Raw genomic sequence first — 144,179 nt, 5'->3', positions numbered from 1 at the left:
TGATGTCTACTCATGGTTGAAATTAAAGTATCAAAACTTCCCTTCCATGGGATTTCTCACCATGTCTTTTGGTAACACACTTTGTTAAATTTAACAGCACTTCTACTCTGAAGACCAACTTCCTTCTTTAGAGCTCTCCACTAACTGATCTTCCCACCTTAACTGATCTTCCCACCTTCTCTTCATTTCACTTGACACAGTACCATGGATACTGTTGCCAGGAGACCAAGAACATTACTGTTGCATCATTAATGCTCTAACTTTAAGAGTACTTTCATTGTATGTTTATGGCTCCTTTGTGGAAAATTATTTACCCATATACATGTGGGTTTATTTCTGGGCTCTCAATTCTGTTCCATTGGTCAGTATGTCTATTTTCTGCCAATATCAAGCTGTTTTTATTATCATCACTGTGTAGTGAAATTGGAAGTCAGGAAGTGTGATACCTCCCACTTTGGTTTTTTCCCTCAAGATTGCTTTGGCCATTTGGGGTTTGTGGTTCCATGCAGATATGATTATTCTTTGTGTTATTTATTTTTAAAATTTCATTATATATTGCTTTGGGTACTAGGAACATTTTAATTATATTGATTCGTCCAATCCATGAACATAAAATATTGTTCTATTTCATTGAGTCTTTTTCAATCTCTTTTAATAATGCTTTCTAATTTTCAGTATATAGGTACTACACATCCATTGTTAAGTTTAGTCCTTAGGTACTTGAATAGTTTTTATGAAATTGCAAAAGGAATTATTTCACTTCTTTTTATGAAATTTTATTGTTAGTACATAAGAATGCAGTGGGATTTTTTTTAAAAAAATTGTTAAAAGTATTACATATGTTCCTGTCTTTACCCCCATTGACCTCCCCTGTCCTCTGCACCCACCATCCCAGGCCTTCAGCCTCCTATTGTCTGTGTCCATTGGTTATGCTTATATGCATACACGTTCTCTGGTTGATCTCTTACCCCACCCTGCCCAAACTTCTGTGCCTTCCCTCTGAGGTTAGAAAGTCTGTTCGATGCTTCTATGTCTCTGTTGTTCACTAGAGGCCTGATGCATGAATTTTGTACACAGGGTGGGGTGGGGGGGGGCGATCCCTCAGCCCGGCCTTCACCCTGTCCAATCCGGGATCCCTCTTGCAATCCGGAACCACTGGCTTCTAACCGCTCACCTGCCTGCCTGCCTGATGCCCCTAACTGCTCTCCCCTCCTGGCCTGATCCCCCTAACTGTCTAACTGCTTCCCCTGCCAGCCTGATCCACCTAACTGCTCTCCCCTCCTGGCCTGATCCCCCTAACTGCCCTCCCCTGCAGGCCTGATCACCCTAACTGCCTATCTGCTCTCCCTTCCTCTCCGCGACCTTTGGACCCCTGGTGCAGGCATGCTGAGAGCTCTCCCCCATGGCCTTGCCCCCATCCTGACTGGTTGTTATGTGATGGCGTCCCAGCCAATTTGCATATCACACTATCATTAGTATAGATTATATTTCACAAATGAGTGAGATAATGTGATGCTTATCTTTCTCTGACTGGCTTATTTCGCTTAGGATAATGCTCTCTAGGCCCATCCATGCTGTTTCAAATGGTAAGAATTCATTCTTTTTGGGGAGAAACCAAGATGGCGGCATAGGTAAACACCTGAAATTGCTGCCTCGCACAACCACTTCAAAAATACAACTAAAAGACAAAACAGACATCATCCAGAACCACAGGAAGGCTGGCTGAGTGGAAATTCTACAACTAGAAGGAAAGAGAAAAGCACACTGAGACTCAGAGGAGGTGCGGAAGTGAAGTGCAGAGGTACGGAGGAGCAAGCGGAGAGGGCTGGCAACTGAGAACTTGGTTGTCTTGTTCAATTGGGAGGGAGTCACAAGCTCCCGACTGCTCTGAACTCCAGTTCTGGGCGAGTCCTTGGGGACCCAGACTCATACGGGGAGAAACTGGACTGTCTGGCATCATGTGGAACTCGAGGGTGGCTTTCTCTCAGAGGTGCTTGCAGCGATTACCACAGGATACTGAGACCCGGGGCCTGTTAGGGCAGGGCTGAGGATCAGCCATAGCTGTTTGCTCCACCCTGTAGATTCCCTGAGACCCTGCCCCACCCAAGCTGTGCACAGAGGCTTTTGCATATGAATGGCCTGGCTCTTTGCAATCTAAAATTACCTAACAAACTGCACCTGGGTCAGAGAGACCCAGAACTTCCAAAAGAAGGCCCAAAGCCCCATAGATGCTTGCATTGCTTCACAGCTGGGCCTCATCTGGGCACCTCCAAACCTCAAACAAAGAAGAGGAATCTGCAGATCTCTCCGTAGCTCCTGCTGGGTAGCCTCAGGCAGAGGCTAAATTAGCACCTCCTTAGAGATCCAAGAGCCTGTGTACCCAGTGGTCAGAGTGGGACCATCCAGATTACAACTCCTCAGATCCATAAGGGACACACTCAGGGGGCAGACTTAGTGAGCACCAAAGACCCACTAAAGCAAGTCTTGTCCCAGAAGGGTGTCTCCAGCACAGAAGTTCTCCTGCTGTAGACACAGCTGATTCTCACAGCCAATTGGCCTGGAGGTCAATTCCTCCCAGTGATACCTACAACAATCAAGGCTTAACTACAACAAGACTGTGCACAAAGCCCACAAAGAGGTGCACCAATAGTGTCCACCTCAGGTAACTGGGGAAGCTGAGCCACTGGGCCCTACGGGACACCTAGCACAGAAAGCCACTCTATCAACACAAGGAAGCAGCCAAAATGTGGAGACAAAGAAACAGGTCACAAATGACATAAATGGAAGAAAGTAAACTACTGGATATAGAGTTAAAAACCACGGTTATAAAGTTTTTCAAGAATTTTCTAGAAACTGCCGATAAATTAAGTGAGAACCTTGATAAATCTAGTGAGACCCTTGAGGATATGAAAAAGGATCGACTAGAAATTAAGCATACACTGACTGAAATAAAGAATATTATACAGAGTTCCAACAGCAGACTAGAGGATCACAAGAATCAAGTCAAAGATTTGAAATGAGAAGAAGCAAAAAACACCCAACCGGAAAAACAAAAAGAAAAAAGAATCCAAAAACATGAAGATAGTGTTAGGGCCTCTGGGACAGCTTCAAGCGTACCAACATCCGAATTATGGGGGTGCCAGAAGAAGAGAGAGAGCAAGATATTGAAAACCTATTTGAAGAAATAATGACAGAAAACTTCCCCTACCTGGTGAAAGAAATAGACTTACAAGTCCAGGAAGCACAGAGAACCCCAAACAAAAGGAATCCAAAGAGGACCACACCAAGACACATCATAATTGAAATGCCAAGAGCAAAAGACAAAGAGAGAATCTTAAAAGCAGCAAGAGAAAGACAGTCAGTTACCTACAAGGGAGTACCCATACGACTGTCAGCTGATTTCTCAACAGAAACCATGCAGGCCAGAAGAGAGTGACAAGAAATATTCAAAGTGATGAATAACAAGAACCTACAACCAAGATTAGTTTATCCAGCAAAGCTATCATTCAGAATTGAAGGTCAGATAAAGAGCTTCACAGATAAGAAAAAGCTAAAGGAGTTCATCACCACCAAACCAGTATTATATGAAATGCTGAAAGGTATCCTTTAAGAAGAGGAAGAAGAAGAAAAAGGTAAAGATACAAATTATGAACAACAAATACACATCTATCAACAAGTGAATCTAAAAATCAAGTGAATAAATAATCTGATGAACAGAATAAACTGGTGATTATAATAGAATCAGTGGCATAGAAAGAGAGTGGACTGACAATTCTCAGGGGGAAAGGGATGTGGGAAGAGACTGGACAAAAATCGTACACCTATGGATGAGGACAGTGGTGGGGGGTAAGGGCAGAGGGTTGGGTTGGAACCAGGTGGAGAGGAGCTATGGCGGAAAAAAAGAGAAACAACTGCAATAATCTGAACAACAAAGATTTAATTAAAAAAAGAGAAGCATAGAATACCATTGTGTAGATGTACCACAGTTTTTTAATCCACTCAACTGCTGATGAGCCCTTAGGGTGTTTCCAAATCTTAGCTATTGTAAATTGCACTGCTATGAACATAGGGGTGCATATATTCTTTCTGATCGGTGTTTCTGATTTCTTAGGATATATTCTTAGAAGTGGGATTACTGGGTCAAATGGGAGTACCATTCTTAATTTTTTTGAGGACACTCCATACTGTTTTCCACAGAGTTTGTACCAGTCTGCATTCCTCCCAGCAGTGTATGAGGATTCCTTTTTCTCTACATCCTTGCCAGCACTTGTCGTTTATTGATTTGAGGATGACAGGCAATCTTATAGGTATGAGGTGGTATCTCATTATTGTTTTGATTTGTATCTCTCAGATGATTAGTGACTTTGAACATGTTTTCATATGTCTCTTGGCCTTCCTTATGTCTTCTTTCAAAAAGTATCTATTGAGGTTCATTGCCCATTTTTTTATTGTGTTGTTTGTCTGCCTTTTGTTAAGTTATATGAGTTCCCTGTAAATATTGGAGATTAAACCCTTATCAGAGATAACATTGGCAAATATGTTCTCCCATGCAGTGGGTTTTCTTGTTGTTTTGTTGATGGTTTCTTTTGCTGTGCAGAAGCTTTTTATTTTGATGTAATCCATTTGTTTATTCTCCCTTTAGTTTCCATTGCTCTAGGAGTGGTATCTGTGACAAAATTGCTTCGGCATATGTCTGAGATTTTGCTGCCTTTAGATGCCCCGAATATTTTTATGGTTTCCTGTGTTACGTTTAAGTCCTTTATCCATTTTGAGTTTATTTTTGTGAATGGTGTAAGTTGGTGGTCTAGTTCCATTTTTTTGCATGTGTCTGACCAATTTTCCCAACACCACTTATTGAAGAGATGGTCTTGACTCCATTGTATGTTCATGCCTCCTTTGTCAAATATTAATTGAGTATAGTGGTTTGGGTCAATTTCTGGGTTCTCTGTTCTGTTCCTTTGGTCTATATGTCTGTTCTTGTGCCTGTACCAGGCAGTTATTACAACAGTGGCTTTGTAATACAGCTTGATATCTGGTATTGAGATCCCAACTACTTTGTTCTTTCTCAGGATTGTTGCAGCTATTTGGGGTCTTTTTAAAATTCCAGATGAATTTTTGAAGAGTTCGTTCTAGGTCTACGAAATATGCTGTTGGTATTTTAATGGGGAGTGAATTGAATGTATAGATTGCTTTGGGTAGTATGGACATTTTAATGATGTTGATTCTACCAATCCATGAACACGGTATGTTCTTCCATCTGTTTATGTCTTCCTCTATTTCTTTTTTCAGGGTCCTGTAGTTTCCGAGTACAAGTCTTTTAGCTCCTTAGTTAAGTTTATTCCTAGGTATCTTAATTTTTTGATGTGATGGTAAATGAAATTGTTTCTTTTAGTCTCTCTTTCTGTAAGTTCACTATTGGTGTACAGAAATGCCATAGATTTCCTAACGTTAATTTTGTATCCTGCTACATTGCCGAATTCATTTATTAAGTCTAATAATTTTTTGATGGAGTCTTTAGGGTTTTCTATGTGCAGTATCATATTATCTGCAAATTAGGACAGTTTTATTTCTTCTTTTCCAATTTGGATGCTTTTTGTTTCTTCTTCTTGTTTCATCACAATGGCTAGTATTTCCAGTACTATGTCGAACAGGAGTGGTGAGAGTGGGCATACCTGTCTTATTCCTGTTCTTAGGGGAAATGGTGTTAGTTTTGCCCATTGAGTGTGATATTGGCTGTGGGTTTTTCATATATGGCTTTTATTATATTGAGGTATGATCCTTCTATTTCCACCTTGCTGAGAGTTTCTATCAAAAATGGGTGTTGGATTTTGTCAAATGCTTTTTCTGTATCAATTGATATGATCATGTAATTTTTGTCTTTCAATTTGTTTATGTGATGTATTACGTTTATTAATTTGCAAATATTGTGCCAGCCAGGCATCCCTGGAAAAAATCCCACTTGGCCATGGTGTATGATCTTTTTAATATATTGCTGGATCAAATTTGCTAATATTTTGTTGAGGAATTTAGCATCTGTGTTTATCAGAGATATTGGCCTGTAATTTTTCTTTCTTTATAGTGTCTTTATCTGGTTTTGGAATTAGGATAATGCTGGCCTCATAGAAAGAGCTTGAAAGTGTTCCTTCCCCTTGGATTTTTGGAATAGTTTGAGGAGGATAAGTCATAGTTATTCTTTGTTGGTTTGGTAAAACTCCCCTGTGAAGCCAACTGGACTAGGACTCTTGTTTGCTGGGAGTTTTTTGATTACTGCTTCTATTTCATCAATTGTTATTGACCAATTTTATGATTATTCCCGACTGAGTTTTGAAAGATCGTATTTTTTTTATTAATTTGTCCATATCATCCTCATTGTCCAGCTTGCTAGTATACACATGTTTATAGTATTTTCTTACAACCCTTTGTATTTCTGTGGTGTCAGTTACTTCACCGCTTTTGTTTCTGATTTTATTTCTTTGGGTCCTCTCTCTTTGTTTCTTGATGAGTCTGGCTAATGGTTCATCAAACTTATTTATCTTTTAGATGCCACTTTTATAAACAGAAGAAATATAAGATAGTTAACCAGCTTGAATGGTTCCCCTCAAAACACATACTGGATTTTTTAAAAACAAGTCTTTAGAGTTATCTTAACATCTTTGGAGAAAGCATTTACATCCCCACAAAACAATTTTTATGCTTGTGTTTTTCAGTGTTTTGTTGTTGCTTTGTCTAGCCAGGTTCTACAAATGCTGCAACCTAAAATGAGGACCCTGAGATAATAAGATATAGCCCACAAAGTACTGAAAACACATTAACTTCAGGAACTACTTTTAGGAAGTATTAAGGAAGGAGATTTGCCTTGGATTTAATAAAATATTTCCTATTTTTAAAACAGCAATGAATTGAGCCTTGTGTGTAAAAGATTATATATTGGCAAATATGTAAAATGAAATTTGTTATCAATCAAATAGTTACAGCATGGTATTTCAATGATACACACCTAGCTATGATTCAACCATGATCTATGGGAGCATCCTGTACTTAGGTTACTTTGATGTAACATATCAAAATGACAATATTAATGGTAACATTGTGATATCAACAACTTCTTTTTTGACAGTAGGCAAACATTTATGCATTAAAAGAAACCTAGTATTGAGTAACTATTATTTGTAGGCACCATTCTAAGTATTTTACAAATATTGTTTCATTTATCACATAGCACCCCATGAGAAAGATATTATTACTATTTCTATTTATCTATTTATTTATTTAAGGTATTATATATGTGTCCTTATTCCCCCATTGGCTGCCCCATCCCGCTCGTGCCCTCACCCACCTAGTGCCTGTGCCCATTGGTTATGCATATATGCTTTCATACAAGTCCTTTGGTTGATCTCGCGCCTTTACCCCCACCCTCCCCTGCTTATCCTCTGAGATTTGATGGTCTGATCAATGCTTCCCTATCTCTGGATCTATTTTGTTCATCAGTTTATGTTATTTATTATATTCCACAAATGAGTGAGATCATGTGATATTTATCTTTCTCTGAACGGCTTATTTTGCTTAGTATAATGCTCACCAGCTCCATCCATGCTGTTTCAAACGGCAGGAGTTCCTTTCTTTTTACGACAGCGTAGTATTCCATTGTATAGATGTACCACAGTTTTTTAATCCACTCATCTGCTGATGGGCACTTAGGCTGTTTCTAAATCTTAGCTATGGTAAAGTGTGCTGCTATGAACATAGGGGTGCATTTATCCTTCCTGATTGGTGATTCTAGTTTCTTGGGATATATTCCTAGGAGTGGGATCACTGGGTCAAATGGGAGTTCCATTTTTAGTTTTTTGAGGAAACTCCATACTGTTCTCCACAGTGGCTGCACCAGTCTGCATTCCCACCAGTAGTGAAGAAGGGTTCCTTTTTCTCTGCATCCTCACCGGCACTTGTCATTTGTTGATTTGTTGATGGCATCCATTCTGACAGGTGTGAGATGGTACCTCATTGTCATTTTGATTTGTATTTCTCAGATGATTAGTGACTTTGAGCATGTTTTCTTTTTTTAAAATTTTGCTTTATTGCTTAAAGTATTACAAAGAGTATTACATATATATCCTTTTCCCCCCCTTGACCATCCCCTGCCTCCCCTACCCCCCAGTGTCTTGTGTCCATTGGTTATGCTTATATGCATGCATACAAGTCCTTTGGTTAATCTCTTACTCCCCACCACAACCCTCCCCGGCTTTCCCGCTGTAGTTTGACAGTCTGTTCGATGCTGCTCTGCCTCTGTATCTATTTTTGTTCATCAGTTTATAATGGTCTTTATTATCCATAAATGAGTGAGATCATGTGGTATTTTTCTCTCATTGATTGGCTTATTTCACTTAGCATAATGCTCTCCAGTTCCATCCATGCTGTTGTAAATGGTAAGAATTCCTTCTTTTATACAGCAGCATAGTATTTCATTGTGTAGATGTACCACAGTTTTCTAATCCATTCATCTACTGATGGGCACTTAGGCTGTTTCCAAATCTTAGCTGTGGTAAATTGTGCTGCTATAAACATAGGGATGCATATATCCTTTCTGATTGGTCTTTCTGGTTTCTTGGGATATATTCCTAGAAGTGGGATCACTGGGTCAAATGTGAGTTCCATTTTTAACTTTTTGAGGAAACTCCATACTGTCTTCCATAGTGGCTTCACCAGTCTGCATTCCCACCAACACTGCATGAGTGCTCCTTTTTCTCCACATCCTCTCCAGCACTTGTCGTTTGTTGATTTGTTGATGATAGCCATTCTGACAGGTGTGAGATGGTACCTCATTGTTGTTTTGATTTGCATCTCTCAGATGATTAGTGACTTTAAACATATTTTCTTATGTCTCTTGGCTTTCTGAATGTCCTCTTTTGAAATGTGTCTATTTAGGTCCTTTGCCCATTTTTTGATTGGGTTGTTTATCTTCCTTTTGTTAAGTTGTATGAGTTCCCTGTTGGAGATTAAACCCTTATCGGAGATAACATTGGCAAATATGTTCTCCCATTCAGTGGGCTTTCTTGTTTTTTTGTTGATAGTTTCTTTTGCTGTGCAGAAACTTTTTATTTTGGTGTAGTCCCATTTGTTACTTTTACAATGCAGAAACCTAGACTCAGAAAAGTAACTTGACCAAAATGACAGTTACTTAATGAGAGATCAGGAATTTAACCTGGGTACCTAGGAATGCAAATACCAATGCCCTTTATTATTATAATAATCTATTCTTTTCACCCTATTTATCTTTGTTAGCAGCTTTTACTGAGCAACTGCTACAGCAAGCACCTAAGTAGTTTAACATATACTGATGCCAGGGTGCCACAGAAAAGATTCAGATGAAAAGAACCTGATCACTGAGAATTCTAAAGGCTCCCAATTGATTCTAATATGCAGCTTGGAGTGAGAACCAGTACACTATATCTTCATCCCATTTTCTATGCTTGATAGTTTGTGAGAAAAATAGAACATTCCTTGTCCTCAAAGAAGATATGAAACATGAAATCCAACTAAAAGCACAGCTTATGTTTACAAAATCGATAGTTACTGGTTGATTATATTAGAACATGTTACCCCACTGTGTTTCTTTAGTGAGTTTCCCTATAAACTTAAACTATAATTTAACTAAATGTTATTTTCACATTTGTTGCAATTCATATGAATTGCAAATGAGAGAAAAACACACCTGACAATGATGTAAATCCAGTTTAAAAGCAACAAAAATGAACCAAGTAACAAAGTACTAAAATAGTACATAAATGTTCATGAAGCAGTGTTACAGCGGTTCTCAACCTGTGGGTAGCGACCCCTTTGGTGGTTGAACGACACTTTCACAGGGATCGCCCAAGACCATCCTGCATATCAGATATTTACATTATGATTCATAACAGTAGCAACATTACAGTTATGAAGTAGCAATGAAAATAATTTTATGGTTGGGTCACAACACGAGGAACTGTATTTAAAGGGCCAGAAGGTTGAGAACCACTGGTTTAGAATAAGGTGATGCTTATCAGGAAATACTTCCTAGCAAATGGGGATTCTACATCAGTGTTGTATGGAGTGAGAAACCCAAATAAAAGGAGAGAAAAGGGGATGACATTAGAAATAGAAGGTGAAAAAGCAAGACCTGTGGAGGAGATGAGAGAAGAGAGAATAAGGAAAGAAGTAGGGGAAAGGAAGAAGGGAGAGGAATATAGGGAGAAATACATGGCACATGTAAAGTTTAAAATGTGAAGTTGACTTTGAAGAGGTAGTATAACATAGTGGTTAAAGTGGGTGTGAGGCTGTGGAATCTAACTCGATTTGCTTCCAGGTTCTACCACTTAGTAGATGTCTGGCCTTAAGGTGGTTATTTTTCATCCCTCTGAATAACTTTCAATACCTGCAAAATAGTGGGAACAATATTGTACTTTATGGGTTATTTTGAGGATTATATAAGTTATAGATACAGTCCTTAGGATGGCACCTGGAACATTGTGTTAGCTACGTGTGTGTGTAAAAGGCATGTATATGTGTACAAAAATAGACAATCCTTTCCATTTACATCAGATAAAGTGGTTCTGAAAGTTAAATAATTTGTTTAAGGTCAAACAGCTGGGATGGATTATGAACTAAAGTTTTAAAAAGGTACTGGGACTAATTTTCAGAATTTACTTGACGTAAATATAAGTATCTGTGCTTGAAGAAACAGCTAAATAAAAACAAATATGCTATTTAGAGTCATGGCTGATAAAGTCAGGTTCTCTACTAAATCAGACAGTGGAACAAACAATTATTGACAAGAAAGGGTTAATTTATTCAGTATCTTTGGAGAGCCAAGATATCTTTTTAAAATCCTTGCTAGTATTGACCCTTAGAAAAACAGGAAATAAGCAGAGTGGGCCAGCAGCCCCTATGATGGTCTTTAGCCCTACTAATGATGCCTTCCCCTTGACTTAGTTGCTCATTATATTGGTAACATATCTTGATTTCCTATTATAATTGTATGTTATAATCTAGGAAGTTAACTGTTAACTATTGATTATGAGTACTAGATAGAGAGTGAAAAGTCTCAGATAATTTTTAAAAAAATGGATAATCCCTCTGAGATTGGGGGGGGGGTGGAGGGTGGGAAGAGATTAACCAAATAATTTATATACATATATGCATTGCCCTTCAACACAGACAATAGGGTGGTCAAGGCCTGGGGCAGGGTGGGAATTGGGTGGTGAGGGGCAAGGGGGAGGACAAAAATGGGGGACATCTTTAATACTCTCAACACTAAAAATAAATAAATAAGTAACAAAAAATGGATAATCCCGATAAATACTATGTTTGACTTTACAATGTATTACATATTTTTATAGCAAATTTACCTTTTTAAGTATGCTTCTGATTAGGGGAAATAATAAGATAAATTTATATTTCTTGAATATGCACACATTGGCTACCCAGCAAGGGAAATCTACATGATAACATGGTGACAGATGGGGAAAGCTAAAATCTAGAAATGAGTTTATCCATAAAAAAAAAACACATGAAAAATTGAGACCTGACCATAATGATAATGGCCGATTTCAAAATAGGTTTTTAGAGACAAATAAACCTAATACACATTTTATAGAGTCTGAAAAGAATGTTTGACTTAAAGATGGATGAGACAGGAGTAACTGGAAAAAGAGAATGAAAACTTACTAAAGTACAAAAAGAAGGGTGACTTGTTGAAAAAAAGATACATTTTAGCCATTAGTATTTAAATACAAGAAAAATTCTCTGCCTGTGTTAATTGATAGCAGAGATGTATTTTTGTTGCATAGACTATTTTCTAATTATGAGGCAGATAAAACTCCAACACTATAAAGATACAAGAAACTTTTCAGAAGTTTTTCAGAAAATAAGATTTATAATACAGTGAGTAGATTATTTACTTCTTGTTCTTTCAACAAAGGAAAATTAAAATCCAATGGGATAAGCAATTAGGTTATAAATTTTAATCAGTATAAGTAGCAAAAATATTAAATTCTCTTAGAGATCTATTATATACAGCTCCCCAAAATTAATATTGAAATTTCTTAACTAGCCCAATAGTGTAAACCATTTAGAAAACTGTTGCTATTCAAATTACCATCCAGAGACATAACAATCTATTTGTATCAAATAAGTAAATTACATATGGCACATAATATTTACTGCCTTTATTGCAATCAGGTATTTCCATTTTACCAAAAACATCAGTAAATAGGAAGCAAAATTTTTAAGAGAATCTATATATATACAAGGCTAATATGCTAAGTGTCCAACTGTTTGACAGGTAGCTATAATGCACATTGACCACCAGGGCCAGACTCACAATGCAGAGGCATGGAAACATGGAACAGACTGATGAATCTCAGAGAGAAGGGGGAGAAGGGAGGGCAGGAAGATATTAACCAAAGATCTTATATGCATATTAGAGGCTCATCTGTGCAACAGTGGGATCCCTCGGCCTGGCCTGCTGGGATTGGGCCAAAACTGGCAGTCCAACATCCCCCAAGGGGTCCCGATTGCAAGAGGGTGTAGGTCAGGCTGAAGGACCCCACCCACTGGGCCTCTAGTAAAAAATAATACCAGTACTCTACAAACGGCTATTTTTTCAGATCCCTATAAGCTAGAGATTTGAGTTTTAACATTGTCATTAAAGATTTCTACTTTTTCAGAAATACTATGCGTGAATTGAGAGAGAGAGAGAGAGAGAGAGAGAGAGAGAGAGAGAGAGAGAAACATTGATGTGAAGTGAAACAATTGGTTGCCTCCAGTACACACCTAGACCAGGGACTGACCCACAATCTGGGTATGTGCCCGGACCAGGAATTGAACCCCTGACCTTTTGGTGTATGGGACGACACTACAACCAACTGAGCCACACTGGCCAGGGCCACAGAGTGCTTTCTTGTCTTCCAGAAATGAGCACAGACAAGAGGTTGAAAATAAATAGAAAGGAGGTAGTAAGGTCGTAGAAAACAAATATAATGACAAAACAATTGGGTGAAAAGGTCACTGGAATTAAAGTTACTGAAAATATACATGTACAAATTGTAGAAAATATAATTATAAACCAGTGTACAATTAGGAATTTTTCAGAGGCAAAACTTATCAAGTTATCATTTCTGAAATATCACAAATTACCAGCTTTATTGAGCACCTATTACATTACTTTAGGGAACCTGAGAAAACATAAAGCACTCCCTCCTGACAAAAAATTTACAATTTAGCAAGGAAAATAAGATATATTCATCTAGAACAGTGGTTCTCAACCTTCTGGCCCTTTAAATACAGCTCCTCATGATGTGACCCAACCATAAAATTATTTTTGTTGCTACTTCATAACTGTAATGTTGCTACTGTTATGAATCATAATGTAAATATCTGATATGCAGGATGGTCTTAGGCGACCCCTGTGAAAGTGTCGTTCAACCGCCAAAGGGGTCACGACCCACAGGTTGAGAACCATTGATCTAAAAGGTCAACTAGCCATGCAAGCAGTATATATAATTAAGTACTCAATGAACTACACATAAAATGAGCATAAGGGTTGAGAGAATGAAGAGACTGGATGTGATGAGAACATGGCATCTAGGTATGGACCTTAAGTTTTATTTTGAAATATACATTGGATTCTGACAAATAAATAATGGGGATGGAGAGAATATCCCATGAAGGAAAAACTATAAGAATAAAAGTAGAAATAGAATGTGAAGGACAACAGTAACAAAGGAAACAAAATTAAATACACAAGGCATGCACATGGGAAGCAATGAGCAAAACAGATTGGTTTATACAATGTAGAAGAATTAAAGGAGATAAGTTTAAAATATAGCTCCTGGGCCACAGGGAAACATTAAACTAAGTATGAAAGTAAAATGTTAAAAATGATGATTTTTGTGAGAGAAGGCAGGTGTGTGTGTGTGTGTGTGTGTGTGTGTGTGTGTGTGTGTGTGGCGGGGGGGGGGCAGGGGGCGAGGGGAGAAGAGGGGTGCTCTCAGATGCCATCCCACAAAAAAATGATGATTTTTGTGAAGATTAATTCAGAAATAGCACATAAAGTGAATTAAATTGGGTGAGAGGCAGAAACCAGGAAGCATTATAACAGCAATGAGAAAACAGAAAGAAGAATGGGAGATGCCAAACATAACTTTAGAATGAATCATAGTTGATGGTGAATATATATAAGCAGACAGGAGAAAAGGACTAACTAAGAGGAGTAGATAGGTGGCTTTGTTCTGATTATTTAACCTTTGTGCCTCAGTATTCTTATCTATTATAATGAGAATATTCTCTAGAGTTCAGTCCAAATCCAAAATAATTCCATGATTTGATGGCTTCAAAATTTCAACCCTGGGTAACTAGGAGAATGATAGAAATTGTTTTATTTAAAACAGTTGTTTAACCTGCATCAGGATCACCTGGGAAGTTTCTAAAAATGTACACTGATATGACCCCACCCCCAGAATTTCTGATGGGAGAGGTTGGAGTGCAGACAGAGAATTTGTAACTTCCAAGGTGATGCAGATACTGCTGGAAAAATTAAATCACAGAATTATATACCTAGTTCCATATAGCATTATAGTTGATTCTTCTCTTCTGGTTTTCATAGCACTATATATATATATATATGACTTCATATTGTTAACACTTCATATTGTATTATCATATTATTTGCTTTCATGTCTGCCTCTTTCATTAGACCCTCAAATCTCAGAGGTTGAGGCACATCTTATATTTTATTCCCAACAACTAATAATTCTTAAAACATACCAAGTGAAGAAAAATAACAATGAGATAGCATTTTTGCTCAAAATGGCAATTTAAAAAATCAGATGGAAAAAAAAGATCTATGCAACAAAGATATTCAATAAAGGAAGGTAAGATACATTAGAGATAGTACACTATTAAGCAAACTTTTAAAATCATTTAAAAATAGCTAATAGTATTAGGAAATGTTCAAGGTGTTAAAATTAGATACAAAATTTTACATACTTTAATCCAAATAACAAAAATATGATATACAAGAGGCAAAAGATGGCGACTGGCAGGACGGAGGTGAGGGATAGGAAGTGAATGAGTGAGGGGATGAAAGGAGAGTGTGTGGATGTGTGTGTTGTGTGAGTGAGTGAAGGACAGTTAAATCCGGCAGGAGCAGCAGAGGCTGGCAGACCAGGCTCTCTGGGACAGGGAGAGACTACCACCTCTGCGGACACTCCCCTGACTGCCAGACTCGGGGCAGGGAGCCCACGCCATCTTAAAGGGGAGAGCGGCCTCTTCTAGGAACTCATCAGCACCACGACCCTGGGATAGTGCCCACGACCCGGCAGCCACTCCAGCCAAAATTCTGCTGCCACACCTGCAGACTCGCAGACCCTGGGATCTCCACCTCCGAAGGTACACTGCGTCCGCAGCAGTAAGTGCAACCTCCTCCCCCCCAGAGGCAGAACTCCGACATCCCATTCGCATCCCCTGTCTCCAGCCTGCAGGGCTCTGAGGCGCACCTCTCCATAGACTTATCTTAGGAGTCACTGAGAGCCCCAGCGGGGTGTAATTTTGTACAGAAACAGGCGCACTGCCCCCCAGTAGAAATTCTGAATTCCTTCTGCCTGAATAACTGCCCACACACACCCAGCTGCGCAATTTCAGACCCAGGGCCCTTCAGCGCCAGAGACCCTCAGAGTGCTTCAGAGCTCAGTGCCCATAAACAGCGCACTTTGGGAAGCCACAGTGAGCCTCTGCTGGGTCTGATCTTGGACTAATAGGGACGCACTCCCCTGGGCGGTAGAAATTCTGAATTCACCCATCCTGGATACCTGCCCAAAGACGCCTGGATTAAGCATGCCAGGGCCCTTCAGGTTGCTTCAGTACGCCTGCGCTAGCAAACTCACTGCAGGTGCTCCTGTGTCCCACCACTGGGAATACGCTTACATCCACCACAGGTGCATCAGCAAAAACTGAGTTTCCCCACCCCACAGGTGCAGAACTCTGGACACTACAGTTGCATGCTTTTCCAGCGTGCAGGTCTCCCAAAACCACCGCTCCACAGGCAGCCCTGGGGCCCCGCTGTGAGCCCCGCTGGACACGCACTTAAACAAACAGAGGTGCACTGCTGGGCTGTAGAAACGCTGAATTCCCTCTTCTGGGATACCTGCCCAGAGACACTGCAATTCAGTGGTTTCAGTGCCAGGGTCCTTCAGAGTGTGTCAGTACACCCTTCTGGCAAACACACTACAGGTGCCCCTGTGAACTGCCGCTAGGATCGCGTGTATCCAACCACGGAGGCAGCAGCAAAAGCTGAGTCTGCCCACCCCACAACTACAGAACTCTGGACACCACAGTCACGCCTTTCCAGAACGTAGGCCTCCTGAGCCCCACCACCCCAAAAGATGGTTCCTGGGTGCCATTGTGAGTCCCCATTGGGCACGCGTGATTTCAACCAAGGGCACAAGACTGCAAAAATTGGGACACCCCCTCCATGGCTGCTAACTTCTAATCACCTCAGTTGTGCCTTTCCAGCTCGTAGGCCTACATCAAGAGAACCCAAACAGCTCAAGTAGGGAGCTACACTAGACTACCAAGCCCAGGAGACCTGATAGGTCACACCAGTAGCACCATACCCAAAAGAAACTGGGTAGCAAAGCAATCAGAGCTACAATTAAAACATTACAGCAAAACATGGAAAGACAAAAAAGCAATCCACAAAGGAAACACAAAAAGAGGAATCACCAGAAAGGGAGTTAAATGAAATTGAGGCTACTAATTTATCAGAGAAAGAATTCAGAGTAATGGTTATAAGGATGCTCAAACGGCTGGATGACAAATACAAGCAACTCAATGAGAATTATAAGGAGCTGAATGAGAATGTCAACAACATGAAGAGGAACCAAGAGGAAATGAAGAACAACATAGCTGCAATAAAGAACACAATGGAAGGCTTAAACAGCAGACTAGAAGAGGTTGAGGACCGCATCAGCGAATTAGAAGACAAGGTAGAAAAAAACACACAAAAACAGGAACAACTAGAAAAAAAAAACTTAAAAAGCAAGAGGAGAGCCTAAGGGAGCTTTGGGACAACACAAAATGAAACAGCATTCACTTAATAGGGGTACCAGAAGCAGAGGAGGAGAAGCAAGGAATAGAAAACCTGTTTGAGGAAATAATGACAGAAAACTTCCCTGATACTGACAAGAAAAAAAACTACACAAGTCCAAGAAGCACATAGGGTGCCATACAAGATGAACCCCAAAAGACCAACATGAAGACACATCATAATTAAATTGGCAAACACCAGCGACAAAGAATCTTAAAGGCTGCCAGAGAGAGACAGAAAGTTACCTACAAGGGATCTCCTATTAGAATATCAGCTGATTTCTCAACAGAAGCACACCAGGCAAGAAGGGAATGGAATGAAATATACAAAGTGATGCAAAGCAAGGGAATGAATTCAAGAATACTATACCCAGCAAGGCTATCATTCAAAATTGAAGGTGGAATCAGGAGCTTCACTGACAAAAAAGGGCTAAGAGAGTTTATCACCACCAAGCCAGCAATGCAAGAAATGCTAAAGGGACTGCTGTAAAAAGAAGAAACAGAAAGACAAGAAGAAACACAAACATTAAGAATAAAAATGACCACAAACAAGTACTTTTCAATAATAACATTAAATGTAAATGGATTAAAATGCTTCAATCAAAAGACACAGGGTAGCTGAATGGATAAGAAAACATGACCCATATATTTGCTGTCTGCAAGAGACCCACCTCAGAACAAAGGATTCACACAGACTTAAAGTGAAGGGATGGAAAAATTTTTTCAGGCAAATGGAAATCAGTAAAAAGCTGGGGTTGCAATACTTATATCTGACAAAATAGACCTCAAAGTAAAGGCCATAACAAGAGATAAGGAAGGCCACTACATAATACTAAAGGGAGCAATTCAACAAGAAGATATAACTCTGGTAAACATATATGCACCCAATACAGGAGCACCCAAATACATAAGACAACTTTGGAAGATATCAAGGGAGAGATCGATAGCAATACAGTCATAGTAGGGGACTTTAATACCCCACTGACACCACTGGATCAATCCTCTAAACAAAAAATCAGCAAGGAAACAGCAATCCTAAATGACTCACTAGATCAGATGGACTTAATTGACATCTTCAGAATATTTCACCCCAAAGTTACAGAATATACATTCTTCTCCAGTGCACATGGGACATTTTCAAAGATAGACCACATATTAGTACACAGGCAAAGTCTCTTAAAATTCAAGAGAATAGAAATCATAACAAGCATCTTCCCAGATCACAATGCCATAAAACTAGAAATCAACTACAATAAAAATATTGAAAAAAATCAAACACTTGGAGGCTAAATAGCATGCTATCAAACAATGACTGTGTTACCAGAGAGATCAAAGAAGAAATAAAAAGCATCCTGGAGGAGAACCAAGATGGCGGCATAGGTTAACGCCGGAGTTTGCTGCTTTGAACAACTACTTCAAAAGTGAAACTAAAAGACGGAAGGGACATCACCCAGAACCACAGGAACGCTGGCTGAGTGGAAGTCCTACAACTAGGAGGAAAGAGAAACGCATACGGACACTCAGAGGAGGCGCAGTGCTGAAGTCAAATTCTGAGGTGTGGAGTGCGCGGAGCGGGCTGGCGGTGGAGGGCGCGGTTGTTGTTTTCAATCGGGAGGGAGTCGCAGACTCTGAGCTCCAGATACAGGCGAGTCTTTAGGGACCCAGACTCAAACGGGAGAAGTGGGACTGTCTGGCTTCGGTCAGAGCGAGTGCAGCTTTCCCTCCGAGCTTTGCAGCGGGTGCTGGGACTCAGAGAGGCAGAGCCCCTGGGGACAGGACTGAGAGCCGCCATAACTGCTCTATCCGGCCCACCCTGTTGATCCTGTGCGACCCGCCCTGCCCAAGCCCTGCACAGAGGCATTTGCCGGATAGCCTCAGGCAAAGGCTAGATTAGCACCTCCCTAGAGGACAGAAGTTCTCTCACTGCTGACACAGCTGCTTCTCATAGCCACTTGGCCTGGAGGTCAAACCCTCCCTGGTATTAGCTACAACAATCAAGGTTTAACTATAAGACTGCAAACAAAGACCACTAGGGGGTGCACCAAGGAAGCATAACAAAATGCGGAGACAAAGAAACAGGACAAAATTGTCAATGGAAGATATAGAGTTCAGAACCACACTTTTAAGGTCTCTCAAGAACTGTTTAGAAGCCGCCGATAAACTTAATGAGATCTACAAGAAAACTAATGAGACCCTCGATGTTATATTGGGGAACCAACTAGAAATTAAGCATACACGGACTGAAATAACGAATATTATACAGACTCCTGACAGCAGACCAGAGGAGCGCAAGAATCAAGTCAATGATTTGAAATGCGAGGAAGCAAAAAACACCCAACCGGAAAAGCAAAATGAAAAAAGAATCCGAAAATGCGAGGATAGTGTAAGGAGCCTCTGGGACAGCTTTAAGCGTACCAACATCAGAATTATAGGGGTGCCAGAAGATGAGAGAGAGCAAGATATTGAAAACCTATTTGAAGAAATAATGACAGAAAACTTCCCCCACCTGGTGAAAGAAATGGACTTACAGGCCCAAGAAGCGCGGAGAACCCCAAACAAAAGGAATCCAAAGAGGACCACACCAAGACACATCATAATTAAAATACCAAGACCAAAAGATAAAGAGAGAATCTTAAAAACAGCAAGAGAAAGAAACTCAGTTACCTACAAGGGAATACCCATATGACTGTCAGCTGATTTCTCAACAGAAACTTTGCAGGCCAGAAGGGAATGGCAAGAAATATCCAAAGTGATGAATACCAAGAACCTACAACCGAGATTACTTTATCCAGCAAAGCTATCATTCAGAATTGAAGGTCAGATAAAGAGCTTCACAGATAAGGAAAAGCTAAAGGAGTTCATCACCACCAAACCAGGATTATATGAAATGCTGAAAGGTATCCTTTAAGAAGAGGAAGAGGAAGAAAAAGGTAAATATACAAATTATGAACAACAAATATGCATCTATCAACAAGTGAATCTAAGAATCAAGTGAATTAATAATCTGATGAACAGAATGAACTGTTGATTATAATAGAATCAGGGACATAGAAAGGTAATGGACTGACTATTCTTGGGGGGGAAAGGGGTGTGGGAGATGTGGGAAAAGACTGGACAAAAATCGTGCACCTATGGATGAGGACAGTGGGTGGGGAGTGAGGGCGGAGGGTGGGGCGGGAACTGGGAGGAGGGGAGATATGGGGGGGGGAAAAAAAGAGGAACAAATGTAATAATCTGAACAATAAAGATTTAATTAAAAAAAAATAAAAAAAAATAAATAAATAAAAATGTTAAATACTATTGAAAAAAAAAAAAAAGAAACAGTAATCAAAAAGCTTCCAGCAAACAAAAGCCCTGGACCAGATGGCTTCACAGGGGAGTTTTACCAAACATTCAAAGAACTAGAGCCAATCCTTCTCAGACTATTCCAAAAAATTCAAGAGGAAGGCACACTTCCAAGCTATTTCTATGAAGCCAGCATTACCCTAATCCCAAAACCAGATAAACACACCACAAAGAAAAAGAATTATAGGCCAATATCCCTGATGAAATAGATGCTAAAATCCTCAACAAAATTCTAGCAAACCAGAACCAGCATTACATTAGAAAGATCATACACCATGACCAAGTGGGATTTATTCCAAGAATGCAAGGCTGGTATAATATCCACAAATCAATAAACGTGATACATCGCATAAACAAATTGAGAGACAAAAATCGCATAATCCTATCGATTGATGCAGAAAAGGCATTTGACAAAGTCCAACACCCTTTTCTGATAAAAATGCTCAGCAAAGTGGGGATAGAGGGATCATACCTCAACATAATAAAAGCCTTATATGACAAACCTACAGCCAACATCATACTGAATGGGCAAAAACTTAAATCATTTCCCTTAAGAACAGGAACAAGACAGGGATGCCCACTTTCACCACTCCTGTTCGACATAGTACTGGAAGTGCTAGCCAACGTGATCAGACAAGAAGAAGAAATAGCCTCAACTGGTTTGGCTCAGCGGATAGAGCGTCTGCTTGTGGACTGAAGGGTCCCAGGTTCGATTCCAGTCAAGGGCATGTACCCCGGTTGTGGGCACATCTCCAGTAGGGGTCGTGCAAGAGGCAGCTGAATTGATGTTTCTCTCTCATCAATGTTTCTAACTCTCTATCCCTCCCCCTTCCTCTCTGTAAAAAATCAATAAAATATATTTTTTAAAAAAGAAGAAATAAACGGCATCCAAATTGGAAAAGAAGTAAAATTGTCATTATTTGCAGATGACATGATACTGTACTTAGAAAACCCTAAAAACTCCATCAAAAAATTATTAGACCTAATTAATGAATTTGGCAATGTACCAGGATACAAAAGTAACACCAAGAAATTTATGGCATTTTTATATGCAAATAGTGAACTTACAGAAAGAGAAATTACAAAAACAATCTCCTTTACCATTGAACCAGAAAATTTAAGATACCTAGTAATAAACTTGACTAAGGAGCTAAAAGACCTCTACCCAGAAAACTACAGGACATTGAAAAAAGAGATAGAGGAAGACATAAACAGATGGAAGATCATACCATGTTCATGGATTGGTAGAATCAACATCATCAATATGTCCATACTACCCAAAACAATCTATAGATTCAATGCACTTCCCATTAAAATACCAACAGCATATTTCACAGATCTAGAAAGAACTCTCCAAAAATTCATCTGGAATTTAAAAAAAACCTCGAATAGCTGCTGCAATCCTGAGAAAGAACAACAAAGTAGGTGGGATCTCAATACCAGATATCAAGCTGTATTACAAAGCCACTGTTCTCAAAACTGCCTGGTACTGGATCAGACATATAGATCAATGGAATAGAATAGAGAACCCAGAAATCAACCCAAACCACTATGCTCAATTAATATTTGACAAAGGAGGCAAGAGCATACAATGGAGTCAAGACAGTCTCTTCAATAAATGGTGCTGGGAAATTTGGTCAGACACCTGCAAAAAAATGAAACTAGGCCACCAACTTACACCATACACAAAAATAAACTCAAAATGGATAAAGGACTTAAATGTAAGACAGCAAACCATAAAAATATTAAAGGAATCCACAGGTAGTAAAATCTCAGATATATGCCGAAGAAATTACTTAACCGACACAACAACTAGGGCAGTGATGGCGAACTTTTTGAGCTCAGCGTGTCAGCATTTTGCAAAACCCTAACTTAACTCTGGTGCCGTGTCACATATAGAAATTTTTTTAATATTTGCAACCATAGTAAAACAAAGATTTATATTTTTGATATTTATTTTATATATTTAAATGCCATTTAACAAAGAAAAATCAACCAAAAAAATGAGTTCGTGTGTCACCTCTGACACGCGTGTCATAGGTTCGCCATCACTGCCCTAGGACAATGGAAACTAAAGGGAAAATAAACAAATGGGACTATATAAAAATAAAAAGCTTCTGCACAGCAAAAGAAACCATCAACAAAATAACAAGAAAACCCACTGTATGGGAGAACATATTTGCCAATGATATCTCTGATAAAGGTTTAATCTCCAACATTTACAGGGAACTCATACAACTTAACAAAAGGAAGATAAACAACCCAATCAAAAAATGGGCAATGGACCTAAATAGACACTTTTTGAAAGAGGACATACATAAGGCTGAGAGACATATAAAAACATGCTCAAAGTCACTAATCATCCGAGAGATGCAAATCAAAATGACAATGAGGTACCACCTCATACCTGTCAGAATGGCTATCATCAACAAACCAACAAATGACACATGCTGGTGAGGACGCGGAAAAAAGGAACCCTTGTTCACTGCTGGTGGGAATGCAAACTGGTGCAGCCACTGTGGAGAACAGCATGGAGTTTCCTCAAAAAACTAAAAATGGAACTTCCATTTGACCCAGTGATCCCACTCCTAGGAATATATCCCAAGAAATCAGAAACACCAATCAGAAAGGATATATGCACCCCTATGTTCATAGCAGCACAATTTACAATAGCTAAGATTTGGAATCAGCCTAAGTGCCCATCAGCAGATGCATGGATTAAAAAACTTTGGCACATCTACCAAATGGAATACTATGCTGCTCTAAAAAGGAAGGAACTCCTACCATTTGCAACAGCATGGATGGAACTGGAGAGCATTATGCTAAGTGAAATAAGTCAGCCAGAGAAAGATAACTATCGCATGCTCTCACTCATTTGTGGATTATAATGAGCAACATAAACCGTTGAACAAAAACAGATGTAGAGACAGAGAAGCATTGATCAGATGCTCAAAACTCAGAGGGAAGATAGGCTAGGGTGGGGGTGAGGGTGAGAGATCAACCATATAAGCATAAGCGATGGATGTGGATAACAGGGGGTAAGGGTGAGGGCACGATTGGGGGGATGAGGCGACATTGGGGGGCTAAGGACACATTTGTAATATCTTAAGCAATAAAGGGAAAACATTTTAAAAAAATATGATATATATAATACACATATGGGTAGAAAAAAAAATGGCGACCAGCAGGAAGGTAGGGAGGGAGAGAGTGTGAGAGCGCAAGGAAGTGATAGAGGAGTGTGTGGATGTGTGTGGTGTGTGTGTATGAGCTAGGGACAGCTAGATTCTGCAGGTCTCTTAAGGGGCTGCTAAACCGGGCAGTAGTAGGCGGCGGAGTCCCGCTCCCTGCGCGGACACTCCTGGGCGGCCAGCACAGGCACAGGGACCACGCCATCTTGGGAAACAGAGCTGCTTGAGACTAGGATCCTGGCCTCAGCACCACCCAGTCTGATCTCAGACGCATACCAGGACCCTACAGCCACTGGGAACAGAGACCTGTGACCACAGCTACAGACCTGCGGACACCAAAATTTCAGAAATCCCCGCCGCAGATCTGTGAGTAACAGAGCCCATCCCCCCTTCCTGCAGGCTTGTGGGCAGCGCCAGAGTAACTAACTGATAGACCCACCCCTTGCCAGGGCCTCAGCGCTCCAGGAACTTTAGCCTGGAAGTGTGCAAGCACCTTGGAACTGATCCTGAGTAGGGCTGGGAGCAAACGCGAGAACACAGGGAACTGATCCTACATGCACTGCAGGCTTCGGAGCCCTGGGCTGGGAGCAATCGCACGAACACCAGGAATTTGTCCTGCATAGCACAGGCCCAGCGACCCCGATTCTCTGGGCAGGAGGCAGCACCAAGCACCAGTGACTTGACTGTGTTTCTTATCACCTGCGCCTGAGATCCTGATTCCCTGTGCATTCATACTAAGAGCCAGTGACTCCAATTCCTGGTGAAGGGCACACAGGGACCCTGATTCTCAAGGCAAGGTCACGCAAAGCAACAGAGACTCTGATACTGGATTCTTGGGGAACTCTGACTCCTGGCGCACGCTAGGGGGCTCTGCTTTTCAACACGCTCCAGGGGGTTCTCTGTTTCAGCATGGTGCAGGCAGGGTCCCTGATTCTAAGGGCGCATACGAGACCACATTGAGCGCTGACAACACTGACTCTGAGCGAGCCTGGTTCCCACCAACCCACAACAACCACACATCTTAGTGTCAGAGCTCTTCAGTGACACTAGGGTGGTGGGAGGCTCGCACTGCACATGGCCCAGGCCCACACAACTCGACGTTTGAACCATCGGGAGATAATCAGAATGAAGAGACGACACAACACCCAGAGGAAAGACAATGAGGAGTTGCCAAGAAAGGAAATTAATGAAGTTGAAGCATGCAACATGACAGAAAAAGAATTCAGAATAATGGTTGTACAATTCATTCACTGGATGGATGAGAAAATCAACAACCTATGCAAGAATCAGGAAGAAATGAAAAGTGATATAGCTACAATAAAAAACACCATGGAAAGTTTCAACAGCAGACTAGAAGAAGCAGAGGACCGAATTAGTGAGTTAGAAGATAAGGCAGAGAAACAAGCTCAATCTGAACAGCAACTGGAGAAAAAAATTAAAAAGCAGGAGGAGACCCTAAGGGAGCTTCGGGACAACATGAAACGAAGTAACATACGCATAATAGGGCTGCAAGAAGGACAAGAGGAGCAGCAAGGATTAGAAAATCTATTTGAAGAAATAATTTCAGAAAACTTCCCAGATATGGGGAAGAAAAAAGCTACACAAGTACAGAGAGTCCCAGGCAAGATGAACCCCAAAAGGCCCACACCAAGACACGTCATAATAACGATGGCGAATGTACAAGACAAAGAGAGAATCTTAAAGGCTGCAAGAGAGAAACAGAGAGTTACCTACAAAGGATCCCCCAGCAGATTATTAAATGATTTCTCAACAGAAACACATCGGGCCAGAAAAGAATGGACATAAATTTACAAAGTGATGCAAAGCAAAGGACTGAATCCAAGAATACTCTATCCAGCAAGGCTATCATTCAAAATTGAAGGGGAAATAAGAAGCTTCACAGACAAAAAAAGGCTAAGGGAGTTTATCACCACCAAGCCAGCAATGCAAGAAATGCTAAAGGGACTGGTGTAAAAAGAACTAAAAAGCCCAGGAAGAAAACAGCCACAAAAAAATAGAAATGGCTACAAACAAGTACCTTTCAATAATAACTTTAAACGTAAATGGACTAAATGGTCCAATCAAAAGACATCGAGTGGCTGAATGGATAAAAAAACATGACCCATATATTTGCTGTCTACAAGAGACCCACCTCAGAAGAAGGGACTCACACAGACTGAACGTGAAGGGATGGAAAAATATCTTTCAGGCAAATGGAAATGAAAAAAAAGCTGGGGTAGCAATACTTATATCGGACAAAATAGACCTCAAAGTGAAGGCCATAACAAGAGATAAGGAAGGCCACTTCATAATACTAAAGGGATCAATACAACAAGAAGATATAACCCTGATAAACATATATGCACCCAATGCAGGAGCACCCACATACATAAGAAAACTCCTGGAAGATATCAGGGGAGAGATCGATAACATTACAATCATAGTAGGGGACTTAAATACACCACTGACATCACTGGATAAATCCGCTAGACAAAAACTCAGCAAAGATACAGCAATCCAAAATGACTCACTAGATCAGATGGACTTAATAGACATCTTCAGAACACTTCACCCCAAAGCCACAAAATATACATTCTTCTCAAGTGCTCATGGGACATCTTCAAAAATAGACCACATATTGGGCCACAAACAAAATCTCCCCAAATTCAAGAAGATTGAAATCATACCAAGCATCTTCTCAGACCACGATGGCATAATATTAGAAATAAACCACAATAAAAACAACTCAAAATACTCAAAGACTTGGAAGCTGAATAGCATGTTATTAAATATTGATTGGGTTACCAATGAGATCAAAGAAGAAATTAAAAACATCCTGGAAACTAATTACAATGAAAACATAACAATCCAACACCTTTGGGACACAATGAAAGCAGTCCTGAGAGGGAAGTTTATAGCTCTACAGGCCTATCTCAACAAACAAGAAAAAATGGTAGTAAATCATCTAAATCTACAGCTCAAAGAATTAGAAAGAGAGCAACAAGAAAAGCCCAGAGTGAGCAGAAGGAAGGACATAATAAAGATTAGAGCAGAAATAAATGACATAGAGACCAAAAAAACAATACAGAAAATCAATGAAACCAAGAGCTGGTTCTTTGAAAGGATAAACAAGATTGACAAACATCTAGCCAGACTCACCAAGAAGCAAAGAGAGAGGACCCAAATAAACAAAATCAGAAATGATAGAGGTGAAATAACGACAGATCCCACTGAAATACAAATGATTGTTTAAAAATACTATGGACAACTCTACTCCAAAAAACTAGACAACCTGGAGGAAATGGACATATTCCTAGAAAAATACAACATTCCAAAACTCAATCAGGAAGAATCTAAAAATCTCAACCGGCCAATAACTATGGAAGAAATTGAAGCAGTCATCAAAAACCTTCCAGCAAACAAAAGCCCAGGGCCAGACGGCTTCACAGGGGAGTTTTACCAAACATTCAAGGAAGAACTAAAACCTATCCTCCTCAGACTACTACAAAAAATCCAAGAGGAAGGAACACTTCCAAGCGCATTCTATGAAGCCAGCATAACCCTAATACCAAAACCAGGTAAAGACAACACAATGAAAGAGAATTACAGGCCAATATCCCTCATGAACATAGATGCCAAAATCCTCAACAAAATCTTAGCAAATCGGATCCAGCAGTACATTAGAAAGATCATACACCATGACCAAGTAGGATTTATCCCAGGGATGCAAGGATGGTACAATATCCGCAAATCTATAAACGTGATACATCACATAAACAAATTGAAAGAAAAAAAACCACATAGTCATATCAATTGATGCAGAAAAAGCGTTTGACAAAATTCAACACCCATTTTTGATAAAAACTCTCAGCAAGGTGGGAATTGAAGGATCATACCTCAACATAATAACAGCCATATATGACAAACCCACAGCCAACATCATACTCAATGGACAAAAACTAACACCATTTGCCCTAAGAACAGGAACAAGACAGGGATGCCCACTCTCACCACTCCTGTTCGAGATAGTCCTGGAAGTATTAGCCATTGCAATTAGACAAGAAGAAGAAATAAAAGGCATCGAAATTGGAAAAGAAGAAGTAAAATTGTCCTTATTTGCAGATGACATGATATTATACTTAAAAAACCCTAAAGACTCCATCAATAAACTATTAGACTTAATAAAAGACTTCGGCAATGTAGCAGGATACAAAATTAACGCCAAGAAATCTATGGCATTTCTTTCATTTATTTATTCATTTATTTTTTTATTGCTTAAAGTATTACAAAGAGTATTACATATGTCTCCTTTTTTTTCTCCCCGCCCTTGACAATCCCCTGGACTCCCCTACCCCCCAGTGTCTTGTGTCCATTGGTTATGCTTATATGCATGCATACAAGTCCTTTGGTTGATCTCTTACCCACCCCCCTCCTGCCCTCCCACCCTCCCCGGCCTTCCTGCTGTAGTTTGACAGTCTGTTCTAGGTAGCTCTGCCTCTGTATCTATTTTTGTTCATAAGTTTATAATGGTCTTTTATTATCCAGAAATGAGTGAGATCATGTGGTATTTTTCCTTCATTGACTGGCTTATTTCACTTAGCATAATGCTCTCCAGTTCCATCCATGCTGTTGCAAATGGTAAGAGTTCCTTCTTTTTTATAGCAGCATAGTATTCCATCGTGTAGTCTATGGCATTTCTATACACCAATAGTGAATGTGCAGAAAGAGAGCCAAAAATGCAATCCCATTTACCATCGCACCAAAAAAATTAAGCTACCTAGGAATAAACTTAACTAAAGAGGTAAAAGACCTCTTCTCAGAAAACTACAGGACGTTGAAAAAAGAGATAGAGGAAGACATAAAGAGATCGAAGAACATGCCATGTTCTTGGATTGGTAGAATCAACATCATTAAAATGTCCATACTGCCCAAAGCAATCTATAAATTCAATGCACTTCCCATTAAAATACCAATGGCATATTTCACAGACCTAGAATGAACTCTCCAAAAATTCATCTGGAATAAAAAACGACCCCGAATAGCTGCAGTGATCCTGAGAAAGAATAAAGTAGGTGGGATCTCAATACCAGATATCAAGTTGTATTACAAAGCCACTGTTCTCAAAACTGCCTGGTACTGGCACAAGAACAGACATATAGATCAGTGGAATACAATAGAGAGCCCAGAAGTCAGCCCCAACCAATACGCTCAATTAATATTTGACAAAGGAGGCAAGAACATACAATGGAGTCAAGATAGTCTCTTCAATAAATGGTGTGGGAAAAATTGGACAGATACATGCAAGAAAATGAAACTAGACCACCAACTTACACCATACACAAAAATAAACTCAAAATGGAAAAAGGACTTAAATATTCGACGGGAAACCATAAAAATACTAGAAGAATCCAAAGGCAACAAAATCGCAGACATATGCCGAAGCAATTTCTTCACCGATACAGATCCTAGGGCATTGGAAACTAGAGCAATTAAACAAATGGGGCTACATAAAAATAAAAAGTTTCTGCACAGCAAAAGAAACCATCAACAAAACAACAAGAAAGCCCACTACATGGGAGAACATATTTGCCAATGCTATCACTGATAAGGGTTTAACCTCCAACATTTATAGGGAACTCATACAACTCAACAAAAGGAAGATAAACAATCCAATCAAAAAATGGGCAAAGGACCTAAATAGACACCTTTTAAAAGAGGACATTCAGAAAGCCAAAAGACATATGAAAACATGCTCAAAGGCACTAACCATCTGAGAGATGCAAATCAAAACAACAATGAGGTACCATCTCACACCTGTCAGACTGGCTATCATCAACAAATCAACAAACGACAAGTGCTGGAGAGGATGTGGAGAAAAAGGAACACTTGTGCACTGCTGGTGGGAATGCAGACTGGTGCAGCCACTATGGAAGACAGTATGGAGTTTCTTCAAAAAACTACAAATGGAACTCCCATTTGACCCTGTGATCCCACTTCTAGGAATATATCCCAAGAAACCAGAAACAGCAGTCAGAAAGGATATATGCACCCCTATGTTCATAGCAGCACAATTCACCATAGCTAAGATCTGGAAACAGCCTAAGTGCCCATCTGTAGATGAATGGATTAGAAAACTGTGGTACATCTACACGATGGAATACTATGCTGCTGTAAGAAAGAAGGAACTCTTACCATTTGCAACAGCATGGATGGAACTGGAGAGCATTATGCTAAGTGAAATAAGCCAGTCAATGAAGGAAAAATACCACACGATCTCACTCATTGCTCGATAATAAAGACCATTATAAACTTATGAACAATAATAGATACAGAGGCAGAGCTGCCTCGAACAGACTGTCAAACTACAGCAGGAAGGCCGGGGAGGGTGGGGGGGGGCACGGTGGGGGTAAGAGATCAACCAAAGGACTTGTATGCATGCATATAAGCATAACCAATGGACACAAGACACTGGGGGGTAAGGGAGGCCAGGGGATTGTCAAGGGCGGGGGAAAAAAAGAAGGAGACATATGTAATACTCTTTGTAATACTTTAAGCAATAAAAAAAAGGAAAATAAAGAAAAAAAATACACATATGGGTAGTAAAATAAAATATAAATTGGGTTATCTTTTGGTGATAATATTTCAGGGTTTTAAAAACATTTTTGGCATTTTAAAAATTTTATAACATTCACATATACTAGATATATTTATAATCAGAAAAGTATTTTAAATCAATAAAAAGTACATAATAATTTCATCATCTACTTGAGGTTTACTTGTAATATATCAGAGCTGAATACAAATACTTTTGCAGGGTTTTTATTTGCTTCTTAATAACTTTAATTTTATTTAACAACTCTTAAATTTTAAATAAATTTTTATGGAGAAAGTAGTAACCGTAATGCCAGGTACTAAAGATAACCATATAAACAAACAATTTTCTTTAGAATTTATTAATTGGCACATAAAGTTTCCTTCTAAATGCTAGATAACATTTTATCAAATGTTAGGGGTCTATCATATTTCTGTCTTTATATTTTGTTGATGTATTTTCAAAATTGCTTTCATTTCAGACATAGAATATTTTTTTCAGAAAAAAGTAAATTTAAGTACAATTTTTAAAAAAAAAATATATTTTATTGACTTTTTACAGAGAGGAAGGGAGAGGGATAGAGAGCTGGAAACATCGATGAAAGAGAAACATCGATCAGTTGCCTCCTGCACACTCCCTACTGGGGATGTGCCCGCAACCAAGGTACATGCCCTTGACCAGAATCGAACCTGGGACCCTTGAGTCCTCAGGCCGACACTCTATTCACTGAGCCAAACCAGTTAGGGCTAAGTACAATTCTTAATACTAAAACTTCTCCTTAAATTTAGATGTTTACTTTGAATATCTATCTGAGAATACTTGTATTAGCTATGAAACATCTTTCCTTTTTTTTAAAAAAAATATATTTTATTGATTTTTTACAGAGAGGAAGGGAGAGAGATAGAGAGTTAGAAACATCGATGAGAGAGAAACATCGATCAGCCGCCTCCTGCACACCTCCTACTGGGGATGTGCCTGCAACCCAGGTACATGCCCTTGACCGGAATCGAACCCGCGACCTTTCAGTCCACAGGCCGACGCTCTATCCACTGAGCCAAACCGGTTTCGGCGAAACATCTTTCCTTTTAGTCAGATAACAAATGAACAATATTCATGACCATGAACAACTTACTTTTAAGATTCTTGGTTACGATGTGTCTAACAAAGTGAAATAGCATTCAAGTAAAATAGATACTATTTGAACAATCCAAGTCCTCCAAATCACTAATACCTGATTTTATCAGATAACTGAAACAAAAACCATCACTAGGTGTTTTCACAAGAGCAAGTCCACATACCTTTTGTATCTCTGGGTTCCTTTAACAGCACCTAGTGGTTTGGCAAAAAAGAAGAGTTCAATTAACACTGATTGAAATAATATAGCTATAATATGTATTTATTATCACTCACTAGTGCCAATTACTAGTGTTTTAAGGAAAAAAAAGGTTAATTGAAAAAATTAGTTTCTACATTCCATGATTTATAGTGCAAGATAATGGTCCTTAAGCTTTTTGAATATGAAGTCCCCTTTGTAATACCAAAAAGATTCTCAGGGTCCACATGACAGTAATTGCCTTGTTTAGGGTCACTGACTAAATAACTATATGACAGTAACTTTGATAAAATCAATAACACTTAAATAATTGAGTTTCGAGGATTTTATTAAAATTACAGTCAATTCTAAAACGTGGATCACCTGCAGTAACCCAGAGCTCTTTGTCCTTCAGAGAATTACTGCTCATAGGTGTATAGCTTTTCCCAAGATACACATACAATTTAAATCAATTGATTATAATAAATATTTTTTAAAAATATATTTTATTGATTTTTACAGAGAAGAAGGGAGAGGGATAGAGAGTTAGAAACATCGATGAGACAGAAACATCGATCAGCTGCCTCCGGCACACCCCCCACTGGGGATGTGCCCGCAACCAAGGTACATGCCCTTGACCGGAATCGAACCTGGGACCCTTGAGTCCGCAGGCCGACGCTCTATCCACTGAGCCAAACCGGTTCGGCATATAATAAATATTTTTAAAGTACCTACTAGATGCCAGGCACTATGACAGGGCCAGATGATAAAAGATAGATTGAGTCCCTACCTTTAAAAAGTTCAATATAGTGAGAAACACTAACTGAAAATTATAAATGCAATCTGCCAGTACAAAAATGACATAATTATACAGGGAGGCAGTGAAGTGTCAAAAAAAGGTTCTTATCAGATCTGGTCCGAATCTTAAATGTAGAATGGGAATTACTGGAGTTTAAGAGAAGATGGAATTTCAGGTTTAATGTCATCCCAAAGCAAAGCCACAGAGGTGATAACTAGCATCAAATGGACTTGGAGACAAAGCTTTGGATTGTTACTGTACAATAATGTGTAAATCAAGCAATTGTAGAATATAAGCCTAAACGAGATAGAAAGAGGCCTAATCATGAAGGACCTTATGCTACTATGTTAAGGAGCTTAAATCTTATGCTACAAAGAATGGGGTAACCACTTAGGCTTTAAGCTGGGGTATGGTATAATCAGACTTCTGCTTTATATAGAACTTTATGGTAGCTGTAAAGTAGATGGATTTGAAAGAAATAAGAACAGAGGTAAGGAAAATATTTGTTGACTGAAATGACTAGCTGAATGCATGAAGCTGTAGTAGTCTAGGCAAAAGACAGTGAGAGTCAGAACTATGATTATATTACTAGGAATAGAAAGGAAAAGATTAATAAAAATATTTATATCAAATTAGCAGGGCCCCGTGACTGATAAAATGTGAAATATAAAAGATAAGAAGTAAAAGACAAATCCTGGTTTCAGGGGAAAATAATGGAGTCACCAAATGAAATTCAAAATCCTGAATGAAGAGCTCTTTTTGTAGGAATAATGACAAGATCTATTTTTCCTGTCCTGTGAGACAGAGATATCTAGCAAGAGTTAGATAATGGAGCTTGAAGCTCAAGTGAGAGAAATGTGAGGTAGAAATATACATTTGTTTGTCATCATCACAGAGGTAATAGAAGATAAAGTATAAATCTCACACAAAGAGAGAGTGTAGAATCATAAAAAAATAGTTGCATAACAGAATCCTTGGAACACTTACATTTAGACAGTGAGAGAATAAGAGTCCATGAAATTCACAAAGTACAGTTAAATACTGTGAAGTGGAAAGGTTCAAAGAGAAAAATGCAATAAGTATTATGAAGTTGTGTTATGTAATAAGATAACACATTTAAAAATGTTCATCAAACTTGGAAATTAGATAAATAACAGCAATGATAACTATCAGCTTCTGTGAAATGGAAGGGAAAACCAGATTGCAGTTGTCTATAAATTCTATTATCTGTTCAAGATATTTATTGAGTGTCTTCTACTTGCCAAGCATGATACTACATACTGGGCATAGAGTGGTGGACAAAATAAACATGGGTTACTTTCATTATGGAGCTTTTCCCATGTAGTTAGATGCCTACATCACCAATTTGCTGGACAATGGAGAAAAATAGATATTTTTTAATTTTTTATTTATTGTTCATACCTATTTCTAGCCCTCTCACTTTGGAAATGTGCTTTCCTGGGCCTATCTAGAAAATCAGCTATCAGGTTCAGCAGATTATATGCATCTATATCCCTATAACTTTTGGGATTTTCAACTATTCTTTCTAAAGTTAATTCAATATTTTCCAATCTTATTTCTGTTTTTCATCCTGGGTACTTATAATTTGGACTTTTTTTCATTTTAATTACTATCCTGTTCTTTATGTTTATTTGGGTAAATCCTCATAGCTAGTTCTGAAGATTTATTTGTTTTCCTATTGTTACCCTTATCTTTGTTGTTGTTGTTGTTACTTTAATAGTAAGCAAACTCTCTAATTTCAATTTGAAAAATTTAAATCTTTTGATCTCTCTAGACATTATGAAACTTTATCACTATTCTTTGTCACTTTAAAGATGTTGTTGAGTGCCTGTACTTGCCCAAAATGTGATGTGAATAAAATAATCCTCTTATTCCATTTCTTTTCCTTAAAGGGCTATATTATTTTAGCAAGTGTATTCTTTAAATCCTTGATATCCTCAATATTATATGCATTTTATTAATCTACATAGATACAATGAAAATTAAAGTGGAAAATACTATGTAATATGCCAAGCATGGGTACCTCAAACATTATAGAGCCTTCAATAAATATTGAAAGCAGCATAATGTAACAGAAAAAGAATATGATAGTCTCAGAATCCTACTATGCCAGGACTTGAATCAGAATATTTGTAATTTATAAATTATATTTCTATAAATAAATTATTTAATCTTTGTACCTTAGTTTTTTATCTCTAGAATCAGGGTTAATGATGATATACTTCAATGGCTGTTGGATGATAAAGAGAAAAAGCACAGTGAACATTCAATAAAACATCCATTTTCTTACCCTTGCCTAAAAATCAAATGGAATATATGTGACTCTTATCTTTTCTAAAAAATGCATATCTGGTATGCCACTTTAAAAACTTTCAGCTCTTGTGTCCTTTGTGAGACAAACGATAACTGAGCAAGTACTTATCAAAAATGTGAAATAATAAACTATAGCCAAAATACTATTTTTTAACCTTTTTTGGGAAAGTATTACTTCTTTAAGTGCATTGTAATAAAAGGGCAAAATTCTGAAGCTATTTTATACGGGCTAGGGAAAAGTAGATTTACAGTTGTTTGTATGGAAAATAATATAATAATTAATAACAATAAAAGAATAAACTGTGTTTTGCGCACTCACAACTATAAACCTACTTTTGCCCTACCCTGTACAGTAAATAACATTAAGATCAATATTAAAACCAAAGTGCTAGAAAAATGAGACATTCAATGATAACACTTATTTCATTATTAAGGTTTTATAATACATTTATGGAATTTATTTTCCATAAGGAATATACACACATACACTCACCGACCACTAGATCTATCTAGTGTTATAAATAAATAATGGCACTGACAATACTATTAACTTTTAAAAAACATTTTTAAAATGCATATAATAAACTATTAAACAGCACAAGTGAGACATGAATTAGTGAACTAAATGTCTACTAAAGTAATTTCACAGCTGCTATAACATATTTCTATTAGTAAAAAATGGTGACAAGAACAACAGTACTACTACTACAATTATTCTACTATTGATGTTGTTTCTCTTAACAATAATAACGCCTTTCTTTAATTGAACATTAGTTCTATTTCTTGTGGTCTGCCATATACAATCATATATCCTTAAATGACACAGATGCGTCTTGATAAATGTGTTGTTAGGCAATTTTGTCATTGTGTGAACACCATAAAACACATACAAACCTAGACAGTATAGCCTACTACACACCTAGCCTATATAGTATAGCCTATAGCTCCTAGGCTACAAACCTGTACAGGATGTTACTGTATTGAATGAATACTGTAGGCAACTGTAGCACAATGGTATTTGTGTATCTAAATTTTATATGACTGGCAGCCCTGTGAATTGGTTTACATCAGTATCACCACAAACATGTCAGTAATGCGTTTTGTTATGGCATGATGACTACGATGTCACTGGGCAATAGATATTTTTCAGCTCCATTATAATCTTATGGGACCACTGTTGTTGACTGAAACATTGTTATGTGGCACAAAACTGTTCTATTTAGTATATTATCTCATTTAATCCTTACAATAACTATGATGAAGGTATAACTACCCTCATTTTATAGATGAGGAAACTAACTTGCAAAAAGTCATAGGTGGCAGAGTCAGGATAAAACAAAACAAAACAAAACAAAACCTAATGCTCACATTTATAAAAACTACCTTTTACTGCCTCCTAATATCTCTAGAAGCTTTAGTTTTAGACTGCTATAAATTAAATATATACTTTCCCCCAAATCTTGTTTCTTTAACAAATTTTTAAAACAAAAGCCAAGCCATATAAATTTATACATTGGATAATTACAATATTTCTTACATAAAAATGAGCAGAATACTTACTCTGTATTAGGCAAGTTTCCTTAATATTAGCTACACTGCTAATTTAATTGAATCATTAAAACAACCAAAGTACTTTGAAAATCTAGAAATGTAATTCCTGGTAATCCAATATGGTACTCAAAATTTTAAGTTATAAAGTATACTCTACAATGTTTTGCTAAGACCAAATTTGAGTGCCAGCATATAAGTACCATATTCCCAAAATTTCATAAAAATAGCCAAAGAAATATTTAAAGAGGACCTAGCTGGTTTGGCTCAGTGGATAGAGCGAAAGCCTGTGGACCGCGAAGCGTCCCGGGTTCGATTCCGGTCAAGGGCATATGCCTGGGTTGTGGGCTAGATCCCCAGTGTGGGGTGTGCAGGAGGCAGCTGACCAGTGATTCTCTCTCATCGTGGATGTTCTATCGCTCTCTCCCTCTCCCTTCCTCTCTGAAATCAATAAAGATATATTAAAAAAAGAAAAGAAATATTTAAAGAGGAAAAAAAAACTGGCATCATCACAAATTTCTAGAGTGTATCTACATACCAGAAAACATTTTTGAGGAATTTCTGTTTGATATAGAATAAATGAGGCCAGACTGAAGGAAGGCACCAAAGACTTCCTGATAAAGAAAAGTGGCATCAAGAAGTGAGGACCTTACCAGTGAGTTCACACACAAGATTTTCTATCTGGAAGGAAGGAAGGAGGGAAGGGACGGAGGGAAGGAGGAACGGTGGGAGGAGAAGGAAGAAACCTCTTTTGGAGATAAAGTATACTGTATATATTTGCAAACGTAATCTCTGGAAGGATATTTAAAAGTACCAAATATAAATATGTTACTTATTGGTGGAGGAGAAAACAGATCAGGCAGTGAGGGACAGAAATGGGATGGAAACAGACACATATATATGGTGTATGTGTGTGTGTTTTCACTTTGAGCCTATTTTTTTCAAACTAAATAAAACAAAAATAAGCAAACAAAAGAGGTCCCTGATCTCTCATCCTCTTCTACAACCACCCTATTCATTCACTTTCAACTCTTCATTTGGCTTTTACCTCCCCTGCCCTAAGTACACTGAAACTCTTCTTATGTTCATGCAATGTTCATGCATAGAGTACTTATTGAGAAATCTAACAAACACTTTTTTAACATTATTTCATTTCATATATAGATAAATGAACAAATTAGGAAATGTTTTTGAGGTAGAGCCCAAAGGACTTGGTGACAGATCCAATCCTATATAATAAAAGCCTAATATGCAAATTGTCTCAACCAGGAGTTCTACTGGGAGTTTGACTGCTTGCTATGACACGCACTGACCATTGGGGGCAGCACGGGACATGGTGGGTGGCGGAGATATGGTGCTGACAGCGGGAGGCAGTGGAGGTGCTGTCAGCCCCGATGGGCCCCAATGAGAGCAGGACCACGGCAGGATGGTGGAGCAGGTGAGCGGGCGGCACCAGGCCAAGGCAGGTGTGAGTGGGGCCAATCGCCCTGCTGACTGCCCCACAGACAGTGACCAGAAGTGATGGCAGGGGGTAGGGCTGCCACCTGGCTCCCAGGAACTAAGGGAGCCAGGCAGGTGGCCCGACCCCAATAAATCGCCCCGCAGAGGGGATGGTGCAGCAGTTGAGGAGGTGGCGCTGACACTTCCACCATAGAGAAAGGGCAAATAGGAATATTAAAATATTTCTTCTAATTATTTTCCTTTCAATGTGCAGGAATCCATGCCACTCGTGTATAACATAAGAAAGAGGAAGGAGTAAAGAATTAATCCCTTCTTTCTGGCTTGAGCAATATGGGCAATTGGTGCCACTTACTGAACTGGAGTAAAGAGAGACAAAACAGGCTTAATGTGTTGGCGTATGTGTGTGCATTGCAGTGGGGGTAATCACTATTTCACATATAGACATGTTAAATAGGAGATGCCTAAGAGACATCAGCTTATAAAATAGGCAGTGGGTTTTTGAGGCTAGAGTTTGGAGGAGAGGTTTAACCTAAAGTTCTAAATTTGGGAGCAATTTGTGTATAGATGGTATTAATAGTTATAGAAATGGAAAAGCCAATGAAGGAAGAGAGCATACAGAAAGAAAAGGAAACAAGATGCTTCGTGAACTCTAATTTTATTTATTTATTAAATATAAGTTTTTATTGATTTCAGAGAGACAAAGGGAGAGGAAGAGAGAGATAGAAACATGATGAGAAACATAAAAATCAATCAGCTGTCTCCTGCACGCACCCTACTGGAGATCGAGCCCGCTACCTGGGCATGTGCCCTGACCAGGAATTGAACCAGTGACCTCCTGGTGCGTGGGAGGATGCTCAACCAACTGAGCCACACTGGTTGGGCTGAACTGTAATTTTAGAGGGCAGGTAGACAAAGAGGAACCAGCAAAGGAGATTGAGGAGTGAGAAAGAGGAAGGAGCAAGTTAAGGAGAATATGTTATCATGGAAACTAAGAATAGAAAGTGTTTCAAAAACAAGGGTGTGATAGGACAAGACATGGAGATAATCAAAGTGTCCCTCGATAGATGATTGGATAAAGATATAGTACAAAATATACAATGAAATACTACTCCACTATAAAAAAAAGATGAACTACTACCATTTGTGAGAACATGGATCCACTTTGAGAATACCATGCTAAGTCAGATGGAAAAAGTTAAGAACCATATGATTTCACTCATATGTAGGGTATGAAACTGAAAGTAACAAATGAACAAATGAAAACTCATAGACACAGATAACAGTATGGTAGTTACAGAGGGAAGGGGGGTGGGAGGTAGAAAGGCTAAAGGGGGCCAAATGTATGGTGAGGGAAGAAGATTAGATTTTAGGTGGTGGTTATACAATGCAATATACAGATCATGTATCATAGAATTATACACTTGAAATCTATATGGTCTTATTAACCAATGTCACCCCCAATAAATTTAATTAAAAATAAAATAAATTAAAAAATAAAAACCCAAAGGGTGTAGCTAAATTTTTGTTATATTTCAATGAATGAAGAGTGGAATATGTGGTTTATAAAAATCATTTAATTAAGGCCACTGAAACATTTTGTAAGAAAAAATATAAATGAAAACAATGTACTTTTGAAGTCACTTTTTAAAAGATATAGTTTTATTGATTTCAGAGAGGAAGGAAGAGGGAGAGAGATAGAGGCATCAATAATGAGAGAGAATCATTGATCGGTTGCCTCCTGCATGCCCCACAGTGGGGATTGAGCCTGCAATCAGGGCATATACCCTGACCAGGAATTGAACCATGACCTCCTGGTTCATAGGTCAATGCTCAAACACTGAGCCATGCCAGCTGGGCATTGAAATCACTTTTTAAAAAACAAAGGAATGACTAATGGCAGTAAAGATAAAATTTTAACATTTATCAAACTGCTCTAATCTGGATATATTTTTTAAAATGACTACCATGCATGATTTTGTGTTAAGGTTATTAATTCAACAGGAAAATTTGTTTTTATATTCAATGCCTTCTAAATTAATATAATTAAGTTAGGAAAATGCAGTAATTGGTAAATTATGAAGTCAATAATTATGTATTGCCCTAGCTGGTTTGGCTTAGTGGATAGAGCATCCTGGGCTCAATTCTGGTCAAGGGCACATGCCTGGGTTGTGGGCTCGATCCCCAGTAGGGGGCATGCAAGAGGCAGCCAATCAATGACTCTCTCATCATTGATGTTTCTCTCTGTTTCTCTCTCTCTCTCTCTCTCCTCTCTTTCTCTCTCTCTCCCGCTCCCTTCCTCTCTGAAATCAATGAAAATATATTTAAAAGTTATGTATTAACCTGCCATTGTATTTTAAGACATTTGCAACCAATCTATAATAATAAAAGGGTAATATGCTAATTAGACCGATGTCTTTCTGCACATCATTCTGGACATCTTTCTGGACAAAGCCAGGGCCAGAGGGAAGTCTGGGTCCCGGGTGCCTGCCAGCAGCCAGAGCGAAGCCAATCCGGGTCCTGGGTGTCAGAGGGAAGCCAGTGCCAGCAGCCAGGGGAAGGAAGGCCTACTCTTTCATGAATTTTGTGCATCAGGTCTCTAGTATAATATACAGATGATGAATCATTAGAATTGTACACTTGAAGCCTATATAATTTTATTAACCAATGTCACACAGTAAATTGAATAGAATATAAAAAATGGGTTAAGGACTTAAGTGTAAGGCCTGAAACCATAATAAAACTCTTAGAAGAAAACATAGGGAGCAAACTATATGATATCAGTCTGAGTATTATCTTTTTGGATACATTAACATGAGCAAGGGAAACAAAAGCAAAAATAAACAAATTGGACTTCATCAAACTAAAAAGCTTCTGCACAGTGAAGGAGACCATTGAAAAATTGAACAGGGAAAACCTACTAAACAGTAAAATATATAAGAAAGTCATACAACTCAGTAAAAAAAAAAAATGAACAATCCAATGGAAAAATGGGCACAGACACAAAAAGATATTTCTCCAAAGAAGACATACGTAAGGCCAACAGACATAGGAAAAGATGTCCAACATCACTAATAATAAGGGAGATGCAAATCAAAATCACGAGATACCCAACTTACACCAACCAGAATGGCTATTATCAAAAAGTCAACAGTTGAAACCGGTTTGGCTCAGTAGATAGAGCGTCCACCTGTGGACTGAAGGGTCCCGGGTTCGATTCCGGTCAAGGGCATGTACCTGGGTTGCGGGCACATCCCCAGTAGGGGGTGTGCAGGAGGCAGCTGATCGATGTTTCTCTCTCATCGATGTTTCTAACTCCCTATCTCTCTCCCTTCCTCTCTGTAAAAAATCAATAAAATATATTAAAAAAAGTCAACAAATAACATGTATTGGGGAGGATGTGGAGAAAAGGGAATCTGTGTGCACTGTTGGTGGTACTGCAGATTGATGCAGCCATTGTGGAAAACAGTATGGAGAGTCTTCAAAAAACTAAAAATAGATATACTATATGACACAGCAATTCCATTTCTGGGTATTTATCTGAAGAAAAAAATTTAAAAAGATATATATATATATATATATATATATATATATATATATATATCCTTCTATTCATTGCACCATTATTTGCAATAGCCAAAAATATGGAAGCAATCTAGGTGTCCATCCACAGATGAATAAATATAAAAGATATTATATATATATATATATGTATGTATATATATATATTAGAACTAGTGCACGTATATAATGAAATTCATGCACTTGGGGGTGGGGGGAGGTCTCTCAGCCTAGCCTTCACCCTCTCACAGTCCGGGAGCCCTCGGGGGATGGCCGCTGTGCTCCCCAGCCATGAGCCAGGCTTCTGGCTGAGTGGCACTCCCCCATGGGAGAGCACTGACCACCAGAAGACAGCTCCTGTATTGAGTGTCTTTCCTCTGGTAGTCAGTGCGCGTCATAGAGACTGGTAGTTCTGCCATTTGGTTGATTTGCATATTAGCCTTTTATTATATAGGATATTATACAACAATAAAAAAGAATGATATCTTGCCATTTGTGACAATATGAATGAATCTAGAGCAGCGGTTCTCAACCTGTGGGTTGCGATCCCTTTGGGGGTCAAACGACCCTTTCACAGGGGTCGCCTAAGACCATTGGAAAACACATACATAATTACATATTGGTTTTTGTGTGTGTGTGTGTGTTTTTTATTTTTTATTTTTTACAGAGAAGAAGGGAGAGGGATAGAGAGCCATAAACATCGATGAGAGAGACATCGATGAGAGAGAAACATCAATCAGCTGCCTCCTGCACGCCCCCCAGTGGGGATGTGCTTGCAACCAAGGTACATGCCCTTGACTGGAATCGAACCTGGGACCCCTGAGTCCGCAGGCTGACGCTCTATCCACTGAGCCAAACCGGTTTGGCTACATATTGTTTTTTTGATTAATCACTATGCTTTAATTACGTTCAACTTGTAACAATGAAATTGGGGGTCACCACAACACGAGGAACTGTATTAAAGGGTAACGCATTAGGAAGGTTGAGAACCACTGATCTAGAGAGTATCATGCTAACTGTAAGAAGTCAGACAGAGAAAGATAAATATCATATGATCTCACTTATATGTGGAATCTAAAAAAACCCCTAATGAACAAATAAAAAAAATAGGAACAGAGAAAAGGGATGGTTACCAGAAGGGAGGGGGTGGGGAGTAGCTGAAAAAGATGAAAGGGAATATAGTCAATAATATTGTGATAAGTTTGCACAGTGACAAATGATTACTTAGAATTAGTGGGGTGATCACATTGTAAGGTATAAAAATGTCAAATTTTATACCTGAAACAATTATAATTAATATAATATTGTATACCAACTATCCTATATAATAAAAGGCTAATATGCAAATCAACCAAATGGCAGAATGACTGGTTGCTATGACGCACACTGACCACCAGGGGGAAGACACTCTGTGCAGGAGCTGGTAGTTAGTGTGCTCCCACAGGGGGAGCGCTGCTCAGCCAGAAGCTGGGCTCACAGCTGGTGAGCGCAGCGGGGTGGCAGGAGCCTCTCCCACCTCCGCGGCAGTGCTAAGGGTGTCCGACTGATGGTCCAGACATCCCCTGAAGGCTCCTGGACCCCCCCAAGTGCACGAATTTCATGCACCGGGCTTCTAGTATTTAAATAAAAAAATAAACAAAAATATCTATTTCTACCCTATATCCCAGTAATTCCGCTTCCAGTATATACCTTAGAGAACTCTTGCAAATGTGTACAGTAAGACACAGTGAGTCACTATAGCATTGTTTATAATTGAAAAAAAATGAAAGCAACCTATAAATGTCTATCAAGCTAGAAATAAATAAAATGCACCATATTCACGTGATAGATGATTACATATGTATGCAAATGTAGGTACATTAACATAGGTAGATCTCAAAATCAATATTGAATAAAAAGTATTGAAACTAGACATATATTAAGTACAATATTTATGTAAATTTCAAAACACATATGCATATTACCTATTACCTGTGAATACATATTTATGCATGGAAAAGAATACCCAATACCTCATGAAAGTGGTTGTCTGCAGAAAGGAGAACAGAGAATAAGACTGGGTAATATGGTCAAGAGATTTCAACTTCATCTATATTGTTTTATTTATTTTAAGAAGGACTTGAAACAAACGTGACAAAATATTAACCATTGTAAATTCTTGGTGGAGGTGAAGACATGGGAGTTTAATATATTATTCTTTATATTTTTTATATTTAGAAAATTTATTATAAATTCAAATTTCTTACAAAACTACAAAAAACCATGTAATATTGAGAGAATGTGCTATTAAACTTATTAAAAATAATGAATATTTCCTTCTAACATTGAGGAGGCTGATAACTACATATTATAATCACCAAACATCACCATTTATTATTAAAATAACAATAAAGTCTTAGACATCATTATAGAAATGGTAAATATGTGGATGTATTTCTCCTAAGTATCTAAGACTATATTTCATTATTTTCCTATTCACTTGAATCTTCCATTCAGTTTCTGATCTTGTCTCCTTATGCTCATCTCTCATTTCCTAATTATAAATTGAATAACTTTTCTGGTCACCTATGGAAGACACTCAAACCCATTCTTGTCTTTAAACTTCTGTTCCTGCCTCATCTATTTGCCTCAGCTAATAGTTTTACATCTTCTGCAGCTCTAATCTCTTTTACCTGCCACTTGAAGAGTTCTAGGCTAGAACATTTCACAATCAAATAAAAAAACAGAACAATGAAATCAGAAAGTTGTCCTCTGCCTGCCTAGTGAAACAATTTTTCCTCCATGAACAGGAAAGACCTTTAGTTTTTACCACTTTAGGATTTCTAGGAAACGGAATTTTCTTATGGAAACTAGAAAGACTGCTGGTCAGCTGGAATTCTTCCTTTTACTTTTACAGTAAACTAGTGGCCCTGTGCACAAAATTCATGCGAGGGAGGGGGGGATGTCCCTCAGCCCGGCCTGCACCCTCTCCAATCTGGGACCCTTTGGGGCCTAAACTAGCAGTCGGACATCCCTCTTGCAATCCGGGACTACTGGCTACTAACCACTCAACTGCCTGCCTGCCTGATTACCCCTAACCACTCTGCCTGCTGGCCTGCTCGCCCCCACCTGCACCCCCGCTGGCTTGATTGCCCCCAACTGAACCCCACTGATGGCCTGCTTGCCCCCAACTGGCCCTCCCTGCTCACCTCCAACTGCCTCCCCTGTTGGCCTGATCACCCCCAACTACCCCCCTCCCCGCTGGCCTGATCACCCCCAATGCCCCCTCCCCACTGCCCTGATCACCCACAACTGCCGTCCCATCCTGGCCTGATCACCCACAGCTGCCTTTCCCTCTTGGCCCCTAACCGCCTCTACTTTGGCCCCGTCACCATGGCTTTGTCCAGAATAAGTCTGGAAGGTCTCCTGGAAGGTTTCCCAGTCTAATTAGCATATTACCCTTTTATTATTATAGAAGATAGAGGCCTGGTACATGGGAGGGGGCCAGCTGGTTTGCCCTGAAGGGTGTCCTGGATCAGGGTGGGGGTTCCCTTGGGGGACAGGGTGGCCTGGGTGAAGGGCCTGTGGTGGTTTGCAGGCCAGCCATGCCCCCATTGGGGTGGGGGTCCCCACTGAGGATGGTGCCAGCCTGGGTGAGGGGCTGAGGCAGTTTGCAGGCCAGCCACACCCCCATGGGGTGAGGGTCCCTGCTGGGGGGGCGTGGCAGCCTGGGTGAGGGGCTGATGGCTGTATGCAGGCTGGCCATGCCCCCAGCGGGGACCCTCACCAGGGGCGTGGCCAGTCTGGGTGAGGGGCTGAGGGCCATTTGCAGGCCCCTCCCTTGGCAGCCGGCCCGGGCGACCCATGCCTCCCGCTCAGGCTGGCTCTGTGGCCACTGCCCACAGGCACCCTCCTTCAGTGGCTGGCCAGGATGGGCTGGAAGTTTGGGCCAGCCCTGGCGACCCAAGCCTCCCGCCTGCTCCAGTGGCTCCGTGGCCACCGCCATCTTTGTCCTGCTAATTTGCATATTCCCTCCTGATTGGCTATGGGCATCATGGAGGTATGGTAAATTTACATATTTGCCTATTATTAGTGTAGATGGGCACCTGAGCTATAGAAAGCAAGAAGCAGAAGTGGCGTTATTTATGATTCCTCCTTACCAATCTGCTATACACATTTAAAAGTACTGGATTAGGAATCAAGGAGGTCTGAATTGAATATACACTCCATTTCCTCAAAACTTGCCTGAGCAAATTATTATTTACTTGTGCTTTGTTTTTCCTATTTTTTTTTTTTAAATTGGAAAAGGAGGATAAAGCCTACCCAGGCTGCCTCAGGTTACTTCAAGTATAAGAAGTATTTTGTAAACTATGAAATTTCATCCAAATTGAGCTACATTAGGCAATATAGGATTTATATTACTCTATATTAGAATGTTCGTTTCCATTACACAAACAGAGGCAATATATAGACATCTGGGCTCAATTTCAAACTTATGCTATCAGAATCTATAGAGGCGAGGCAAGCCCTGTCTATTTTTAACAATTGACAAATACTATATAATACTACACCATTTGCATTTCTGGTGTGCTCTTTCCTATGTCAGTGGAAGTTTAACTGTTATATACCATTTAAATTTCTAATCATCTTGAAATAATTTGCTAAAAATAACAAAAATCTTGTATTGTCATAAAACGCAAATTAAAAATTAATTTATATTTCAATTGCAATTGTTTTATAAATGTTTTTAACTTTAAAAAGCAACGTTCTTTATGTGTAACACAGTAGGTTGCAAATTATTTAGATAACTAAGAATCATTAATCATGCAAATAACTCAATTTCCTGGGGGAATTATTATAATTTACCACATTAACTTCATTCATGCCAAACATTAGCATATTCAGTAGTTGCTGAGTTAAGATACTGCATTGTTTCTTTACATTTCAATTATCCCAGTAAAACTTCACAAGTATTTTGAAGCACATCTTTGTAAGTATCCATAGGTGATCTGAGTTTATCAATATGTGACTGATGTTTCTTCAGTTAAACCTTCATGTTTAGATTTAGCTAAGTCCCCAAATAACAATTTGGGAGGTCCTATACCTATCGTCTTTATCATTATAGCCCTGTTATAAAGGTGAAAGGAGAAGAAACTACTGTAGTTGCCTGTTAGGTGAGACAGGGTAGTCATCATTACTAAATCTGGTAGAGTGGAAGAAACAAAGCTAAGGTCCAAGATAACCTAAAACAATAAGAAATTTGAATAAATTTCCAGATTTCATCCTAACCTGTTTAAGAGACTAAAGCTATTGGTCTTAAGTGTGTAATCAGAGCATATAATAATAACAATTATTAATATAGTCTTAGAGACTATATTAACCTGGATATTAGCCCAAATATCCATCAGGAGAATGGATGAATAAATTATGATATATTCATACAGTGGGATACTTTAGAGCAGTGAAAATGAATGAACTATGGTTATATGTAACAACACAGATAAAGAGCATCATAATGAGTTACAAAGGCAAGTCAAGAAGAAAAAGCAATATGATTTCATTTGCACATGTTCAAAAACATGCAACACTAAATAACATAATATTTAGGGATGCAAATACTATGGTAAACAATAAAGAAAAACAGGAATTTGAGACAGCATTGCCTCTAAACAGGGAAGGAAAAGAATGATTAGGAAAAGGGGTACACAAGGGAATTTAAAGGGAATGCTCATTTTCTTTTCTTAAATTGGATGACAGGTCACAGGTGATGGCTGTATTCAACACAGCTGTATTGCATTTGTTTATTCTGTACTCATAATTTGCAAATATTATTTTATAGGCCTTCAATATTTAACAAAACAAAATTTGCGGTCTTTCCTTTTACACTTTCTTATAATAAAACAACTTTATGATTTTTAACAAATTTCAATTCATTGTTTTCAACAGCAGCAGCTACAAAAGGGTTGGGGGGCAGGAGGGAGGGGGGTAAGAGATCAACCGAAGGACTTGTATGCATGCATATAAGCATAACCAATGGACATAAGACACTGGGGGGTAGGGGAGGCCAGGGGATTGTCAAGGGCGGGGGAAAAAAATAAAGGGCACATATGTAATACCCTTTGTAATACTTTAAGCAATCTACACTAATAAAAGAGAAAAATGGTAATTGGCGTACGGAGCTACCCTTTTCATTGGCTAATCAGGGCTATATGCAAATTAACTGCCAACTAAGATGGCAGTTAACTGCCAACAAGATGGCGGTTAATTTGCATATGTAGGCACAATGCAGGGAGGCCAAAGGGAAAGCAGGAAGAAGCGCCCTGCCACTGACAGTGATCGGAAACCCAGGGGGGAGCTAAGAGCTGGGGGGCAGGGCAAAGGCGGCCGCGTTTGCCCTGCCCCCCAGCCATGATCGGAGAATCAGGCGCCTTTGCTGCCCTGGCCAGTGATAGCAGGAAGTAGGGGTGGAGCCAGCGATGGGAGCTGGGCATGGTCGAAGCTGGCAGTCCCAGGAGCTAGGGGTTCCTTGCCTGGGCCTAAAGCGGAGCCCACGATCGCGGGTCCACTGCAGCTGCGGGTCCCCGCTGCCCGAGCCGGACGCCTCAGCCAGAGGCGTCCTGCAGGGGCAGGGGCGGAGCCCGCTGCCACTGCGGGTCCCCGCTGCCCGGCCGGACGCCTAGGCCAGAGGCATTAGGCTTGGGCAGGGGCGGAGCCTGCAACCGCGGGGAGCTGGGGGTCCCCTGCCCAGGCCTGACACCTCTGCCGGAGGCCTCAGGCCTGGTCAAGGGGTCGATCCGGTGATTGGTGATCGGAGGGTGATGAGGGTCAACTCCTCTGGCCGAGGCATCAGGCCTGGGTGGGGGGCGGAGCCGGGGATTGGGGGGATATGATGGTCCCCCCTTGCCCAGGCCTGAAGCCTGGGTCAGAGGTGTCCGGCTTGGGTGGGGGGTGGAGCAAGTGATCAGAGGGAGATGGGGGTCCCCTGCCCAGGCATGATTCCTGGGCCAGAGGCCTCAGGCCTGGGAGGGGGTCAGAGCCAGTGATCGGGGGGAGTTGGGGGTCCCCTGTCCAAGCCTGACACCTCTGGTGGAGGTGTCAGGCCTGGGCAAGGGGCCGATCAGGCGATCGGAGGGTGATGGGGGTCTATGCCTCTGGCCGAGGCATCAGGCCTGGGCAAGGGGCAGAGCCAGCAATCGGAGGGGTCTGGGGGTCCCCTCCCCAGGCCTGAATCCTGGGCCAGAGGCATCAGGCCTGGGTTGGGGGCAGAACCAGTGATGGGGGGAAATGAGGGTCCCTTGCCCAGGCCTGACACCTCTGTCAGAGGCGTCAGGCATGGGCAAGGGGCCGATCCTGCGATTGGAGGGTGATGAGGGTCAACGGCTGAGGACTTCCAGTATGTGAGAGGGGGCAGGCTGGGCTGAGGGACACTCCCCCCCACACACCCAGTGCATGAATTTCGTGCACCAGGCCCCTAGTAAAACAATAAAAAAAATAAAGTAAAAAGCAAAAAAAAAGAGAATATACATTAATAGTATTATTACTATGCCTAAGATAAAAATTTAAATCTAACTTTTAGAAATAAGATATCCAATAAAAATTAAAGCAATTTTTGGAGTCAAAATTAGTTCAGAACTCATAAAAGTAAAACTTCTTAATCTTTTAAGATAAAGGCTATGTATACATATTTTTCATTTACAATGGGCATAAGTAACAAATTTCCTAACTGAACAAATATCTTCAGATCTTGATTTTACTAAAAACCTAATCCTATCCCTAAGGAAACATCTCTTAAGAAATTCAACAATATGCAAAACACTTTAAAATATTTTAAAAGGCTTGTTCTTATTGGTTACCTAATTATAACAACAAAATCTTTACATAAAACCTGGAAATACTTAAGCTTTAGTGAATTGTTCTGGTCTATATGTGTATTTATTCAAAGAGCTGTGTTAATAAATATTAAGTTCCTAGGGCATAACTTCTAAGAAAAAAATTTTTTTTACCTTTATACCAAAAAAATAGTTCTCAAACGGTGAAATACATTGGTTAGCATGGAAAGTGATGAAGCAATGAAATCTACCAAGTTTTGTCTTACTTCTCAAATACCTGTTCACACAAAGAGATAAAAAATAAAAACAATATTTTTACAGTACTGTTTCTTCTATGGAAGTGGTTTCCAGATTAACCTTATATTAAAAAAGGTTTGTTTTTCCAGCATCAAGGGTTAGTAATTAGGTAATAGTCTGAATCCTACCAATATCATTACAGAAAAGTAGAGCAGTAGCTTTTGGAACTACTTTGATTCAATAGGAAACGTTCCTAAACATAAAAAGAAGCTCAGCACATTATTGTTCCCACATACTGAAATTTTAAAGATTAGGAAACTTTTAATGCCAAATTGATAAAATTCCTCAGTAAGAGAATAATTATCCTAGCTATTTTCCCCAAAGTAATATCTCTTAGCTCGTCCTTGGACTTTCCAAGAATTCGGAAACGTGTCAAAGATCCCCTTCCTTACTATAAATCTAGAGATGGCATCATATAAATTACATTTGGTTGTTTTAATAAGTCACATATAAACCACCAACCGCTATTTAGTATTTCGATTAACCTTCCCGCCAACTATAGTTTAGAGATATTTAGTAGCAATTTTCATATTTTACACCATCTATTGTAAAAAATAATTAATTTGTTACGAATATGTCTCACAGCAGCGTTACCTCTTGAAACTAAGTTTACTTTTTTGTCCTGCCCTAAAAGTTTAAGGATCACGATCCTTTCCAAAACTTCAACTGAACACCACATTTCAAAACTGCCAACCCCGTTATCCCTTAGGTTCTTATTTCATATGATTACAGCTTTTTTTTTTTAAAAAAAAAAAAAAAAGTACTTAAAAGCCCTAATACCTTTTTCCTTCATCCGTAAGATTTAAGCTCTGAGAACAGAGCTGAGGGGCCAAAGATAGTATGAAATCTGAGGGAAGAGGTGGGCGCAAGGTTTAGAAGAGCTCGGAACTAGGTTGGCTGAGTGACGGAAACCGTTAAGAGTCCGTTTGTCTAAGGTACTAGAGGGGGAGGGGCCTAACGCCGCCCGTGGAGTTCCCACGCCCCCCAGCGACAGCAGCCACCTCAGCCGCCCCAGCGGCGGCAGCCATTTTGGCGTAACCCCAGTTCCGCCCCCAGGTGCGCGGGCAGCTCCGCCTCCCAGTGGGCATTGCGCAGAAACAGGAAGTGGGATCTCAAATCTAAATGCCAGACCAGCGGCAGGTGGAGACCTGGACGAAATTCTAATCGCCTTCACATCAAACCCGTGCCGCCGCTGTCCGGGCTGTCATCACCTAAGAAAGGTCGTGGGACCATGTCGAACATGGAGAGTATCCTTTCCCGTCTGATAAACTGCTGCTAGGGCTTTAGGGAAAGAGGAGTGGTGGTGGCGGCGGAGGAGGGGGGCGGCGGGGAAGAGGGCGGGGGCTGGAGCCCAGGGAAGCGCTCCGTGGCGTGATCTTTGAGGAACGCAGAAGGGCGGGGTACGCGCCAGCAGCTTTTTTTGTTATTGTCTTCTGGTAGCCGTGGCCATCCTACAATCAGGGCACTTGGAACTGAGTCGCTGGACTGGTTTGAGAACACTCTTGAGCCTTCGTTGAGGGCTTCTGTCACCTGTTCTTTCAGTGGATCTACCCACTTTTTAGAAATAAATCCGAAAGGATGGTGTGGAAACAGGCTGCAAGAGTTTGCCAGAGGTTTGGGGCGAAGGTATAGGTTTTGTATGCAGTAGCTTCTATGGAATTTCTTCCTTTTTCTGGATGGAGGTGACTGATAAGGTAAAGTGCTTAATATCAGCCCTTCAAAGTCAGTTGAGTGCGTGTGTTAGTAATCTGATTTAGCATATGAGGAAAATAATTATTACCTAAAGCTATAAAAATTCATAAGTTGCACCTGCATTCCCACTGAAGCAAGGGGATTAGGAACCAAGCTGTGTGAAACCCTGAATCAAAGAAGGATGAAATTGCTTTTCACAACTGAAATACCATCACAGGTTTTCCATGTCGTTGTAATTCCTCACTTTTTCCAGGAGTTCACATTATAGAAAATAGAGTAAGTTGGTATCTTGCCATTGAATGAAACTTGGCAAAATGACAAAATGTTAATAATAGTATTTGTTTGATAGCTCATTTTAAAGCTCTTTGCCTTCATTAGTTTGTAAGTCTGAAATACGTATAGAAAGACTTTTGGTGAGAAGATTACATTATATAAGTCATACTGGGACTATTGATAACAGATACTGGGCTGAACTGTCCAAGATAAACCAAGAATAAAGGGTGAGGAGGTGTAGAATAGGTCATTTTATGAACAGAGCAGATGACTAAAAGACCCAGTTATCACTGCACTTTAAAGGATATAATTTATGAAAGTGTAGCCCTATTAAAGGATTTTTTAAAGCAGTATCATAAAGTAAAGATCACTGGACTAAGTCAGAAGATCAGTTTCTAATCCCAGTTTTGCCTCTTAAGAAACATATGAGTTAGAGGGAGTCATATAGCCTCTGCAGGCAAAGTTGACTCATCTGTAAACATACTAACCGACCTGTCAACCTTATAAGGCTGTTACGAAGATAAAATGAAATGGAAGGGCATACTAAATTGTAAAGTTTTGAACATGCTGTTAAATATTAATAGAGTACTAATTGCTATCTCTTTCCCCAGAACTTTTGGAAGGATTTGAGGTAATAGCTCTAAAATTGCTTTTTTTATTCTAATAATGCAAATTAATTTTTCTCTACCTAAGCCTACCCTATGGGATTTCCAATAGCAAGATAATTGGTTACTAATTCTTTTGCTGAAATGTATGTATGTCTGATCAAATTAAAAGTACTGTTATCAATAGTTTAAACCTTAAAAATGAACTATTAACTACCCTTCAGTCTGTCAGAAGAAGTGAGGAGGTGTAACTTGACTCATATAATCTGTTAATAGTTACTTCTCTTGGTTCCATTTTGTAGATTCCAGACCTTTTTCTTGTAGTATAGAAGAGGAAATTACATACTGACTCAGACCTGTCTTTCATAAATAAATAACTTGAACTGAAACTTGAGTAATATTTATTTGTTTCCTATATTTAATGCAGTATATAAGAAGATTTACAGTATATAAGAAGATTAAATGTGCTAACAATTGAATTAGTATGATAATTGTGACTTCTGTGTTTGGACAGTTAAAATACACTGAGTTTATCTTGGTGGATTAGATTAAATCACACTTTAAAAAACTCATAGAATGACCAAATTTATTTGTCATAACATGTTCATATAGGTGTTTTATAAGTATATTTACTAAGCCCCATATGTTTTGAAAGAGAAAATATTCCTGGTAGGAACATATAATTTGTGCAAGAAAGTAACTGGTTACATACAGCCCTTTTCCAAAAAGGAACATTTAAAAATTGTCTCGCCCTAACAGGTGTTGCTCAGTGGTTAGAGCGTCGGCCTGAGGACTGAAGGGTCCCAGGTTTGATTCCGGTCAAGGGCATGTACCTTGGTTGCGGGCACATCCCCAGTAGGGGGTGTGCAGGAGGCAACTGATCGATGTTTCTCTCTCATCGATGTTTCTAACTCTCTATCCCTATCCCTTCCTCTCTGTAAAAAATCAATAAAATATATTTTAAAAAATTGTCTTATTCCTCATTCTTAGGTACTTTTAAGGTGTGAACATTTTATTTATTTATTTATATATTTATTTATTTAAAATATATTTTTATTGGTTTCAGAGAGGAAGGGTGAGGGAAAGAGAGACAGAAACATCAGTGATAAGAGAGAATCAGTTATCGGCTGCCTCCAGTATGCCCCCGACTGGGGATCGAGACAGCAACCCAGGCATGTGCCCTTGACTGGAATTGAACCCAGGACCCTTCAGTTCTCAGGCGGACACTCTATCCACTGAACCGAACTGGCTAGGGCAAGGTGTGAACATTTTAAACAATAGCCATTCCATATAATGGGTAATTGAGAAAATTGCCATATACAGGAAAACAGGTTTTTGACTTGACTTGCCATTTGTTTTAATATTCAAATCAAAATTATACTTCTTTATATTTTAGAATGCCAATAAGGCACATATTCCATATATTGCATTATATTTTGGTTGCTTCGGGAATCATTATCACACATTTCTACACTGAAACGTGTGATAAATTAAAGACTAATACCTGTTGAGATCAAGATTTGTCATCAGATTTTTCTAGTTAGGTCATGTTTTGCTACCAGATATGTATAACTTTAAATTTTCAGAACTTTTTGAATTTTGGAATTGTGAATAAGTGATCATGGAGATAGATAAACAGGGAGGAAGGAAGGGAAGAAAGAGCAACAGCGTTTCAATATATACCTATGTTTTTATAAGACTATATATGTATATCATAAGAATCAAATAGAGATCCATGGTCTTATCATTTTGCTGATGATAGCAACAGAAACAATATTTCAATTATTCCTGTGGAAGAAGATAACTAAATCAGTATTTTCTAAACCTAGATGTTCGTGAGAATCATCTAGTGAGCTTTTAAAAACTACAGATTTCGGAGACCTATCCCAGATCTACCAAATTGAACATTCCAGAGGTTAGGTTCAGAACTCTATATTTTTAAAAGAGCTTTATTGGTTAACTAAGGAAATTAATTAGAAGAAATATTTTAATATTGCTATTCGCCCTTTCTCTGTAATAGAAGTGTCAACCAAATTCATGCTCGATAATGACAGATTGAAACACGTGTGCAATTGGCGCCAGCGAAAGCTTTATGTATATCATGCATGCACGAGTCAACTTAGCTTTTATATATATAGTATAACTTGCTTAATTAGACCTACTTTCTAATTAGGTAAACTTTTTCTAGCCCAGTGAAGAACCCCAACTTGTCTTTCAGGTAATTGTCAGCAACACAACAGTAAATAGCAACACAAAGCAGATTATTATTGTAGATCATGCAGGGAGAACAAAGGGTAAAGTATTTAACTGTATCAGTGTTTGACTATATTTTGTGCAGTGAGAAAACCTGAGGTCATTTTTGTGGTCCACCATTTCTTTTCAGTCAGGTCAGGTTGCTAAGCTTTCTAAATCTCTGTTTTCCGGCTAATGAAAATAAATTAGGATTCCACCGATTCTCCTATCTACCTACTTCAGGACATCTTTGAGGATCAAATGAGATGAGGCATGGGAAAACACTTCACAGACATTTGGTTACAGTGTAAAATGTTTCCATCTGGCTATAAAGCAAGTTGTGTCCCTGGGCTGAAGAAACTCCAAGGAAGCTAGTCTCTAGGGAGAGGAAGCCGGGCGTTGCTACATGACATCATTACTCGGTGCCCACAACCATGTTTCTGGGCTGGACTGGGCTGTGGGCCACATTTTGCACCATGTGGTCTTGGCAGCGTTGGCTGCAATTTGGTGGACTGCCGCTCTGGGGTGGTGGCAGGGCCTGTGTCCCACTTGGGGGAAGCCGAGTGTTGCTTTGTCAGTGCCAGGTCCGCAGTGCCGTTTCTCTGTAAATGGCCAGCTCCTGTGGTCAGAGCGCATCATAGCGACCGGTCAGATATTCAGACATTTAGCATATTAGCCTTTTATATATATAGATTGTTATATTGCTGGTCTGTGATGAGATTTCAAGATCAGGTCAAATAGGAAAACTAAAACAGGACAGTGTAAAAGGTATTTTCCAAAGCTAACTATAACTTTAAAATTCAATTTTAAAAGCTGTTGTTTATTCTGAGACTCTCTATATTTTTGGTGTTGATATGTTCTTTTAATTATACCAGTTCATGAAATTAAAAGTCTGGCATCTGCTATGACATTGGTTTTCTAACTCTCTTAGTGGCAGAGCACTTTTTTCCCCTGAATGAAATCTTATAGGGAATCCTAATAATATAAACAGCATTGCACTAATATTAACATAAACTTATTTAAGTGGAAATGGGTAATTGAGTCCTCTTGCCCAGCGGCAGTGGTGCTTTTTTCCCAGTATATCATGTTCCCCTGCAAAATACTTTTCTGCTACTCATTTACTTAAAGCTAGTGAGTACTTTTATTAGGCACTGCATTAGGCTTATGATATAAGGATGATTGGGACTCATTCTTTTTTGTTTAATTAAATCTTTATTGTTGAAAGTATCACATATTGTTGGTATATCCCCTTGAAAAAATGTACATTTTGGGGGGGTGAGGATTAAAGTTACATGATTTTTGTACAAAATTTATTTTAAATGTAAGGTTAGATTAATTAAGAGTATATAGATACCATGAGATGGTAACTTTGACCCCTTCTAGCCCGCCCTTGTGGGGACTCATTGTTATTCTCAGGGTGTCCATAATCTAGGTGAAGAATTAGACATGTATCAGCAGATGAGTGGATTAAAAAACTGTGGTACATCTACACAATGGAATACTACACTGCTATAAAAAAGAAGGAACTCCTACCATTTGCAACAGCATGGATGGAGCTGGAGAGCATTATGCTAAGCGAAATAAGTCAGAGAAGATAAATGTCACATGATCTCACTCATTTGTGGATTATAATGAATAACATAAACTGATGAACAAAAACAGATCCAGAGACAGAGAAACATCGATCAAATGCTCAAACCTCAGAGGGAAGGTAGGGGAGGGAGAGGGTAAGGGGGAGAGATCAACCAAAGGACTTGTATGCATGCATATAAACCTAACCAATGGACACAGACACCAGGGGGGTGAGGGCATGAATGGGAGTGGGGTGGGGGGAGCAAAGGGGGATAAGGACACATATATAATACCATAAGGTGCCTCGTTAGCGCAGTAGGTAGCGCGTCAGTCTCATATAATACCTTAATAAAGAAAAAGAAAGAATTAGAGATGTAGTTATAAAGAAGTACAGAAAAATACTTATGCTATATAAAGTAGCATGGGAATGCAGAGTAAGTGGCTACTGACACTAAACTTCAAATTGTGTTTCTAAAGAGTATAGGCATATCTCGTTTTATTATTCTTCACTTTATTGTGCTTCACAGATATTGCGTTTTTTAAAAATTGAAGGCAATGACCCTCTACCAGCAAAAAGATTATGACTTGCTTTATTCTGATACATGCTTTATTGTGGTGGTTTGGAACCGAACCCACAATATCTTTGAGGTGTGCCTGTAAGTTTAGGAACAGAATGTATGAAAACAGTGTTGGGGAATGAGCAATTATTTTATATTAAATTTATATTAAGTACAAACAGGTTCAACTTATCCAAGTTATAATATTGCTGCACATTTTTAAGTGTCCATATACTAATATTATTTAATACATGCTTTGGATTTTTTATTTTAATTTTCCAACATTTTTTTCTAGGATATATACCAAGGAATGGGATTTCTGGGTTGAAGAATATGTGTACATTGACTTTTTTATGTAGACGTTTGTGTCATGTGAAAATAATGATGCTTTGATGATTTCCAATGTAATTTGTATACCTTTTACTTTTTATCATGTTTGTTAGGACTCCAGAACAATGCTTAATTACAACAAAAAGTTACAGCAGGATGTTTTCTTTTACTGGCTTTAAAAGGAATTCTAACTATTTGCTATTAAGGATGATGTTTCCTATAGATTTTTCTTTTTAATTCTCACCCAAGGATATGTTTATTGATTTTTGGAGGGAGTGAAGGATGGAGAAGGGAGAGAGGAAGGAAGAGAGAGAGAGGGAGTGGGAGGGAGAGGGAAACATCAATGTATGAGAGAAGTATCCATCAGTTGCCTCTCATATGTGCCCTCACCAGTGATAGAACCCACAGCCTAGGTATGTGTCCTGATGGGGAATTGAACCCGCAACCTTTTGGTGCATGGGATGACACACCAACCAGCGCTAGATTTATATATATATATATTTTTTTTCTTTTTTTCAGGTTAAAGTTTTTTTTCCACCCAGTTTGCTAGAAGTTTAGTTATGAACCATTCATCTGAATGTTGGTTTTATGAATCCATTAAATGTTTGAATTTAGTAAATGTTTATTCTTTTTTTAAAAAAAAATCTTTATTGTTGAAAGTATTACATAGGTCCTCCTTTTTCCCCCCATTAACCTCTTCCATCTGCCTCTTGTCCCCTCCCCCAGGCCCTCACCACCCCATTGTCTGTGTCCACAGGTTATGCATATATGCATGCAAGTTCATTGGTTAATCCTTTCCAACCCATCCTCCCCTGCCTTCCCTCTGAAGTATCACATGATCTCACTCATATGTGTAATCTAATGAACCAAATAAACTATGATCAAAAACAGACCCAGAGTCCTAACTGGTTTTGCTCAGTGGATGCAGCATCAGCCTGCAGACTGAAGGGTCCCAGGTTCGATTCCTGCCAAGGGCACATGCCCAGGTTGGAGGCTCAATCCCCAGTGTGGGGCATGTGGGAGGCAGATGATTGATGATTTTCTCTCATCATTGATGTTTCTATCTCTCTCTCTCCCTCTCCCTTCCCCTCTGAAATCAATAAAAATATATATATATTTAAAAAAGACCCAGAGACATAGAAGCATCAGCATACTATTAAATGCTTATTCTTTATATATTGAGATTGTCATCTGTGTTTTCTTCTTTAATCTCTGAATGTGGTTTAAATATATGGATTTTTTTTTTTTAGGATAAATTACTCTTGTATTTCTGGGAAAAACCCATCAGGAATATGAAGTATCTTTAATACATTGCTTGATTTCTGATATTTGTGTTATTTTTGCATCCATGTTCATAAATGAGTTTGATCTATAATTGTCCAGTCACATACAGTATTCTTTTTTGATCTGGATTTTAAATTTGAGATGTGTTTCTTCTTTTTTTATTCTTTGGGAGAGTTTGTATGAGGTAGGAATTGCTTCTTTCTAAAATGATTGATGTAGCGCACCAATCATGAAAACCATGTAGGCTGTGTCTATTATTAATTAATTAATTTCTATGTTAAAATATTTTAACATTGAATCAGGAATTTAGAATTATTTATTTATGTATTTATTAGTTCCTTATTTTAATTCTAGGATTGTCCATTTTGTCTAAGACTTCCAATGTACTGCCATTATGTTCATAATTTACTATTTTCAAATGTCTTTATTGTGTCTGCAGTTATTTGTCCTTTGTCATTGCTGCACTGTTTTTTTTTTAATACCTTCTCTTCTTTGTCCATCAGATACTCTAATGTTATTAGTCTTTACAGAGAGCTCACCTTGGGATTTTTTATCTTTTCTATGAAATCTTTGTTTCTATTTTTTACTTTTTCTTTTTTCCTTCTTTATACTTACTTTGAGTTTATTCTATACTTTTCCTCATTTTGTGAGATGAATGCTTATTGTATTAATTTTTAGCTTATCTTCCCTTTAAAATGTGAAATTTTAAAGCTGGAAAATTCCATTTGTGTATGGCCTTAGCTGTACATCCCACAAGCCACATTCTACTCATTCCATTGTCAATTCTAATTTTTAATTGTTCATTTTAATTTCTTCTTTAATTTATATGTAGATATAGTTTTTTTTAAATTTCTGAATATATACCTTATAAACTTTTAATCTTAGAGCAGCTTTAAATTCTTACAGAAAAATTGTGAAGAGAATTCCCATATTAATTACTTCATCATGGAGTTGTGGTAATACAGCAAGTCCATCTGTTATTTGCTATTTCAGATTTGTTTTTTGACCTAATATGTGATCAGTTTTCATAATGTCTCATATGCTTGAAAATTATGTGTATTCTCAAATTATTGGGTACAGGATTGGCTTTAATTCTCTGTGTTTATTAAATTAAGCTTCTTAATAGGGTACTTTTTTGTTTGTTAATCTTCACCCGAGGCTATTTTTCCATTGATTTTTAGACTGGAATGGAGGGGGAGAGACTGAGAGAGAGAGAAATATTAATGTGAGAGATCAATTGCCTCCTGCAGGAGCTTCAACCAGAGCTGGAGATTGAGCCAGGAACTGAGGTATGTTCAAATCCTTGAGCGGAATTGAACCCAGGACTCTAGTCTGAGGACTGATGCTCTAGCCACTGAGACAAACCAGCTAGGGCTTAATAGGGTATTTTGTAACTTTTCTATTCTTAATTTTGTCAGTTACTGAGATAGTTTTGTTAAAATCTCCCAAGCTTGATAATTTTCGCTTTGTCAGTTTTTTTTTCTTTTTTATATGTTTTTATTGATTTTTAGAGAGGGAGGAAGAGGGATAGATAGAAACATTGATGAAAGAAAAACATCATTGATTGGCTGCCTCCTACACACCCCCTACTACTGGGAATTGAACCCATAACCTGGGCATGTGCCTCAATGGGAATTGACCAGTGACCTTTTGGTTCCTGGGTCAACGCTCAACCACTGACTCACACTGGGCAGGCTGTCAGTTTTACATATGTATACACAAAGATACTTTGAAGCTATGTAGCAGTACACAGACATTTAGAATTATGTAAACAACTTGTAAATATACTATTTATCATTTTTTAAAATTCTCAACCGAAGATATTTTTTCCATTGATTTTTAGAGAGTAGAAGGGAGAGAGGGGCAGAGAGAGAGAGAAAGAGAAAGAAACATCATTGTGAGAGACACATCAATTAGTTACCTCTTGCAAACACCCTAACTGGGGCTGTGTTTCGAACTGGCAACCCAAGTATGTGCCCTTGTTTGAGAATCAAACCCTTCGGAGCCCAGGCTGTTGCTCTAACCACTGAACAAACTGGCTAGGGCTGTATTAATTTCTTTTTTAAAAAAATTCTTTATCATTTAAAGTATTACATATGTCTCCTTTTTCCCCTATTGACCTTTCCCCGGCCATCCTCATCCCCCAGCACATGCTCTCACCCCTAGTGTGTGTGTCCTTTGACTTATATGCATGTATACAAGTCCTTTGGTTAATCCCTTACCCACCACCCCCTCCCCTGCCTTCCCTCTGAAGTTTGACTGTGTGTTACATGCTTCTCTGTCTCTGTATCTCTGTATCTATTTTTGTTAATCAGTTTATGTTCTTCATTATATTCCACAAATGAGTGAGATCATGTGATATTTATCTTTCTCTGAATGGCTTATTTTGCTTAGTATAATGCTCTCCATGTCCATCCATGCTGTTGCGAATGGTAACAGTTCTTTCTTTTTTCCAGCAGTGTGGTAGCCCGTTGTATAGATTTACCACAGTTTTTTTTTTCTTTTTTCTTTTTTTTTTTTTGGTGCCCTTGGCCAGATTTGAACCTGGGACCCTTCAGTCCACAGGCTGACGCTCTATCCACTGAGCCAAACCAGTCAGGGCAATTTACCACAGTTTTTTAATCCACTCATCTGCTGATGGGCACTTAGGCTGTTTCCAAATCTCAGCCATTGTAAATTGTGCTGCTATGAACATAGGGATGCATATGTCCTTTCTGATTGGTGTTTCTGGTTTCTTGGGATATATTCCTAGAGGTGGGATTACTGGGTCAAATGGGAGTTCCATTTTTAATTTTTTGAGGAAACTTCATACTGTTTTCTACAGTGGCTGCACTGGTCTGCATTCACACCAGCAGTGTACAAGGGTCCTTTTTCTCCACATCTGTGCCAGCACTTATCCTTTGTGGATTTGTTGATGGTAGCCATTCTGACAGGTGTGAGATGGTACCTTATTGTCATTTTGATTTGCATCTCTCAGATGATTAGTGACTTTGAGCATGTCTTCATTTGTCTCTTGGCCTTCTGTATGTCCACTTTCAAAAAGTGTCAATGTTTAAGTCCTTTGCCCATGTTTTGATTGGATTCTTTATCTTCCTTTTGTTATGAGTTTGTGGGAAGCCACCTGTTGTCTTCACTAGCAGAGAGGTGTGGACAAGTAGCCCGGAATGCTGGTGACCCTTGAGCCCTGGCAAAGGTCAGAGCTATGCACCAACTGTTTAGTTGAGACAGTGGTAGCTGAAGCAACTTCCCGACCAGATAGTCATGTAAATCCTTACTGATAAGATAGTCTGTTACTGGAAATTGCCTGCCTAAGGGCTATAGGTATATCCCAAACTGAATAAAAGGATGGCAAGGCCTGAGCACAAGCGGAGTCCTTCCTCTTGTGTTGGGCTCCCGCCTGGCCCCCCAGTTTCCAAATTATTATTTCTTGTCTCATCTCTGTCATTTGCACACGGCCCTTCTCCAGAGCCCGAACCCTGAAACATGCGGGATGTGGGTCTTCACATGAGTTCCCTATAAATTTAGGAGATCAGATGTAACAATGGCTAATGTATTCTCCCATGCAGTGGTCTTTCTTGTTGTTTTGTTGATGGTTTCTTTTGCTGTGCTGAAGCCTTTTGTTTTGATGTACAGTAGGTCCTCCATTTACGTGGATATCCATTCCTACAGCATGATGTAACGCGATTTTCGCCGTTAAGTCGGAACCCACCTACATAAGCACCTACGTCATTCACATGGAGCACATGCACAGCAGCAATGAAATGAAACAATAAATAATAAAAAACATAAAGCATATATGTACATATGTTGAAATGACGGAACTTTTTTTTTAATAAATAAATGAGAGATGGCAACGTAACCACGAAATGACACATGTCGAGTCTGACATAACCCGAAGACTGTCTGTAGTCCCATTTGATTATTTTCTCCTTAGTTTCCATTGCCCTAGGAGCTGTATTGGAAAAGATATTGCTACGGCATATGTCCAATATTTTGCTGCCTATGGATTTTTCTAAGATTTTTATGGTTTCTCGACTTACATTTAACTCCTTTATCCATTTTGAGTTTGTTTTTGTGTACGGTGTAAGTTGGTGTCTAGTTTCATTTTTCTTTTGTTGTTGTTGTTTTTTTTTTTGCATGTACTTGTCCAATTTTCCCAACACCATTAATTGAAGAGTCTGTCTTGACTCCATTTTAAGCCCTTGCCTCCTTTGTGAAATATTAATTGAGCATAATGGCTTGGGTCAATTTCTGGGTTCTCTGTTCTGTTCCATTGGTCTATATGTCTATTCTTGTGTCAGTACCAGGCAGTTTTGAGAACAATGGCTTTGTAATACAGCTTGATATCTGGTATTGTGATTTCATCTTGGTTCTTCTTAAGATTACTGCAGCTGTTCGGGTTTTTGTTTTTGTTTTTCATATGAATTTCTGGAGAGTTCTAGGTCTGTGAAATATGCCGCTGGTATTTTTTTTAAATATTTTATTGATTTTTTTTTACCGAGAGGAAGAAAGGGATAGAGAGTTAGAAACATCAGTGAGAGAGAAACATCGATCAGCTGCCTCTTACACACCCCCTACTGGGGATATGCCCGAAACCAAGGTACATGCCCTTGACTGGAATCGAACCTGGGACCCTTCAGTCCGCAGGCCGATGCTCAATCCACTGAGCCAAACCGGTTAGGGCCATTTTTAATTTTTTGAGGAAACTCCATACTGTTTTCCACAGTGGCTGTACCAGTCTACATTCCCACCAGCAGTACAAGAGGGTTCCTTTTTCTCCGCATCCTCGCCGGCACTTGTTTGTTGATTTATTGACAGCTATTTTAACGGGTGTGAGATGGTACCTCAGTGTTGTTTTGATTTGCATCTCTTGCATGATTAGTTACTTTGAGCATGTTTTCATATGTCTCTTGGCCTTCTTTAAGTCCTCTTTCAAAAAATGTCTATTGAGGTCCTTTGCTCATTTTTTGATTGGTTTGCTTATGTTCCTTTTGTTAAGTTCTATGAGTTCCCTGTAAATTTGGATATTAAACCCTTGTCAGAGATAACATTGGGAAATATGTCCTCCCATGCAGTGGTCTTTCTTGTTGTTTTGTTAATGGTTTCTTTTGCTGTGCAAAAGCTTTTTATTTTGATGGAGTCCCATTTGTTTATTTTTTCCTTAGTTTCAATTGCCCTAGGAGCTACATCAGTAAAGATATTGCTATGACATAAGTCTGATATTTTGCTGCCTATGGATTTTTCTAAGATTTTTATGATTTCCTGTCTTACATTCAGATCCTTTATCCATTTTGAGTTTATTTTTGTGTATGGTGTAAATTGGTGGTATAGTTTCTTTTCTTTCTTTTTGTCCCCCATGTATCTGTCCAATTTCCCCAACACTATTTGTTAAAGAGACTATCTTGACTCCATTGTATGCTCTTGCCTCTTTTGTTAAATACTAATTGAGCATAATGGCTTGGGCCAGTTTCTGGGTTCTCTGTTCTGTTCCATTGGTCTGTATGTTTGTTCTTGTGCCAGTACCAGGCAGTTTTGAGAACAGTGGCTTTGTAATACAGCTTGATATCTAGTATTGTGATCCCTCCAACTTTGTTTCTATTTCTCAGGATTGCTGCAGCTGTTCAGGGTCTTTACACTGAGTGGCCAGATTATTATGACCACCTGACGTTTGTAGGCAAATTAGCTATAATTTCTTGCTGAAGTTGCTAGAGCAGTGGTTCTTAACCTTGGCTGCACATTAGAATCACCTGGGAATCTTTTAAAAATCCTGATTTCTGGGCCTCATCCTCCGGAAATTCTGTTTCTTTGTTACTAATGTGGTGGCTTCACCCCATAACAAAGAAACAGAATTTCAGGAGGATGAGGCCCAAAAATCAGGATTTTAAAAAGATTCCCAGGTGATTCTCATGTGCAGCCAAGGTTGAGAACCACTGTGCTAGAGGGCCAGACCATTATAAATATGGAAGCAGGTTGTTTAACCATGACAGTAGAAGTGATTTTTTTCTGAAGATATGGGTAAACAACGTGATTTAACAGCCTTTGAACGTGGGATATATATATCCCACCTTTTGGGCCACCTTTTGCCTTCAGTACTGCAACGATTCTTCTTGGCATTGACTCCACGAGATGTTGAAAGGTAAGGTGATGTGAGGAATCTGACACCATGCCTGATGAATAGCACTGTCAAGTTCTGTGAGATTTGATGGTTGTGGAACCAGCTGCCTGATGGCTCTTTTAACTTCATCCCACAAATGCTCAATTGGAATGAGATCTGGTGATTGTGAGGGGCCACCTAAGCAAGGTAAAGTCTCCCTCATGTTCTTGAAACCACTCCTGCACAATATGAGCACCGTGGCATGGTGCATTGTCTTGTAGGAAGAAGCCATCTCTATTGGGATATGCCATCAACATGATAGGATGAACTTGATCAGCAACAATACTTAGGTTTGTTGTGCTATTCAGATGTTGTTTCACACGAATTAAAGGGCCCAAATCATGCCAGGAAAACATGCCCCAAACCATAACACTGCCCCCACCAGCTTGAAGGGTTGTACTCATGCATGTGGGGTGCATGCTTTCATGCTGTTTCCGCCAAATTCTCACTCTGCCATCTGCATGATGCAACTGGAAACGTGATTCATCGGACCACGTGACTGCGACTGTCCAATCCTTGTGTTCCTGTGCAAATTGGAGATGTTTTATCTTGGTAACTGCAGACAGCAAAGGTGTTCGAACAGGCCTTCAGCTTCCACATCCCATATGATGCAGTGTACTGCTAATTTGCCTACAAACGTCAGGTGGTCATAATAATCTGGCCAATCAGTGTGACCCCACGTTCAAAGGCTGTTAAATCGCGTTGTTTACCCATATCTTCAGAAAAATATCACTTCTACTGTTGTGGTAAACAATCTGCTTCCCTATTTATAATGGTCTGCCCTTCTAGCAACTTCAGCCTGAAATTATAGCTAATTTGCCTACAAATGTCAGGTGGTCATAATAATCTGGCAATTCAGTGTATGTATTCCATATGAATTTTTGGAGAGTTTGTTCTAGATCTGTGAAAATTCCATTGGTATTTTAATGGTGATTGCATTGAATCTGTAGATTGCTTTGGGTAGTATGGACATTTTAATGATGTTGACTCTACCAGTCCATGAACACGGTATATTCTTCCATTTGTTTTTGTCTTCCTCTATCTCTTTTTCCAATGTCCTGTATTTTTACGAGTACAGGTCTTTTACTTCCTTTGTTTATTCCTAGGTAGCTTAATTTTTTTGTTGCAAAGGTAAATGGGATTCTTTTTTTTAGTTTCTCTTTCTGTGAGTTCATTTTTGGTATATAAAAAAGCCACATATTTCTGGGTGTTAATTTTGTATCCTGCTACATTGCCGAATTCATTTATTAGGTCTAGTAGTTTTTTGATGGAGTCTTTGGGATTTTCTCTGTATAGTATCATGTCATCTGTGAATAATGACAGTTTTATCTCTTCTTTTCCAATTTGGATGCCTTTTATTTGTTCTTCTTGTCTGATCGCTATGGCTAGCACTTCTAGTACTATGTCAAACAAGTGGTGAAAGTGGGCATCCCTGTCTTGTTCCTGTTCTTAGGGGAAATGGTTTTAGTTTTTTCCCATTGAGTATGATGTTGGCTATAGGTTTGTTGTATATGTCCTTTATCATGTTGAGATATACTTCCTCTATTCCCACTTTGCTGAGAGTTTTCATAAAAAATGGGTGTTGGATTTTGTCAAATGCTTTTTCTGTGTCTATTGATATGATCATGTGATTTTTATCTCTCAATTTGTTTATGTCATGTATCACATTTATTGATTTGCGAATATTGTACCAGCCTTGCATCCCTGGAATAAATCCCACTTGATCATGGTGTATGATCTTTTTATTGTATTGTTGGATACAATTTGCTATTTTGTTGAGGATTTTGTGGGGAAGCATGGGACTTGGTTAGAATGTCTGTAAGGAGGATTCTCCGAAATGTCAGGGACCTCTGAGGGGACCTTGCTGAAGGCAGCAGCCCCTACCTTGACTTTTCCAAACAAGTGAAATCCCCTGGAGCGTTTTGCTAGTATCTGTATGTTTAGTCTTTTAGACCCAACCTTGTAGAATCATGTGCTTTCTCAAGGATGCTTACCTTGCTGATTGTATCTAGAGGTTAATTTTAGTTCATGTTGTTATGACAATAAAAGCCAAAGAAGGCAGGCGAACAGGGCTACTTGGCAGTGATAGCCAAGTAGAGTCTTAGCCCTCTCTTTCACAGAAACATGTGTCAGAACAATCTGTTCATCTGTCATTGAGGGTATGCCGGTCAGCCCTGGCAGAATTTTAGCAATTATGTTCATGAGGGATATTGGCCTATAATTCTCTTTCTTTGTAGTGTCTTTATCTGGTTTTGGAATTAGGATAATGCTGGCCTCATAAAAAGAGTTTGGAAGTGTTCCTGCTTCTTAGATTTTCTGAAATAGTTTGAGCAGTGTAGGTGTTAGTTCTTCTTTGAATGTTTGGTAGAACTCCCTTGTGAAGCCATCCGGACCTGGGCTTTAGTTTGGTGGGAGTTTTTTTTTTATTACTGCTTCTATTTCATCAGTTGTTATTGGCCTATTCAGGTGTTTTGAGTCATCAGATTCAGTTTTGGGAAATTGTATTTTCCTAGGAATTTGTCTATTTCATCCACATTTTCCAGCTTGTTGACATATAGTTGTTCATAGTATTTTTCTTAGAATCCTTTGTATTTCTGTGGTGTCTGTGGTTACTCCTCCACTTTTGTTTCTGATTTTATTTATTTGGGTCCTCTCTCTTTGTTTCTTTTTTTATATATATATTTTATTGATTTTTTACAGAGAGGAAGGGAGAGAGATAGAGAGAAACATCGATGAGAGAGAAACATCGATCAGCTGCCTCCTGCACATCTCCTACTGGGGATATGCCCGCAACCCAGGTACATGCCCTTGACTGGAATCGAACCTGGGACCTTTCAGTCTGCAGGCCGACGCTCTATCCACCGAGCCAAACCGGTTTCAGCTCTCTTTGTTTCTTGATGAGTTTGGCGAATGGTTTATCAATTTTGTTTATCCTTTTAAAGAACCAGCTCTTGGTTTCATTGATTTCTTGTATTTTATTTTTAGTCTCTGTTATTTATTTCTGCTCTAATCTTTATTATCTCTTTCCTTCTACTTACTCTAGAATTTCTTGTTATTTTTCTAGTTCTTTGAGATGTAGGGTTAAATAGTTTATTGCTGATTTTTATTGGGGTTTTTTTTGTGTGTGTGTTTTTGAGGTAGGTGTGTAGTGCTATCAATTTACCTCTCAGGACTGCTTTTGCTGTATCCCAGAGATTTGGGGTTGTTGTGTGTTCATTTTCATTTGTTGCCCGTAAGTTTTTTATTTCTTTCTTGATCTCGTTGGTAACCCATTCATTGTTTAATAATATGCTATTTAGCCTCCATGTGTTTGGATGTTTTGGGGTGTTTTTACTGTAGTTGATTTCTAATTTCATTCCACTGTGATTTGAGAAGATGCTTGATATGATTTAAATTTTCTTGAACTTGTAAAGACTTGCTTTGTGTCCTAACATGTGGTCTATCTTTGTGAATGATCCATGTGTACTTGAGAAGAATTTATATTCTGCTGCGTTGGGGTGAAATGTTCTATAAATGTCAAGTAAATCCATCTGATCCAGTATATCCTTTAATGTCTCTGTTTTCTTGTTAAGCTTTTGTCTGGAAGATCTATCCAGTGCAGTCAGAGGGGTGTTAAAGTTCACTACTGTGACTGTATTGTTGTATATCTCTCTGTAAAAGTCCTCTAGAACAGTGGTCACCAACTTTTCGGACCTCACATACCACCAGTGGTCCATGGACCACCGGTTGGTGACCACTGCTCCAAAGGTTTCCTCAAACCAGCATTCACCAACCTTTTGTACCACTCGGACCACCAGGGGTCCGCCGACCACCAGTTGGCGATCGCTGCTTTATAAGTTTTTATATATATATGTATATATATATATATATATATATATATGCGCATATATGTTTACCAGGGTTATATCCTCTTTTTGGATCAATCCCTTTTGTATTATACTAGTAGCCCTGTGCATGAATCCGTGCACCAGTAGCTTGCCAGTAGCTCGCTGCCACCCTCCAGTAGCTCTCTGCCCGCTGCCCTGCCCTCCTGTAGCTTACTCTGCCCCCCTGCGCCCTCATTATAGCTTTCTGCCCTGCCCCCTCCTGTAGCTCTCCACTGCCCATGTGTAGCTCGCTGCCCCACCCTCCTGCTGATCCATGATCTGGTCATTATGTGGTCTTTATTTTATAGGATAGTGATCTTTGTTGTCTGATGTGATGCCCTTCATTTTCAAATCTATTTTATTGGATATGAGTATTGCTACTCCAGCTTTTTTTAAATTTCCATTTGCTTGGAAATTTTTTTTCCACCCCTTCACTCTCATCCTGCGTGGGTCTTTTGTTTTGAGGTGCGTCTCTTGTAGACAGCATATACTTGGGTCATGTTTTTGTATCCATTCTGGTACCCTACACCTTTTGATTGGAACATTTAGTGCATTTACATTTAGGGTTATTACTGGTAGGTACTTATCTATTGCCATTATATTTCTGTATGGCTAGGTTTCTCTCTGTTTCTTCTTCTCATTACAGCAATCCCTTTAGCATTTCTTATAATACTGTCTTGGTGGTGATATACTCCTTTAGCCTTTTTTTTTTTTTGTCTGGGAAACTCTTTATTTGACCATCTACTTTGAATGATAGTCTTGCTGGATATAATAATCATAGTCTCAGATCCTTGCTTTCCATTACCTTGAGAACTTTATGCCAATCCCTTCTGGCCTGTAGCGTTTCTGTTGTGAAATCAGGAGTCAGCTTTATGGGAACTCCTTTGTAGGTAACAGTTTTATTTTTTCTTGCTGCTTTTAAGATTCTCTTTTGTCTTTAATTTGGGGCATTTTAATTATGATGTGTCTGGGCGTGGGCCTGTTTGGGTTCTTCTTGTTTGTGGCTCTCTGTGCCTCCTGAACTTGTGTGACTTTTTCCTTTACCAGGTTAGGAAAGTTTTCTGCCATTATATCTTCAAACACATTCTCTATCCCTTTCTCCCTTTCTGCCTCTTCTGGCACACCTGCTATTCTAATATTGGTATGATTCACATTGTCCCACTGCTCCCTTAAGCTGTCCTCCTGTTTTTTAATTGTGTGTTTTGTTTTGTTTTGGTTCTCTGATTGAGTGATATTTTCAACTCTGTTTTCTCATTCACTGATTTGATCCTTAGCTTCCCCTAATCTGCTGTGTATTCCTGCCAATGTGTTCTTTATTTGTGTTATGTCATTCTTTGTCTCAGACTGTTCTTTTTTCATAGGTACTATATCTCTTTTTATGCTGTTGATCATCTTTACCATCATTACTATGAACTCTGTTTCAGATAAATTTCTTATCTGTACTTCATTTATCTCTTCTTCTGTCAAATTCTCTAGTTCTTTCATTTGGGAGTTGTTTCTTTGTCTTCTCATTTTGGCTTTCTTTTGGGTTGGTGACTATGTATTAGGTAGATCCTCTACACCTCTCAATCTCTAGTGCAGGACAGCGTTAAAGGCTGTTTCTAACTAATTATATCAGGCAAAGACTCAAAGCCTCCAGAGACTGCCTATGCCTACAGACTGATAGGATTGACTTGAATTGCTCTGCAGGAAATTGTCCTCACTTGTGATGCGAGTTTTCTTCAACAGGGTGGGTCAGTTGCTTCTGACAAGAGCAGTGGTAATAAACCTTGGCTACACATAAGAATCACCTGGGAATCTTTTTAAAATCCTGATTTCTGGGCCTCATCCCCCTGAAATTCTGTTTCTTTGTTACTAATGCGGTGGCTTCACCCCATAACAAAGAAACAGAATTTCAGGAGGATGAGGCCCAGAAATCAGGATTTTAAAAAGATTCCCAGGTGATTCTAATGTGCAGCCAAGGTTGAGAATCACTGGACTAGAGGCTAATTGCTATTTTTAATCTCTTAAGTGGTCTCAGGGGAAGATATTATCCTATAGGGTGTTAAACTGTCTGCCCATAGGCAAAGCAAATGTCTATGTGGGAAACATGTCCTCCGCTGTGTGAGGGAATGACTCAGTCCAGAAAAACTTGGTGTGTATGCCTTCCGAGCTCTATCCCCTGAGTCTCCAGTCCTGGCTTCTGCCCTCCCAGCTGCAGTCTACTTCACCCTCCCTCTGCCGAAGCACAAGGTGGGTGGCTCCACTGGGAATTTTTTGCATTGGTCCTTTAAGAGGATACCTGAATTATCAGCTGTCACTCCCTGACACACAGGATCCCACTGCTTTTCACAGCCAGATGTTATATGGGTACCCTACTCAGTTTTGGTGCTCTCTGCTGGTAGGCCCAGCTTGGGGATTAGCCCCCAGATTTCTCAGTGGCAACCTTTACACCTGAGATATCGCTCCAGGACTTCAGTTGCTGTCTGTGGGTACCTGGCCAGCCGTTTCGCGCCACTGCCCCTCCTACCAGTCTCTGTGCAGTCTCCACTTTCAGTCCTCGGGTGTCAGGGTTCTTTCCTGTGCGTTTTCCATTGATTATTCAGGGAGTTATTCTGTATTTTAGTTGTAATACCATTTTGTTTCTGGAAGCAAGTCCGTGCAGCATCTGCTTACTCTGCCACCATTTTTTAAACCTAGTAGTTTTTTGTTTTTGTTTTTTTTTTTAAATATATTTTATTGATTTTTTTACAGAGAGGAAGGGAGAGGGATAGAGAGTTAGAAACATCGATGAGAGAGAAACATCGATCAGCTGCTTCCTGCACACCCCCTACTGGGGATGTGCCCTCAACCAAGGTACATGCCCCTGACCGGAATTGAACCTGGGACCCTTGAGTCCGCAGGCTGATGCTCTATCCACTGAGCCAAACTGATCAGGGCCCTAGTAATTTTTTAATGGAGACTTTAGTGTTTTCTATGTATAATATCATGTCACCTGTGATTAATAACAGTTTTATTTCTTCTTTTCCAGTTTGGATGCCTTTTATTTCTTCTTTTTGTCTGATCCCTATAGTAACACTGCCAATACTATATCCAACACTAGTGGTGAGAGTGGGCATCCTGACTTATTCCTATTCTTAGGGGAGATGAGTTTAGTTTTTGCCCATTGAGTATGATGTTGGCTGTAGGTTTGTCATGTATAGCCTTTATTATGTTGAGGTGTGATCCCTCTATTTGCACTTTGATAAGAGTTTTTATCAAGAAAATGTGTTGGATTTTGTCAAATGCTTTTTTCTGCATCAATTGATATGATTATGTGATTTTTGTCTCTCAATTTGTTTATGTGATGTAATGCATTTATCAATTTGTGGATATTGTACCATCCTTGCATCTCCAGAATAAATCCCACTTGGTCATGGTGTATGATCTTTCTAATGTAATGCTGATCCAATTTATTAAGATTTTGTTGAGGATTTTAGCTTGTATGTTTATCAGAGATATTGGCCTGTAATTCTCTTTCTTTGTAGTGTCTTTATCTGGTTTTGCGATTAGGTTAATGCTGACTACATAGAAGGAGCTTGAAATGTTCCTTCCTCTTAATATTTTGGAATAGTCGGAGGAGGATAGGTTTTAGTTGTTTGAATGCTTGGTAGATCTCCCCGATAAAGCCGTCCGGATCATGGCTTTTGTTTGCTGGAAGATTTTTGATTGCTTCTTCAGTTTCTTCAGTAGTTATCAGCCTATTCAGGTTTTTTGATTCTTCCTGATTGAGTTTTGGGAGCTTGTATTTTTCTAGAAATGTGTCTTTTTCTTATAGGTTGACCAGTTTGTTGGAATAGAGTTGTTCATAGTATTTTTCCCATAACCGTTTGTATTTCTGTGGGATCAGTTGTAACTTCACCTCTTTCATTTCTGATTTTGTTTATTTGGGTCCTTTCTCTTTGCTTCTTGGTGAGCCTGGCTAGAGGTTTATCAATCTTATTTATCATTTCAAAGAACCAGCTCTTGGTTTCATTGATCTGTTGTATTGTTTTTTTGGTTTCTGTGTTGTTTTATTTCCACTCTGATCTTTATTATTTCCTTCCTTCTGCTTATGCTGGGCTTTTCTTGCTCTCTTTCTAACTCTTTGAGCTGTAGGGTTAATTTATTACCATTTTTGCTTGTGTTTTTTGAGGTAGGCCTGTAAAGCTATGAACTTCCCTCTCAAGAGAGCTTTCATTGTGTCCCATAGATTTTGGTTTGTTGTGTTTTCATTGTCATTTGTTGCCATGATGCTTTTTAGTTCTTCTCTGATATCTTTGGTAACCCACTCATTGTTTAATAGCATGCTATTTACCCTCCAGGTGTTTGACTTTTTTATTGCTTTTATTGTAATTGATTTCTAATTTTATGCCATTGTGATCTAAGCAGATACTTGATATGACTTCTATCTTCTTGACTTTGAAGAGACTTTGCCTGTGGCCCAATATGTGGTCTATGTTTGAAAATGACCCGTGTGCACTTGAAAAGAATGTATATTCTGTGGCTTTGGGGTGAAATGTTCTGAAGATGTCAATTACATCTGATTTAGTGAGTCATTTAGGATTGCTGTTTCTTTGGTGATTTTTTGTTTAGAGCAGTGGTTCTCAACCTTCTGGCCCTTTAAATACAGTTCCTCATGTTGTGACCCAACCATAAAATTATTTTCGTTGCTACTTCATAACTGTAATGTTGCTACTGTTATGAATCGTAATGTAAATATCTGATATGCAGGATGGTCCTAGGCGACCACTGTGAAAGGGTCGTTCGACCGCCAAAGTGGTCTCGACCCACAGGTTAAGAACTGCTGATTTAGAGGATTTGTCCAGTGGTATTAGTGGGGGGTATTAAAGTCCCCTACTATGACTGTATTGTGTCAGTCTCTCCCTTGATATCCTCAAGAAGTTTTTTATGTATTTAGGTGCTCCTGAATTGGGTGCATATATGTTTACCAGAGTTATATATTCTTGTTGAATTATTCCCTTTAGTATTATGAAGTGGCCTTTCTTATTGCTTGTTATGGCCTTCACTTTGAGGTCTAATTTGTCAGAATAAATATTGCTACCCCAGCTTTTTTTTTCATTTCCATTCACCTGAAAAACCTTTTTCCATCCTTCACCATTAGTCTGTGTGAGTCCTTTGTTCTGAAGTGGATCTCCTGTAGACAGCATATATATGGGTCATGTTTTCTTATCCACTCAGCTACCCTGTATCTTTTGATTAGGACATTTAATTCATTTACATTTAAAGTTATTATTGATAGGTACTTGTTTGTCGCCATTTTTATTCTTTATGCCTGTGTTCCTTCTTCCCTTCCTATTTCTTCTTTTTCAGCAGACCTTTAGCATTTCTTGCATTGCTGGTTTGGTGGTAATAAGCTCCCTTAGTCCTTTTTTGTCTGTGAAGCTCCTGATTTCACCCTTAACTCTGATTGATAGCCTTGCGGGTACAGTATTCTTGGATTCAGCCCCTTCCTTTGCATGATTTTGTATATTTTATTCTATTCCCTTCTGGCCTAATGTGTTTCTGTTGAGAAATTAGTTGATAGCTTGGTGGGAGATCCCTCATAGGTAACTTTCTTTCTCTCTCTGGCAGCCTTTAAGATGCTTTGTCGTTGATGGTTGCCAATCTATACTAATAAAAGCCTAGGCAGTCCTTGCACCCTCACTCACGACATCGTCACAAGATGGCCGCCACAAGGTTGCCCCACGCACAGCAGAGGCGGGGCCCAGTGGCTGCTCCACATTGTGGGGACTGGGGGTCCTGTGACTCTGTGCAGCATAGAGGAGGCCGGTTCCAGCATTTCTGCCACCTTGCACAGTGGAGGCAGGTCCTGGCGGAGGAGGTGGGTCATGGCAGGGGAGGGCAGTTTGGGCGATCAGGCTGGCAGGGGAGGTCAGTTGTGGGCAATCAGGCTGGCAGGGGAGGGCAGTTGTGGGCGATTGCTCCGGCAGAGTAGGGCTGTTGGGGGCGATCGGGCAGGCAGGGTAGGGCAGTTTGGGGTAATTAGGCTGGAATGGGAGGGCAGTTGGGGGCGATCAGGCCAGCATGGGAACGGTTAGATGTCAATCAGGCTGGCAGGGGAGTTGTTAGGGGGCCATCAGGCTTGCAGGCCTAAGTGGTTATGTGCAATCAGGGAGGCAGGCAGGCGAGTGGTTAGAAGCCAGTGGTCCGGGATTGTTAGAGGGATGTCCAACTGCGTGATCAGGCCTAAACCGGCAGTCAGACATGGCGTGTCCCTCAGCCCACCCTGCACCCTGTCCCAGAATTTCATGCACTGGGCTTCTGGTTTACGTATAATGTGTCATGGTGTTGGTCTTTTGGGGTTCATATAGTTTGGGACTCTGTGAGCTTCTTGGACTTTTGTGAGTTTATTTCCAGAAGATAAGGTCAAGGAATTGAATGAATGGGGAAATAGCCACAATTCAGTATAGAGGAGGTAGAAAGAGAATGGGTGTGTAAGAAAAAATAAAAAACAAGATACATAAAAAGAAAAAATATATATACTAGCATGAATTAAAAATATATATTTAAAAGAAAATTTGCATATTATATGTATAATTTTCTCTTTAATCTATGTATTTGTTTATTATTGGAAAAGGAGAATAGAGAGTAGATAGGCCTTAGTTGGTGATTGGAATTAAACTATTAGAAGAAGAGAACAAGCGAGGAAAGGAAAAACAGAAGCAAAAACAAACAAACAAACAAACAAAAAAAACACAAAAAAATAACCACAAACTAACACACAGACAACAACAATAAGACAGAAGGAAAGAGCCCTAGCTGGTTTGGCTCAGTGGATACAGCATCGGCCTGCGGACTGAAGGGTCCCAGGTTTGATTCTGGTCAATGGCATGTACCTTGGTTGCGGGGTGCATCCCTAGTGGGGAGTGGGCAGGAGGCAAGCTGATCGATGTTTCTAACTCTCTATCCCGCTCCCCTCCTCTCTGTAAAAAAAATCAATAAAATATATTTTTAAAAAAAGACAGAAGGAAAGAAAAAGAAAAAAGGAAGAAAAAATGTTTTGATAATGAAGACAGAGAAGAGAGAAGTGTGCATGGACTTGGAGCAGGGGAGAGAAAATTAGATGTATGAGTAAGATCAATTTTTAACAGGGAGTAAAAAGAAATGATAGCAAAAAACTAAAGCAAGAACAGGGTAAGAGAAACAGGACAAAAAGGGAAAGGTGAGGAAGAGAGTGTCGGCATAAAGGAAAAATTGAGATAGAGTAAAATAATGCTAAAAGAAAAAGAAAAATAGAATGTGGAACACTAATCCCAAAATAAAATAAAGAAAAAATAGAATAAAATAAAACTTTTAAAAAAGGGAAAATAATAGTAATAATAATAATTAAAAATCCTATACTAATAAAAGAGAAAAATGGTAATTGGCGTACAACCGATACCTTTTTCATTGGCTAATCAGTGAGATACGCAAATTAACTGTCAGCCAAGATGGCGGCTGGCAGCCAGGCAGCTGAGAATAGGAGGCTTGGTTGCCCCAGCGATGGGGAAAGTCAAGGATCCCCGCAGCTGCAGGGCTCTGAGCTCCTGAAGCAACAACTCCAAAAGATACAATGTTTCAATTATAGAAGCTAAAAGATGGCGGTTAATTTGCATACTCAGGCTCCAAGCAGAGCGAAGCCAAACAGCCCTGAAGCAGCAGGGCAGAGAGGCCTCAGGGCCTGGGATAAGCAGAGTCGAGAGGCCTCCCGGTCCCAGTGATCAGCGGATCCGAGAGGCCTCCCGGCCCCAGTGATCAGCGGAGCCGAGAGGCCTCCCGGCCCCGGTGATCAGCGGAGCCGAGAGGCCTCCCGGCCCCTGTGATCAGCGGAGTCCAGAGGCCTCCCGGCCCGGTGATCAGCGGAGCCGAGAGGCCTCCCGGCCCCGGTGATCAGCGGAGCCGAGAGGCCTCCCGGCCCCGGTGATCAGCGGAGCCGAGAGGCCTCCCGGCCCCGGTGATCAGCGGAGCCGAGAGGCCTCCCGGCCCCTGTGATCAGCGGAGTCCAGAGGCCTCCCGGCCCGGTGATCAGCGGAGCCGAGAGGCCTCCCGGCCCCGGTGATCAGCAGAGCCGAGAGGCCTCCCGGCCCCGGTGATCAGCGGAGCCGAGAGGCCTCCCGGCCCCGGTGATCAGCGGATCCGAGAGGCCTCCCGGCCCCGGTGATCAGCGGAGCCGAGAGGCCCGGCCCCGGTGATCAGCGGAGCCGAGAGGCCTCCCGGCCCCGGTGATCAGCGGAGCCGAGAGGCCTCCCGGCCCCTGTGATCAGCGGAGCCGAGAGGCCTCCCGGCCCCTGTGATCAGCGGAGTCCAGAGGCCTCCCGGCCCGGTGATCAGCGGAGCCGAGAGGCCTCCCGGCCCCTGTGATCAGCGGAGCCGAGAGGCCTCCCGGCCCAGTGATCAGCGGATCCGAGAGGCCTCCCGGCCCCAGTGATCAGCGGAGCCGAGAGGCCTCCCGGCCCCGGTGATCAGCGGAGCCGAGAGGCCTCCCGGCCCCTGTGATCAGCGGAGTCCAGAGGCCTCCCGGCCCGGTGATCAGCGGAGCCGAGAGGCCTCCCGGCCCCGGTGATCAGCGGAGCCGAGAGGCCTCCCGGCCCCGGTGATCAGCGGAGCCGAGAGGCCTCCCGGCCCCGGTGATCAGCGGAGCCGAGAGGCCTCCCGGCCCCTGTGATCAGCGGAGTCCAGAGGCCTCCCGGCCCGGTGATCAGCGGAGCCGAGAGGCCTCCCGGCCCCGGTGATCAGCGGAGCCGAGAGGCCTCCCGGCCCCGGTGATCAGCGGAGCCGAGAGGCCTCCCGGCCCCGGTGATCAGCGGATCCGAGAGGCCTCCCGGCCCAGGTGATCAGCGGATCTGAGAGGCCTCCCGGCCCCGGTGATCAGCGGAGCCGAGAGGCCCGGCCCCGGTGATCAGCGGAGCCGAGAGGCCTCCCGGCCCCGGTGATCAACGGAGCCGAGAGGCCTCCCGGCCCCTGTGATCAGCGGAGCCAAGAGGCCTCCCGGCCCCTGTGATCAGCGGAGTCCAGAGGCCTCCCGGCCCGGTGATCAGCGGAGCCGAGAGGCCTCCCGGCCCCTGTGATCAGCGGAGTCCAGAGGCCTCCCGGCCTGGTGATCAGCCGTGAGGCCTCCCAGTCCCGGTGATCAGCGGAGTCCAGAGGCCTCCCGGCCCGGTGATCAGCGGAGTCCATAGGCCTCCCGGCCCCGTGATCAGCGGAGTCGGAGGCCCCGCGATCAGCGGAGCAGCGAGGCCTCCCGCCCCGGTGATCAGCGGAGCCGAGAGGCCTCCGGGCCAGGGATCAGGGGAGCCGAGAGGCGTCCTGGCCCTGGGATCAGCGGAGCAGGGAGGCTTCCCAGCACCGGGATCAGTGTGACAGGGTGCGGAGCTCCAACCCTCTGATCGGCCCTGCTCTGTGCATGACAGGAGTGGCGCTGCAACCTCCCTATGGACCCTGCCTTGAGTGTGCCAGGGGGTGGTGCCCCAACCCCCCAATCAGCCCTACCCTGAGCATGACTGCGGGTGGCATCGCAACCTCCCAATCCCCCCTGCTCTGTGCATGACAGGAGGTGGGGCCCCAACTCCCCAATGGGCCCTGCTCTGAGCCCGACCAGGGGTTACACCTAGGATTAGGCCTGCCCTCTGCCACCCGGGAGCAGGCCTAAACCAGCAGGTCCTTATCTCCTGATGGGTCCCAGACTGTGAGAGGGCACAGGCCAGGCTGAGGGACCTCCTCTCCCAACCCCAAGTGCACAAATTTTTGTGCACCGGGCCTCTAGTAAAAATATAATAAGTAAAATGAAGTTTTACTTAGTTTCTTAAGTAAAAGATAAAAAACAAAGTAGTGAAGGTCATTCACTTCCTCTACTATTCTGCTTGGCACGTCTGTTTCCTGTCAGGTAGTTAGCACAGTGTTGAAGTTTCCTGTGATCCACCACTCCTCTGTGTCATAAGCCACAACCTTGTTTTCAAGCAGGAGGGATCTCTCTGCTCACATTGTTTCTCTGCCTGCCTTCAGTTGTATTTACACAAGAGTCAATTTCTGACACAACCCCTGGGTGGCAGTGTTTCTGTATTAATATCCAGGGCTAAATGTCCCCTTTACCCAATGTTTAAGATTCTTCTTTCCCTGCCACACTTAATACTGGGTTGGAGGGTCACACTGCCCCAGAGCTGGTTTCCTATTCGTCTGTCCTTATTCTGATCTCCAGTTTCCACAAAAACAACTTTCCCCTGCAGTCTCAGTGAATGTTTTTAATTGGAAGATCCTATGTACTGGACTTAACAAGCAAAAGCAAGGAGAAAAAAACAAAGACAAAGGAACCGCACCCACTCACATCTGTTTCCCCTGGCACTGCACAGCCGGTATAGAACTTCAGGCTGCCTTTCTGGGCATAGATTCTCATGGCTGTGGGCTTATATCTAGAGTCCCCCTCTGCCAGCAGCCCTGTGGACCCCCTTCTACTTTCGAGGGCTACACTGACCCCAAGGGCTCCGGGTTTGGTGGAGCACAGTCTCCCACTGAGACTCTAGTCTCCTCTGCACGCGGTTCTCCCTCCAGCCTGGATCTCAGATCTCACCTTTCTCTAGGCCAGTGGTTCTCAACCTTGGCTGCACATTAGAATCACCTGGGAATCTTTTTAAAATCCTGATTTCTGAACCTCATCCTCCAGAAATTCTGTTTCTTTGTTATGGGGTGAAGCCACCACATTAGTAACAAAGAAACAATTTCCGTGCAGCCAAGGTTGAGAACCACTGCTCTAGGCTATCTCTGACCTTTCTGTACACTGATTTTTCTCACCAGCTGTCTTTAATTCATCAATTGCAGGTGGATATTATTCAATTCAGCTATTCCTTCTATCTGCTCTGTGTCTTCCCCTGGACAAACTTTAGGCGCCCATGGTCTGGTAGGCTGGAGTCTTGGTTTTCGTGGGTTCGCAGCTGAGGCAGCTGGTCCCGGGAGGTATATGAGGTCTCCCCAGTTGAAGGTAAGGCTGGGCTTCCGATCACAGCCACTCTCCCCTTCAAGATGGCGTGGTCTCTGCAGCAGAACCGGCTGCTCCGGGAGAGATTTCAGCAATAGTAGAGGCTACCTGGCCAGGGGCGCCTGGTCCGCCAGTCCCCAACAGTCCTGTGGAATATAGCAGTCCCTCACTCACAAATACAGACACTCCCTGCACGTCCATGCAGTCTCCTTTCATTCTCTCATTCACACACTATCTTGCAGCCTGCCATCCCGTCAGCAGCCATCTTTGTAATGAAGTTTTTAAATTAAAAAATGTGGAATAGGTAAAAGTTTTTCTGTTTTCTCTAATACTTTGTGAATAGTTGGTTTAAATAACAATTTTATCTGATAATTTTTATAAATTTAACATCTCATTTGCAGTTAGTTATTGGGAAATGACTTTTTTAGAATAGCCTTAACATATATTTATAGAACACCTATTTAACTTGAAGTTTGCTGCAAAAGAGCTTAATAGGAATGCCAAGAAATGTGATAAAGAAGAAAAGGCTGAAAAGGCCAAGATTAAAAAGGTAAGCTACGTTTATTATTTTTATCTTTTTTAAACTCATGATAGCACAATTAATCATGCAAGAGTGGATGTTTCAGTTTATTTTACATTGAAGAAAGATTACTGGCTTAGAGAAAGACAAATATCACATGATCTCACTTATATGTGGAATCTAATAAACACAATAAACTGATAAATAGAATAGAACCAGAGACATGGAAACATGGGACAGACTGTTGAATCCCTGGGGCAGGGAGGAACTGGGTGGTGGAGGAAAAAGGGGGCATTTGGAATACTCTTAGCATTAAAGGTAAAAAAAGAAAGATTACTGGCTTTAGCATTTTAAACCAAATATATATTTAAATAAATTATTTATTATTTGATATAGTTAATAATGGCTTTTTTTGTTTATTACTATTTACATGTTCAAGTGTGGCTCACATACAGAATATAACTGTTCTGTTACCTACATCTAAAGATTGCCCTTTGGTTTGTAGCCCAAACTACTCTTAGAAGTATAAAGCCTATATGTAAGAATAAAATTTAATTTTTTTTAAAGTGAGAAGCATTTCTTTTTAAAAAAATATTTTTATTGATTTTTTACAGAGAGGAAGGGAGAGGGATAGAGAGTTAGAAACATGGATGAGAGAGAAACATCGATCAGCTGCCTCCTGCACACTCCCTACTGGGGATGTGCCCGCAAATAAGGTACATGCCCTTGACCGGAATTGAACGTGGGACCCTTGAGTCCGCAGGCTGATGCTCTATCCACTGAACCAAACCGGTTAGGGCTAAAATTTAATGTTTTTTGGTTCATTTTAATTTCTGTAGTCTCTGAAGTTTATATCTAAATAGTGTATAGTATTAATGTGTATTATGTTTGTGTATTTGCTAGGAGGTTTAACTGCAAATAGTTGTACTCATGGCTGTGATGTATTTTACACTAAAAGGATCAAAGCAAAATCAACAATAAAAAGCCATAAAAAAGAAGGAAATCCTTCCATTTGCAATAGTGTGTATAGACCTTGAGGGTATTATGCTAACTAAAAATAAATCAAACAGAGAAAGGCAAATACATGTGATCTCATTTATGTGTAATCTTAAAAAAAACTGATAGATAAAGAAGAGATTGATGGTGTCCAGAGGAGGGGAATGGGAAGTGAGTGAAAAGGGTGAAAATGGTCAAAAGATACAAACTTCTGCTTATAAATTAAGTCCTGGGGATCTAACATACAACATGGTGACTATAGCTAATAATACTGTATTGTATATATGAAAGTTAAGAGAATAGATCTTAATAGTTCTCTTCACAAGAAAAAAGTTATAACTGTGTGGTGATGGATGTTGACTAGGAAAAAAAATGGAAAGTGTGACATTGCATGTTCCAGTATCTTTATTACATTGCTCTTTATATTGAAGAATTGGAAAGAAACTAAATTCCCAGCATTAAGGGATTTTTAAAATTTTGTAATACATTTATTGGGGTGGCATTGGTTAATAGTATCATATAGGTTTCAAGTGTATATATCTATGATACAAGATCTGTATATTGTACTATGTGCCCACCAGGATCTTAATCTATGCATGTTCTCACATTTCTGTTACTTTTGTACCTTGTCTGTTTTGCTTCTGTGGAGGTCTATCTGAGCTATTTAATATTTTCTTTTAAATTGACTTTTAACTTTAGCCCTGGTCAAAGCTATTAGAGCAAGAAAAGCCTAGGTCTGTGTTAGTTATATTTATTTCAAATAATACATTTAAATAAATGCATAATTAAAGTGAAGATGGTTGTCTGTGTATATCCAAAGTAATTTTATGTACTCTCTGTAGTGTTTGTACCAGTCACAATGAAAGCCCTGGTTAGTGGTACATTCATGCTATCAGCCTTTAGAAATGTTGACGTAGTTATATATTTGACTTAAAAAGATGTGTTTTTTTAAATTAGATGAGAAAACAGTGTGTCTTATGCATTTACTTTATAATAAATTTATTTTGTAATAAATAGGTTTATGTACTTGGAATACTATAACACTAAAATATTAACAGCAGTAATGGCTCAGTGATGTGATTATGAGGAATTTTAAAAGTATGATTTTAAACTTAACTATAAATTCTCATTTTATCTCCTTAAAAGCTAATTATGAAAGCTCTTAAATATTATTAAAACTTGTCTTCACCACTATTTACTTTTTGCTCTGTGTGAAACAGGCTATTCAGAAAGGGAATACAGAAGTTGCAAGAATACATGCTGAAAATGCAATCCGCCAGAAGAACCAAGCAATTAATTTCTTGAGAATGAGTGCTAGGGTTGATGCTGTGGCAGCCAGAGTTCAAACTGCAGTAACAATGGGCAAGGTAAGGCTTAATATATATAAACAGTAGGAACTCTTGATTTAAGTTTAATGAGAGTATTAGGAGTTGCTGGAAATCTAAATCCATTGCAAGGTGCTGTAGATTGCTAGTAAATGCCTTTATGGGCAAGAGAGACATAGTCAAAGTATGTCTTTGACTATGGTGAGGAAAATGATTTTGACAGTGGCTTTTAAACTTAGATTTATGAGTTGTCTTTCAATGAAGAATCAAAGACCAAACATACATACTGTACTTTTACTGTTAAAGAAAGGGTAGGTAAATTGTATAAGTTGATCTGTAAGTAATATATTTAAGAGACTGCCTGAAGTTTGAGATTACTTATAGCATGCTCAATCTTTTTTTTAATACTTCCAATAGGTAACCAAGTCCATGGCAGGTGTAGTTAAATCTATGGATGCTACATTGAGGAGTATGAACCTTGAAAAGGTAAAAAAAAATTATTTGATGTTCAGATAGCATCTTTTCATATAAGGTTTTCTTATGACCATATTTCTTTTTACAGATTTCTGCCCTGATGGACAAATTTGAACACCAATTTGAAACACTGGATGTTCAAACACAACAAATGGAAGACACAATGAGTAGTACTACAACCCTAACAACACCACAAGTAAGAATAGTTTCTTTACTTAGAATAACTTTTTTAAAATTACCTGAGTTCACAATATAATGGCTTTGTGAGCCAAAATCATCTCTAGAATGTGAAGTAAACATGGTGTATCCCCAAAATGCAAGTAGAAAGTTATGCTTTGCCCCTGGATTCCTAAGGACATGTTGGAAGATGCCATTCCCTATCTTATTTTGAAATTCTAAAAATTATACTAGGTCAAATGTCTAGGGAGTTTTGAACTTGGTTCTACCTGGTTAATCAAATGAACAAAGAAAGACTTGGTATTACTACTTTACTAATATGGAGAAAATGTAATTTACAGAATAGGTTAGGAAGTAATCAGCAACTGTCCATTGATATTTTAATTCCAATGACTCTTTTCACAAAAAGGTAAATAAGAGAATAAGCTTATGTTTAGGTTTTAGAGTAAAGAAAGAAAGAATTCATGTGTATATCTTTTAGTGAGGATATATATTTAACCATTACTTTTATACTTGCTCTAGAGCAAGCATGTCAAACTCACGGCTGACAGGCCACATGCCTTGAGTTTGACATGCTTGCTCTAGAGCAGTGGTTCTCAACCTTGGCTGCACATTAGAATTACCTGGGAATCTTTTTAAAATCCTGATTTCTGGGCCTCATCCTCCAGAAATTCTGTTTCTTTGTTATGGGGTGGAGCCACAACATTAGTAACAAAGAAACAGAATTTCTGGAGGATGAGGCCCAGAAATCAGGTTTTTAAAAAGATTCCCAGCTGATTCTAATGTGCAGCCAAGGTTGAGAACCACTGCTCTAGAGCCTTGATCCTCCAAATGTGGTTCAGGAATCAAGAACATTTGTGTCACCTGGAAGCTCATTAATTTAGACCCCCACCCTCCACAGCCATTGAATCAGAATCATTTTAACAAGATTCCCAGGTTACTTTTATGTACCATGTTTGAGAAGCTCTGTCTTGGATTTTCTTATTCAAACACCTTAGGTCAGTAGTCGGCAAACTGCGGCTCGAGAGCCACATGCGGCTCTTTGACCCCTTGAGTGTGGCTCTTCCACAAAATACCGATTTCTGGCCCTAACCGGTTTGGCTCAGTGGATAGAGTGTTGGCCTGCGGACTGAAGGGTCCCGGGTTCGATTCCGGTCAAGGGCATGTACCTTGGTTGTGGGCACATCCCCAGTAGGGGGTGTGCAGGAGGCAGCTGATCGATGTTTCTCTCTCATCCATGTTTCTAACTCTCTATCCCTCTCTCTTCTTCTCTGTAAAAAATCAATAAATACAGTGGGGCCTTGACTTACGAGTTTAATTCGTTCCAAGACCGAGCTCGTTAAGGAGCTCATTAAGGAACTCGTTAACTCAAATTACTCTGTCAACTCAATGCAAAAAATCAGCTGAGAGACAGCTGGTATCTCAAAAAACTCGTTAGTCGGGACACTTGTAAGTCAAGGCCCCACTGTATATTTAAAAAAAAAAACCTACTTCTGCACATGGGCCATGAAGTTTGAATTGCACTGTACATGCACGCCCACACATAGTATTTTGTGGAAGAGCCACACTCAAGGGGCCAAAGAGCCGCATGTGGCTCACGAGGCGCAGTTTGCCGACCACTGCCTTAGGAGATTCCCAGGTGATTCTGTGATGTTCATTTAGCATCTTTTCAGTTTAAGTTTTTCTTAGGCCCACAAGTTTAGGAAACACAAATGAATTGAAAAGGACACTTGCATTTCTTATTTTTTTTATTGTAAAGTTTTACATATGTGTCCTTTTCCCCCATTTGACCCCCTCCCCCATGCCTTCCCAGCCCAGGCAAGCCCCCACCTGCCCCAGTGTCTGTGTCCATTGGTTATGCTAATATGCATGCATATAAGTCCTTTGGTTGTTCTCTAACCTCCCCCCCCACCATTTGTCTCTAGATCGAACTATTCTTGTTCATCAAATTATGTTGTTCATTATATCCCACATATGAGTGAGATCATGTGATATTTATCTTTCTCCGACTGGCTTATTTTTTTTTTAATATATTTTATTGATTTTCTACAGAGAGGAAGGGAGAGAGACAGAGAGTCAGAAACATCGATGAGAGAGAAACATCGATCAGCTGCCTCCTGCACATCGCCCACTGGGGATATGCCCGCAACCCAGGCACATGCCCTTGACCGGAATCGAACCTGGGACCCTTCAGTCCGCAGGCAGACGCTCCATCCACTGAGCCAAACCGGCTTCGGCATCCGACTGGCTTATTTTGCTTAGCATAATGCTCTCAAGTTCCATCTATGCTATTGCAAATGGTAAAAATTCCTTTTTTTAGTAGTGGCATAATATTACATTGTGAAGATGTACCACAGTTTTCTAATCCACTCATCTGCTGATGGGCACTTAGGCTGTTTCCAGATCTTAGCTATGGTAAATTATGCTGCTGTGAACATAGGGGTGCATATATCCTTTCTGATTGGTGTTTCTGTTTTCTTGGGATATAGTCCTAGAACTGGGATTACTGGGTCAAATGGCAGTTCCATTTTTAACTTTTTGAGGAAACTCCATACTGTTTTCCACAGTGGCGGCACCAGTCTGCATTCCCACCAGCAGTGCACAAGGGTTCCTTTTTTTCCACATCCTCCACAGCACTTGTCATGTGTTGATTTGTTGATGATAGCCATTCTGACAGGTGTGAGATGGTATTTTGTTATTTTGATTTGCATCTCTCGGATGATTAGTGACTTTGAGCATATTTTCCTATGTCTCTGGGCCTTCTGCATGTCCTCTTATGAAAAGTGTCTATTTAGATCCTTTGACCATTTTTTGATTGGGTCGTTTATCTTCCTTTTGTTAAGTCGTATGAGTACTTTGTAAATTTTGGAGATTAAACCCTTATCGGAAATGTCATTGAAAAATATGTTTTCCCATGCAATGGGCTTTCTTGTTGTTTTGTTGATGGTTTCTTTTGCTGTGTACAAGCTGCTTTTTAATTTGATGTAGTCCCATTTGTTTATTTTCTCCTTAGTCTCCATTTCCGTAGGGCAGCCATGGGCAAACTACTGCCCGCGGGCCAGATCCGGCCTGTTCGGCTGTTCTGTCCGGCCCGTGGAGCCGAAAGAGCGGAGGGTTCTCTTGCTCTCCCCTCCGCTCCTTCACCAGCAGCAGTGTTAACATGGCAACGTCGAGAAACACGGCTGCAGCTCCTTCTTCTGAGTCCAGTTTAAGAACCCATTGTGGCCCTCAAGTCAAAAAGTTTGCCCACACCTGCCTTAGGGGCTGTGCCTGTAAACATATTACTATGACATATGTCTGCTATTTTGCTGCCTATGGAGTCTTGTAGGATTTTTATGGTTTCCCAAGTCCTTTAGCCATTTTGAGTTTGTTTTTGTGTATGGTGTAAGTTGGTGGTCTACTTTCATTTTTTGTATGTATCTCGCAAATTTCCCAGCACAATTTATTAAAGAAACTGTTTTGACTCCACTGTATGCTCTTGCATCCTTTGTCAAATATTAACTGAGTATAATGGCTTGGGTCAATTTCTGGGTCCTCTATTCTGTTCCATTGGTCTATATGTCTGTCCTTGGGCCAGTACCAGGCAGTTTTGAGAACCATGGCTTGGTAATATAGCTTGATATCTGGTATTGTGATTCCTCCAACTTTGGTCTTCTTTCTCGGGATTGCTGTGACTATTCAGGGTCTTTTTTTATTCCAGATGAGTTTTTGGGAGTTTGTTCTAGATCTTTAAAATATGCTGTAGGTATTTTAATGGGGATTGTATTGAATCTATAGATTTCTTTGGGTAGTATGGACATTTTAATGATGTTGATTCTACCAATTCATGAACATGGTATATTCTTCCATTTGTTTATGTCTTCCTCTGTCTCTTTTTTCAATGTCCTGAAGTTTTCTGAGTATAGGTCTTTTATGTCCTTAGTTAAGTTTTCCTAGGTATCTTAATTTTTTTGGTGTTATGGTAAATGGGATTGTTTTTTTCATTTCTCTTTCTGTGGGTTCATTATTGGTGTCCAAAAAAGCCATAGATTTCTGGGTGTTAATTTTGTATCCTGCTACATTGCCAAATTCACTTATTAGGTCTAGTAGTTTTTTTATTGAGTCTTAGGGGTTTTCTATGTATAGTATCATGTCATCTGCAAATAAGGATCGTTTTACTTCTCCTTTTCCAATTTGGATGCCTTTTATTTGTTCTTCTTGTCTGATCAGTATGGCTAGCACTTCCAGTACTATTTCGAACAGGAGTGGTGAAAGTGGGCATCCTTTCTCGTTCTTATTCTTAGGGGAAATGGGTTTCATTTTTGCCCATTGAGTATGATGTTGGCTGTAGGTTTGTTATATAAGGCTTTTATTATGTTGAGGTATGATCCTTCTATTCCAACATTGCTGAGAGTTTTTATCAAGAAAGGATGTTGGATTTTGTCAGATGCTTTTCCTGCATCAATTGATATGATTATGTGATTTTTGTCTCTCAGTTTGTTGATATGATGTATCACATTAATTGATTTGTGGATATTGTACCATCCTTGCATCCCCAAAATAAATCCCACTTGGTCATGATGTATGATCTTTCTAATGTAATGCTGAATCCGATTTGCTAGAATTTTGTTGAGAATTTTAACATATGTGTTCATCAAGGTTATTGGCCTATAGTTCTCTTTTTTTGTGGTGTCTTTATCTGGATTTGGGATGAGGGTAATGGTGGCTTCATAGAAATAGCTTGGAGGTATGCCTTCCTCTTGAATTTTTTGCATTAATGTGAGGAGGATTGGTTTTAGTTCTTTGAATGGTTGGTAGAACTCCCCTGTCAAGCTTTCTGGACCAGGGCTTTTGTTTGCTGGAAGATTTTTCATCGCTGCTTCAATTTACTCGGTAGTTATCAGCCTATTCAGGTTTTTTTATTTTTCTTGATTGAGTTTTGTGAGCTTATATTTTTTAAAGAATATGTCCATTTCATCTACGTTGTCCATTTCGTTGGAATAGAGTTGTTCATAGTATTTTTTCATAATCATTTGTATTTCTGTGGGATTGGTTGTTACTTCACTTCTTTCATTTCTGATTTTGTTTATTTGGGTCCTCTCTCTTTGCTTCTTGGTGAGCCTGGCTAGAGGTTCATCAATGTTGTTTATCCTTTCAAAGAACCAGCTCTTGGTTTTGTTGATATTTGTAGTGTTTTGTTTTGTTTTTTTGGTCTCTATGTCATTTATCTCTGATCTGATCTTTATTATTTCCTTCCTTCTGCTTACGCTGGGCTTTTCTTGTTGCTCTCTTTCTAACTTTTTGAGTTGTAGGGTTAGATAATTCATTACCATTGTTTCTTGTTTTATTGAGATAGGCCTGTAGAGCTATGAACTTCCTTCTCAAGACTGCTTTCACTGTGTCCCATAGATTTTGGATTGTTGTGTTTTCATTTTCATTTGTTGCCATGATGCTTTTTATTTCTTCTTTGATTTCTTTGATAACCCAATCATTGTTTAATAGAATGCTATTTGCCCTCCAGGTGTTTGATTTTTTTTATTGTTTTTATTGTGGTTGATGTCTACTTTTATGCCATTGTGATCTGAGAAGATGCTTGATATGATTTCTGTCTTCTTGAATTTGAAGAGTCTTTGCCTGTGTCCCAATATGTGGTCTGTCTTTGAAAATGACCCATGTGCATTTGAGAAGAATGTATATTCTGTGGCTTTGGGGTGAAATGTTCTGAAGATGTCAATTAATTCCATCTGATCTAGTGAGTCATTTAGGACTGCTGTTTCTTTGTTCATTTTTTGTTTAAAGGATTTGTCCAGTGATATTAGTGGGGTATTAAAGTCCCCTACTATGATTGTATTGTGTCATTCTCTCCCTTGATATCCTCCAGAAGTTTTTTCTGTATTTGGGTGCTCCTGAATTGGGTGCATATATGTTTACCAGAGTTATAGCCTCCTGTTGTATCAGTCCCATTAGTATTATGAAGTGGCCTTCCTTATCTCTTGTTACGGCCTTCACTTTGAGGTCTAATTTGTCAGATATAAGTATTGCTACCCCAGCTCTTCTTTTTCATTTCCATTCACCTGAAAACCTTTTTCCATCCCTTCACCATCAGTCTGTGTGAGTCCTTCATTCTGAGGTGGGTTTCCTGTAGACAGCAGATATATGGGTCCTATTTTCTTACCCACTCAGGTACCCTATGTCTTTTGATTGGGGCATTTAATCCACTTACATTTAAAGTTATTATTGATAGGTACTTGTTTGTCACCATTTTTATTCTTTTATGCCTGTGTTCCTTCTTCCCTTCCTATTTCTTCTTTTTACAACAGACCCTTTAGCTTTTCTTGCATTGGTTTGGTGGTAATAAACTCCCTTGGTCCCTTTTTGTCTGTGAAGGTCCTTATTTCACTCTCAACTTTGATTGATAGCCTTGCTGTGTACAGTATTTTTGGATTCAGACCCTTCCTTTGTACAACTTTGTATATTTTATTCCATTCCCTTCTGGCCTGATGTGTTTCTGTTGAGAAATCATTCGCTAGTCTGATGGGGGATCCTCTGTAGGTAACTTTCTGACTCTCTCTGGCAACCTTTGAGATTCTTACTTTGTCGTTGGTGTTTGCCAATTTAATCATAATGTGTCTTGGTGTCGGTCTTTTGGGGTTCATCTTGTTTGGGACTCTGTGAACTTCTTGTACTTATGTGACTTTTTTCTTCCCTATATCAGGGAATTTTTTTGTCATTATTTCTTCAAACAGGTTTTCTATTCCTTGCTCAGTTTCCTCTCCTTCTGGTATCCCTGTTATGTGGATGTTGTTTAGTTTCGTGTTGTCCCAAAGTTCCCTTAGGCTCTCCTCCTCTTTTTTAAGTTTTCCATTTTTTCTAGATGCTGTTCTGCTTGGGTATTTTTTTTCCTAACTTGTCTTCTAACTCACTGATGTGGTCCTCCACTTCTTGTAATCTACTGTTGATGCTCTCTATTGAGTTCTTTATTGCAGCAATGTCATTTTCATTGCTTCTTGGTTCTTCTTCATTTCCTCTTGGTTCTTACACATATTATTGAATTTGTCTTCCATCCTTTTCAGTGACTTTATTACCATTTTTCTGAATTCTTTCTGTGATACTTTGCTTGCCTCCATTTCATTTACTTCCTTTTCTGTTGATGCCTCCTTTTCTTTCACATGTGGGCTTTTTCTTGTCTCCCCATGATCACGCCTGTCTGGATGTCTGGTTATGGAGCTCTCTCTCTCCTATGTTGACTTAAAGGCACATAATACACCACAACAATACACAGCGCACAGGTCACCAAATACAAATGAATTCACAATACTAATAACCCCAAATAAAGGTGACCACCAGAAAAAAGAGAGTTAGGGGATATAAAAGAGTATATAAATGTATCATAAATGGAAAAAAAATTAAGAATGAAAAGAAAGAAAAGAAAAAAGAAGGGGGGGACAATATATGTATATGGGGAGAAAGCTCCAATAAAAAACCAAATAATCCAAAAAATGCAAACAACAAACACCCAGAGATGAATGCAAAGTACAAATAACAACTAATCCAAAATATGTAAACTACAGACCCTCAAACAGCAAACATCCAGATGAATCTGAGGAAGCAGAGTTTGTTTCTAGAAGGTAAGGTTAAGGAATTGAATGAATGCAGAAATAGGGACAATTCACTATAGAGGAGGTAGGAAGCGTATGAACGTATAAGAAGAAAAGTTAAAAAAAAAACTAAATACAAAAAAAGACAAAATATATATATGTACACACATATACATACACACATACACACATACACATATATACACACATACATACACACATACACACATACACATATATAAAAGAAAACTAATATATATATATATATATATATATATATATATATATATATATATATATATATATACTAGTGGCCCAGTGCATGAAATTCGTGCACAGGGGTGGTGTCCCTCAGCCCTGCCCGCACCATCTCCAACCTGGAACCCCTTGGGGGATGTTCGACTGCTGATTTAGGACCATGTCCGACTGCCAGTTTAGGACCAATCCCAGAGATTGGGCCTAACCAGCAGTCAGACATCCCTCTCGCAATCCGGGACTGCTGGCTCCTAACCACTCACCTGCCTGCCAGCCTGCTCGCCCCCAACTGCCCCACCTTGCTGGCCTGATCATCCCCAACTGCACCTCCCACCAGCCTGATCACCCCCAACTGCCCCCATGCCAGCCTGATCACCCTCAACTTCCCCCCCACCAGCCTGATTGCCAACTGTTCCCCCTTGCTAGCCTGCTCGCCCCCAACTGGTCCCCCCAGCTGGCCTGATAACCCCCAACTGCCCTCCCCTAATGGCCTGATTACCCCTAACTGCCTCTGCCTCGGCCCTGCCACCGTGGCTTTGTCTGGAAGGACATCTGGAAGGTATCCCAGTATAATTAGAATATTACCCTTTTATTTGTATAGAGAGAGGCCTGGTGCACAGGTGGGGGCTGACTTGTCTGCCCTGAAGGGATCCCGGATCAGGGTGGGAGTCCCCTTGGGGGTCCGGGGCTGGCCTGGGCAATGGGCCTGGGTTAGTTTTCAGGCCTGCCATGCCCCCATCGGGGTGGGTTTCCCCACTGAAGGCCATGGCCAGCCTGAGTGAGTGGCTCAGGGCCATTTTCAGGCTGGCCACGCCCCCATCGGTGTGAGGGTCCCCGCTGGGGGGCGTAGCCATCCTGGGTGAGGGGCTGAGGGCCTTTTGCAGGCTGGCTCCGCCCCCATGGTGTGAGGGTCCCTGCGGGGGGGCGTAAGCAGCCTGGGCCAGGGGCTGAGGGCTGTTTCCAGGCTGGCCATAACCCCTAGAGGGTGGTGGTCCCTGCTGGGGGGCATGGCCATCCTGGGTGAGGGGCTGATGGCCGTTTGCAGGCTGACCATGCCCCCAGTAGGTTTAGGTTTCCTGCTGAGGGCAGGGTGGGCCTGGACGAGGGGCTGATAGCCGTTTTCAGGCTGTCCATGCCCTCATCAGGGTGAGGGTTTCTGCTTGGGGGGCGTGGCCAGCCTTGGTGAGGGGCTGAGGGCCGTTTTCAGGCTTGCCACACCTCTTCAGGGTGGGGGGCCCTGCTGGGGAATGTGGCCGGCCTGGACGAGGGGCTGATGGCCATTTGCAGGCTGGTCACACCTCCATTGTCATAAGGGTCCCTGCGGGGGGCCTGGTCAGCCTGGGCGAGGGGCTGGGGGCCGTTTGGGGGTGGTTTGTAGGCCAGCCAAGCCCCCTGCTTTGTCCAGAATGACATCTAGAAGGTCTCTGGAAGGTCTCCCGGTCTAATTAGCATATTACTCTTTTATTAGTATAGATGTGTGTATCTATCTGTGTATTCCTTTACTATTTAATCTATCTACTTCTCTATGTGTTCCTTTACTATTGGAAAAGGAGAGTAGAGAGTAGCTAGGCCTGAGTTTGCGATTTTAATTATTTAAGCTATTAGTAAAAGAAGAGAACAAGCGAGGAAAGGAATAACAGAAGCAAAAAAAACAGCAGCAACAACAAAAACAAACAACAAAAGAAAAAAACCCAAAAAACAAATACAAGCAATAAAAACCAAGCTAATCAAGAATCAAACATTAACAAGACAGAAAGAAAGAAAAACGCAAATGATTTAAAATAAAGAAAAAAGAAAACAAAACAAAAGGGAAGTAGAAGAAAATCTGGATAGTGAAGAAAGGTAAGAGAAAAGTGTGTGTGTGCTTGGAGCAGGGGATTAGATATATGAGTAAGATCAATTTTTAACAGGGAGTAAAAAGAAAGGATAGAGAAAAACTAAAGCAGGAACAGGGTAATAGAAACAGGGCAAAAGGGGAACGTGAGGAAGAGTGTTGGTATAAAGCAAAAATTGAGATAGAGTAAAATAATGCTACAGGAAAAATAAAAATAGAATATAGAACACTAATCCTAAAATAAAATAAAACGTTATTAAGAAGGTAAAATAATAGTAGTAATAATAGTTATTAAAAGAAAACAATAAAAAAGGTAAAATCAGGTGAGAAAGAAAAATAGTTTCTCAAGTAAAAAATAAAAATGTGAAGTAGTGAAGGTCGTTCACTTCCTCAACTTTTCTGTTTGGCAGGTCTGTTTCCTGTCAGGTAGACAGCCCAGTATTGGAGTTCCCTGCGCTCCACAGCGTCATATGTCACAATCCTTTTTTCAAGCAGTTGGGAGCTCTTTGTTTCTTAGTCTGCCTTTACTTGCATTCACACAAGAGTCAATTTTTGATACAACCCCTGGGTGGCAGTGTTTCTGTATTGATATCTGGTGCTAAAAGGCTCCTCCCCTACCCAGTCTTTAGATGGCTTTCCCTGCTGCACTTAATGCTGGGTTAGAGGGATGGACTGCCCTAGAGCTGTCTTTCTGTTTGTTTCTCCGCACTCTGTTCTCCAGGTTAAACAAAAACAGCTTTCCCCTGCAGTCTTAGCAATGTTTTTTAATTGGAAGATCCTGTGTACTGGGCTTAGTAACCAGAAGCAAGGATTCAAAAAAGAAAAAGAGAAAACGAAAAAAGCCACAGGATGCGCGCAGACTCGCGTCTTCCCCTGGCACTCTGCAGCTGGCGCACTGGCAGAACTCCAGACTGCCCTCCTGTGCCCGGCCCTGCCGTGGGTTAATTTCTATAGTCTCCTTCTGCCCACAGCCCTGTGGACCCCCTTCCACATTCGAGGGCTACACTGACCCCAACAGCAAGCATTTTGTGGGGCGCAATCTTCCTTTGAGACTCTGGTTCCCACTGCGTGCATTTCACGCACATTTTGCAAGTGTTTCTCCCTTCAGCCTGGACCCCAGATCTCACCTCTCCCTAGGGCCTAGGCCAGTGATGGGGAACCTTTTGAGCTCGGCGTGTTGGCATTTTGAAAAACCCTAGCTTAACTCTGGTGCCGTGTCACATATAGAAGTTTTTTGATATTTGCAACCATAGTAAAACAAAGATTTATATTTTTGATATTTATTTTATATATTTAAATGCCATTTAACAAAGAAAAATCAACCAAAAAAATGAGTTCGCGTGTCACCTCTGACACGCGTGTCATAGGTTCTCAATCACTGGTTAGGCAATAGCTAACTTTTCCATCTACGGATTTCTCACCAGCTGTGTTTAATTTGCCAATTCTGGGTGGATATTAATCGTTTTAGCTGTTCCTTCTCTCTGCTCTGTGAGAAGGCACAGGGGTCGTCTGCATACTCGTGCCACTTTGTCTCCCCTGGACAGACTTTCTAGGTGCCCGCAGTCGGAAAAAGCTGGAGTCTTGGTATTCCTGGGTTTGCAGCTGAGGTAGTTGGTCCCTGGGGGTTGTGGTTGTAGGGTCCTGGGAGGTATCTGAGGATCTCCCAGGTTGAAGTTAAGGCTGGGCTTCAGATCACTGCCACTCTCCCCTTAAAGATGGCACAGTCTCTGTGCAGAGCCGGCCACTACGGGAGAGATTTCACCAGCATTAGAGGCTGCCCAGCTAGGGGAGCCCGGTCTGGCAGTCCCCAACAATTCCTTGGAATATAGCTATCCCTCCCTCAAAAATACATACACTCCCTGCACATACACTCACTCCTTTTGTTCTCTCACTCACACACTATCTTGCAGGCTGTTGTTCTGTCAACAGCCATCTTAGAACCCAGGACACTTGGATTTCTATTCCCCATTCTACCACTAATTAACTTTGGCACCTTAAAATATTTACAACCATGGACCTCAGTGTATGTAGCTATAAAATGTAAGGCTTGGAACCAATGATATGAAAATGCCTTTTACTTCTGAAAAATCTTCAGATTTATTCACCCAACATTTGCTGAACACCTTGTGTTTAAAGTATTGTGTGAGGTGCTGAGGATAGTCAAATATATGCAAAACGTTCTAACAGAAACAGAAAGGGATCTGGTTGAACACACTTAGTTACCTACATTTTCATAACCTGCTAATGAGCAGTTCGAATTTAAATGGGCATATCCACTTTGGAAAGGCAATTTGGTAATATCTGCAGTCTGTTTTTAACATAACAGCTAGAGTAATCCTGTTAAAATTGTCAGATCATGCAACGTTTTTGCTCAAAATCTTCTAGTGGCTCCACATCTCCCTAAAAATAAAAACCAAATTCTTTACAATTGCCTGTAATATCCTATGGGATCTGCCCCTCCCTGCTTCTCTGACCGTATCTGCTGTTACTGCTTAGTACTCTATCAGGCACTTGACCTCCTTGTTAATTCTCAAACACACCAAGTACATTTCTTTCTCAAAGCTGTTCCTCTTTCAGTTTCCTTTGCCTGAATGTTCTCCTCCATCTAGCAGATATCCTCATTGCCAACTCCCCACCTTCTTCAGTTCTTTGTCATTTTCTAAACGAGGTCTTCCTAACCATCCAACTTAAAAGTACATCAAGAGCATACCCACCATTCCCTATACGCCCCACATCCCTGCTTTATTTTTCTTCATAGTACTTATCACCTAATATACCATACAATTTTTAAAACTTCTTATTTGCTCCCCTTCATGTGCACACTCTAGAACAGTGATTCTCAACCTTCTGGCCCTTTAAATACAGTTCCTCATGTTGTGACCCAACCATAAAATTATTTTCGTTGCTACTTCATAACTGTAATGTTGCTACTGTTATGAATCGTAATGTAAATATCTGATATGCAGGATGGTCTTAGGCGACCACTGTGAAAGGGTCGTTTGACCGCCAAAGGGGTCGAGACCCACAGGTTGAGAACCACTGCTCTAGAATGTAAGCTTAAAGAAGGCAAGGATAGCCCTGGCCAGGTAGCTCAGTTCGTTAGAGCATTGTTCCTATGCACCAAGATTGTGGGTTCAATCTCTGGTCAGGGCTCATAAAAGAATCAACCAATGAATGCATAAATAAGTGGAACAACAAATTGGTATTTCTCTCTCTCTCCCACCCTTTTCCCCTATTCTTCTCTTCCCCCTTCTTCTCTCTCTAAAAATCAATTTTAAAAAAGGCAGGAATTTTTATCATTTTTGTTCATTGACACATTCCTAGCACTTAAAGTGATATCTGGCATAAAATAGTTCTCAATATTTGTTGAAGTAATCAAAGTATATGAAAATACATGTAACTTATAAGCTAGTACTTTTACTTCCAAATATATACACAAAGAAACCCGTGTGTATGTACAAAGATATTTATACATGAGAATGTTCATGGCACCATTATCTATAACTGGGACAAATTGGGGGGGGGGGATCTAAATGTCCAGCAATTAATGGATAAATGAAACAGAATGTATTTCTATACTGTAGTATCACACATGAGTGACCGTGAATGAACTAGATCTCAACAGAATTAGATCTTACAAGTTTGAATAAGAAAAGTAAGTTGCAGAATAGTACGTATAGTATAATACTATTAAGTAAATTTTAAAAACACAAATAATGCTATGTTAGATATAAAGTAAAAACAACAAAATGTAAGTGCACATAATATTCAATCTATTGTTTCTGAACTTTTCCTGCATTTTAGGATACCCCAATAAATTCAATAAAAAGGAAAAAATAAATAAAAATTAATAAGTGAATGAAAGAGAACAAGAGAAACTAAAGCCCAACAGCAAGATTAGTGAGTTGCTTAAAATCATACACCTTGTTAATGATAGTGCTGGAACTATATCTTAGAACTCCCACCAGTAAGTCCAAAATATTTTTTAACAACTAAGTAAAAAACAAGAGTTGTTTTGATTAATGATACTCTATTTCCTGAGAACTCCTGTACTGTAGTAAATATCTCACTATACTTATATTTTATTCATCTGTAAATATTTTTAAAGAGTAATCCTTAATATAAAAGTTGTGTCAACTAGCAGAAAGAACAATTATAATTAATATAAAATTCAAATCTATTACACTTCAAATATAAGCAAAGTGGGTTAGAAAAGAGCTTTATAGCCCAGTTGGCGTGGCTAAATGGTTGAGCATTGACCTATGAACCAGGAGGTCATGGTTTGATTCCCAGTCATGGCACATGCCCCGGGTTGCAGACTCCATCCCCAGTCTGGGGCATGCAAGAGGCAGTTGATCAATGATTCTCTTTCATCATTGATGTTTCTATCTCTCTCTCCCTCTTCCTCCTTCTCTGAAATCAATAAAATATTTTCTAAAAGAAATTAAAGAGCTTTATATATTGGTTCACTTTCTTAAAGAGAGCTACATTACCCAGGTTTCAAATTATATGTGAATATCACTACATAAATGCCGGAAGCCGGTCCATTCTTGCTGCTTGACACAGTCGCTGCAGGGAAGAAACATCTGCACAGCATATGTTTCAAGGGACCTGGCTTATATGGCATTACTGTTCTTAATATGTTTGCTCCCCTTCTTAGAGCTATGTGTTTTAACCAAGGTCACCTCCCTGAGAAAGGTTGTTTCCCCAGGTGAAGATTTTTCCCTGGAGTTAGGGAGGGAATAAAACCCCTTAACTAAGTGCCAGGTGGGTAATTAATCACTTTAACTATGAACATTCACGCTTAAGCTACATAATCTTTATTTAGGATAATCTCCTTCAGTTACTTCCTTGTAGCTTAATAGAACAATAGAGTAACCTTGGAATGGAGATAAGAAACGCCGTTACCTTTGGAATAGAATTGATAGGATTAAAATCAACTGGTATAAATTTAGATGTAACAAGACAATAAACACAGAACCTGGCTGAAGAACCTAGCTACAGAACCTGGCTGGAGAACCTGGCTATGATGATCAACTGAATGCTGTCTCTGTGCCTTTCCTTCTTCTTCGCCAACTCCGTCCACACCTATGGGAACCCCTGGACCTGCTGGGGCTGGACCCCAGCACATAAATGCCTGGGAACTCAATTTTTTTTCCCATCACCGTTTATCCCCTCTATGCCCTCTTCCACTTCCACACACCCTCCTCCCCGCCACAGTCACCACACTATTGTTCATGCCCATGAGTTCTCTCTTATTTTTTTCTTTTTTGCTCAAACCCTCCATCCTTTACAACATTCTACCTCTCACCCCCAACTAGAGTTGTCTGCCTGCTCTCTCTGAGTCTGTCTCTATTTTGCTTTGTAGTTCAGTTTGTTCATTAAATTCCACATATGAGTGAAATCATATGGTACTTGTCATTCTCTGACTGGCTTATTTCACTTAGCATAATCTTCTCTAGTGCCATCCATGCTGATATTTTTAATATAACCTCATAGTTTAAGGCTTTATTATTTAACATTATTCTGAAATAAATCTTTTTGAAATCAGCTCCCTCTGGTGATAAAAAATATTTTTAAATAAGTTTTTATTTTAAAAATTGCAGACCAGTTTCCCCTTTTTAAGCAAAATCAAAAACAGAAACCACCCCGAAAGCAATTGTCATTAAAATGCAAATTCTCATATTCTTATTCTAGAGCCAAGTGGATATGCTGCTTCAAGAAATGGCAGATGAAGCTGGGTAAGAAATTATTCAGGGGATTTAGTTATTCTTGATTTAATATGTCAGTCCTAAAATTATGTAGTGTGGATAAAAATATTTGTCATTGCCACCAATGGTAGAGTTAGGGTTTTGACCCTAGAAGTTAGTGTTGGAAGGGCCTTTGAAATATCCATCTCTTGGCCATGCTCATAAGAATGTGACTTTGTTCAGATCATTCTAGTATTTTCATAAAATCTCTAGCAATGCATTCATTTATTTTGTAATAAGAAATGGAGGAAGGTAATCGAGAGAGGCAGGAGTGTTCAAACATTTTCTCAATACCTTCTGTATGTATCAGATATAGCAAATATTTGGATTCTTTTTACAAAAATTGTCTTTCAAAAACAGTTCTTTGTTAAGCCCAGTTTGAGTCCTGCAGACTGAGCGAGACGTGCAAAATGTCCAAAGGTTTTAAAAGATGGCAGCACCTGAAGATATTTTTTCCCTTGATTTTTAGAGAGAGTGGAAGGGAGGGGGAGAGACAGAGAGAGAAATATCCTTGTGAAAGAGACACATTGATTGGTTGCCTTCCGTATACACCCAGACTGGGGCCAAGGATTGAGTCTGCTATGGAGGTACGTCACCTTGACTGAAATAGAACCTGCAACCCTTCAGTCTGTGTGCTAGCACTCTAACCACTGAGCCAGTCCTGCTAGGGTGATCATATATATATTTTTAAATAAGTAATTGACACCCTGTGTCATACTGTTATTAGAAATAGGATATTTATTAATAGACTGTTTATTTCAGGACCTTTATGTTTGAGGAGAATGACTTGCCCATGATAATGTCTGTGCTATAGAAGTCATGTTATATCAGTATTCTCTAGTATATAACAGTCAAACCTCAGTTCTCAAACATCTTCCATCTCAAACAGTTTGGTTCTTGACCAAGTTGTTCATGAAAAAAATGTCTTGTTTGTCGTACAAAATTTCAAAAGTTCGGCTCTCGACCTGACAGCCCTTTCATGCAGATACCTGTATGATCAGTCATGTGTCTCTCGGGCAACAAACAAAGGAGAGAATGTGCAAGTATGAGTCAGTTTACTGCTAAACCTTGCATTGTTAAGATTTCAGGAAATTGTGCTGTGAATATTTTCTTTTTTTGTCTTTGCTTTTGTTACTGCTTATTGTTAAATGTGTACAGTAAGTCCTCATGGGTCCTAAGAAGGTTAGTGATAGCAGCAAAGTGAAAAGGAAAGTTGTGAAAATAATGTTAGAGCTTAAAAAAGAAAACTAATGGCATAGTATGATAGAGTATCTGATCTGGCTACCAAGTATGGCATTGTGAAATCGATAATTAGCACAGTTTTAAAACAAAGCAGCCATCAAGAGTGCTGATGTCGTTATGGGTGTGGAAGTACTCACAAAAAAACGATCACAGGCAATTGAGAACAGTTAAAACGGGGAATCATTTGGGGGTCTGGAACAGATGAATTCAACTTACGTTATTTCTAATGGGGAAAAATGATTCCGTTTTTGAACAAATCACTTCTCAAACAGACTTCTAGAATAAATGAAGTTCAAGAACCAAGGTTCCACTGTATTTAGTTCAAGAGACGATTGTAGGTAAAGAATAATTTTTTTCCCAATAATAAAGATGAAAACTGGGTGATACTGAAGTTTTATACTTTATCCTCAAAGGTAGAATAATAAATTAAAATAGGATTTATGTACTCTATCCTTTTCTCCTGGAAAGGGAAGAATTGAAGACACCTAGAAAATAGAGTTGATGAATATTATTTTAATGTGTAAGCTAATACTTGATTAGAATGAACAGTTAAGTTTATCAGCTCTTTAAATAACTAATATGTCAATAGTGAATTAAAACCCAGGTTAATAAATCAGATTTGTCATATTTGAGAATAGGACTGGCAAGTAGGTTGTACATTGTTTTGCTTTGTTTCCTGATGTAGGTGATTTTTGTTAAGTAGTTAAGAGACCAAAGCATTGTGTATCAGAAGACTCCATCTTAGTAACATGAAGCTAAGGACTTATTTCTGTTCTTACTAAAAACCAAATAAGAAGATTGGGCTTGAAAGTACAGCAACTGTCTTATAAAATGAATATTGCTACATTACAGCCTTGCTGACCCTTAGTGGAAATCAAGTTTATTAGATAACTTTTTGAGAAGATTTAGAACAGGATTTCTCAACCTTGACACTGTTGACATTTTGGGATACATAATCCTTGGGGCTATCCAATGCATTGTAGTATGTTCAGAAACATCTCTGGCCTCTACCCATAAGATAACATCCCTACCCCATTGTGACAATAAAAAATGCATCCAGGCATTGTCAGATGTTTCTGGGGACAGGTGGGTGGAGGGAAGGTTGAGGGCCAAAATCAAGAGAAATTACTTATGTCAATAATGGATGGTGACTGGAGCAGTAGAAATAGATGGAATCACTGATGTAGAAATACTGATGCCCATCTTTAAAGATACTTAAGTATCCGAATTCTGTTTGTTTGTGGTTCCCTCAACAAAATTTTAGTATAGCATATCTTTACCTTTTAAGTAACAATCTGTCTATAGACTCTCCTAATGACTTTTAAAGTTACTGAGTTCTCTGTAGTGTTTTGAAACTGAAGTTGGCATACACTGGTATAGATACAAGCAGAAAGGCTAGCTTATACCTTACAGGAGTAGGTACAATGTAGATTAACATCACAGGCCTTGGAGGCAGAAAATCCTGGGTTCAGATCCTATTAGTAGGGTGGATCTTGGGCAAGTGAACTTAATTTTTTTAAAACTTCAGTTGTATGAGATGGATGCAAGTAATGATTCCTGCCAAGGGTAGCTCAGGAGCTAGAATACTGAACTTGAAGTTAACTCAAATGTTAGATATGGATCTTGAGGCTACATTTATCTAACCTGTTTTATCTGTTTTGGCATATTAAATTTCTTTTATAATAGGAGTCATATGGTAACCTCAGTAAATTGAACACATTGTATGATTTTTATTTTGGTCTTTTGTTCAGATGACTAATCATTTTCCTGCCTTTTTATTAGCTTTTCTATTTACATGCATAGAATTTAACCAGTATTATCTTATTTAAATCAAAGTAAAATGCTAGGTGGAATATTCAAATTTGCAATAATTCTGTTTTATTTTATAATTATATAAGGAGTAAAATGCCTATATTAACATCTATTTATGCTAATTATTTTAAAATTGTAGCCTTGATCTCAATATGGAACTACCACAGGGTCAGACAGGATCTGTTGGCACCAGTGTTGCTTCCATGGAACAGGTAGGAGTTGTGTTTTGTCTTGATTTAGTATGAACTTGATGTGTGAATTAAATAGATATTGTATATATCTTTATATATAAGTAATATATATATTTTTTGCATTTTAATTTTGAATATTATTTCTTTTTTATTTCTTATATTATTTTTTATTGCTTAAAATATTACAAAGGGTATTACATATGTGTCCTTTCCCCCCCCCCCCGCCCTTGACAGTCCCCTGACCTCCCCTACCCCCCCCAGTGTTTTATGTCCATTGGTTATGCTTATATGCATGCATACAAGTCCTTCGGTTGATCTCTTACCCACCTCCCTCCTGCCCCCCAACCCTCCCCGGCCTTCCCGCTGCAGTTTGACAATCTGTTTGAGGCAGCTCTGCCTCCATATCTATTATTGTAAATAAGTTTATAATGGTCTCTATTATCCATGAATGAGTGAGATCATGTGGTATTTTTCCTTCATTGACTGGCTTATTTCACTTAGCATAATGCTCTCCAGTTCCATCCATGCTGTTGCAAATGGTAAGAGTTCCTTCCTTTTTACAGCAGCATAGTATTCCATCGTGTAGATGTGCCACAGTTTTCTAATCCATTCATCTACTGATGGGCACTTAGGCTGTTTCCAGATCTTAGCTATGGGGAATTGTGCTGCTATGAACATAGGGGTGCATATATCCTTTCTGATTGGTGTTTCTGGTTTCTTGGGATATATTCCTAGAAGTGGGATCACAGGGTCAAATGGGAGTTCCATTTTTAGTTTTTTGAGGAAACTCCATACTGTCTTCCATAGTGGCTGCACCAGTCTGCATTCCCACCAGCAGTGCACGAGTGTTCCTTTTTCTCCATATCCTCTCCAGCACTTGTCGTTTGTTGATTTGTTGATGATAGCCAGTCTGACAGGTGTGAGATGGTACCTCATTGTTGTTTTGATTTGCATCTCTTGGATGATTAGTGACTTTATAAAGAGTGCTTTCTACTATAATATGACATCATCATAAATTAGCAAACTGTGTTTAGCCTTTACTCCTCAATGATGGACATTTTCTCTTTGCATGCACATTTCATTTAAAGATTGAATTTGCTTCCCTTCATAGCTTCTGTTTTATTTAGTTCTCCATTTATTCTGAAATGTTTTTAAAATTATATTCTCAATGTTATTTTTGTGTGAATTTTTAGACAATATTTTAATCTTATTTAAAATATAAGCTATTTAAAATATTCGTGATTTATATTTGTAGCAGCCTTCTAACTTTTAAATTTTAACTTTCTTCAGGATGAACTATCACAGAGACTTGCCCGTCTACGTGATCAAGTGTAATTTAAAGAACTGGTGCTTTTGTTTACTTCACCTGCTTCTGAAAAATTTCATGTGTATATATAGATAAGTTGCACTCCAGTGACACTAAGAACACCATATGTTACAGACTGCTTAAATGCTATTTATTTATAATGCTTTCTTTTGCCATGTTGTACTTTCTAATACTTTAAGAAATTCCAGAGAGTTTCCACCTTGACATATTTTATAGTTTTGTATATTATATTGTAAAATGTGAGGGACATTTTTTTAGATGACTTTGACCAAGCTGGCATTAATTTGTTGTATATGAAACATCCTTTTTAAAAATTGCATCAAAAATCTGGTAACAAAGTACTACAGAAGAAAGTATAGAATAAAGATTTTGGTTTCTTTTAATTCAAAGTTGTTTTAAATCTCTGCATTCACATGTGATGCATAATAGTAAAAGCAGGGAAACCAAGTTTACTTAACATGCTTACAAGCGAAAAATACCTTATTTAGTGTCATATGATGGGAAATGCTATTTTTTTAAGAAATCATTTTTTATTTTTGGAGAGAGAGGAATGGAGAGGGAGAGAGGAGAAACATCAATATGAGAGTGGAACGTCCATTGGTAGCCTCCTGCATGCGCCCTGACCAGGAGTCGGTTCAACAGCCTTTTGGTGTATGGAAAGATGCCCAACAGAGCCACGCTGGCCAGGGAGACAAAGCTATTTTTTTTGTTTTATATTTTGTGTTTATTTTTGCTGTTCAAGCACAGATGCAATTGACTTTTATTCTGTCTTAATCAGCTTTTAAATTTAGATTATTACTGGATTTTTAAACCAGTAATTTGATGACTATTATTCCGAATTCCTGAAATTTAAAAAAAAATTCATGGATAATTTTCCAATATAACTAGAAAAAATATACACCGTTAAATTAAAGAAATTAAAGTTTGCTCAGTTTTTAAATTTTTTCTTTGCTAAATCACTATTGTTAAGTATGAAATTAAACCTTTCATACTTTCAAATGAAATTGAAACACATTTTAAATGATTCTCCTTATTTCTACTCTACCCTTGATAACACTGTATTTTGAAAGATTAATTTACATGGCCTTAATATAATTTATATTTTTCATATGATTGTTTATTGCTTTTTGAGAATCTTAGCCTAGATTTTAAAAGCAACAACAAAAAGTAACAGAGGAAACAAAATGGAATCAATTCAAGTTACAACTACCATAAGCCCTGGTTAAATGTATTTGTCCTTTTAAGAAAAAAACTCTTTAATAACTGGAAGAAATGAAATAGAACTAAATGTTGGAATAAAATGTTTTGCCTAGCCATTCGAATAACTTCCAGAGCAATGGAAGTTGGGTGTACAATGTAGGGGGTTGGAACGCGGAAAAGTCCTAAGGTCAAAAAAAGACTAAACTCTGGAAGGCCAGATCCTTGGGGGAAAGCATTTGATGGCCAATTGTACAACTTTCCATCTCTCCAGTAATAGTTCTGTTTTACCCAACTAAAATGAACAAATGCTTGCAATTTTCTTCTATAACAGTCACAGATGTGGAGAAGTGACAAAGTTATATTTTAGCTGGCATACTACTAATCTATGTTAAGTAGGTAAAGTGTTTTTCATTACTTACTGCATGATTGATTCATGAAAGAATTTTAATATTTCATTAAGTTTTGTTGAAGAGCAGATCCATTGTTAAGTCATGAAGGCATTCAAAGTGCAATTATGGAGACATTTTTGCTAAGTATTCACAATTCATACATGTTTCCTATTGTAAATGAGAGTGTATAAATGATGATTATTTTCACTGGGTAATGAAATTAGAAATTACTCTTTTGTTAAATTTCAGTTAAACCTACTTAACTTTCTTGGTACTTGACTAAATGGTATGACCTCAGTGCAGTAATCTTCTATTTTGTTTGTAATTGATGCTTTGTCCTTTTTACTGAAAGTGTGAGTTTGTTCATATTGGAACATCCTGGGGAGGTATAGAAGAGATTATTACAGACTAAAATATCTATGAAATAGTTATCTCATTTTCCATTGGTGGGAATTGTAGCTTTTGTTCTTTTAAATTAAATAAAAAGTGTTAATTGTGAATATGGCTTACTTAAATCTAGAAAAATATATGGTTCTGATCTAAAAGTAAATGTTCATAGTTTTGCTTAATAGCCATATCAGATTTTTTAAAAATATTGTTCTTTGATAGACACCAGGTTTTACTTTTGGATTTATTGATTACCTTATAAATATAGCAGAATTTTACTTTTTGCAATTTGTTCTTAGAGAAAGAGTCACACAACCTGTAAATTCTTACCTTGTTAGTATAAATTACATTTCTAGTTTGATAAGTGATTTGATAATTGAAAAGTAACACAAGCCAGATTATACTGTTTTGAAAAGTGGATATCATAGCACCTTTCATTTACCTTCAGTTTTAGTTCCTTATCAATCTAATTTTCTCCTGATTTTTTCTAAGTATTTGACTATATCATTTGATAGAATATATAAGGTTAAATGCTCAGAAACATTTTACTGCACTTTCATCCTACAGACAATGTGGATATTATTTTACCATCATTATTCTGAACTCTGTTACAGATAAATTTCTTATCGCTGCTTCATTTATCTCTTCTTCTGAAGAATTCTCTAGTTTTTTCATTTGGGGGTTTCTTTGTCTCCTCATTTTGGCTATCTGTTTGGGTTTGTGACTATGTATTAAGTAGATCCTCTATACCAGCGGTTCTCAACCTGTGGGTCGAGACCCCTTTGGTGATCAAAGGACCCTTTCACAGGGGTCGCCTAAGACCATCCTGCATATCAGATATTTACATTATGATTCATAACAGTAGCAACATAATAGTTATGAAGTAGCAACGAAAATAATTTTATGGTTGGGTCACAACATGAGGAACTGTATTTAAAGGGCCAGAAGGTTGAGAACCACTGCTCTACACCTCTAAATCTCTAGTGAAGGATATTGTTAAAGGCTGTTTCTGACTAATTAGGTCAGGCAAAGACTCAAAAGCTCCAGGGACCATCTCTGCCTACAGACTGATAGGATTCTGACTTGTATTGCTCTGCAGGCAATTGTCCTCAGGTGTGGTGAGATTTTTTTTCAACAGGGTGGGGCAGTTGCTTCTGCCTGGAGGCTAATTGTTATTTTCAATCTCTTAACACATTGTTTGCAGGTAGTTTTTATCGCGTGCTAACAGGTGGCGCGGGCCATTTTTGCTAATTTTTTGCGCAAATGGCAACGTTCAGTAAAATTACTATAACTTTAGTTTACGTATTTATACGTTACCCGCATTCTACCTCTAGTCTATAAAAAACGTATTAATACGCATCCCTCACTCTACTACCTCCAGTCAACGTAAAATGTATAAATATGTTTCCCACATACAATGTGTTAAGTGGCCTCAGAGCAAGGTGTTTTCCAATAGGATGTGTCAACTGTTTTCCCCCAGGCAAGGCAAATGTCTGTGTGGGAAAGATGTCCTCTGCTGTGTGAGGGAATGACTCAGCCCAGGAAACTTGGGGTGTCTGCCTTCTGAGCTCTATCCCCCGAGTCCCCAGTCCTGGCTTAGGCTCTCACAGCTCCAGTCCACCTCTCCCTCCCTCTGCCAGAGCACAAGATGGCTGGCTCCTCAGGGAATTTTGTGCATTGGCCCTTTAAGAGGGTGCCTGAATTTTCAGCTGTCACTCCCTGACACACAGGATCCCACTGCTTTTCACAGCCAGATGTTATATGGGTACCCTTCTCAGTTTTGGTGCTCTCTGCTGGGGGGCCCAGCTTGGGGATTAGATCCCATAGTTCTCAGTGGCAACCTCCCACAGCTGAGATATCTCTCCAGGACTTCAGCTTCTGTCTGTGGGTGCCTGGCCAGCCCTTTTGTGCCTCCGCCCCTTCTACCAGTCTCTATGCGGTCTCCACTTTCGGTTCTCAGGTGTCAGGGTTCTCTCCTGTGAGTTTTCCATTGATTATTCAGGACGCTTTTCTGTATTTTAGTTGTAATACCAGTTTGTTCCTGGGAGCATGTCCGTACAGCATCCACTTACTCTGTCACCATTTTTTAATCCTCTGGATCTATAATAATAAAAGCATAATATGCTAATTAGACCAGACAGCTGAACAACCTTCTAGACGTCCTTCCGGATGACCTTCCGGACTAAGCCAGGGCTGCGAGGGCCGAGTCAGCTGCTGTGCCTTGGAGGACCAAGTCCCTTGCATGGATTTCGTGCATTGAGCCTCTAGTATTATTATAAAGAGGTCATAAAAAGTGCCCTTGACAAAAATTATATCCCTGATCCTATTCCTAAAATTTTTCACCATCCTGTGAGTCAACTTAAGTAAGCATTATGGGCTTTATTATTTTGTCCGGTTAATTTATTACCAGTCATTGCACAGAGAGGAAACAGGAAAAGGATATAGGACAGGTAAATTATGATGAGATGAGTTTTCTGTATAATTTAGAAAATTATGCAATGGAACCTCTGTCCAGACTGTCTGAAGAGAATCTAAGGGTATTATATCTATAAAGAAAATAAGACACAGTGATTGATAGGATGCCAAAGACAAATTTAGCCTGATTTTTTATGGATTTACTTAAGTTGATAGATTAGAGCTCCAAGGTAGTCTTAAATTGGCTCTAGTGTAGACACTGGGGGGAGAGGGGGAGAGAAAGCTCTGGATCCAATCTTCAGTGATTGATATGGGTTTCTAGCCCTAGCTCTGATAATAACTTCTAACTTGATAATTCTTTTACCCCATTCTGGGCCTTGATTCCCTTTCTACAAACCTTTTCAGAGTACAATAGGTCCATATTTAAACTCATAAGTACTTCTGTAATTTTAAGTGAAACAAGATCTAACAAAACCTATTTTACTATATATAGGTCAATGATTTTCAACTGGTGTGCTGCAAGAATTTTTAAAACATGCAATACTTGACTATGTAGTCAGGGGCACTGACCTCTTTTTCCTTAGATTGTCAAATAAAAAATGACAATAGCCAGCCGAAACCGGTTTGGCTCAGTGAATAGAGCGTCAGCCTGCGGACTGAAGGGTCCCGGGTTCGATTCCGGTCAAGGGCATGTACCTGGGTTGCGGGCATATCCCCAGTGGGAGATGTGCAGGAGGCAGCTGATCGATGTTTCTCTCTCATCGATGTTTCTAACTCTCTATCTCTCTCCCTTCCTCTCTGTAAAAAATCAATAAAATATATATTTTTTAAAAAATCAATTTACCATATATGTGAGAAAAAAAATGACAATAGCCAATACAATAGCCGTCCAGTGTGAATGAATAAAAACTATACCTATGTTTTTTTGTCTGAACAGCAAAAATTATATTTTTAGTATGCCACAGAGTTTTAGCAATTAGTTTATGTGTGCAATGAGATGAAAAAGGTTGGAAATCAGTACTATAGGCTAACTGATATAACCAGGAGTTAAGTTCTTACAGCATTGCATCAATAATATTATGAAACAGAACAACATTATTTGAGGACCTGCTGTATATTGGTTGTGTAAATTGATGTGAGTTGCTGTAGTATGGTACATTTCCTCTATTCTCTGTTTTCTACCATTCCCCCAAAATAATTCCAGATGCCTTATTAAGGTGTTATTGGTCTTAGAATCTTGTGTCTCAGGAGACCTAGAGAGCATCTAGTTTGCTCCACCACCCATTTTACTGAAGGGGAGATCAAAGAGATTTAGATCTGTATTTGTTGACCATCTACTGTGTGTTAAGAATGGTTTTGGGTACTTTGATGTACTGTGGTTTATTTAATCATCAAAAGAATCGAGTGAGCTGGTGGATTATTGTTATCCTGATATTTAGAGAAAAGGAAATGTTGCTTGAACAAATTACCAAGATTTATACAATTACTAGAAAGCAGAGCTAGGATTTTATTACAAACTAGAAGCCCATTGCACAAAAATTTGTGCACTTGGGGGGGGGGTCCCTCAGTCCGGCCTGTGCCCCCTCGCAGTCTGGGACCCCTCGAGGGATGTCCACCTGCTGGCTTAGGCCCGCTCCCCAGGGTATTAGGCCTAAGATGGCAGTCAGACATCCCTCTGGCAGCCCGGGAGCCCTCAGGGGATGTTCACTTGCCAGCGGGGAGCAGGCCTAAGCTGCAGTCGGACATTCTTAGCACTGCTGAGGAGGCGGGAGAGGCTCCCGCTACCACCGCTGTGCTGGCAGCTGTCAGCCTTGCTTGTGGCTGAGCAGAGCTCCCCCTGTGGGAGCACACTGACCACCAGGGGGCAGCTCCTGCATTGAGCGTCTGCCCCCTGGTGGTCAGTGTGTGTCATAGTGACCAGTCATTTCCAGTAGTTCTGCTGTTAGGGTCAATTTGCATATTACCCTTTTACTATATAGGATAGAGGCCTGGTGCACGGGTGGGGGCTGGCTGGTTTGCCCTGAAGGGTGTCCAGGATCAGGGTGGGGGTCCCGCTAGGGTGCCTGACCAGCCTAGGTGAGGGGCTGAGGGCCGTTTTCAGGCCGGCCATACCCCCTACAGGGTGGTGGTCCCCACTTGGGTGCCTGGCCAGCTTGGATGAGGGGCTGATGGCTGTTTGCAGGCTGGCCAAGCCCCCCAGCAGGGACCCTCACCCCATGGGGGCGTGGCCACCCTAGGTGAGGGGCTGAGGGCTGTTTTCAGGCTGGCCACTCCCCCTTCAAGGTAGGAGTCCCTACTGGGGTGCCTGGCCAGCCTGGTTGAGGGGCTGAGGGCCGTTTTCAGGCTGGCCACACTCCCAGCCTTTTTTTTCTTTGTTTTTTTTTTTTGGGGGGGGGGGGTATTTATCTTCTATAATTAAAACTTTGTAGCCTTTAGCAGAGCCCAGGTCAGGGATTGTCCCTGACAATCCAGGCTCCCAGACCCTCCTTGAGCCAAGGCCACAGCCAGCTGGAAGCAGGTATCTGTGATTTACTTATCTTATATAATTGAAATGTTGTAGCCTTGAGCAGAGCCCAGTGCCGGTCAGGGCAGACAGGAAGCTTGGCTTCCTCCATCGCTGGGGGCAACCCAAGCCTCCTGCTCTCACCAGCTCCGTGGCCGCGGCCATCTTTGTGATGGAGTGATGGTTAATTTGCATATTACTCTTTTATTAGATAGGATGTGTCTCACTTCAAATCCAGTGCTCATGGCACTGTACTACACCTGGGTTCTAACTGGAATCACAAAGTGAATCTTTTTATATTTCATATTTTAGGCGAAAGCTACTAATCAATTCCTGACTTAGAGTAGTTCACTTGAGACAAACAGGTGTTTATCAAAGTGTTCTTAGGAAAGAATTGATTTTTTTTTCCTGACCCATCTGAGCTATTAGAAAAATATAACTTTCTTCCAATTTGGAAATCACAGCCATTTTCCATAAGTTAATAAATGGAATTAATTTGTTACAAAGTCAGCTAAGTTGTATTCATACTCAAGCTTTTCATTTTCTAAACTGGAAAAAGTTTCCAAGCAAAAAGATAATTGGTAAAAATCATTAGCCTGAAATTGCAAAAATAAAATCTGTGCAGCCAGCTGATGAATACTGTTTATATTCTTGTAAATATACTACTTTCCTACTGGAGTAGCAGGTACAAAATTTTTGAAAATGCCTGACTACAAATAAATGACTAATGTGCTATGGTATTTAATAAGTATATATTCACCACTGATTCATGAGTTAGTTTGTCTGCCAGATCACTATAAAAGCCTCCCAACCTTCAGTTAGAAAAGTCCAAGTAGAACACTAAAGGGAAATTTATGACTACTAAAATAAGTTACTTGTTTTATGGTCTCAACTTTATTTTTTTTATGTGTTCTCAACTTTAGAAAGGAAAATGTCTTCATTTTATATGTTGCTTGATTATTAATATGAAGTTGGGTCCCATGTTTCAAATGAAAGGTTATAAAATGAACTCTGTTTATTTCTAAAAAATCTTATTTAAACTTGGTCATGTCAGCAATAGACATATTTAGCTTTTGCTTTATAAAAATGACATGAAATCATTGGGAGGAAAATGATTAAAATTTTTGGAAAATGTTACCACACAATGATTTTATATCACTTACAAAAGGGGTTTTGGTGTCGAAGTAACACAATAATTAACAAAGCCTTTCTATATGGACTTTGAATCATTTCCTCTTTAGATTCAATCAAAGTCTAAGAGCTATTGAGATTAAATGAATGATGTAATGGGAGAGTGAGATTACCAAAATGGAAACACAGGTTGTCCCTGACTTTGTGCCCCCTCAGAAGAATAAGTATTCAAGAACAAAACACCACTAAGAGAATTCTAGAACATGAGTATGAGGCTGAAGCACCCCTCCACTCCCGCACCACAGAGACCAAGACAGATTGCATTAGAAGAGTAAGAGAAGTGGCTCCACATTGCCAATTCCCCATGCCAACACCATGCAGAGAGGTCTCCCCTGAACCTCTGCTTTCTCCAGTAGGAAATGAGAACCCAGGGACCAATCAGCCCCGCACCCCCAGCATTGTAGGTTGCTTTGTGGGAGCCCCTACTCAAATCTTGCATCACAAGGATTTTAGAGGAATGTGTGGGGCTCAATCACTGAATCTAAGTGTGACAGAAGGGGTAGGGGCTTTCAACAACCAGCACAAAAATCTTGGCAGTCCAAGTTCCTACCTGCAGTGCCGAAGTAGTAATCACAACCAGTTGCTTTGCTCATCTTCAGAACAAAGTCCGTGGTGCACTCTGACCAGGGAATTTGGCAGGGTGCAGATCTGCCGGATTTGGATTCTCAAACAATTAATTTGGCTGCCTTAGAGGCAGGTTTGCCCACACCCAAGCAAGGAGCCAAATTACAGTCCCACCCCTGTATTGTTGGTATTTTAACAATATAAGTTTTTCAGTCCTTATAAGAAATGCTAAAATGAGTTCTTTGAGTGGAAATAAAAGAATGTTAACATAAAAATGTACAAATCTCATGTTAATGGTGGACATATAGTCTGCAATATGGTAATAGCAGTGCATAATTTCTTTACATCTCTAGTTTAAAAGTTAAAAAAATAAACGAGTAAAAAAACCATGACTACAATAATCTATTAGTTACACAATACAAAAATGTAAATTCTAACAGAGGAGAAGTAAAAGTGTAAAGCCTATAAATTCTGTTGAAGTTATTAATTTAAAATAGGGTATTATAACTTTAAGATATTTTATATAAGCCTCATAGAAACCACAAGGAAAAATCCTCTAGTAATTATACAAAATAACACGACAAAAATGTCAAAATGTCTTTGATTTCTAAATGTCTTTAGAAATCAAAAATGTCTTTGATTTCTAAAGATTTCAAAACACACACAAAAAGACAGGTAAATAAGGAACAAGGGATCTGCAAAACAGAAAACAACAAAATGTTAATTGTAAAGCCTTACCTATCAATAATTACTTTAAACAGATTAAAATATCTAACTTAAAGACATGAGTGCCTGAATGGGTCAAAAAAAAAAAAAATCACCACCAAGACCCAATAATATGCTAGCTATAAGAGACTAACTTTAGTCTTGAAAGATACATAGACTGGAAAATGACATTTCAAGCAAATTTTAACCAAATAACTAAATTTTAACCAAATAAAGTTATAATACCCCATTTTAAATTAATAACTGCCAAAGGGGTCACGAACCACAGGTTGAGAACCACTGCCTTAGGGAAAGGTGATGTCTGCAATCCAGGCTGGAGAGAGAAACACACAATGGTAGCTAGAGGTTTGGGGGAAGTCTGCGCCCCACAAAATCCATGGCCGTTGGGGCTAGCGTGATCCACGAATGTGGATGGGGATCTGCAGGGCTGCTGGAAGAAGGGAACTCTAAAAATCAACCTTTAGCTGGACTGAGTGCAAAAAGGCAGCTGGAAATTTTACCAGTGTGCCGGCTGCTTAGTGCCAGGGGAAAAAAGTGCCAGAGACATTCACAGAGTTGCGCAGTGCTGGAAGGGTAAAAGTTGCGAGTCCACGTACTTCCTCTAGCTCTTTTTTCTCTTTAAATCCTTTATTTTGAGTACATAGGATCACCCAATTGGGGACACTCTAAGAGACTGCAGGGGAAAGTTGTTTTTGTGGAACCTGGGGATCAGAGCGGGGAGTAATGATCAGAGAACCAGCTCCGGGGCAGTCCATTCTCCCAAACCAGTATTAAGTGCGACAGGGAAAACAAAACCTAAATACTGGCTAGAGAGGACTTATACCCCCAGAGGTCAATCCAGAAACACTGCCACCCAGGGGTTGAATCACAAATTGACTCGTGTAAACACAAATAAAGGAGTCTAAGAAACAAAGAAATACAGCCTGCTTCAAAATCAGGACTGTGGCTTACAACACAGAGGAGCAGTGGAACCCAGGGAACTTCAATACTATCCTGACTGCCTGACAGAAAACAGGCATGCCAAAAAGAACAGTAGAGGAAGTGAATGACCTTCACTATTGCACATTTTTATTTTTTCATCTTTTACTTAACACATTGTATGCGGGAAACGTATTTATATGTTTTACGTATTTATACATTCTACCAGTGTAGTAGAGCGCGGGACACGTATTAAGATGCTTTTTATAGACTAGCGGTAGAATGCGGGTAACGTATAAATACGTAAACTAAAGTTATCGTAATTTTACTGAACATTGCCATTTGCGCAAAAATTAGCAAAAATGGCCCGCGCCACCTGTTAGCGCGTGATAAAAACTACCCGCAAATAATGTGTTAAAAAAAACCTTTCTTTTTTCTTCACTTGATTTTACCTTTTTAATTATTATATTTTTATTTTTAATCAGTATTATTACTACTACTATTTTACCTTTTTTAAAAAAGTGTCATTTTATTTCCTCTTTATTTTATTTTGGGGTTAGTGTTCTACATCCTATTGTCATTTTTCCTTTAGCAACATTTTACTCGATCTGAACTTTACATTTATGCCAACACTCTCTTCCTCACTTTCTCCATTTTGTTGTCCTGTTTCTTTTACCCTAGTCTTGCTTTAGATTTTCCCTATTCCTTCTTTTTACCCTCTGTTAAAAATTCATCCTACTCAAATATCTAATTTCCGATCCCCTGCTCTAAGTCCATACACACCTCTCTCTTCTCTTGCTTCACTATCCAAATTTTTTTGCTATCTTCCTTTTTTTGTTGTTTTTGTTGTTGTTCTTACTGTTTTCTTGTTTTATTTTGCTTTTTTTTTGTTCTAGGTTTTTTTGTTTTGTTTTGTTTTGCCTTGCTTTCTGTCTGCCCTATTGTTGTTTGCTTGATTGTTGATTAGATTGGGGTTTTCTTGTGTTTGAGATTGTTTCTCTTTTTTTTTTCTTTTTTGTTTTTGTTTGTTTTTTTGCTTCTGTTTTTCCTCTCCTCACTTGTTATTAGCTGTTGTTTGTAGTTTGCATTCATCTCTGGGTGTTTGTTGTTTGAATATTTTGGGATTAGAGGTTGTTCTATTGGAGTTTTCTCCCCATATAAATAGTTTTTGCTCCCCTTCTTTTTTATTCTCTTTCTTTTCTCTCTTATGTTTTTTCCTATTCTCAATATCATTTTTATATTCCTTTTTTTTCTTCTTATCCCCTAATTCTCTTTCCTCTGGTGGTCACCTTTATTTGGTGTTATTAGTATCATGAATACATTTGAGTTCAGTGTGTTGCCTTGTTGTGTTGTATTTTGTGCCATTAAATCAACGCAGGAGAGAGAGAGCTAAATAACCAGATACCCAGAGAAGAGAGATCACGGGGAGGCAAATAAACAGTCCACATATGAAAGAAAGGAGGCATCACCAGAAAAGGAACTAAACAAAATGAGGCAAGCAGTATGTCAGAGAAAGAATTCAGAGAAATGGTCATAAGGTCGCTGAAAGGAATGGAAGACAAATTCAACAATATGTGTAAGAACCAAGAGGAAATGAAGAACTAGGAAGAAATGAAAAATGGCATTGCTGATATAAAGAACTCCATAGAAAGCATCAACAGTAGACTAGAAGAAGCAGAGGACTGCATCAGTGAGCTAGAAGACAAGGTAGGAAAAAATACACAAGCAGAGCAGCATCTAGAAAAAAATTTAAAAAACAGAAGAGCTGAAGGGAACTTTGGGACAACATGGAACAAAACAACATCCACATAATAGGGGTGCCAGAAGGAGAGGAAACTGAGCAAGGAATAGAAAACTTGTTTGAAGAAATAATTACAGAAAACTTCCCAGATATAGGGAAGAAAAAACACAAATCCAAGAAGCTCACAGAATCCCAAATAAAATGAACCCCAAAAGACTGATGCCAAGGCATATTATAATTAAATTGGCAAACACAAACGACAAAGTAGGAATCTTAAAAACTGCCAGAGAGAGACAGAAAGTTACCTAAAAAAAATCTCCCATCAGACTAGCAACTGATTTCTCAACAGAAACACATCAGGCCAGAAGGGAGTGGAATGAAATATACAAAGTCATGCAAAGGAAGGGTCTGAATCCAAGAATACTGTACCCTGCAAGACTATCAATCAAAGTTGAGGGTGAAATCAGGAGCTTCACAGACAAAAAAGGACTAAGGGAGTTTATTACCACCAAACCAGCAATGCAAGAAATGCTAAAGGGTCTGCTGTAAAAAGAAGAAATAGGAAGCAAAGAAGGGACACAGGCGTAAAGAATAAAAATGGCGACAAACAAGTACCTATCAATAATAACTTCAAAAGATAATGGATTAAATGCCCCAATCAAAAGACATAGGGTAGATAAGTGGATAAGAAAACATGACCCATATATCTGCTATCTACAGGAAACCCACCTCACACACCATTGTACAAATCCTCTAAACAAAAAAAGAACAAAGAAACATCAATCCTAAATGATGCACTAGATTAGATGAAATTAATTGACATCTTAAGAACATTTCACCCCAAAGTGCACATGGGTCATTTTCAAATATAGACCATATATTGGGTCACAGGCAAAGTCTCTTCAAATTGAAGAAGATAGAAGTCATATCAAGCATCATCTCAGATCACAATGGCATAAAACTAAAAATCAACTACAATAAAAAACAATCCAAAAAAAATCAAATACCTGGAGGCCAAATAGCATGCTATTAAACAATGACTAGGTTACCAGAGAGATCAAAGAAGAAATAAAAAGCATCATGGCAACATATGACAATGAAAACACAACAATCCAAAATCTATGGGACAAAGTGAACGCAGTCTTGAGAGGGAATTTCATAGCTCTACAAGCCTACCACAAAAAACAAACAAACAAGAAACAATGGTAATAAATTACCTAACCATAAAACTCAAAGAGTTAGAAAGAGAGCAACAAGAAAAGCCCAGCATAAGCAGAAGGAAGAAAATAATAAAGATCAGAGCAGAGGTAAACGAAATAGAAACCAAAAAAACAATACAAAAGATCAACAAAACCAAGAGCTGGTTCTTTGAAAGAATAAACAAGATTGATGAACCTGTAGCCAGGCTCACCAAGAAGCAAAGAGAGAGGATCCAAATAAACAAAATCAGAAATGAAAGAGGTGAAATAACAAATGATCCCACAGAAATACAAATGATTATGAAAAAATACTAAGAAAAACTCTATTCCAACAAAAAGGACAATCTAGACAAAATGGACATATTCTTAGAAAAATACAAGCTCCCAAAACTCAACCAAGATGAATAAAAAAACTTGAATAGGCCAATAACTACCAATGAAATTGAAGCAGTGATCAAAAATCTTCCAGCAAACAAAAGCCCTAGTCCTGACGCCTTTCCAGGGGAGTTCTACCAAGAATTCAAAGAAGAACTAAAACCTGTCCTCCTCAGAGTATTCCAAAAAATTCAAGAGGAAGGAGCACTTCCAAGTTCTTTCAATGAATCCAGCATTACACTAAGCCCAAAACCAGATAAAGACACCACAAAAAAAAAAAAAGAGAGAGCACTACAGGCCAATATCCTTGATGAACATAGATGCTAAAATCCTCAACAAAATTCTAGAAAATCGTATTCAGCAAAACATTAGAAAGACCATACACCATGACCAAGTGGGATTTATTCCAGGGATGCAAGAATGGTACAATAAACGCAAATCAATAAATGTGATACATCACATAAACAAACTGAGAGACAAAAATCACATAATCATATCAATTGATGCAGAAAAAGCATTTGACAAAATCTAACACCCTTTCTTGATGAAAACTCTCAGCAAAGTGGGAATAGAGGGATCATACCTCAACATAATAAAAGCCTTATATGACAAACCTACAACCAACATCATACTCAATGGACAAAAACTAAACCCATTTCCCCTAAGAACAGGAACAAGGCAGGAATGCCCACTTTCACCACTCCTGTTCGACATAGTACTAGAAGTACTAGCCATAGCGATCAGACAAGAAGAAGAAATAAATGGCATCCAAATTGGAAAAGAAGTAAAACTGTCCATATTTGCAGATGACATGATACTATACATAGAATGCCCCAAAGGCTCCATCAAAAAACTAGTAGACCTAATAAATGAATTTGGAAATGTAGCAGGATACAAAATTAACACCCAGAAATCTATGGCCTTTTTGGACACTAATAATGAACTCACAGAAAGAGAAATGAAAAAAAAAATCCCATTTACCATAGCACCAAAAAAATTAAGATACCTAGGTATAAACTTAACCAAGGGTGTAAAAGATCTATACTCGGAAAACTTCAGGACATTGAAAAAAGAGATAGAGGAATGCATAAACAAATGGAAAAACATACCATGTTCATGGATTGGTAGAAACAACATCATTAAAATGTCCGTACTACCTAAAGCTAGCTATAGATTTAATGCAATACCTATTAAAATAACAATGGCATATTTCAAAGATCTAGAACAAACTCTCCAAAAATTAATCTGGAATAAAAAAGACCCTGAATAGCCACAGATATCCTGCTAAAGAAGAACAAAGTTGGAGGGATCACAATACCAGACATCAAATTATTACCAAGCCACAGTTCTCAAAACTGCCTGGTACTGGCACAAGAACAGATATATAGACCAATGGAACAGAATAGAGGACCCAGAAATTGACCCAAGCCATTATACTCAGTTAATATTTGACAGAGGAGGCAAGAGCATACAATGGAGTTAAAAACAAAAACAAAACAAAACAAAAAACTTCTTTAATAAATGGTGCTGGGAAATTTGGTCATATACATGCAAAAAAAAAAAAAATGAAACTCGATCACCAACTTACACCATACACAAAAACAAACTCAAAATGGCTAAAGGACTTGAATATAAGATGGGAAACCATAAAAATCCTACAAGACTCCATAGGCAACAAAATTGCAGACATATGTCATAGCAGTATCTTTACAGACACAAATCATAAGGCAAGAGAGACTAAGGAGAAAATAAACAAATGGTATTACATCAAAATAAAAAGCTTCTGCACAGCAAAAGAAACCATCAACAAAACAACAACAAAGCCCACTGCATTAGAGAACATATTTGCCAATGTTATCTCTGATAAGGGTTTAATCTCCAGCATTTACAGGGAACTCATTCAACTCAACAAAAGGAAAATAAACAATCCAATAAAATTGGGCAAAGGACCTAAATAGACACTTTTGAAAGAGGATATTCAGAAAGCCCAGAGACACATGAAAACATGCTCAAAGTCACTAATCATCCAAGAGATGCAGTACATCTACACAATGGAATACTATGCTGCTATAAAAAAAGAAAGGGATTCTTACCGTTTGCAGCAACATGGATGGAACTGGAGAACATTATGCTAAGTGAAATAAGCCAGGCAGTGAAAATAAAATACCACATGATCTCACTCATTTGTGGATAATAAAGAACATTATAACCTGATGAACAAAAAGATCGATACAGAGGCAGAGAAGCATCGAACAGACTGTCAAATTACAGCAGGAAGCCCTAACCAGTTTGGCTCAGTTGATAAGAGTGTCAGCCTGCAGACTCAAGGGTCCCAGGTTCGATTCCGGTCAAGGGCATGTACCTTGGTTGCAGGCACATCCCCAGTAGAGGGTGTGCAGGAGGCAGCTGATTGATGTTTCTCTTTCATCGATGTTTCTAACTCTCTATCCCTCTCCCTTCCTCTCTGTAAAAAATATCTATATATATAAAAATTACAGCAGGAAGGCTGGGTAGTGTTGGGGGGGGGGTGGTTTAAGAGATCAACCGAAGAACTTGTATGCATACATATAAGCATAACCAATGCACACAAGACACCGGGGTGGGGGGTTGGGGGAGGGCGGGATGAGGGCATGTGCAGGCAGGGGGCAGAGGGGTAGGGGAGGCCGGGGGAAGGTCAATGAGGAAAAAAAAAGAGACATATGTACTACTATTTGTAATACTTTAAACAATAAAACAAAATTAAGAAAAACATAAAAGAATGAACCTGGACCCACATCTCACAGCACTCATAAAAATTAACTCAAATGGATTAAAGACTTAAACATGAAACTTGAAACTATGAAACTCCTAGAATAAAACAAGAATAAATTTCCTTGGCATGAGTCTTGGTGATGATTTTTGGATATGACTCCTAAAGCACAAGCAACGAAATAAAAAATAAGTAGGACTACATCAAACTGAAAAGCTTCTGCACAGCAAAAGAAACCATCAACAAAGTGAAAGGAAAACCTATGGAACGGGAAAATTGCAAACCATATGATAAGGAGTTAATATCAAAATTATAAAAAGAATTAATACAACATAATAGAAAAAACACACAAAAAAACCAAATAACCCAATTTAAAAAGGGGAAAAGACCTGAATAGATATTTCTCCAAAGAACTTATAGGAAAGACCAACAGGTACATGAAAAGATGCTCAACATCACTAGTCATTAAGGACATGCAAATTGAAACCACAATGAGATATCACCTCACTCCTGTCAGAATGCTATCATCAATAAATCAACAAACAACAAGTGTTGTCCAGGATGTGGAGAAAAGGGAACCTTTGTGCACTATTGGTGAGATTGTAAATTGTTACAGCCACTGTGGAAAATAGTATGGAAGATCCTCAAAAAATCAAAAATAGAACTAGTAAATAATTCATCAATTCTACTTCTGGGAATCCAAAGGAAACAAAAATATGAAATCAAAAAGACATCTGCACTCTCATGTTCATAGCAGCATTATTTACAATGGCCAAGACATGACAATGACATGTGTCCGTGGATAAATGAATGAATATAGTGTGGTAAATATATGCAATTGAATATTATTCAGCCATAAAAAATAAGGAAAACCTACCATTTGTGACAGCTTGGATAGACCTTGAAGACAATATGCTAAGTGAAATAAGTCAGACAGAAAGACAAATACTATATAATTTCACTTATATGTGAAGTTAAAACTCAGAAAAAGATCAGATTTGTGGTTCACAGGGGTGGAGAGTTGGGGGAAAGAGGAATTGGAGGAAGGTGGTCAAAAGGCACAAACCTTTATAAGACAAATAAATACCACAGATAAATAAGTACAACATGATGGGTAACACTACTTTCTGATATATAGGAAAATTGTTGAGCGTACATCCTAAGAATTTTCATTGCAAGGATTTTTTCCTCTTTTTATTGTATTATATAAGAAGGTGAATGTTAACCAAATATGGTAATCATTTTTACAATATATGTAAATCAAACCAGCATGCTGTAAGCCTTAAACTTATACAGTGTCGCATGTCAATTATTTCTCAATAAAACTGGGGAGAAGGGCATGAAATGTGATGGAGGATGCTTTTCCAAGTAATGGAAAGATAGATTCCCATTATTTGGAAAAAACACCTATGAATATTTACCAGTTGAGTGTGCTTTTTTAAGATTCTCCAGGTAGAAGTGACATTTACAAAAGAAAGAAAATTGAATCCAGACCAAACTCATTATTCCCATTAGTTTTGTACCAATTGTAAACATCATGAAGAACAGGTATTACTTAGGGTGAGGATAGCAACACCATTCCACTTGTAAGGGTCCTGACTTATCTTCTTTCTAACTGACCAAGAAGGCTTCCTGATGCTATAAATCTCCAAGTAGAACTATACCTGAGCCACCCCAATTCTTATAAGGCTGAGTGTGAGGATAATGGGAGTTCCCTTGTAGGTAACTTTCTGTCTCTTTCTTGCATCCTTTAATATTCTTTCTTTGTCATTAATGTTTGCCATTTTAATTATGATGTGCCTATGTGTGGGTCTTTCTTGCAACCTTTACTATTCTTTCTTTGTCATTAATGTTTGCCATTTTAATTATGATGAGCCTAGGTGTGGGTCTTTGGGGATTCATCTTTATTGAGACTCTCAGTGTTTCATGAACTTGTGTGACTTTTTCCTTCACCAGTTTAAGGAAATTTTCTGCCATTATTTCTTCAAACAGGTTCTCTATTCCTTTCTCAGATTCTTCTCTTTCTGGTACCCCTCTCATAAGACTGTTGTTACATTTCTTGTTGTCCCAAAACTCCCTTAGACTCTCTTCCTGCTTTTTAATTTTTTTTCCCATTTGCTGCTTTGAATGGGTGTTTTTTTTCTACCTTGTCTTCTAATTCGCTTATTCAGTCCTCAGCTTCCAGTCTACAGTTGAATCCTTCCAGGGTCTTCTTTATTTCAGCTATATCATTCCTCATTTCCAATTGAATCTTATTTATTGTTTTAGGTTCTCTTTTCATGTTAGTGTACCTCTCATTAAGACCCTTATAATTCTGATTAAGTTGCTTGTAGTTCTCACTGAATTATTTAAGCACCCTTATTACTATTACTCTGAATTCTTTATCTGAAAAGTTACTTGCCTCCATTTCATTTAGTTCCTTTTTCTGTTGATTCTTCCTTTTCTTTCATTTGGGGATTTTTTTTTCTTTGTCTCCCCATTTTTTATTTCACTTTGTACTTGTTTCTCTATATTAGACAAATTTCTATGCCTCCCAGACTTTGTGATGTGGTCTTATGTAGTAGGTGTTGTGGGACCCAGTGATGCAGTCCCTTAGCTCTCCTAAATGGGTGCTCTAGGAATGCCCCTTGTTTGAGTTATTTTGATTTTTCTGTTGTAATTTGGTCTTAAATGTTGTTGTCTTGTTCATCAGTGGAATCTGCTCTCAGGCTGACTGACTATGTGACTTACCACTGACTACACTGTGCAAGTTGTTGTGGAGGTGCTGACAGAACAGAACAAATTCTACACAACAAAACACATAACAAAAGAAACAAAAGAAAAACATACACAAGACCCCTACAGCAACAACAAAAGCAAACACCAGAGAAGAAAGAATTAAGAGACAAGAGATCATAATTGATAGAAGAAAAGAAAGGAAAAATACAAGGAGAAAACAAACAAAAACACACAAACAAAACAAAAAAGGGGGTGGGAAGAAAAAGGAATATGAAGTGGCAGAGGTGAAATAATGAAAATAAGAATAAAGAATTAAAGTAATAGGGGAAGGAAAATGTTTGAAATAAAGGAGAAAAATTTTTGCAAGGGAATATAGGGAAGAAAGCAGACAAACCCAAAATAAGAAAAGAAAAAAAAAAATGAGTAAGCAGGCAAAAAAGAAAAGAAAAAAAAGAGTAAGAAAGGGGAAGTGGAAAATTAGATATATGAATGAAACAATAGAGACTAATAATAACAAATTGATTAATAAAACAGTTAAAGAAAGGAAAGGGAAATTAAGGAAAGAAAAAAAAAAGTGAAGTTGTTTTTAGCAGAGTTTAGTGCCTCATAGGAGCTCCCTTTGAATCCTGCTCTTCTGATGACTATGGCTGACTGTTGCCTGCCAATTCTGGGCTTCCCATGAGGTAATTAGGTGCTAATCACTGTCAGAAACTGTCCTCCTTTGGCTTTCAACAACCTGCTTGAAGCTCCAAGTGATCCACAATTTGCGTCTGTCTCCACAGGACTTGGTTGCAAGCAGGAGGGTCCAAGCTGCCCTCTAAATCAGGTTTGTTAGCAGCATAGGGCGTAGGGCTGGGTCAGTAAACTTCCCCAGGTTCCCTAAGCTCTGTCTCTGCCTGCCTTCACTTACCAGCCAGATGTCAATCTCAATCACTCAAAAGTCTTTCTGAAAGGGCTTTAGGTGGAACAGGAGTCTAGACCTCTGGGTCTTCCATGAGGGGGAAGTGCTGTTCAGATTTCAGGGAAAGTGGTGGGTTATTTTCCCTGTCCCAGCTACTCCTCTGTCAGTGGCCCAGAATATTACTCTACCCTCAGGTGGGTAGAGATCCTTGTATGCACATCAGTAGGACCAGCTGAAAATCTGGAGTTCTATCAGCTCTCCCTTGTGGGGAAAGCACCAGTTAGGTTCCTTGGATAGTTGGGCAGAGCACCCCACTCCCAATCCAGTCACCAATGTTTCATGAGATTATTCAAACCCATAGGTTTGGCCTCTGTTATTGTGTCCTCTGAACAGGTCAAAATGTAGGGTATGTCAGGCAGGGCTCCTCTGAGTGGGGAAGGTTATATCACCTAGGGCAGTGTTTTTCCCTGATCCTTAGCGGTGGCTTCTGGGAGTGGCTAGCTCCTCATGAAAAATGGCTGTTTTGGTTTGGGGATATGACTGAATTCAGGACTCCCAGCTGCTGCTTTTCTATGTACCAACCCCCCGCACAATGCTTCCCACCCCATCCTCGCCTTTGGCACCTCGAGTCCGCACCACCCCCCCTGCACCAAAGCCTTGGGTGAGTAGCTGCAAATAAACTGCTCTGGGTTAAAACAAAACAAAACAAAACGACAAAACAGAAACAGGTTTTCTCTCTGACCGGCTCAGGTCTACTATTTCCAGACTCCACTGTGGCCAGCAGCCTTGCTGCCTTTCACAGCTGGATGTTACGTGGGCTGCTTGTCTAGGCTCTGGTTCTCTAGCTTGTGGAGCCCAGCCTGGGTTTCAGGCCTCAATCTTCTGAGCGAACCAAGCCTTCTGTGTCTGAGAGCTCCCTCCTTACTCTTGGCCTGCTTTCCCTGGAAGCTGGGTCAGCCCCTCATTGTGACCTTGCCCCTCCTACTGCTCTCCAGGTGTTTTCTGTCCTTCCTTGATATAAGTCTATTCCTCAGCTGGACCTTAGTTGGTAATTCAGTTGTATTTTCCCCACTTTAGTTTTATTTCCAGTCTGGCTCCGGGAGGAGGTGCAAGAAAGGTCTGCCTATTTGGCCACCATTTTTTTACCAAACACTATTCTAAATGTTACCATGTATTAACTCTTTTAGTCCTCACAACTTCTATATTACATATGAAAAAATTAGTAAGAAGTAGGGCTGAAATTCCCACCAAAGTATTTCTTTTAGTTCTTTCCATTTGCAGTGACCTCAAATAAGCTCAGATGACATCTGCTAAAGAGGATTTATTATAAAGATATGTAAAGAAATACAGAGGTCAGAACACCATTTTTATAATCATACAACTAAGCCTCCTAGATCAGTGGTCGGCAAACTGCGGCTCGCGAGCCACATGTGGCTCTTTGGCCCCTTGAGTGTGGCTCTTCGATAAAATACCACGTGCGGGCGTGCATGTACCATGTGATTGAAACTTTGTGGCCCATGCACAGAAGTCAGTATTTTGTGGAAGAGCCACACTCAAGGGGCCAAAGAGCCGCATGTGGCTCGCGAGCCGCAGTTTGCTGACCACTGTCCTAGATAATTGGAATCTTTACATACTCAGGATACAATAGTAGCTCTATAAGTCGAACAAGATATATAGATTATGAAAAACATATCTTTTGCTCCTGCCTCTAATATTATAGCATTGTGATGATGCAATGATCACCATTATCAACTTACTCTACCTGTTTCTACTGTTCCAGTCAGCACCAATTATTGCCATACCAGTCTGGTTTTCTGTGTATCATGCCCATAATCCCTCTCCCTCACCACCAAATTCAAGAGAGGATCTGATGGAATCAACATTCCACTAGGCCTCCTGCTGGTTGAAACCCTCATGTTAGACTGTCTCATAGCCAATTGAAAAGTCCATTATATATGCTATCTGAGTGGGATGGTCACCTAAGGATAAGAACGTCCTCAGAAGGGTACAGTGAGCATAGGAAACACCTTAAATGCCCTTTCGTACATTGACTGACTCCTAAGCCCATATATGGTTGTACCATTATCACTTCTTTTTTATTTTGGTGTATTAACATTTTTATGGCACTGAGTCCTTATACCTTTTCCATTATTTTAATAGTACAATACTGAAATCCAAGATCAGTCCCAGAAGGCATAAGTTTGTCTCTGGTGTCCCAGCTTTCCTTTTAACGCCCATCACCCTTCTTTCTTATCATGTGTCAGAGTCTGTTGTTTTCCTGAGAAAGAACACTTATTATATACCAGGAATGTCAAAACATCTCTCACATTTATCACAAAAATCTCAAAAAGTGGTATTGCCATACTACAATGTTAGCACCTATTGCTCAAATTCTGTTTAGCAAGACAATTATCTTACCTGATCCCCAAAATGGAGAGGGTATGATCTGAGAAATGGTTCAATATCACACATATATTAAAAACAAGTCAAACCAATAAAACTTTGCCATCAGCCACAATGTCTGTCTTTTCACTATTTGACACATTCATTTGAGTTGCTTCTTTTTATGCAAAGTCCTTGAAATAAATATTCCATTAAGCTCTATTAAATATTCACACATCCAGTGTGAATTTCTTTATCTATATACAGCAGCAAGTCAACTGCCTAGCCTAGATATTAGAGAAATGGAAATTAAGTCAAAATAGGTTTTGACTGGGGTAAGGGTTAATGCATGTAATGTCCACTGCTCAGAACTAGAGTGTTAGAGAATTGAGATGCCAGGTTTGGGTAATGTGAGGGGAGTCCCTGGCAAAGTCACTAAAGAAAATGTAGGAAATGTATGCTGGAGACAGCCTTTGTCAATCTACCCATGGGTTTAGTCTATCATCCCAGAATCAATTACCCCAGTAGCTCTCAAGACTAGGGCAGAAATTAGTCAGCCTTGGTCTATTTGTCATAATCTCCCCAGTCACACTGGGAAACACCTTAATTTCTCTGACACTTTTCAGTGGCAAGTAATCTGATCCCAACCTTCTTGATGTGCTTTGTAAGCCTTAATATATGCTTACACATTCATTTAATCCTTCTATAAACATGTGCCTATTTATTGCTATCTTTTCTAAATTGCAGGGGAATGTGAAGGAGTGGAAATGACAGCTCTCATAAAATACTACTGGAAAGAAAAAAAAATCTTTCAAAGCTGCCTCTACTCTATTACAAAAATGCCATTCAGAGCAGCCTCTGATCTGTCCACTCCTTTTTAAATATATACTTATTAATTTACTCAGTTACTCATTAATGATTTAATCAGTGACAATGTAAATTGAGCATATATGATAACATGCACAGTAAATGATGCGAAAGACCTGCCCAAGTTGAAAAGAAACAAGAGCTACAGTCAACCAATATGACTTGAATTCTTCCATTAATGGGCTTCCTCTTGCCTTCCAGAGTGGCCCATACATTTTAAAACAGCTCTCTAAAAAAATCTTATTAAATATAAATGTTAATACACTGGTCCTAATTCTACCATGTGAAAAGCTATAGAAAAAGTATAGTTCCTTTCCATATTATAATTGTGCACATGATTTTCTGAAAACCCTGTTTATCTATGTTTTTAGTATTATAACACTACTTTTTAAAAATCTTTATTGTTGAAAGTATTACATATGTTCCCCTTTGCCCCTATTGACCTCTTCCACCCCCCAAATAGAACACTTTTTAAAATTGAATTTATTGGGTTGATATTGGTTAATAAAATTATACAGGCTGCAGGTATACAATTCTATAGTACATCATCTGTATATTGTATTGTGTGGTTGCCACACCAAGTCAAGTCTCCTTACTTCACCATTTATTCCCCACTTTCGCTCTTACCTTCCCCAACCCCCTTCCTGCTGGTAATCACCATACTGTTGTCTGTGTCCATGAATCTTTGTTTTCTTTGCTTAATCCCTTCAACCTTCTCACCTAGCACAAAACCTTGGGCAGAGGAACTGAACAGACACTTCTTTAAAGAGGACATACAGATGACAAATAGAAGTATGCAAAAATGCTCAACATCACTAATTGTCAGAGAAATGAAAATTAAAACCACAATGAAATATTCCCTTAACTATCAGAATGGCTATTATCAAGAAATCAACAAACAACAAGTTCTGGTAAGGATGTGGAAAAGGGAACCCTCATGCATTTTTGGTGGGAATGCAGACTGGTGCAGCCACTGCAGAAAACAGTATGGACTTTCCACAAAAATTTAAAAATGGAACTGCCTTTTGACCCAGAGATCCCACTTCTGGGAATATTCAAAGAAAATAGAAACATTAATTCAAAAGAATATATGCAACCCTATGTTCATTATAGCATTATTTATAATAGCTAAGATCTGCAAACATCCCAAGTGTACATCAGTATATGAGTGGATAAAAGTGAATTGTGGTACATTTAACCAATTTTACTATGCAACTGTAAAAAAGATGGAATTCTTACCATTTGTGACAGCATTGATGAACCTGGAGAGCATTATGCTAAGTGAAATAAGCCAGTCAGAGAAAGACAAATACCATATTATTTCACTTATATGTGGAATATAAACAACAAAATAAATGAACAAACAAAGTGGAGACAGACTAATGGATACAGGGAACAGGCTGACAGCTGTCCACTGTTTTGAAAACAGCCCAGGGAAGCTGACAGGACTCACCATCATACCAGGATGTCTCTACACTATCTTGAGTTAAGTTCCACCGTAATAATCTCTTTGAGGTTTATTAGACATTAATACTCTTTTGGAGGGGAACCTTAACTAGTAATGTTCAAACAGTGGTTCTCAAAGTGTAATGCTGAAATCAGCATCACTATCTCCTGGAAATTTGTTAGAATTTCAAATTATTGGTGCCACTTCAGACCTAAGCAGTGTTATTTACAATAGCTAAGATCTGGAAACAGTCCCAGCATGTGTCAGTAGATGAGTAGATAAAAAAGATGTGGCACCTTTATGGAATGGAATACTATGCAACTGTGAAAAAGAGGGATCTCTTATTCTTTGAGACAGCATGGATGGACCTGGAGAGTATTATGCTAAGTGAAATTTTTGCCAGTCATAGAAAGACAAGTATAACAAGATCTCACTCATATGTGGAATCTGATGAACAAAAGAGATCCAGAGACATGGAAGCATGCAACAGATTGATGAATCTCAGAGGTAAAGGAAGGAAGAGATTAACCAAAGAACTTATATGCATATATGCATTGCCCATGAACCCAGACAATAAGGTGGTGAATTCCTGGGGTGGGGAGGGAATTGGGTGGTAGGGCAAGGGGGAAAATGGGGGACATATGAATAAAGATTCTATCTATCTATCTATCTATCTATCTATCTATCTATCTATCTACCTACCTATTGTCATCATCTATCATCTATCTAGATAAAAGTATGGGTGGAAGAAGTAATCTGTTTTAACAAGCCTATAATTGATTCTGATGCATGCCCTAGTTTGAAAACCATTACCTTAGTAGGATTAAATTTACCAAATACTTTTTATCCTGAACAGTAGATTATTATTGTTGTTGTAGTTGTTTAAATAAGATTTTTATTGATTTTAGATAGGAAGGGAGAGTGAGAGAGAATGAAACATCAATGATGAGAGAGAATCATAGATTGGCTGATTCCTGCACGCCCCCTACTGGGGATATAGCCCACAACCTGGGCATGTGCCCTGACCAGGAATCCACTCTGATCTCTATTATTTCCTTCCACTTACTCTGGGCTTTTCTTGTTGCTCTCTTTATAATTCTTTAAGTTGTAGGGCTAGATAATTTACTACCAGTTTTTCTTATTTTTTGAGGTAGGCCTGTAGTGCTATGAACTTCCTTCTCAGGACTACTTTTGCTGTGTCCCTTTGATTTTTGGATGTTGTGTGTTTATTTTAATTTGGTTCTAGGATGCTTTTTTATTTCTTCTTTGATAACCCAATCATTGCTTAATAGCATGCTATTTAGCCTCCAACCGTTTGATTTTTAAAAATTTTTATTGTAGTTGATTTCTCATTTTATGCAGTTGTGATCTGATAAGATGCTTGATATGATTTCTATCTTCTTGAATTTGAAGAGACAGCCTGTGTCCTAATATGTGGTCTATCTTTGAAAATGTCTCATATACACTTGAGAAGAATGTATATTCTGTTACTTTGGGGTGAAATGTTCTGAAGATGTCAATTAGCTCCATCTGATCTAGTGAGTCATTTAGCCTTGCTGTTTCTTTGTGGATTTTTTTGTCTACAATATTTATGCAGTGATGTCAATGGGGTATTAAAAGTCCCCTACTATGAGTGTACTGCTCTAGATATGCCCCTTGATATCTTCCAGAAGTTTTTTTTTATGTATTTGGGTGCATATATGTTCACCAGAGTTATATCCTCTTGTTGTATTAATCACTTTAGTATTATGAAGTGACATTCCTTATCTCTTTTTATGGCCCTCACTTTGAGGTCTATTTTCTCAGATGTAAGTATTGCTACCTGAGATTTTTTTTTTTCATTTCCATTTGCCTGAAAATTTTTTTCCATCCCTCCATTTTCAGTCTGAGTCCATTGTTCTGAGGTGGGTCTCTTATAGACAGCATATATATGAGTCATGTTTTCTTATCCATTCAGCCACCTGATGTCTTTTCATTGGAACATTTAATCCATTTACGTTTAAGGTTATTATTGATAGGTACTTGTTTGTTGCCAGTTTTATTCTTTATGCCTGTGTTCTCTCTTCCCTTTCTATTTCTTCTTTTTATTGCAGTACCTTTAGCATTTCTTGCATTGCTGGCTTGGTGGTAATAAATTCCCTTAGCCTTTTTTAGTCTGTGAAGCTCCTGATTTCACTTTCAATTTTGACTGATAGCCTTGCTGGATAGAGTATTCTTGGATTAAGTCCCTTGCTTTGCATGACTTTGTATACTTCATTCCATTCCCTTCTGGTCTTATGTGTTTCTGTTGAGAAATAATTTGATAGTCTAATGGGAGATCCCTTGTAGGTAACTTTCTATCTCTTGCAGCCCTTAAAATTCTGTTTTTGTTGTTAATGTTTGCCATTGTAATTATGACATGTGTTGGTGTTGATCTTTTTGGGTTCATCTTGTTTGCGACTCTATGCTTGTGTTACTCTTTTCTTCCCCAGTCAGAGAAGTTTTCTGTCATTATATCTTCAAATAGGTTTTCTAATCCTTGCTCCTCTTCTTGACCTTCTGGCAAAACCTATTATGCAGGTTTTGCTTCATTTCATGTTGTCCCAAAGTTCCCTTAAACTCTCCTCCTGCTTTTTAATTTTATCCAATTGCTATTCAGATTGGATGTTTTTATTCTACCCTGTATTCTAACTCACTGATTTGGTCCTCTGCTGCTTCTAGTCTGCTGTTGAAACCTTCTATTATGTACTTTATTGCAGTTATATCATTCTTTATTTCTTCTTAATTCTTACGTATGTTGGTGAGTTAATCATCCAGATGGTTTAGCATCTTTATGACTATTACTCTGAATTCTTTCTCTGACATATTGCTTGCCTCCATTTAATTTCATTCCCTTCTTATTGATTCCTCCTTTTCTTTCCTTTGGGGATTGTTTTTTTTTTTTTTTTTTTGTCTCTCCATTTTTGCTATATCTTTCTGGCCCTGTGAACCTGCTTGGGGTTTCAGAGTTTGAAGCCCCTTTAGGTCCAATGGTTCAGAAACCATTAGTCCATAGTCTGTTTCTTCCTTGAGTCTGACACATTTATTGTTTCTGCTTTAAGTTGTATCCCCCTCTCCCATGGATCTGTTCCCTCAGTTTTCTGCTTCAGATGCTTGGTGTGGCAGGGACAGATGCACAGTTCCTCTGGTGTGCGACTTCCTGTGAGGACTCAGAGCCTTCTGGCATGCAATTAATTGTACTGTACCAGCACCCATGGCAGGGTGGTTCCCTAGGTCCCTCTGGCAGCACACTTGCAGTATGGTCCTGTGGCCCCTGGCTGCACACACTGGATTGCTCTGGGTAACCCTGGCATTGCTCTCCTGTGGCCTAGAGTGGAACACACCCTGGGTTGCTCCAGGTAGCTCTGAAAGCACTGTCCTGGGAGCTGGAGTAGAGCAGGCATGGGTTTCTCTGGCTTTCACAGTCAGAGCTCTCCTGTGGCCCAGAATGGAGCATGCACTGGGTTGCTCCAGGTCGCCCCAGCAGGAGTTCCTGGGGCTCAAGGTGTAGCAGGTGCCAGGTGGCTTCAGATCAGACTGGAAACATAGTTTTGGGGCACAGGATGTGGGTGGGGCACAGGGGTCTCCCAGCCTTGCAGTCATGTCAGGATCCTGGAGCTGGATCCTGGGATGCTAGGTCTCAGTGGGCTATTGAGGAGGTCACTCTGGCGAGCATTCACTGCAGAAATCTGGGAGCCTGCTGGGAGATACTGTGCCACTCACTGCCAGAGCATGATGGAGATTCCATGCAGGTTATGGCTGGCAAGTGCATTCTTCAGTCATCCTTCCTTATTGAAAATTGTCTCCTCAGCTGTGTCTAATTTGTTAATTCAGGGTGGATGTTCTCCAATGTAGTTGCTTTTTCTGCCTGGCCCCAGGAGGAGGTGCATGATACATCTGCCTCTTCGGCCACCACTTTCTTCTTTTTGTCGTTAATTGGTGACAGCTTTAATACCAAGTGCCTTGGAGAGGGCCTCTTTGGATCGAGGTAACTAGGCATTCTCTTTGGTTCTTGGATTTGAGGTTCTAGTTCTTTCTATAGTTTTGGGAAGTTCTCATGCACTATTTGTTTGAATACTCTCCATTCCATGCTCCTTCTTTTCCTCTTCCACAATGCCTATCCTATATAATAAAAGCCTAGTATGCTAAGTGTCCAGTCGACCAGTCAGCTGTTCAACCAATCAAAGCATAATATGCTAATGATATGCTAAGGTTGCTCAACTGCTCGCTATGACATGCACTGACCACCAGGGGGCAGATGGTAAGTTAGCTTGCTGCTGGGGTCTAGCTGATGGGGACTGAGTGAGATGGACTGAACATGCCCTAGAGCCCTCTCGTGGCCCCTCCCTGACTGGCCAACCTCCCATATCACTCCCTGGCCCTGATCATGCACCAGTGGGGTCCCTCGGCCTGGCCTGCACCCTCTCGCAATACTGGACCCCTTGGGGGATGTCAGAGAGCCAGTTTTAGCCTGATCCTGCAGGCCAGGCCAAGGTACCCCACTGGTGCACAAATTTGTGCACTGGGCCTCTAATAATTCTAGTATTGCTTTTTCTGATGGAATCAGATGTGTCTCATAGATCTATTTCATTTTTATTTGTTCATAGTTCTCTCTTGTTCCCTCTGCATCATTTCTTAATTCCTATCTTTGATATCACTAATTCTGTCCTCCATCTGGTTGATTCTGTTTTTTATGCTCAGTACTTCACTCTTAATCATCTTAATTGCAAGCTCATTTCCAGGATATCTGATTGGTTCTTTTTTAAAGTTTTAATATCTTTGGTAAAGTACTTATTTGGTTAATTTATGTTTTCTGAGTGCACTGAATTGCCTGCCAGTAGTTTCTTGCATCTCGATGCATATTTTCAGAAGTTCAATCTTGAAATCTATCATTTATATCACATATTTCCATGTGTTCCAGCTGGTTTTCTGGTGATTTTTCATTTTCTTTCTGGTCATCCTCATTACTGTGGTTATTCATGGTATTTATTGTCCTCCTTTGCCTATGCATTTACATCTGAAGAGGTTATTATACTGTTTTTCAGTAGATGGTGCTGAATTACAAGATTTTTTGCCTCTGTGATCTTCCAGTCTTGAATATCAGCAGCTTCTGTAAGACAGTACAGCTGCACTGCTTGGGGGTTGGGTTTGTTTTGCTCTCACTGTAATGGTGACCTGTGCCCTTTGTGGGGTTCCGCCACAGTACCCCTCCTGGGGATTGGCCACAGAGGGATACAATGGTTATACTGTAATAGCTTTTAATTGATAGATAATATGCTCCGGGACCCCACTTCAAGGGCAACAGGAGGTGAGTTTTGGGAGTCCAAGTGATTGTAAGCCTCTGTGATTTTGTTTCTTTGTCTGAAACACCATCACCAGCCTGATCATGGAGAACTGCATGGCAGAACTCCATGCTCTGTCTGGAGTCTTCTGATTCATACACTGTTTGCTCCTTCGCTGCTCACCCTGTTGGACAGATCCCCCTTCCCCACAGCTCCCTGTTTCTCTCGGCCAGAGGAAGCACCCACTACTGCTGGCTTTCACCCCTCTCCTGGCTGACCAAGCTGTGAGCTCCCAGATACATGGCTGTGTCTGTGGGCCATCTGCACTTTCATCTCTTCTTGTGTCCTCATTTATTCTCAGTTGCCCACCTTTGGATGTTTCAATGCAAGGGTCTCTCAGGCATGTGTCTGTATTTAGTAGGGATTTATTTGTTGAATTATAGTTGGTTAAGTTGTTGAAATTTAAGGAGAGGACAAGGGGCTCTCTTACATTGTCATTCCTCTGATGGCACTCTTCAGTGAAATCTTTTTTAAAAATATATTTTTTATTGATTTCAGAGAGGAAGGGAGAGGGGAAGAAAGATAGAAACATCAATGATGAGAGAGAATCATTGATTGGCTGCCTCCTGCACCCCGCCCCCCGCCACCAGGGATCCAGCCCACAACCTAGGCATGTGCCCCTGATTGGAATCAAACCTGGGGCCCTTCATTCTGCAGTCCAACACTCTATCCACTGAGCCAAACAGACTAGGGCCTCAGTGAATTCTTAATACCAATGTGTTAATTAAGCTTTCAACAATAATAATTTTATCTGAAAACTTTACTTAATCAGCAGTTGCCCCCTTTCCTTGCTACAGAATATCACTCTAGCTGATGGGAAAGGAGAAGAAAGAAATTAAAAAAGGGAAAGAGGGTCATTTGTCCATACTATGGGGAACATTTTAAATGAGGGTAATTTGAGACAAACTGAAGACTTTCAAATTCACACAATTCTTATTACAATAATACCTCCTTCTATGACCTAATCTTTCTACTTCTTCCCTCTATTTAGGTAATTTAAAATTAAGCTTTCCTATAATAAGCAACATTATTGAATATGGACTATACACAGGATACTAGAATTTCTTCAATGTTAATTGTCCTTATTTTTATAATTGTACTATTGTTATATGTGATACTGTATTTGTTTTTTTAGAAATACACACTGATATTTAGGGTAAAGAGTTATAATTTTTGCAACTCACTCTCAAATAGTTTAGTAGAAAAACCAAAAAGAGAGAAATAAATTTAAAAACATTTTTTTAATCTGGAAAAAATGTCAGTCTTTTTTCTTCAATTTAAGCAGTAGGCTGTAACAATAGTTCATATTTTCATGTCCCAGGGCCATACAGCTGAAAACTGACAGGACTGGGACAAAACTCTGTGACTTCTGCTTATAATTCTATTTTTTAAAAGTAAGTGTAATGGCATCTAATCTTAAGAATTTTTTTTTCTTGAAACCTATGGAAAATGAATCCTAAATTTGAGGTGAAAATACTGTTGATATATTTTTTTTAAACTCCAATTTTGTTGAAAAAATGCTTTAGATAGTGGCTTTTCTAAATTTTCAAACAAATGAAGCAAATGCAGTTTTCTCCTTAAGCTAATTCACAATGCATCTTAAATACTCTCTTAATATAAATGTGTTCCAGATGTTGCCAGACACAAACTGTCAAAATATGGTATGTCTGTTTTAGTGAACTCAATGAATCACAACTTATTTGTTTATTCTTTCTTTTTTTAAAGGCACATTATTACATTCACCCTCATGTAGAATGCTCTGACTGTTGTTTGAACCACGTCCAATAAATGGGCATTGAGAATCTCAGATGTGGATAGATTTCACAGAGATAGAGAGAGTAAATATTTAACTTGGGAATGTTTTCCAAATATAATATTATTTGAAAACCTTATTTGACACATTAAAAATGTATATCACCTTAGTACTTTGCAAAGAACCTTGGGAATCAGGGAAAGCTACAGATTTATAAGATGCTTTTGGCAGCAAACAGCATGAAATATGTTGACCAATATTCAAACACACTGTTTAGTCTACAATTTGGTAATAATGTGGTGTTCATTAAATTGTTCTCAGAGCCCTAACCGGTTTGGCTCAGTGGATAGAGTGTCGGCCTGCGGACTGAAGGGTCCCAGGTTCAATTCTGGACAAGGGCATGTACCTTGGTTGCGGGCACATCCCCACTAGGGAGTGTGCAGGAGGCAGCTGATTAATGTTTCTCTCTCATTGATGTTTCTAACTCTCTATCCCTCCCTCTTCCTCTCTGTAAAAAATCAATAAAATATATTTTAAAAAAATGTTCTCAGAGTTTGCTTTTAAAAGGAACTCACTCTTTTCTCCCTTTTATCACATTAATGTATGGTTCTCAGATGCACAAATTGAGCCATTTTTTATCATGCTGGTGAAGAAAGGAAATTGAGAGAAAAAGAAGAGGAGAAAAAGAAACAACTTGGCAGAGTTCTTCCATTATGCTTGGGCCAAGAACTGGCTGTTCCAGAAGCTTCAAGACAGCTGGTAACTATATTGAACATTATAAAGTTTGCTACACTTATAATGTGTTAATTTAAATTCCTTTGATAGTGAGCAGAAAACATGGTAGATGACCTCCTAAATGAAACTGAAGAATTGGCTTCTGCAAATCAATGATCATTTCAATGTTGTTGAGCAGGAACACATCATCTTGCAGGTCTGTGGAGAAAGGGAACAGGATAGACTGATATCAGAAATTGAAGCTGGAGGGACTACACACAGCTCCTAAGGTGATAGACCACTGCTACCCCACATGAAAACCAGATGAGAGACAAACAGGAGCTGAAAGAATTAGTAAATCACAGAGCTGAATTATGAAGCACTGCTATAGGATGCTTCCAGATATTTGACAAATGTTGGGTAGTGGATTAAAGCAAGACACAGTGAAGTAGAAGGACAGTCAGAAAGCTTTTCTAGCATGAAGGCCAATTTCTGCTTGTTTAATTTCATTGATACATTACTAGTGGGAAAAGAAAATGATCTTAATATAGCATATACTCTCTACTCCTCTCCTTCTGGATAATTGGTTATTTGAAAATTATTTTTGCTGGCTATTTCCTATCTGAATTAGTTTTCACCAGCCCTTGACCTCACCTCCAAAAAAATTCAAAAAGGGAGGAAAAAATTGTGTTGTGACCTCTGTTTCATTGAGATATGATTCCATGTGCCAAAAAGGAAAACCATGTAACAAGTCTGAGATGCTATTAATAGGACAATTGAACACCCTGTATATAATCTAGATAATGTTTAAGGAATTTAAGATTGTGCTTTAAATGAAAAAAAAATAGTGAGGAAACTCAAGGTTTGGGCTGATTTTCCTTCTTCTCTGGTGTTTGGACAGTAAAAAGTACAAATAAAATAATGGAAAACAGGTGAAAGTGAAAAACAAAAACACCAAACAGAAAAAGGAAAACCTTTATATTTTAGTCATTTTATGATACTCGATTTTATCTATTGAAAGTCATAGGCAATTTTATTCCTGGACATTCTTCCTGTTTCTACACTACTGAGAGATACTTTTGTATGCATGGTATGCACACTATCTCTCAAGGACTAGAAAATGATTAAGAAATGAATGAGAATAAATTAAACCATATTCCTGGTTGTATATTATGTTGAACATTATAAAACGTTACTGACAAAATTAGTTCACTCACATTTTTTCCTAAAAAAAGAAAAGACAAGATAATTTTGTTAAGGAAACAAAAGGGAAGGGTCATTGACAGAGAATGAATAAGCACCTGAGAGGCAAAGACAGCAAGCAGAGGAACTTCACAGAGTTATTCTCAGGATTCAATGAGACAATATATGTCAAAATGTCTGTTTCATAGTATTACTCCAAATATAATAATAACTAACAGTTATATAGTAAGTATTATGTTGCAAACATTGTTATGTGCCCTTTATTACATTAATTTATATAATTGCAATGACCCTATAAAGTAGGCACTATTGCCCTAGCTGGTTTGGCTTAGTAGATAGAGCATTGGCCTGTGGACTGAAGGGTCCTGGATTCCATTCCCATCAAGGGCACATGCTGTGTTGTGGGCTCATTCCCAAGTAGGGGGCATGCAGGAGGCAGCCAATTAACGATTCTCTCTCATCATTGATATTTATTCCCCCTACCCTCCAAAGTTAGAGCTGGGTCTTCTTTTTAAAAAAATTTTTATTGTTCAAAGTATTACATATGTCTCCTTTTTCTCCCATTGACCTCTCCCAGCCCACCCCCACCTCCCAGCCAAGGCCTTCACCCATCTATTTTCTGTGTCCCTTTCATCATTGATGTTTCTATCTTTCTCTCCCTCTCTGAAATAAATAAAAAATATTTTTAAAAAAGTAAAGTAGGCACTATTATTATCCTTATTTTATAGTTAAGGAAACTGAAGTACAGAGTGGTAAAGCCAGGATTCAATCAAGCAAAGTGGCTCTTAGATTATTGTCTACCAGTAAGAATTTTCAAAAGAAGACAAGTCCAAGAAACACACACACACACATCCACAAAAGAAAAATAAACACCAAAAATTTGGAATGATGAAAACATGACTGGATTGTTTTGACTTCCGAAGTTGCATATTTTTGAAAAGGCAGTGGATAAATTTGGGAGTATTTGTTTAAAACATGAGCAGCAACAATAATAACATTAATGATAGATAACACTTATTCAGCCTTTCCTACATACTTGGTCCCATATTACTATTCAGTCATTCTGAGCTATAAGAATTCAATAAGCATTAGTAAGTACTAAGATTTCCTATCATAATTATGAAGGTCACAATGCAGTAGGAGGAATATAACATGTGCACAAATAACTAGAATACAATGTACAAAGTGCAAGGTAACAAGAAACATTAAGATAAAGTGATCAAAACTAACAGGTTTTGCTCAGTGGTTTAACGAATGTCAGCCCGGGTTCAATTCCAGGCAATGGCACATACCTGGGTTGCAGACTTGATCCCTGGTCCCAGTTGGGGGGCGTGCAGGAGGAAACCAATTGATGTGTCTCTCTCACATTGATGTTTCTTTTTCTCTGTCTCACCCCCTTCCTTCGACTTTCTCTAAAAATGAATGGAAAAAATACCATTCAGTGAGGATTAACAACACACACACACACACACACACACACACACACACACACACACACAAATAAGAAAAACACACACGAAGATAAAGTGATCAAGGAGTTCAGAAGCAAGAGAGGGCAGTTCTGGGGTAAGAAGATATATGTTACTGATAATCAAAGAAGGTTTAAAAGAGCCATTTACAAGAAGAAAATTGAAGAGAGAGTAAGAATTACAAAATGCAGAGCAGAAAGAGAAATCAAATTCTACCAGAACATACAGAGACAGTGAAATGCACAGTATGTTTTGTGAATGGCAGGTAATTCATTTTGGTTGTGAAGGGGGCTGTAAGAGATGAACTCAGAAAATTGAAATGAGATCAAATTTGAGGAATGGGAGATTTGAATATCAATGTAAGGACTTTCAACTCATTCTGTGATAAAAGAGGAGTATTGGAGACATAAAAATGATTTTGGCACAAATAAAGAGCTCAATATTAGGAAAAATAGCCTAAAAACAAATGAAGGCTGAATTAGAGAAGTAAATAAAGGCAATAATCTAGTTAGGCAGCTACATATTGCAATAGCCAGTTGATATTGACACACACAGACAAAGAGATGATTTTTTTTTTAAATCTTATAGATGTCTCCCCTTTTTCCTCCCATTGTCCCCACTTCACCCGGTCCCTCCCCTACCCCATCCCAGGCCTTCACCAACCTATTGTCTGTGTCCATAGGTAAGATCTTTGGTTAATCTCTTTCTGCCCATCCATCCCCTGCTTCCCTCTGAGATTTGTCAGTCTGTTTCACATTTCCATGCTTTCGATTCTATTTTATTCACCAGTTTATTCTGTTCATTAAATTTCTTGTTCATTTATTTAGATTTTTAGTTTCAATTGTTGATAGATATATATTTAATGCCACTTCATTGTTTATATTTTTTATCTTTTTTTCTTCTTCCTCTTATTAAAGAATACCCTTCAAAATTTCATGTAATACTGGTTTGGTGGTGATGCAATCCTTTAGTTTTTTCTTATCTGTGAAGCTCTTTACCTGACCTTCAATTCTAAATGATAGCTTTGCTGGGGAGAGTAAAGTTGGTTGTAGTTCCTTACTATTTATCACTTTGAATATATCTTGCCACTCCCTTCTGGACTGCAAAGTATCTGTTGAGAAATCGGCTGACAGTTGTATGGGCACTCCCTTGTAGGTAACTAACTGCTTTTCTTTTGCTTATTTTAAGATTCTCTCTTTGTTTTTAACCCTTGGCATTTTAATTATGATGTGTCTTGGTGTGGACCTCTTTGGCTTCCTCTTTTTTGGGACTCTCTGCACTTCCTGGACTTGTAAGTCTATTTCTTTCACCAGGTAAGGGAAGTTCTCTGTCATTATTTTTTCAAATAGGTTTTCTATATCTTGCTCTCTCTCTCTCTCTCTCTCCTCCTTCTGGAACCACCATAAAGCGAATGTTGGTATGCTTGAAGTTGCCCCAGAGGCTTCTTACACTATCTTCATATTTTTGGTTTCTTTCTTCTTTTTGCTCTTCTGATTTGATGTTTTTGCTTCCTCATATTTCAAATTGTTGAATTGATTCTTGGAATCCTCTACTCTACTGTTGAATACCTGTAAATTATTCTTTATTTCAGTTAGTGTATGCTTAATTTCTGACTGGTCCATTTTTCATGTCTTTGACTAAGTCTCACTAAGTCCTTTGAAGCTCTCATGAAGATCTTTGAGTAACATTACAACCATGGTTTTGAACTCTGTATCTAGTAGTTTGCTTTATTCCATTTATTTCATTTGTGACATGTTTTTTTGTTTTGTTTTTTTTGTGTGTGTGTTTGTTTTTGTCTCCACATTTTGGTTGCTTCCCTGTGTTTTTTTCTATGTATATATGTATAACCCTTGGACACAGACAATAGGCAATAGTGTTGTGAAGGCTTGGAGCGGGGGGTAAGAGTGGGGTCATTGGGGGAAAATGGAACATATATAATTCTTTCAACAATAAAGATTTTTAAGAATGAATAAAAATAACCAATGGTACAATTACTCAGTGGAACACTACTCTGCCATAGAAAAGGAAATCTTTCCCTTTGTGACAGCATGGGTAGACCTTGAGAACATTATGCTAAGCTAAATAAGTCAGTCAGAGAAAGACCAGTACTATATAATTTCACTCATATATGTAACCTAATGAATAATAGGAACTAACAAGCAAAATATAGACACTCATAGACAGAGAGCAGGCTAACAGCTATTGGGAAGGGGTTTGGTAGGGGGTGGGGAGGGATTGAGCAAAAACAAAATAAATAAGAAGAGACTCGTGGACATGGACAACAGCATGGTGATATCCAGGGGGAGAAGTGAGGGAAATTTGAGGATGTTATGTGGAGGATAAATGGTAATGGAAGGAGACTTGACTTGGGGTGGTGAGGACACAATACAATGTATAGATGATGTATTGTATAATTGTGCACCTGAAACGTGTATAATTTTGTTAACCAGTATTATCCAATACACTAAATAAAAAGGAAAGATGTGACTGAGGAAATATGGTCAAAGAGATATAATATTGACGACTTTGAAGATGGGAGAAAGGAGTTTTGAGGCAATGAGTGAAGTTTGCCCCTAAAATCTGGAAGAGAAAAGAAAATAGAATTTTCCCCAGGTTATCCAGAAAGGAACATAGCCCTTGATTTTAGCCTGGTGAGACCCATGTCTTATTTCTGACTTACAGAAATTAGTAGTTGCAAAGACAGGATATTTGGGTAAAAATTTCCCTTAACACCTCTAACCTTCTGATCTTCCCATTGCTATTCAAGAAGATAGATCCAATGTTTATTTACCTCAAGATACTCTGACTGCACTAAAAAGAAGTAGAATAAATTTATATTATCAAAGAAAAAAAGGCAAAATGGACATCTACCTTCTTCCTTCTGTTATTTAGCTTTAGTCCTGTAATTCCCTATCTATTACTGGCACAAGACAGGCATATAGATACATGGAATAGAACAGAGAACCCAGAAATTGACACAAGCCATTATTATGCTCCATTAATATTTGACAAAGGAGGCAAGAGCATACAATGGAGCAAAAACAGTCCCTTCAATAAATGGCTTTGGGAAAATTGGTCAGATACATGCAAAAAAAAAAAATGAAACTAGACCACCAATTTATACCATAGACGAGAATAAAATCAAAATGAAAAAAAAGACTTACATGTAAGATGTGAAACCATAAAAATCCTTGAAGAAAGCATAAGTAGCTAAATCTAATCTCTCTTAGCAATTTGTCTACTGATACACCTCAGCAGTTCTCAACCTGTGGGTCGTGACCCCTTTAGGGATTGAACAACCCTTTCACAGGGGTCGCCTAAGACCATCAGAAAACACATATATAATTACATATTGTTTTTGTGATTAATCACTATGCTTTAATTATGTTCAATTTGTAACAATGAAAATACATCCTGCATATCAGATATTTACATTACGATTCATAACAGTAGCAAAATTATAGTTATGAAGTAGCAATGAAAATAATTTTATAGTTGGGAGTCACCACAACATGAGGAACTGTATTAAAGGGTCGTGGCATTAGGAAGGTTGAAAACCACTGTCCTAAGACAATGGAAACTAAAGAGAAAATAAACAAATCGGGCTACATCAAAATAAAAAGCTTCTGTACAGAAAAAAAAATCATCAACAAAATGAGATGGAAACCAAGATGGTGGCATAGGTTAACGCCGGAGATTGCTGCCTCGAACAACCACTTCAGAAAAACAACTAAAGATGGAACGGACATCATCCAGAACCACAAGAAGGCTGGCTGAGTGGAAATTCTACAACTAGGAGGAAAGAGAATATCATACCCAGACTCAGAGGAGGCGCAGTGCTGAAGTGAAATACTCAGGTGCGGAGTGCGTGCACGGAGTGGGCTGGCGGCGGAGGGCGCGGTTGTTGTTTTCAATCGGGAGGGAGTTTCAGACTCTGAGCTCCAGATCCGGGCGAGTCTGTAGGGACCCAGACTCAAACGGGAGAAGCGGGACTGTCTGGCTTCGGTCGGAACTCGAAGGCAGCTTTCTCTCCGAGGTTTGCAGCAGTTGCTGGGACTCTGTGAGGCAGAGCCCCTAGGGATGGAACTGAGAGCAGCCATAACTGCTCGCTCCTGCCGGCCCTGTAGATCCCCAGGGACCCACCCCGCCCAAGCCCTGCACAGAGCCATTTGCCGGATAGCCTCAGGCAAACACTCGATTAGCACCACCCTAGAGATCCAGCACAGAAGCTCTCCCACTGCAGACACAGCAGATTCTCATAGCCAGTTATCCTGGAGGTCAAATCACCCCTGGTATTGCCGACATCAATCAAGGCTTAACTACAACAAGACTGCGCACAAAGACCACTAGGGGGTGTACCAAGAAAGCATAAAAAATGAGGAGACAAAGAAACAGGACAAAACTGAAAATGGAGGATATTGAGTTCAGAACCACACTTTTAAGGTCTCTTAAGAACTGTCTAGAAGCCGCCGATAAATGTAGTGAGATCCTCAAGAAAACTAATGAGACCCTCGATGTTATGATAAAGAACCAACTAGAAATTAAGCATACACGGAATGAAATAACGAATACTATACAGACTCCCAACAGCAGACCAGAGGAGCGCAAGAATCAAGGCAAAGATTTGAAATGCAAAGAAGCAAAAAACACCCAACCAGAAAAGCAAAATGAAAAAAGAATCCGAAAATAAGAAGATAGTGTAAGGAGCCTCTGGGACAGCTTCAAGCGCACCAACATCAGAATTATAGGGGTGCCAGAAGATGAGAGAGAGCAAGATATTGAAAACCTATTTGAAGAAATAATGACAGAAAACTTCCCCCACCTGGTGAAAGAAATAGACTTGCAGGTCCAGGAAGTGCAGAGAACCCCAAACAAAAGGAATCCAAAGAGGACCACACCAAGACACATCATAATTAAAATGCCAAGAGCAAAAGACAAAGAGAGAATCTTAAAAGCAGCAAGAGAAAGAAACTCAGTTACCTACAAGGGAATACCCATATGACTGTCAGCTGATTTCTCAACAGAAACTTTGCAGGCCAGAAGGGAATGGCAAGACATATTCAAAGTGATGAATACCAAGAACCTACAACCAAGATTACTTTATCCAGCAAAGCTATCATTCATAACTGAAGGTCAGATAAAGAGCTTCACAGATAAGGAAAAGCTAAAGGAGTTCATCACCACCAAACCAGTATTATATGAAATGCTGAAAGGTATCCTTTAAGAAGAGGAAGAAGAAGAAAAAGGTAAAGATACAAATTATGAACAACAAACATGCATCTATCAACAAGTGAATCTAAGAATCAAGTGAATAATCTGGTGATCATAATAGAATCAGGGACATAGAAAGGGAATGGACTGACTATTCTTGGGGGGGAAAGGGGTGTGGGAGATGCGGGAAGAGACTGGACAAAAATCGTGCACCCATGGATGAGGACAGTGGGTGGGGAGTGAGAGCGTAGGGTGGGGCGGGAACTGGGAGGAGGGGAGTTATGGGAGGAAAAAAGAGGAACAAATGTAATAATCTGAACAATAAAGATTTAATTTAAAAAAAATCACTATGTTGTACACCAGAAACTAATACAATATTCTATGCTAACTGTAATTGAAAAATAAAAAAGCATTTTAAAAAATAAAAATAAAAAAACCCAAAATGAGATGATAGCCCACTGCATGGGACAATATATTTTCCAACGATACATCTGATAAGGGGTTAATCTCCAAAATATATAGGAGACTCATATAACTTAACAAAAGGAAGACAAACAATCCAATTAAAAAATTGTCAAAAGACCTAAACAGACACTTCTCCAAAGTGGAAATACAGATAGCCAAGAGGCATATGAAAAATGCTCAAAGTCACTCACTAATCATCTGAGAGATTCAAATCAAAGTGACAATGAGGTATCACCTCACATGTGTCAGAGTGGCTGTCATCAACAAATCAACAAATGACAAGTGTTGGCGAGGATGTGGAGAAAAGGGATCCGTAGTACACTGTTGGTGGGAATGAAGACTGGTGCAGCCACTGTGAAAAACAGTATGGAGTTTCCTCAAAAAATTAAAAATGGGACTCCCATTCGACTCAATGATCCCACTTCCAGGAATATATCATAAGAAATCAGAAACATCAATCAGAAAGAATATATGCACCTCTATGTTCATAGCAGCACAATTTATAATAGCTACGATTTAGAAACAGCTTAAATGCCCTTCAGTAGATGACTGGATAAAAAACCTGTGATACAGCCCTGACTGGTTTTGCTCAGTGGATAGAGTGTCGGCCTGCGGACTGAAAGGTCCCAGGTTTGATTCCAGTCAAGGGCATGTACCTTGGTTGCAGGCACATCCCCAATAGGGGGTGTGCAGGAGACAGCTGATTGATGTTTCTCTCTCATCTATGTTTCTGACTATCTCTCTCCCTTCATCTCTGTAAGAAATCAATAAAATATATTTTAAAAAACCTGTGATACATTTACACAATGAAATACTACACTACTGTAAAAAATAAAGAACTCTTGCCATTTTCAACAGCATGGATGGACCTAGAGAATATTATGCTACACAAAATAAGCCAGGCAGAGACAGATAAGTATTACATGATTTCATTCCTATGTGGAATATAATGAACAAA

At 39.4% G+C, this 144,179-nt stretch overlaps 1 protein-coding gene across 1 annotated transcript; it reads left to right on the top strand.

Annotated features, from left to right (window-relative positions):
• The first annotated feature begins 50,438 nt into the window (after positions 1 to 50,438).
• On the top strand, positions 50,439 to 104,532 carry LOC132225230 (charged multivesicular body protein 1B2). Its single transcript, XM_059680534.1, has 8 exons — positions 50,439 to 50,607; positions 79,347 to 79,444; positions 81,631 to 81,777; positions 82,153 to 82,221; positions 82,298 to 82,405; positions 97,750 to 97,793; positions 100,996 to 101,068; positions 102,338 to 104,532. The coding sequence occupies exons 1-8, from the start codon at positions 50,592 to 50,594 to the stop codon at positions 102,380 to 102,382; spliced, it is 600 nt and encodes a 199-aa protein (XP_059536517.1). The 5' UTR covers positions 50,439 to 50,591; the 3' UTR covers positions 102,383 to 104,532.
• The last annotated feature ends 39,647 nt before the right edge of the window (positions 104,533 to 144,179 follow it).

The sequence above is a fragment of the Myotis daubentonii genome, chromosome X (genome assembly GCF_963259705.1).
Source record: "Myotis daubentonii chromosome X, mMyoDau2.1, whole genome shotgun sequence".
Classification (NCBI taxonomy): domain Eukaryota; kingdom Metazoa; phylum Chordata; class Mammalia; order Chiroptera; family Vespertilionidae; genus Myotis; species Myotis daubentonii.
Note: the sequence above shows the minus strand (reverse complement) of the source record. Positions and strands in the feature narration are given on the sequence as shown.

Excerpts from the sequence above, each read along its gene's own strand:
- LOC132225230 (XM_059680534.1), top strand. Across the intron at positions 79,445-81,630 it reads AAAAGGCCAAGATTAAAAAG|GCTATTCAGAAAGGGAATAC; the intron begins GTAAGCTACGTT and ends TGTGTGAAACAG. Across the intron at positions 82,406-97,749 it reads CAACCCTAACAACACCACAA|AGCCAAGTGGATATGCTGCT; the intron begins GTAAGAATAGTT and ends TTCTTATTCTAG.